The sequence below is a fragment of the Mus musculus genome, chromosome 3 (genome assembly GCF_000001635.26).
Source record: "Mus musculus strain C57BL/6J chromosome 3, GRCm38.p6 C57BL/6J".
In the NCBI taxonomy this organism is placed as follows: domain Eukaryota; kingdom Metazoa; phylum Chordata; class Mammalia; order Rodentia; family Muridae; genus Mus; species Mus musculus.
In genome coordinates, this window is record NC_000069.6 from 45,905,247 (window position 1) to 46,049,425 (window position 144,179).

General features: G+C 36.1%; 1 non-coding gene across 1 annotated transcript; it reads left to right on the forward strand.

Annotated features, from left to right (window-relative positions):
- Positions 1-73,341: 73,341 nt before the first annotated feature.
- On the forward strand, positions 73,342-73,449 carry Gm23337. The gene has a single exon (XR_003954746.1). It is a non-coding gene; the product is annotated as a U6 spliceosomal RNA (small nuclear RNA).
- Positions 73,450-144,179: the final 70,730 nt, after the last annotated feature.

Consider the following 144,179-nt stretch of genomic DNA (forward strand, 5'->3'; position numbering starts at 1 on the left):
GATGTAATTATAATCTGAAAAATAAATTTCTTTAAAATTAAAAAAGAATGTTTTTATCTCCATCTATTGTCATTGAGAGTTTTGCTCAGTATAGTAGACTGGACTGGCATCTTGGTCTCTTAGAGCCTATAAAACATGTGTCTATGTCATTCTTTTTTAGAGTCTTCTTTAGTTGACAGTTAAGAATAAGGATGGGCATGAACAGGGGTTTGATGGAGTTTACAGGATAGAGGAAGCAGGGTATTTCTCCAGGCTCTGTTTAGCTCCCCCTGGGCATGGGAACCTTAGCTAAGGAGAGGATCCAAGATATTGTCAGCTAATGACCTGGGGAGAGAAAGCAGGTTCAGTAAGGATGAGAGAACGGAGAGTAACACTATGAACTTTGCCTACCGGCTTTGCAGCCTTATTTGCTTCTGTGGCTGGCTTGTCTGCTGGTGGGTTTTCAGAGAGAGTCTCCTGGATTGGGAACGTTGATAAGAAGATGAATGGTAGAATGTTGGAACAGCAGATATTTGTGATCCTGGAGATGAGCGCCTGAATGTAGGTGAAAATCACAGTAGAAGGTCTCCTACAGACATGGAGGAGAGAATAGGAGATTAAATTTGGAAGAGAAGAGGTTAGGTGGTTATATGAGGTTAGCCTATATGTTTTTCTGGCCAGAGTGGCCAATGGGTTTCCAGGAAATCCCACCTGGAATTAGAGGCTGGAATAAAGAGGTGTGTGTGGAGGGGAATGATTAGAGGTCTGTTATTCATGGAGACAAGGGTAGATAAAAAAGGGAGATTGTAGCAGGTGTTCTGTTACAGAGCTAAGCATGAGAGTGTAAGATTGGATTTGAAGGAGAGATGGAATACATGTTGACCTGCAGTTATCTTACTTTATCTCTGGGCCAGAGTGACATATATATATATATATGTCAGCACGATCAATGAGAAAAGCAAGTTAAGACATAGGTAAAAATTTCATGTAAAAAAAAAAGAACACTGTTATTGAAATTGGAAAATCTCATCAACCATTGAGATAGAGAGGTATCCATATCAAAATAGTGAGAAGATTAAGTTTGGTTGAAAATAAATGATATGGGAAGTTACGATGAAGGGGACCAAGGAGTGGAAGTAACAGTGACAGGCTAGTAAAGAATGAGAATATTTACTAAAAACCAACAAATTCTAGGAGGGCCAGGGTAGGGAAGTTTGAACATAGAAGATAGAGGTAGGTTATATGGAGAGGTACTAAGGGGTGAAGTGCCCCTAAAGTACAGTTAATACATCTTGTGTTTACTGATCAGTCACTTTTGATGTAATCTGTTCTCAATCTAGTCCCAAACAAGCAAGGGAATATGTGTGTGTTTAGGGGGAGACTTGCACAAGTTGTAATTTTGTGCTAAGTAGCTGTTAGGATATCAGAGTAGAGGAAATTCCTCAACACACAGTTTTCTCAGAAAGAGAACAGGCAAAGCACTGCCAATCACATCCACTGAGATGGATCAACATTGATCACCTTTAACAAATGTCATTCATTTGTTCCCGAATACTGAAATATGTATTTTTCCTAATCTGGTTTGGAAATCCCAGCTTCATAAGCTTAATAGTCATAAAGTAATTTTAAAATCTATGCTCATTATTTGTTTGTGTGTGTGTTTGTGTGTGTGTGTGTGTGTGTGTGTGTGTGTGTGTGTGTGTGTGTGTGTGTGTTGATGGGTGCTGGAGACCAAGGCCAGAAGTGTCAAGAACTCCCTAGAAGTGGAATTAATTCATGTATTAGCCAACTATTGATAGAAAGCACTCTGGAAGAAATTACTTACGGTTTTAACCCCTGACTCAGAACTTCTGTAACTACCTTTTGGAGGTTTTCAACATATCTCCTTAGCATTATGTACTTCCCTGTGTAGCTTATCGTAGCTTCTGTATTCTCTTAGGCATGAAGCAAAGCAGGTAAAGTATTTACAGATTTTGCACTGTGCTTCTGTCACCTAGACACTGCATGTTTGATTTGATCTTAGGAGCAGTGCATGGGCATTGCTTGACATATGTTTGAAAGTTTATTGCATTTTTTCTATATGTGTATTGGTATTCACAATAAGTCACTATGGTTTGCATGTATACAGTGAAACCTTCCTTATGAATATTTGCCATATGTTAGTGGCTTACAATTTGAAGACATAGAATTTTTCAAATAGCAAAACACATGTTTTCCTGATCTAAAAATTAAAAAAAGTAACACTAGAAATACTGCATTATGTTTCAATTTTCTATTTTATGTTATTCAAAGTCATTTGTAGTCTGTAACATATAATAAATATATGATTTAACAGAGATGCTGAATATCGTGATTTTATTATTTTAGCTTGTTGGTATGGGAATATTATAGTGTATATGGATGTATGAAGTGAAAATAATGGTAAATTAAAAAATAACACACACTTAATTTTATCTATTATTTAAAACTTATGAACAGAGAGCAAACTACTGTTTCCTGTTTATCTTTATAAATTATTTTTTAGATATCAATTCGGTACCAAACAGTAAGAATGATTGCCAAAACACTGATAAATATAAGACGTTTTGAGAACTCTGGGCATTAAAGTCTTGAGAAAAGGAGTTTTGGTATTGAAAGCTAATCCTCTATTCCCTCCTATGAATTCAGTCATTCCCAGTCATCTTTGACTTCAGCGGTTTGTTGCTTACTGAGTTACAGAGGAGCATATTGTTTTCCTTCTCTCATTCTGTCTTTAGTGAGATAAAACACTTTCATGTGCCAATGATTACTCACTGCTCGCCAATTACAACAATGGAATAAAATGAAAAACAAAAAACAAAAAACAAAAACAACAACAAAACCCTGCACTTTTGTTTCTTCTTTTTCTGTCCTCTTTCTTAGTCCTTGTCCTTTTCCTTTCTCTTTTCTTTTCTTTTCTTTTCTTTTCTTTTCTTTTCTTTTCTTTTCTTTTCTTTTCTTTTCTTTTCTTTTCTTTTCTTTCCTTCCTTCCTTCCTTCCTTCCTTCCTTCCTTCCTTCCTTCCTTTCTTTCTTTCTTTCTTTCTTTCTTTCTTTCTTTCTTTCTTTCTTTCTTTCTTTCTTTCTTTCTTTGTCTTTATTGAAACAAATACCATGACTAAAAACAATTTGTGGAGAAAAATATTTATTTGGATTATATTTCCAGGCCTAGACCATGACTGAGGGGAGTCAGGACAGAAAGTCAAGTCAGGCATTTGCACTCAAGGACCATTGATGAAAGGTGTTTGCTGGCCCAGGTTCTGGTTAGATCACAGGTTCTTCATTGGCTAGCTGCCTTAAACATTTTTTCTCCTGTCCAGTGGACTATGCTGTCCTGTATTAATTAATAAATAAAATAGCCTCCACAGACAGATGTTCTAAGCAGTTTCTCAATTGGGTCTCCTTGTCAGAGAACTCTAGCCTATGTCAAAGTTGCAGTTTAAAGCTAACTGGATTAAATATTCATATTGCAAAATATGTCATGAAGACTCTTATAGACAAACAAGTTAGTACAGGCAATTGCAGACTAATCAATTACAGATCCTGTGTATCATCAAAAGCCTGTCACATGATATTATCTGAACTTCATCTGTGGGGAAACTGCAACTTATAAGTTATTTGAGGTATCACTAACGGAAAATGGAAGAAACAAACAAAAATTGACATCTCGATCTGTCTATGCTTTGTGCTCGTAAATACACATCATGACCACTATTAAACACTTGATTAGATGACTATTCCTAGCCCAGAGTAATTTATGAACAAATATATGTGGCATCTGTACATGATTTTGTCTACTTCTTTGCACTTGAGTTGGTGTCACTGTCTGGAAATTATGTCTGTTATTCACTTGTCCTTCATTGCTTTCTTAATCCTCCAATGTGCTTACATAGTTCAGTGTTCTTTCAAATTCCACCAAAGATCAAAGATCATGTCTTCTCTAACCAGTACCCTGGAGCTCTTGACTCTAGCTGCATATGTATCAAAAGATGGCCTAGTCAGCCATCACTGGAAAGAGAGGCCCATTGGACATGAAAACTTTAAATACCCCAGTACAGGGGAACGCCAGGGCCAAAAAAAAAAGTGGGAATGGGTGGGTAGGGAAGTGAGGGGGAGGGAATGGGGGACTTTTGGGATAGCATTGGAAATGTAATTGAGGAAAATATGTAATTAAAAAAAGAAAAGAAAAACTTTGGAATGAAACATATTCACTTGTAAATTGAAAGAAATAATACTAATCTTTCATAAGCTTCATTAGATCACATAATAAAAGGGTAATGTTTTTCAATTTATTTTCTAAGGCTTCATGTACACAATATATAACTATGAAAATTACTATTTTTAATTGCAAATTAATGTAATTTCTAAATATATTTTCAAAAGCCTTTAACAAATATTAACTAACAAGCTACAAAATATATCAGATAATGATAAAACAGAAGAAATTATAAATATCTTAGTCATTATTGGGATAACAAGCAGATTTAGCTCTTAAGTCAATACAATTATTATTTTTTTTTAGATACAGAGTAAAAATTAAGAGTTACAACATTCAAAAACCTGTAAAATATAATCATATAGCTTCTTTTATAAATATTTTGAACAAACTTAAAATAGCAAAGAAAGTACAAGACAATTTAAAAGAAGCTACAGTTAAACGACAGGAAATATCACATTTAATGAGGACATTTTCAAGGCTCCACACTAAGATTTAGGAATAAAACAAGTATATTTCCTCTTAACACTCTTTCCTTATGTATACTACATTCTTAATGCATATAATAAGGATGTATTCTGCAAAGGTTTAAGCATTGTGAAAGAATAAATGAAGCCATTATGTACAAATAAGCAGTTGCCTACAAAAATAATACAACATAATTTTCAAATAAATTATACAACAGGTTAATCAGTCTAGCAGTCACAGTTTATCAGCTAGTAATCAAATGAAGTTTAATTTATATTTAACATGAACACAATAAAAGTACCTACTACCTAGGTAATTACAGTTACAGGTCTTTTGACACTTTCACTATTACATATTGTTCATATGTAGTTTCAGAAAAAAATTCCAGAGAAATATGCCAGAAGAGAATAAAAGGAAAGCTATATATTCAGATAACAAAACTTTCCAAAATATCTACAGTTTTAAATAAATTCAGCTGATTCTTAAATGTATATGGATGGCCAAAGAATAGCAAGAATAGCAAGAATATATATGCTAATTCCTGTTACAAAAGAATAAACATCTCTCATGACTGGCTGAGCAAACTTCTGATATATGAGCATAGCAGAATGTCATTAGGAGTCATTCTATTGCCACATCCTCAAACAGAACAATTCTATTTGGTTTTCCAAAAGGTACATGACCTATCTTGTTTTAGGTTTTTGGCTACCTGCACATTAACAGGAAGACCCATAATTGGAAAATCTACAGTGTATAACCTTTGAAAAGAAAGCCCTGAGTCTTCATTAAAACCCTTCCCTAAGAACTAAGAAGTTATGCTAAAAGGAGACAGAAAGAGTATATGAGCCAGAGAAGAAAGGCAACACAAAGTAAATTGTGTATTCAAAAAACAACACAACTGATACACAAGAGAACTAATACAAAGCTGTGAAAGCATTCACAGGGTCTGTACAGGTTCTGGCCAAATTAGATACCAGAGTAGAGAGAAGGGAGAAGACTAAAGTTCTCATCAACAACTAAGTAGCTATGCCCAGTTGGCATATACTTCTGAAGGAACTAATTAGTTATTTCCAGTAGAATCTTACTGGGCATATTAACCACATTTACAGGTAGACCCCATGCCCAAGAATGGGGTCTGACAGAAAATAATCTCAATAAAGTTTTTGTTGACACTTTGTCTCATAACGTATTTGGGGACATTTTTCAATTGCTTTTTGTCTTTCTGGTATTTTGATTGTATATTATGGTTTCTGATTTTGTATTTAATTGGTTTTGTTTGTTTATGTGTGTGTGTGTGTGATCTTCAATTTCACATGTTGTTTATGCTTGTACTTTATTCTGCCTTATTTATATTTTTATTTGTCTTGCATGGAATTGGGTGGGAGGAGATGAGGAGGATCTGAGAGGCATTATGGGAAAGAAAAATTTGCTGAGAATATATTGTAAGAAAAATTTTTTTTTTCATTAGAAGAACATTCCCAAAGAACAGCATGACTGAAAATTAAAATAATTAGCTGTGAAAATTGATCATCATGGTATAAGAAACAAGACAGTTGCATGTATGCAAGAACAGACTCTTGAGGCCAGGAAGCTGCACAAATACCTTGGTATACACACGGTGTGACAATTGACCATGCAGAGACATGGATAAAGGACAGCCTTTTCAGTGAGCTGTGCAAAGTGAATGCCATATCCACAGTTAAAATATAAGACATGACCTGTGCTTCCCATAATAAAGGGAAAAAGTCAATCCTCTGCACAGCGTGGATATAAATGGCAAAGGCAAAATGTCAAATATCAAAGGCAAACTAATAAAAAGTATAATATGAGAAAAATCTTCATAAACTTGAAGCAGGATAAGTAAGTGGTCAGTAGGAGAATCAGAGGTAAAAACACTTCTGCAAGTTTCAAATAAGAGGCTCAGATTTACCCATCACAAATGAAGGAAAGCAGAAGGCCAACTATGTAGTGAAACACACCACAGACTATAAACAACCAAGAAATCCAAAAGTAGGTCATGAAATTTTATACATTGAAAATAAAAACAAAACCACAAAGTAGTGTAAAATGGATTGTTATGGTACTTCATGAAACCAGATAATCAATAACCATGAAAATATAAAGTAATCTCTAGTTTATTAGTATCCTGGGAAATAAAAGTGAAAATCAAAACACAGCCACTATAGAATGACCACCAAATAGATAAAATAAAAAAACGAACAATAAATAAATTTGGATGGGCTCAAGTGCCAAGGAGATTTCTTACGTAACAACAAATACAATAAATATTGTGAAAAAACATAATAAAAAATTTTCCCTACTTTGAAGACTCACATGCCCTTTTATCAAGTCATTGTCCTCTTTGTCACACACCCCAAAGAAGTGTGTGTACACACAAACCAACGGCAAAGCATTTTTCCTAAGTTAAAACCTGAAAACCCTCACAATACCTTTTTGAATAAAATTAATGTATTAATCTCTTTACATAGTAATATCAGCCCTTTCTTTCCTTCCAGTACCCCCTCACACAAGTCCTCCCACCATTCCTCCTTTTCCTTCTCTTTTGAGAAGGGAAAGTTGCCCTTTGTGTGCCAACAACCCCCCTTGCCTCTGAACATCAAATAGTTGTGGGACTAGACACATCCTTTCCACTGAGGCTAGACAAGGCTGTGAATTTAGGGATATGGGAACTATAGCCAGGCAGGCAGGCAAGGTTGGTACAGCCCCTCTTTTAGTTGTTAGGGGATCTTCATGAAGACCAAGCTGCTTATCAGCTATATATGTACAGGGAGCCTAGATCCAGCCGGTAATTGCTCTTTGGTTGGTGATTGAGTCTCTATAAAACCACAAGGGTCCAGGTTAGTTGACTGTTGGTCTTTCTGTGGAGACCCTGCATCTCTCTGCCAACAGTTCCTTAAGACTATCTGAGCTAAATCTAATGTTTAGGTGAATCCCTGCATGACTTTCCATTGGCTGTTGGGTGGAGACTTTCAGAGGGCAGTTATGCTAGGTTCCTGTCTGCAAGCATGAGAGAGTATAATTAATAGTGACAGAGAATGATTCTTGCCCATAGGATGGTTATCAATTTGGGACAGTCAATGCAACCATTCCCTGAGTCTCTGTTCTATCTTTGTCCCTACACATTGGGGTCGAAAACTTTGTAGCACAATTGCTGTCCCTCTCCTTCCACTGGGAGTCCTGCTTGACTGCAGGAAGCAGTCACTTCAGCATCCATATCTCCCACTGCTTAGAATCTTAGCTAGAATCGTACCCTCAGCCATCTGAGGCCTCTGCCCATCCCAGGTCTCTGGCATGTCCTAGAGATTGCCCCTCCAAGCTGATCTCTCTTCTCTCTCCCCTGGTCTCTCTACATATGATACCCCAGTCCTGCTCCTCTACCCATCCCCCTTTCTTACCAAGTTCCCTCTTCCATCCATCTCTGATATCTATTTTGTTACTCTTTCTAAGAAAGATTTAAATATCCTCCTTTGTGTTCATAGATAAATTATGTATATCCTATTTAGCAAGCAGAACTGACTGAAGTAAATTATAATAGCATAAAGTATATTTTAAAACTAATCAAGAAGTCTGTATGGGTTTGAGGTAGGTCTTCCGCATGTATGTTATGGTTTTATAGCTTAGGGTTGTTGTAGGATTCACAACAATATGAGTGGGGGGGAGGGGGGCATCTGAAATTCTTCTGCTTGCTTTTGGTACCCTTATCTTCCTGATTGGTTAGGCTTGCCCAGGCGTCATATGAGGGATTGTTTATTGGATCTTTTTATGCTGTATTGGGCTAATATCCCTTGGAGACATACTCTTTTCTGAAGGGAAATGAAGCAGTAGATGTGGCAGAAAAGGTATATCCAAGATAGTGGTAGCTAGTAGGAGAGGAGGGAGGGGAAACTGGTTGTAACATATAGTATGAACTAAAAATAATTTTTATAAAAGAACAAATATGTTTTCAAATAAAAAAAAACCGAGGAACTTGAAATCATGATAGCACTTGCACAGAAAGAGAAGGGTCAACACAATTAGGAGAGCTATAAAGAGGGCTGTGAAGGTAGCTTCCAACCTACTCTGCTTTGTGACTTCTCATATGTTTGGTACTTATTTCTTTTCTTTACTTCATGACCCCTGTCACACAATACTTTTTAATCACAAGAAAATAAATAGCAAATCATTAGAATGAAAAGGGGCAGTTAAATTTCTCTATTCTATTATATCCTCATGTCTCTGGTCTGAGATAGAAGTGATGTGGAGCCCCTGGTGAAAAAAAGGAAGAAGAAAAAATTCCAGTGAGTAGTTAGGAGAATTGCGTTTAGTTTTTTTTTTTTTCCTTAAACAGAGAAAGATGGGGAGTTTTCACATTCTGTTTTATTCTTCTTGTATTGTATCAGATATCTTCTGTCATTATACCTAATTTCACACATTGCCATTTCTCGCTCACTATTTTTTTTCCTTAGTCTGAGCAACTTCTCCATATGTACTTTATTTAACATGGTAAACGGGACAATAATGCTGATTCTCGATAGTAGAAATAATATTAATATTTCCCATGATATTTTTCTATTTTGAGAAAATAATTCTAGTAGCAGAGGATGGTCTAGTCAGTCATCAATGAGAAGAGAGACCTTTGGTCCTGTGAAGGTTATATACCCCAGTATAGGGGAATGCCAGGACCAGGAATCAGGAATGGGTGTGTTGGTAAGCAGGGAGAGGGGATCAAGATAGGGGAAAGCAGGATATGGAATAACATTTGAAATGGAAATAAAGGAAATATCTAATACAAGTAAGAAAATAAAGAAAACAATTTTATAATTTGCATATGTGATTACTTTTTAAACTCATGGTTTATCTTCAGCATTCAGGGTACTGAAGATTTGAAAAGATGATACTGACCTTTGTGTTTTCTATTTAGTAAATAAAATAGGGCCTCATGGTGACAAACTGAACTCAAGTGTCATTTTGCAGAAACAACCATGCAATTGTTATTAAAATTCCTTTTTCTTTCTTTTTTCTTTGTTTTCTTTTATTTTCTTATTAGATATTTTCATCAATTACATTTCAAATGCTACCCCGAATATCCCCTATACACTCCCCTGCCCTGCTCCCCTACCCACCCACTCCCACTTCTTGGCCCTGGTGTCCCCCTGTACTGGGCATATAAAGTTTGCAAGACCAAGGTGCCGCTCTTCCCAATGATGGCAGACTAGGCCATCTTATGCTACATATGCAGCTAGAGATATGAGCTCTGGGGGTACTGGTTAGTTCATATTGCTGTTCCACCTATAGGGTTACAGACCCCTTCATCTCCTTGGGTACTTTCTCTAGCTTCTCCATTGGGGGCCCTGTGTTCCATCCAATAGATGACTCTGAGCATCCACTTCTGTATTTGCTAGGCACTGGCATAGCCTCACACAAGACAGCTATATCAAGGTCCTTTCAGGAAAACCTTGCTGGCATATGCAATAGTGTCTACATTTGGTGGCTGATTATGGGATGGATCCCCAGTTGGAGCAGTCTCAGGATTATCCATCCTTTGCTCTCAGTTCCAAACTTTGATTCTGTAACTCCTTCCATGGCTATTTTGTTTCCTATTCTAAGGAGGAATGAAATATCCACACATTGGTCTTCTTTCCTCTTGATTTTCTTGTGTATTACAAGTTGTATCTTGGGTATTCTAAGTTTCTGGGCTAATATCTGCTTATCAGTAAGTGCATATCAAGTGACTTCTTTTGTGATTGGGTTACCTCACTCAGGATGATATCCTCCAGATACATCCATTTGCCTAAGAAATTCATAAATTCACTGTTTTTAATAACTGAGTAGTACTCCATTGTTTTAAATGTACCACATTTTCTGTATCCATTCCTTTGTTGAGGAACATCTGGGTCCTTTACAGCTTCTAGCTATTATAAATAAGGCTGCTATGAACATAGTGGAGAATGTGTTCTTATTACCAGTTGGAATATCTTCTGGGTATATGCCCAGGAGAGGTATTGCTGGATCTTCCTGTAGTACTATGTCCAATTTTATGAAGAACCACCAGACTGATTTCCAGAGTGATTTTACAAGCTTGCAATCCCACCAACAATGGAGGAGTGTTGTTCTTCCTCCACATCCTCACCAGCATCTGCTGTCCCCTGAATTTTTGAACTTAAGTATTCTGACTGGTGTGAGGTAGAATCTAATGGTTGTTTTGATTTGCATTTCTCTGATGACTAAGGATGTTGAAAAATTTTTCAGGTACTTTTCAGCCCTTCGGTATTCCTCAGTTGAGAATTCTTTGTTTAGTTCTGTACCCCATTTTTAATGGGGGTTATTTGAATTTCTGGCATCCAGCTTCTAAAGCTCTTTGTATATGTTGGATATTAGTCCCCTATCAGATTTAGGATTGGTAAAAATCCTTTCCCACTCTGTTGGTTGCTCTTTTGTCTTATTGACAGTATCTTTTTGCCTTACAGAAGCTTTCCAATTTTATGATGTCCCATTTGTCCATTTCTGATCTTACAGCACAAGCCATTGGTGTTCTCTTCAGGAATTTTTACCCTGTGCTCATATCTTCGAGGCTTTTCCCCATTTGCTCCTCTATAAATTTCAGTTTCTCTAGTTTTATGTGGAGCTCTTTGATACACTGAGACTTGAGCTTTGTATGAGGAGATAAAAATGGATCAATTCCCATTCTTCTACATGATAACTGTCAGTTGTACCAGTACCATTTGTGGAAAATGCTGTGTTTTTTTCCACTAATGGTTTTAGCTCCCTTGTAGATCAAGTGACCATAAGTGTGTGGGCTCATTTGTGTTATTCAATTCTATTCCATTGATCTACCTGTCTGTAGCTGTATTAGTACCATGCAGGTTTTGTTTTGTTTTGTTTTGTTTTGTTTATCACAATTTCTCAGTAGTACAGCTTGAGATTGGGCATGGTGATTCCACCAGAGGTTCTTTTATTGTATAGAATAGTTTTTGCTCTCCTAGGTTTTTTGTTATTCCAGATGAATTCGCAAATTGCCATTTCTAACTCAGTAAAGAATTGAGTTGGAACATTGGTGGGGATTGAATTAAATCTGTAGATAGCTTTTGGCAGTATAGCCATTTTGCCTATATTAATCCTGACACTCCATGAGCATGGGAGATCTTTCCATCTTCTGAGATCTTCTTTGATGTCTTTCTTCAGAGACTTGAAGTTCTTATCATATAGAACTTTCACTTCCTTAGTTAGGGTAGCACCAAGATGTTTTATATTAGTTGTGACTATTGTGAAGGGTGTTATCTCCCTAATTTCTGTCACATTCTGATTATCCTTTGTATAGAGAAAGGCTACTGATTTGTTTGAGTTAATTTTAAATCCAGCTACTCCACTGAAGCTGTTTATCTGGTGAAATTTTTACGGACACTTATACATACTAACATATCATCTGCAAATACTGATATTTTGACTTTTTCCTTTCCAATTTGTATCCCCTTGACCTCCTTTGTTATCTAATTGCTCTGGCTAGGACTTCCAGTACTATATTGTATAGGTAGAGAGAAAGTGGGCAGCCTTGTCTAGTCCCTGATTTTAGTGGGATTGCTTACAGCTTCTCTCCAATTACTTTGATGTTGGCTACTGGTTTGCTGTATATTGCTTTTATTATGTTTAGGAATGACTCTTGAATTCCTGACTCTCCATGACTTTTATCATGCAGGGGTGTTGGATTTCCTTTAAAGAATTACAGGAATGGGTGTTCAATTTTGTCAAATGATTTCTCGGCCTCTGAGATGATCATGTGATTTTTGTTGTTGAGTTTGTTTATATAGTGGATTATGTTGTTGGATTTCTGTATATTAAACTATCCCTGCATCCCTGGAAGGAAGCCTATTTGGTCATGATGGATGATCGTGTTGATGTGTTCTTGAATTTGGTTAGCAAGGAATTTATTGAGTATTTTTGCATTGATATTCATAAGAAAAATTGGCTTGAAGTTCTCTTTGCTGGATCTTTGTGTGTTTTAGGTGTCAGTGTAATTGTGGCTTCATAGAATGAATTGGGTAGAGTACCTTCTGTTTCTATTTTCTGGAATAGTTTGAGGAGAGTTGGAATTAGGTCTTCTTTGAAGATCTCATAGAATGCTGTACTAAACCCATCTGGTACTGGGCTTTTTTTTTTGGTTGGGAGACTATTAATGACTGTTTCTGTTTCTGTAGGTGTTATGGGACTGTGTAGGTCATTAATTTATTCCTGGTTTAACTTTGGTACCTGGTATCTGTCTAGGAAATTGTCCATTTCATACAGGTTTTCCAATTTTGTTGAGTACAGCCTTTTGTAGTACTATCTGATGATGTTTTGGATTTTCTTAGGTTCTGTTGTTATGTCTCCTTTTTCATTTCTGATTTTGTTAATTAGGATACTGTCCCTATGCCCTCTACTAAGTCTGGCTAAGGGTTTATCTATATTGTTGATTTTCTCAAAGAACCAGCTCCTGGTTTGGTTGATTCTTTGAATAATTCTTTTTGTTCAAACTTGGTTGTTTTCAGCCCTGAGTTTGAATATTTCCTGCCATCTACTCCTCTTGGGTGAATTTGCTTCCTTTTGTTCTAGAGCTTCTAGCTGTGCTGTCAGGCTGCTAGAATATGCTCTCTCTCTAGTTTCTTTTTGGAGGCACTCATGGCTATGAATTTTCCTCTTAGGACTGCCTTTATTGTGTCCCTTAGTTTTGGTATGTTGTGGCTTCATTTTCATTAAACCCTAAAAAGTCTTTAATTTCTTTATTTCTTCCCTGACCGAGATATCATTGAGTAGAGTGTTGTTCAGTTTCCATGTGAATGTTTGTTTTCCATTATTTATGTTGTTATTGAAGATCAGCCATAGTCCTTAGTGATCTGATAGAATGCCTGGGATAATTTAAATATTTTTGTATCTGTTAAGGCCTGTTTTGTGACCGATTATATGGTCAGTTTTGGACGAGGTACCATGAGGTGCTGAGTAGAAGATATATCCTTTTGTTTTAGGTTATGTTCTGTAAATGTTCTGTAGATATCTGTTAAATCCATTTCCTTCATAACCTCTGTTAGTTTCCATGTGTCTCTGTTTAGTTCCTGATTCCAGAATCTTTCCATTGATGAGAGTGGGGTGTTGAAGTCTCCAAATATTATTGGGTGAAGTGTAATGTGTGCTTTTGAGCTTTACTAAAGTTTCTTTAATGAATGTGGCTGCCCTTGCATTTGGAGCATAGATATTCAGGGTTGAGAAATCATCCTGGTAGATTTTACCTTTGATGAGTATGAAGTGACCCTCCTTGTCTTTTTTGATAAGTTTGGGTTGGAAGTCAATTTTATTTGATATTAGAATAGCTACTCCAGCTTGTTTCTTCGTACCATTTTCTTGGAAAATTGTTTTCCAGCCTTTTACTCTGAGGTAGTGTTTATCTTTTGTTCCTGAGGTTGGTTTCCTGTGTGCAGCAAAACAGGGTCCTGTTTGTGTTGCCAGTCTGTTAGTCTATGTCTTTTTATTGGTGAATTGAGTCAATGATATTAGGCGATATTAACACAAAGTAATTGTTGCCTCCTGTTATTTGTTGTTAAAGTTGGCGTTCCCTTCTTGCGACTGTCTTCTTTTAGGTTTGTTGAAGGATTACTTTCTTGCTTTTTCTAGGGCGTAGTTTTTGCCCTGTGTTGGTGTTTTCCCTTTATTATCCTTTGAAAGGCTGGACTCATAGAAAGATATTGTGTGAATTTGGTTTTGTCATGGAATACTTTGGTTTCTCCATCTATGGTAATTGAGAGATTTGCTGGGTATAGTATCCTGGGCTGGCATTTGTGTTCTCTCATGATCTGTCTAACATCTGTCCAGGATCTTCTGGCTTTCATAGTCTCTGCTGAGAATTCTGGTGTAATTCTAATAGGCCTAGCTTTATATGTTACTTGACATTTTTCCTTATGCTTTTAATATTCTATCTTTATTTAGTACATTTGTTGTTCTCATTATTATGTGTCGGGAGGAATTTCTTTTCTGGTCCAGTCTATTTGGAGTTCTATAGGCTTCTTGTATGTTCATGGGCATTTGTTTCTTTAGGTTAGGGAAGTTTTCTTCTATAATTTTGTTGAAGTTATTTACTGGCCCTTTAAGTTGAAAATCTTCATTCTCATCTACTCCTATTATCCATAGGTTTGGTCTTTCCATTGTGTTGGATTTCCTGGATGTTTTGACTTAGGATCTTTTTGCATTTCTTTGATTGCTGTGTTCATGTTCTCTATGGAATCTTATGCATCTGAGATTCTCTCTTCCATTACTTGTATTCTGTTTCTGGGCTTGCAGCTATGGTTCCTGATTTCTTTCCTAGGGTTTCTATCTCCAGAGTTGTCTCCCTTTCAGTTTTCTTTATTGTTTCTACTTACATTTTTAGATCTTGTATGTTTTTGTTCAATTCCATCACCTGTTTGGTTGTGTATTCCTGTAATTCTTTTATTTTTTATTTTTATTTTTTAATTTTAATTAGGTATTTTCTTTTTTTAATTAGGTATTTATTTCATTTACATTTCCAATTTTTTCCTAAAAGTCTCCCACACACTCCTCTACCCACTCCCCCACCCACCCACTCCCACTTCTTGAACCTGGCATTTCCCCTGTACTGAGGCATATAAAGTTTGCTCTACCAATGGGCCTCTCTTTCCACTGATGGCCGACTAGGCCATCTTCTGATACATATGCAGCTAGAGACATGAGTTCCAGGGGGTACCGGTTAGTTCATATTGTTGTTCCACCTATAGGGTTGCAGATCCTTTTAGCTCCTTGGGTACTTTCTCTACTTCCTCCATTGGGGGCCCTGTGATCCATCCAATAGCTGTCTGTGAACATCCACTTCTGTGTTTGCTAGGCACCAGCATAGCTTTGCAAGGGACAGCTATATCTGGGTCCTTTCAGCAAAATCTTGCTAGTGTATGCAATGGTGTCAGCATTTGGAAGCTGATTATGGGATGGTTCCCCGGATATGGAGGACTCTAGATGGTCCATCCTTTCATCTCAGCTCCAAACTTTGTCTCTGTTACTCCTTCCATGGGTGTTTTGTTTTCAGTTCTAAGAAGGGGCAAAGTGTCCACACTTTGGTCTTCGTTCTTCTTGAGTTTCATGTGTTTTGCAAATTGTATCTTATATCTTGGGTATTCTAAGTTTCTGGCCTAATATCCACTTATCATTGAGTACATATTGTGTGAGTTCTTTTGTTTTTGGGTTACCTCACTCAGGATGATGCCCTCCAGGTCCATCCATTTTCCTAGGAATTTCATAAATTCATTCTTTTAAATAGCTGAGTAGTACTCCATTGTGTAAATGTACCACATTTTCTGTAACCATTCCTCTGTTAAGGGACATCTGGGTTCTTGGCAGCTTCTGGCTATTATAAATAAGGCTGCTATGAACATAGTAGAGCATGTGTCCTTCTTACCGGTTGGAACATTTTCTGGATATATTCCCAGGAGATGTATTGCGGGATCCTCCAGTAGAACTATTTCCAATTTTCTGAGGAACCGCCAGACTGATCATGTTAATGATCCAAACAGTCCTATATCCCCTAAAGAAATAGAATCAGTCATTAATAGTCTCCCAACCAAAAAAAGCCCAGGACCAGATGGGTTTAGTGCAGAGTTCTATCAGACCTTCAAAGAAGATCTAATTCCAGTTCTTTCACAAACTATTCCACAAAATAGAAGCAGAAGGTACTCTACCCAACTCATTCTATGAATCCACAATTACTTGATACCTAAACCACAGAAAGACCCAACAAAGACAGAGTACTTCAGACCAATTTCCCTTATGAATATTGATGTAAAAATACTCAATAAAATTCTCGCTAACTGAATCCAAGAACACATCAAAACAATCATCCATCCTGACCAAGTAGATTTCATTCCGGGGATGCAGGGATGGTTGAATATACAGAAGTCCATCAACGTAATCCACTATATAAACAAGCTCAAAGACAAAAACCACATGATCATCTCCTTAGATTTGGAGAAAGTATTTAACCAAATTGAACACCCATTCCTGAAATTCTTTAAGGGATATTTGTACTTCCTCTTTAAAGCCTTCTACCTGTTTAGCAGTGTTCTCCTGTGTTTCTTTAAGTGAGTTATTAATTTCCTTCTTAAAATCCTCTACCAGCATCATGAGATATTATTTTAAATCCAAATCTTGCTTTTCAGGTGTGTTGGGGTATTCAGTAGTAGCTGAGGTGGAAATGCTGGGTTCAGATGCTGTTGAGTGGTCTTGGTTTCTATTAGTAAGTTTCTTAAGTTTGCCTTTAGCCATTTGGTAATCTAAGACATTAGTTGTTATAGCTGTCTCTGTCTGGAGCTTGTTCCTCCTGTTATTCTTTTAGCCTCTGTCAGCATTCCTAGGAATCCAACTCTTTCCTGAGTCTCAGTGGTGAGAGTACTCTCTGTAGGCCACCTCTCCTCTGAAGGGGAAGGAGCGCAGATGTCTGGAGCTCAGATCTTCCTCCTGGCTGAAAATGAAGGCCCAAACAGGGGCCTATCCCAAAAGCTATGTTGCTTCTGCAGGCCACAGGCTCTCCTGAGCAGTCTAGTCTCTGAGGAATCCAGGATAGAAAATGGCTCTCTCACCTGCTCTGGTGGCCAGAGCCCTTCCTGGTAGCCACCCCTCTCCTGGCAGGGAAGGAGTGCAGGTGTCTTGTTATCAATACTCTTAAGACTTGGAATAAAGAATTAATTTGTGCCAACTTTATTTATATATTTTTGCAACTACAGTACAAGTACAACATCATTGTCAGCATAAGTTTCACAATGGCAGTGTTATCATGTGGATGCTTTTGCTTATATGCAGGGTTTGTATCATGTGGCTTGTCAAATTTTTTATTTACTAATGTTTTGGATTTATTTCTACAATATCATTAAATAAAATCTTAGAGTTAAAAATGACTAAAATAGTCATTGTTGCATGATAGAATATAATAAGATTTGTCCTTATTTATTCAATAGTGGTATAGGCTCTGTAGCTAAGTAAAAGGAGCTAGCCACATGGAAGTGAGTTTAAGTAACTTGCAGGTTTGTTCAACTGTTTCTCACTACAACTGAATGACAGGGAAGCTGTGCCCAAACACTGACATTAGATACATACAAACCAGAATTTGAATGAATACTTTTCCATAGCAAGAAGCTGACTATCACTGAAGGCTGTGGAGGTCATCTGCTGTCTGCTTTTATGATTATCTGTTTATACTGCTCTAATCAACCTTAGATTGAGAAATCTAGTTGCCTGCTTCTGGCAAAAGGGCAACTCAAGATTAGAGCATTGGGTGTTCTAGTTTCTGAGGAACTAAGTTTTCTGTTTCCAAGATGGGACTCCCAGTGCTAGTTCCTGTAGAGAGGATAGATACTACATCAAGGCAAAGGGGACCTAATTTATTCTCCATCTGTTTTATTGGATCACTAATCCTATTCCTGAGGGCTCTTCCTACATAACTAAATTGCCTGCTGCAGTCCTTATTTCTCCATGCTACCACATTGATAATGCAGTTTCAACACAGACTCTGTGTAGCACTTTCCTACAATATTTCATCACATTAAGTGGAAAGCAACCTTTGGTGTTTCTGGTTTTTTTAGAGAAAATTCTATATTTCTACTGCATTCATATATTTTTTTATTTCCCTGTCTATATCTGAATATTTTTATAGTCATAAGTAACAATTAATAAGTATTGGATTAAGGCCCACAATAAAGAAATCATCTTCCTAATTACAAATGTAGAAGCTCTCTATATAAATGATATCAGGTTATGAAATAGTGGAAATTTTAAACATTTCAATACATGAATCTGGACAGGAAATATGCAATGATAACATATGGCTTTTTACACACACGCGCACACACACACTTTTTCTTTTTACTCCCAGCATCTTATTTTCTGATAGGTTGAAATGCTAAGATTTGTCAAACTAAAATAAAGATTGTGGGTAGATTGTTAGACAATAACAGAACATATCCCTTCTAACCCTTGAATGTATATGGTATAATTACATATATGTAAGTGGGTATGAACCTTTGTGCCTTTCTATGTGAATGGAAGTTATAAGACAATCTCACATATCAGTCCTTAACATCTGAGTTTTGGAGGCAATCTCATAGTGCTTGCCTCAATCTATGCTAGGCAGGCCGTGCAAGAAGACACAGGAATTTTTTATCTTTGTTTCTATCTCCCTTGAGGAATACCAGAGATGCAGATACTTGCCACTGTATCTGGTTTATGTGGGTCCTAACAATCCAAACTCATGAGTGAAAAACAAGAGCATTACCCACTGGCCCACTTCCCCAATGCATTCACTAAGATTTATTTTGATAAGAATCCAAGTAGTGACTAGATATTCAGAATACTTTCTGTTTTTAAATTGTTTTCTCCCTCAAATGTTATCATCTTTACCTAAAATGTCACTTTGTCAGAGTGTGTTTCCATATATTAAATGTAATACTGTTCCTTGTTGATAAAAGTGACAATGAAATTTCATTAGTCTGCTCAGTGCACTTGTGTATATCAATCGCCTATGAGAGTATACAAAAATTTAGTAAGTTTTGTAAAGACCCACACATTAAGCATGGCTTATCTTGGACAGCAGAGGGCAGCAAGGGAAGGTCCCCTTTGTTTTCTTGTCATTGTTTTATTCTTTTAAACTTGCTTTTATTTCTAACTTTTTATATGTGGTCTTTATTTTCCTCCTTTCTTTGTATTGTATTGATATTCTCTCCCTTTCTATTTTATTGTCTCTGAGTCTGTCCATCCCTGTGCTTGTCTCTCTGTCTCTGTATCTTTCTCTTTCTCAGTGTTCTCCCTCTCTCATTCTCTCTCTGTCTCCCTCTTTCCTCTTTCCCTATTAATTTGATATAGATTTTATTTTAGTTTTACTTGCATTTGTTATTTGTCTTTATTTTGACATGAAGAAAGTTGTAGCACAGGCTAAACCCACTATCACTTTAGTGATAGTGATCAGGAAGAGCTGACCTCCAGATCTCCTGTCTATACCTCCAGAATGCTGAAAGTCCAGGCATGCAGCAGTGATAATCATGTCTGAATTCTAAATGTCTTAATTTCATGAATATTTTGGAGACAACTGCCACAGCTATAATTTATTTAGCTTCTGGTAGTTAATATAGTAAAATATCAAAATCAGCTTAGCTCAAATAACACAATGTACTTACCCATTAAGAAAAGAATACTCAATTTCATAGTCTGTATTTTATCATGCTAGAGATTTAAAATAAATTTATTATATTAAAATTTTATTTGCTCAAAAGTAGAACAAAATGCTATACTTTTATATGTATAATTATTTCATGTACATATACAATTGTAATACTTAACATTTAGTTGGAAAGTTAGTATAAGTAAAAATTTCCCAAAATAAATTTTAATAGCATTGTTTTCTAACAGTAAACTGTGATATTTATTTTACCTAATGCACGAAGAACATTTCTATTTCTTCATACCCAAATATTACTTTTAATATCCAACTATTAATTTAACCCATACTTCATATTGAAATATATAGATTTAAACTAATTTTATAATAAACAAACTTACTTCTTTCAATTCTTTTCTAATTTTGTTATTTACAGAAACAAAACTAAAACAAAAATTACTCCAGCCAGATAATTATGTAGCAAATTCTATTTATTTTAGTTTTTTGATTATCACTGATGTATTAAAAGATATAATTTTAATTTTGATGTATTTTTCTGTATCTTATATGGTTTATGCTGTTGCTGCTACAATAGTTTCTTTCTTTTTCACCAACTAGGGACTGCACCTTCATGCAGGAGTTGATTATTCAACATGAAGAATTTCTTCCATGTTTTAGTCGTAGATAACTCTTTCATTGGACAATTTTCTTGCTGTTCTTGGATAACAAACTCTAAACTCAGTAGATCATACACAAAAAAAGAAGACACAAATGTAATATGTAGACTCATTTAAAAAGGTGCCAGTGGAAAAGAAAGTGGTATGATTGATTAAAAATTCGGTAAAATTATTAAAATGTACTGTGTAACTGTATTAAGTTATTCAAACAAAAATCCAAGTTAAAAAAGGATGGCCTATAACATCAAAAGAGAAAGCCAAACCAACAGGAGCATAAATCACAAAACAGAAACCTAAGAAACAGGAAAAGCATGGTAATGCAACTTCTGGAAATGATTGCCATTGTTAGGGCGGAAAAGAAGGTCCAGTGGTTATGAGCACTGGTTACTGTTTCAGAGGAATTCTCAGGTTGATTCAAAGCGATCCACATGTGTGGTACATCTCACAACCATCCGTAACTCACGTTCCAGGGAGGGGGTCTGTGTCCTTTTCAGGCCTCCAAGAGACAAAACATGCACATGGTGGGAAATAAATAAATAGATACATAAAAGAAAACAACTGCTGAACTCACTGATTAAAAAGAAAAAAAAAAACCTCCAGAGATTATTTCAAATGTTATCTGGACTAAAATTAAAATGTATAGCTATGTGTTTGTAGTGAGTTGAAGGAAGAATACTGAAAGTGTTTGTTATAAAAAAAAAAAAGAAAGAAAAACTGTATAAGACAAAGAAGGAGTTGGGGGATTGATAGCTTTTACTCAGAATATATAAGCAAAAACCATATGGAAACCTGCTAATCTTAATAAAATATAATTTTAAAATAGTTTTAATAAATTTAAATTGCATGGATAATAATTGTCTTTCTACAAGCCATAGTCTATGAAATAAAAATACCAGTGCTAGGAATGGGATACCTCTCTATGAATTGTTTGTTAGGGATGCAAAGAGAATCCCAGCAATGCTGGCTATCACCCTTGATGTTCACCAGAACTAAGCACCATTGCTGAAGGTATCATATGTTCTGGTCAGAGGACAAGAGAAATCAAATATAAACTGAGCTGGAAGTTTTCATGATAGCGGAAAGCTTTCCCAATTCCAGCAAGTACTATGCAGGTTGATAGCAGAAAAATATAAATCACCATCTGTGTTACCCAGTTGTGAATTCTATGAACTATAATGACAAGCATGGTAAGATGTGTTTGTTGGTGTAATGATGCTATAAATGTCAGGGGGAGTGTAAACAGTTGCTTTCTGATTTGATTATAGGTCTTTTTCACAGGAGTAATCTCATGTCTGGTACTGAAACCTGGATTGTAGCCAGAGAGATCATATGACCTAGAAAGGCACCCAAAACTGTATTTATACTAGGTGGAAAATAAGTTGAACTGCCTTCTCAGTACTTATGTTTTTATTCAGAGGTGAATGTTACTCCCAACTGTCATAAAAGAAGTTAGTTTTTGAGATAAATAATGCAAACATTCATAAGTGTTTGGGCTGCCAAGAATGAAGGATGGTGGATTGTTTAGTACTAAATAATTCATCAACAGTACTTCTTGAAAGCTTGGAAGGAAAAGAGTGTGGAAAGAAGGACAGAGCTGCACCAAGGGATGACGGTTTCATGAAGATTTCTTCTGCACCTAACTGTAATCAGGAACTAACTACAGTTGTGGTTACCAGAACAAAATTAGGTCCATCAATATTTCATCATGGAATGAAGGCAGACTCAAGAGATCCTATCCCTCCCTTAGGGGCTGTTGAACATTACTGGTGGATAGTGGTTGGAATGTCATCTCTTCATTGGTTTCCTGACTGATTCATTCCCCACTTTCCAATAAATAACCTCTGACTCTTGCTCATGCAAACATCTTTAATCAAACAGCAGTTCACATGCAAACAAAAAAATATTAAGAAAGGAGATAGAAGGCAGAGAATAATGGGGCATGAAAATGATTAAAATATTTCATAAACAAAATGTCAACAAATAAAAAATAAATACATGTTCAAATACAAATAAGAAAAACCTGAAAAGTCCCAAATGACATAACACACCCGAAGACTCTAGAAAAGCAAGAACAATCCAAATGCAAAGCAGTGGAGGTGAGAAATGATATAAAGCAAATCATGCGTTACTAAACCTGCTTCCTGGTCCTATTTGCTTGGACCTATTCCTTTCCCAACATTTCTCTCTACAGAAGGTCCTATCTTTAAAGCTATGATGAACTTCCTGTAGACAGAAAAGGGATGGATTTGTTTTTTATTCTCTTCAACAATCTTTTATCATTTGATTAGGATTTTGAAGCTATTAGTATTTAAATTTATTATTGAAAGATAAGATTTTTGCAGTCATTTTATTGTTGCTATTAGTATTTTTGTTCTTTTTGTTTCTGTAATAATAGCCTCCATTTGCTTTATGTCTATAGTCTCTTGGCTGTGCTTAGTCTTCTCTTCATGGTGAAGTATTATTCCAGGATTAACTTAAAGGATGGTTTGGGACACAAATTATTTTACCCTATTTATACTATGGAATGAGTTTCTTTTTTCATTAACAGTGACATGTTTCTTAGGCACAGTAGACAAGATTGTCACCCATGGTTATGGTTATTTAGCAGTTGGGCTATTTTCTTTTGAATTTAAAAGTTTCCATTGAAAAATCATTTGTTACCTGGACGAGTTTTACTTTTCATCTGACTTATAGTAATTTCTATTTCAGCTTTTGATATTTATTCTTTGACTTTTTCATTGGATACTTTCCTTATTTACATTTAAAATGTTCTCCTCTTTCTTGGTCACACCCCCTGCCCTGAAACTTCCTACCTAATCCACCCTACCCCTGTTTCTACAAGGGTGTTTCCCTATAAACACACACGCTCCCTCCTCTTCTCCCTCAAATTCCCCTAGACTGGGGCATTCATAAAACATTCACAGAACCAAAGATCTCTCCTCCCATTGATGCCTGACAAGGCTATCCTCTGCTACAAGTGCAGCTGGAGCCATGCATCCCTCCATGTATACACCTTGGTTGATGGTTTAGTCCCTGGGAGCACTGGGGGGTCTGGTTGGTTGATATTGCTGTCTTTTCTATGGGTTTACAAACCCCTTAAGTTCCTACAGTCCTTTCTATAACTCCTACATTGGGACCCCATGCTCAGTCCAATGGTTGGCTGAGCATTTGTCAGGCTTTGGCAGAGCCTATCAGGAGACAGCTAAATCGGGCTACTTCAAGAAAGCACTTCTTGACATCCACAATAGTGTCTGGGTTTGTTGACTGTGTATGGGATACATTCCCAGGTGGGGCAGTCTCTGGACAACCTTTCCTTCAGTATCTGCTCTACACTTTGTCTCCATATTTGCTCCTGTGAGTATTTTATTCCCCTTTCTAAGAAGGACTGAAGAATCTTTGGTTTTCCTTCTTCTTGAGCTTCATGTAATCTGTGAATTGTATCTTGGGTATTCTGAGCTTTTAGGCTAATATCCACTTATCAGAGATGCATACCATGTGTGTTCTTTTGTGATTGGGTTACCTCACCCAGAATGATAATTTTAGTTCCAACCTAAATCTGTCAGGCTAAGTTGGAGTACTTAGTTCCAGCCTAAGTATTTCCTTAATTCATTCTTTTAAATAGCTTAGTAGTACTCCATTTTGTAAATGTACCACATATTCTGTATCCATTCTGTTGAAGGACATCTGCATTCTTTCCAGCTTCTGGCTATTATAAATATGGCTGCTATGAACATAGTGTAGCATGTGTTCTTGTTATATGTTGGAGAATCATTTGGGTATATGCCCAGGAGTGGTATACCTGGGTCCTCAGGTAATACTATGTCCAACCATCAGACAGATTTCCAGAGTGGTTGTACCAGCTTGCAATCCCAACAAAAATGGAGGAGTGTTCCTCTTTCTCCACAACCTCGCTAGCTTCTTCTGCCAACTGAGTTTTTGGTCTTAGCCAATCTGACTGGTATAATGTGTAATCTCAGTGTTGTTTTGACTTGCATTTCCCTAATGACTAGGGATGTTGAACATTTCTTTAGGTGTTTCTCAGTCACTCATTATTCCTCAGTTGAAGACTATTTAGCTCTGTATCTTTTTTTTAATAGGGTTATGTGATTTACAGAAATCTAACTTCTTGAGTTCTTTGTATATAGTGAACATTAGCCCTCTCTTGGATGTATGGTTGATAAAGACCATTTCCCAATCTTTTGGTGGCTGTTTTTTCCTATTGACAGTTTTCCTTGCCTTACAGAAGCTTTGCAATTTTGTGAGGTCCTATTTGTTAATACTTGAGCTTAGAGCATAAGCTTTTTGTTTTCTGTTCATCATCATGAGAAGTAATTTTAGATTCATATCTTGCTTTTCCAGTATGATGGTGTATCTAAGACTTTCTATGTTAGGAGAACTGGGCTCTGGTGATGCTGTGTAACCTTGGTTTCTGTTGTTTATGTTCTTGCACTTGCCTCTTGCCATGTTTTATTCTCTAGTGCTATCTGCCCTTTGCTGTATGTGACTGGAGCCTGTAGTTCCTGTGATTCTGGTTGTGTCAGAACTCCTCAGAGTCCTGATGTCTCTGTGATACTGTGATTCTATGATCCTGTGATCCTGAGATCCTGGTTGTGTCAAAGCTCTTGAGAGTCGAGCTGTCTCTAGGTTCCTGAGATACTGGTGTGACCAAGCTCCTGAGATCCTGTGATCTTGTGATCCTAGGAGTATTAGAGTGCCTGGAAGTTTAGCTTCCTCTGGGTTTTGTGGGACTGTGTGCAGAGCTAGCACTCAAGGTATGCTCAGGGCACTGTCTCAAACCAGAAAGAACCTATCCCACTGTCCAGGAGGGGTTCCTGTGTCCCTGGATCCCACTGGTCCCAATTAATCCCATTGTTGGGGCAGATTTTGTGGCATCCTCATGTATGATCCTATGATCCTAGGCATATTAGAGCCCATGAAAATCGAACTTCCTCTGAGTGACGTGGGGCTGGGTGCAGAGTAGTGCCCAAGGTCTGCTCAGGGCATTGTCTCAGATTCGAAGGATCTCTGATTTGTTTATTTAGTGTTGCTATTATTATAAAGTGCTTTCTGAACATGTACATTGTGTTCTGTGTGCTTCTTATATATGTATGACTCTGTTTTTCCTTTATTTTGGGAAAGTTTTCTTATATGATCTGTTGAAGGTCTGGTACATACAATTGATGTGAAATTATTTTTCTTCTTCTGTGTGTATACTTCAAAATTTTTATCTTACATGCTTCCTTTGTGTTTATATTTCTGTTTTTCATATTCTTTATTTGTGTGTTCTAATTTCTATACTTTATCCTTAAATATTGATATTAGTAATTCAATTTTATCCCTTTTATTTGCAAGCCTTTTCTTAGCATTTCATACATGTGTTATTTATTGACTTTTGCAGTTTCATATCCATTTGAGGTTGGATTTTTTCAATATTAATTTTTACTGAATATAGTTTTTAATTTCTTCCTTTCTCTTTCTTTCAATTAGGCCACATGTTTATGGATTTTCCCCATCATTCGGGTATTTATTGATATTCTCAAAGTGTAGCTCTCACCTACCTTTAAAGAAGTTTCCCTTTTGTATCAGAATGAGATAGATTTAGAAAAAGACAACTTGTCAAAATGCAAAGAGCCATTGATGTTGGGGTCTCCTGATCCAATTTCTACTTTTACACCTAAGTCTCGAGGAACATCATGGAAGTGTGTGTGTGTGCGAAATAGAATATAAGAGCCAAAGATGCAGGAAATCTATTGTGAGATTTTTCTTTAATAAATAACAGGGATTCTGTACCTATCAGATATCAAAAAAAAAAAAAAAGTAAACCTAACAAGACCTGAACAATTACAATATCAATTATGGCTTGATATTTCCATAAGTTCTCAACCCCCAAAAGTGCTAGAGGTAATTAATTACTGCTGAGAGGAAGTTCTATCTCCCCTTGAATTAGGTCTTCTAATTAGTTATCCAATAATAATTGGACAACCCTCAAAACATAGAAATTTGAATAACATTATATTGACTCAAATAGTTGCATTTTATGTTTCTATCATACAAAAATTCACTATTGAATAATTACCCATTTATTTTAACTGAGCTATGTGTTTCCTATTATAGAGTTGCTCAAAGTTTTAAAAGAGTCTGGAAAATATCTTGGCCAGGAAAAAAAATGCACATTTTTTTAAATATAAATACATCAAACAAAGAGATGTTTATGAAGTTGGGTATGAGATTGAAAACACATTGAAAACACAAGGTTAACCTGAAGAAAGAGAAAAAGACAAACTAACATAATTAGAGATGAAAAAGGAAAGATTAGTACATATATTGATAATAATAAGTTGCATCATTAGCACATCCTTTGAAAACATATATTCCAAGCCATCGGATCTTTATAATGTTACTAGTTTGTAAATGATTTTAGGGCTAAGTAACTGATATTGGATAATCAACTGTACTTTGCTGTTGTTGTTTTGTAGTTGGAGGTGTTTTCGTTGTTTTTTGTTTGTTTGTTTTTAATCCTCCCCCCATACCCAGAGTAGACCGTCTTTCTCTCAACATTCCAAGGTTGCATACTTGTCTATCTATATTTGCCTAGGATTGGGATCTCATGGGAGTTTCTCATCTATATGTCTATTGGTGGTAGCTTTGTTCAGAGTTTTGTTGTTGTTGTTGTTGTTGTTGTTGTTGTTGTTTTGGTTTGGTTTGGTTTGGTTTGGTTTTTGGTTTTTTTTTTTTTTTTTTTTTTTGACATCCATACTGATGTGGTTTCATTGTAGAGGTAATAGTATTTCTAGAAAACAGAGTCTCACAGCAAACTTTATGCTCCTCTGGTAATTAACAGTCTTTCCACCCCAATTTTCCTCGATAGTCCCTAAGCCTTAGATTCAGTTTTGTTGGAGTTTCAGACGGTCTTGGGTATTGGACAATAACTTGGTTTTGTATTTTATTGGTTGTGGTTCTCTCTAATGATCTGTGTTGCAAAGAAGAATTTTCATGTTGAAGGGTGAAAGCTATGAGTTCCTATGAGTGCCCCATTGTAGAGGAATTGATGGTGGGGAGGCCAGAGTGAATAGGTGGGTGGAGGAACACCCTCATAGAAGAAGAGGGATGGAGGATGGGATAGGGAGTTTCCAGGAGGGGGTAAATCAAAAAAAAAAAAGGGATAACACTTGAAATGTAAATATTTTTTAAAAAAGAAAAAGAAAAAAAAGAAGAAAAAGAGTTATGCTGATTGAATATATTGGTTGTTTAAATTCTCCTCTAAGGTCCATGACTAACTATAGGGAACTTAACAGTGCTAAGAGTGAGGGAAATAATGTTCCCTGGGGTTACATTTAAAGCCAAGTGATAATCACTGAAATCATGCCCATATTACTAACATTATATGGACTGACAGATTTAAAGGCCGCTCTCTCTCTCTCTCTCTCTCTCTCTCTCTCTCTCTCTCTCTCTCTCTCTGTGTGTGTGTGTGTGTGTGTGTTTAATGAAAGAAAGAGGTCAGAGTATATGATTTTGAAAAATTACAATAAGATATTTTATAAGACGAGGGACTAGAGATAGAAAATGATAACAAGGCATTTAAATTTCAAAAAATAAAAATTATATATTAGTCATGCTAATATCATCCTTCATTTACTCAATAAGTATCAAGAAGACTACACTTGGTTATCTTGCAAATTAGGGGATGTGTAGCTCCAAACAAAAAGACACCAAAGATTTTATTGAATAAATAAACTTTCTAATGTGCCACAACAAATAGAATTAAATAGATACGTGTCAACAATCAAGTATCTCCAGCAGAATTGTACGCAGTGAAAAGCTGTACAGCAGGCAAGGAAAAAATAAATACAGTGGCGAAGAATGGCAAATACGAGCTATTATCTAATTGCAGTCTGAATTCAAACATTTTAAAGCAAATTCAAGAATAGAAAGTCTAAAACATTCAGTTGCATCTTTCAGACACATCAGAGGGCTTCTATATAAAAATAAATTGTCCCCCACATAGAGTGATATCCATTTCATCTTGTAGGGCTAATATTTGGGAGAGTCGAGGAGGATATTCCTGCAGCAGTGGGATCTAGCTGTGGGTTAAAAGTCCCAGTTGCAGCTTGACTGAAAGAATAAATGCCTTTGGAATTGCCTGCATGGAGGGTAGTTCTGCTGCATTATTGGGTTTAGGATGAGAAATGCTGGGTGTACCCTGGGGACGTTCGCATGTTTGAAATCATGAACAGCCTCGTTATCCATGGAGAGATTTATTCTGGGAACACTGGGGGACCAGTAATACAGTTTACCAAAGATGGGACATGATCTAATTTGTTCTATAAAGAGAACAGTTTGGCTGTAGTGTGGAAAGTAGATTTGATTTGCAAACGCCACTTCAGGTTGGAGCTCTCATTGGAATCTATTAGAGAAATTCTAGCCAGAGAGTCTGGTGGCATGGACTAAGTACATCAGTGGAAACAGAGAAGAAATGGACCAATGTGAATCATATTTAGGAGACAGGCTTGACACAAACTGATAATGGATTGGGTATGAGAGACAGGAATAAAAGGACTTGGAAGTACAATGATATACAAGTCTCTGGCCTGAATAAAATGGGTGAATAGCTGTGCCATTCTCCCTCAAGGAGATGACATACTAATCAAGATAACAATTTATTTCATATTTTTTCACATTCAATTTCTTTTCAGGACATAACTCAACAGTTCTAAATTCAGCCTAAGGACATAATATGAAAGAAGTGATTCTACGTGGTGGGCTGCCAATGTCTAACTAGCAAATTTCTCACATTTTTTTTTTTTCTGAAATCAGGATATCTGGTAATTGAGCCAAAATATATTTGCCAGACACTTGGCAGAGACACTCTGTAAGGAAACTCCTAGAGATGTGCTGGCAGAGATTAGACATGTGTGTGTTTGCACTTCCTTCCCATTAATGATGGTAGTTAATAAGAATATATCCACAATTGGAAGTCATCTTAGAATTGCCAACTTTATTAGTCCAAGTTTTTCAGAAAAACAGAAAAAAATTGATGGGAATTAACTATATATACACATTTGTTGCACACATATATGGATATATGTAAATGTTTATGTGTGTGTGCGTGCTGAAGCCAGGAACAAAATTGAATGCTTTAGTATCCACACAGTTCAAAACTGAGAAAGGTGATACGGGGGTTGGGTCAAGTCCTAAAGTCTTAAGGATCATTTGGTTGAGGAATAGTATTAGATGGAGGTACTGTGGGAAGGAATATTGATATCATGCTGAATTGGATAAGCAAGAGTAAGGAGTGCTAATTATGTCCAACAGAAAACAAAAATGATATCTTAGCTCCGGCAGGAAATAGGTCCCCGTCTATTCTATTCAGGGCATCTCTAGTTAGGAAGGATACCATGCTGATCTGCAAGGAGCACCTTCAGACCCAAATATTAATCTTTTTTACTTCAAATGGTCTCAAAGGTACCTAAATTTTACCCTCAATTTATTAAAAAAGGAAAGCATACTTTCTGTGTACCACATAGGTTTTGAATTATCCTTGCACTTTGAAAAGACTGAAGCAAACTAACTCAGGTCTTGACTTGGATCACTCATTCCTTCTGATGATACTATTTAAATTTTTTTCTCCTTAAAATTAGTAAAAAGAGGAGTTTGTCAGCTACTGGGATATCCCTTTTTAGCCCAGTTAGGTTAACAATGAAAATTATCAAACATACTAGTACAGATTGCCCTGCAAAGCAAGTTCTATTTCAGTTATGAAATGAAAGCTACCATCAAAAGACAAATTAATGTTCATGGAAGTATTTGTTTCCATTAGCAGAGAGTATAATCTTAGAGTCAAAAAACTCAGGGTCAACTTGCTGAACAACTAATCTTGTATGGAAAAATATGATAGAGTTTTAAAAAGAATCTCCTTGGCAAGTAGATTTTTAGAATGAATCCTAAAAGATAAAAAAGTTGAAGAAATCTGGAGAGCAAAATGATTGTAAGATGGAAGAGCACACCAAGCCTCTATGGTAAGAAAATTTATGAATTCTTTTTGCATGAATGATGTGGCCTTGCTGGAATGAAGCTTAAGATAAACATTTAATAGAATGAGTGGAATGGCTAGTTATTTCATAGTTTTGTTTCTGTATTTGTTTTCTATTTAGCAAGAAACCATATGCATTTATCCCGTCCCGTGGGATTCAGTTATTCGTGGGTGCGAGGGGGACCGCCAACCTGGAAGGAAATGGGAGTAAAAGAAAGAGAGTCGGAGGACCAAGTAGATATCAACCTATCAAGGTCTCGTTTATTAGGCTGAGGTGCCTTCTTTTTAAAGCATACATCGCAGGGAATATGGGAGGGGTCGAGGGAGAATTATACAAAGAACAAAGAAGTGGGCATCTGCTGACATGAGGGCTGAAGTCAGGTGCCAAGCAGTGGGCACTTTGCATCTTATCTCTGGAACCTTGATCCTCAACAGCCTTGGGAGTCAAGCTGGGCTCAGGCACAGCTCATGTCCTTGGATGTCATGGGAACTCAGGAAGAGATAGGGGAGAGGGGACTGTTTTTCAAATTCTGCAGCCTTAGGTGTTAGGAAGAGAACAAGGAGGAAAGTGGGTGGCAACCAGCTCTTAGTACAAGGCCCTTTGATTTGTTAAGGAGATTGTGAAGGGATCACTTTCTCACGGGATGGTCTCTGACATGCATTAAGAAACAAAAACAAATTAAACTAATCTGAGATCAGTAACCTGTCAGAAATCATAAGCTGTGCTAGGTACTAGTGAAGTTTGTGTTATTGGAAGATTTGCAAAGGGATTTAAGCCCACTGTATTTTAATGTTAAAGTAAGAAATTTATCCAGCAATAGCCAATGAAATGAGGAGTGGTTTCAGTGTGTGACCTCTAAAGATAAGTAGTACTTTACATCTGCAGTTGGGGATGTGTTGTGATACTGTTCATGTCTGTACGAGAATATGTCACATATGGACACATCCCTCTCTCTGATTTCTTCCACACTTGATTGACCCCATCAGCACCACTAACAAATTACAGTATAATTTAAATTTCAGTATTCTTGATAAAATTTTAAAGTATATTCTATTGTATTGATCTTTTTTATTAATTATTTTATTTATTTACATTTCAAATTTTGTCCTTCCTGGTACCTCCTCCATGAGACCACCTGGATGGTATATGGAGATATTGTCCAAAATGCCTTGTGGTTAATTGTGGGATCTAGTCTTGGAAGAAGGATACATTGCAAAACATATTCTCTGGAAGTATGTACAAATTTTGACAAGCATGGGCTTTGATCAATCTTGGAAAGGGATGCCAATCTTTTTATAAATTATAGTTGCAACAACTAATGTCAGCATTTTGTTTTTCTAGAAGGCAGTCTACTATTTTTGTTTCTCTAATTTATTTATTTATTGAAAATAGATTCTTCTTTCATGCAATACCTTCCAGCCACAGGTCCCTCTCCCTCCATTCCTCCCACTTCCCTGCAACCACCTTCTCTATCCCCTAGATCCACTCATCCTCTTCTCTCTACTCAGTAAAGAGCAAGCCTGTAAGAGACTACAACCAAACATTACGAACCAAGACACAAGAAGGCAAGGCTTACAGACATAGATGCATAGGCCAGCACGGGGTCTGAAATGCTCTGCACCAGATCTTCTGTATAGATGGCTCTTTGTTTGAGTTTTTGTGGGACTCCTAACAGTTGGAAGCAGTATATCTCTGAGTCTTGCTTTCTTTTCAGATTCTCTTCTTCCTATTGGGTTGCCTTATAACTTTCAAGTTGTTCCTTCAAATAATTGACATATGTATGATTTCTAAATGACTTATGATTATTTTAATTTGAAAATTCAAATGTCTTTTGATTAAATGCATCACATGCTATTTGAAAATTGTTCAGGATTAGCAGTTTATTTTTATAAATATCTACCTATATTTAAAGACATTCACTGTACTCTATGTTCTTGGGAAGTTTACTGTTGTCCTTCCTTCAATTTGAAAGTAAATCATTATTAGGGTAATTTAAAACTGATATTGACGTCAATGTTAGGATTATGCATTTAAAGAAAGGCATGCATTGCAAATACATAATAAATAAATACATTTTAGATAGCATAGAAGAATTAAAAAATCTAAATTTAGGGCTTGAAAAACATTAAATGAATAGGAAAAGATGGTGATATATATATATATATATATATATATATGCAGTAGATAATGAATAAATTACTATATAATTGCATTTCACTGAAAGAAGATTTGTAAATTTTGTCAATTTAACAGCAGGTTAAAAATAACCCTATTCTTAACTTCTGCTACATGAATCCATGATAAATATGAAATCAAAAGTGGAAGATGCAATGAAAGGTGCTAAGGAAGAATTTAAAATTGCTAAGATGTATATCATGCTTTAAATAGCTTTATATTCAAGAATAATGATAATATAAGATCAGGCTGGAGTGTAATAGATGAAACTCTTAAATGTCAGGCAGTTCAAAGAGAGGACTTTTAACGGGAAAGATCCGAAGAGGTTTAATTAAGCTAATTGCATTTGTTCCTATATGACAAGGATGAATACCATCTACACATTTTACTTTACACAATGGGTTCACAGGAATTCAGTCTTGAAAGGAAGTGTTCTCTGTAGGCTCTGACATTTGAACCCTAGATTTCCAGTTGATGTCATGGTTGGGGAGGTTTATAAAGTGTGGTCTTGCTGAAGGAAGTACATGACATGGGGTAGGCTTTGAGTTTTTAAATCCTCAAATCATTTTTGTTTTATCTTCTCTCTGCTTGGGAAGTGTTTGAAATATAAGTATCAGCTTTGTGCTTCAGCCTTCATGTTTTCTGTCATTTGTCCTCATCATGATGGACTTTCATACATTTGGCACAGTAAACACCAGCATCCCAAATAACCCATTTTTAAAAATAGGATGCAGAATTAAACAGAGGATCCTTAAGATAGGAATTGTGAATGACTGAAAAAAACTGTTCAATGTCCTTAGACACCAGGGATATGCAAATCAAAACAACTCTGAGGTTCCATCTTATACCCATCTGAATAGCTAAGATAAAAACTGAAAAGATAGAACATGCTGCTGAGGATGTAGGGCAAGGGAAACAGCCCTCCATTGCTGGTTGGAGTGTAAACTTGTACAACCATTTTGTAAATTAATTTCTCAGAAAACTGGGAATGGTTGTACCTTAAGACTTAGCTATCACACACCTAGGCATATCCCCCAAATTCCCCATCATTCTACAATGACACTTGTTTGACTATGTTCATAGTAGCTTTATTCATAATAGCCAGACACTGTAAACAAACTAGATGTCCTTCAAATCAAGAATGTATAAAGAAAATGTAGCACATACAAATAGAATACTATTCAGCTATTAAAAACAAAGCCATCATGAATTTTTCAGGCAAATGGATGTAACATTAGAATGACATCTTGAGTGAAGTAACCCAGTCCTAAAGGACATGAATGGTATGTACTCACTTATAAGTGAATATTAGTCATAAAATGCATGTACCATGTTACACTCTACACACCCAAAGAAGGGTGGAAGTACAGGAGGGAAGGACCAAAGAAGGAAGCTTGAATTTCACATACAAGGGGAGCTAAAATAGACAGAAGAGGGAGGTGGAGGGGGGTGGCTGGGAGGAAGGGATAGGAAGGGGAATGGGGTATTTAGGATCAGGTGTGAGGAAAGACAGGAGAGATGGCTAAATGGTCATGAAAATTAATGGAAATCTGCAACTGATGGGTTAAGGATGTGTGTATGTGGTGGTGATGGTGGTGGGGACTCATCTCCAGGACAAGACAGAACCTGGGATAAGGGTGCTGCCCAAGAATCAATGGGTATGACCTCAGCTGTGACTCACTACACTGGGGATATGAAACCTGAATAAGCCACCTCCCATATCCACATAGGAACACATTTGTAGTGACAGAGACACTAACACACCCATAAAACTTTCAATTCAATATTTATTTTATCTACAAGTAATGTAGGGGCACTGAGAATGGGGAAGAGACTGAGGGAATGGCCAAATAATAACGGGGCCAAATTAAGACCCATCCCATGGGCATGCACCAATCACTAACACTACTAATGATACTCTGTTATGTTTGTAGGAAGGAGCATGTTGTCCTCTGAGAGGCTCCACCAGCAGCTGGCTCACACAGATGCAATCACCCACAGTCAAACAGTGGATGAAGCTTGGGGACTCTTATGGAAGAACAAGAAGGATTGCAGTCCTAAAGAGGATAGGAATTCCACAGAAAGACCATCAGTGTCAAATAACCTGGACCCATGGAACTCTCAGAATATAAACTATCAATCAAAGAACATTCAGCAGATGTGCAGCTTGACCACCATGTGGGTCCTGAACAACTGAAAAGGGGACTATCCCAAAAGCTGTTGCCTGCATGTGGTATATGTTCTATTAGATGGGTGGCTTGTCTGGCTTAAGTGGGAGAGAAAGCCTAGCCTCAGAGACATGAACTGCCAGAGTGGAAGATACTCAGAGTGTGGGGCTACCTGCTCATTGGAAAAGAAGATAGAAGGAGTGGAAGGAATCTAGGACCAGATGACTGGGAAGGGGGCAGTGAGCAAGATATAAACTGAATATGTAAAAAATGAAATGAAATTAAAAAATAATACATGCAACCTCATTTTATCCTTATTATACACATTTCACATCTATTTTAAAACCATGTCACATTCTTAGATATTCTGATGTAAGTCACTGAATATACACTTTAGAAAGGAATAAAGTGAACTAGATCTTGATTCCCTAGCAGGGATAATAGGTATGATAAGGATGTATCTTACTTTGGTGATCTTCATCTTCAGGTCTGATTTTCTCTTTCTGATCATGAAGAACATCCAACCCAACAGCTAGATACAGTCACAAAAACACTTGAACAATTCTCTTCAAAAAAGTTATTAAAACAACAACAAATAAATGATGAAGAAATTAACATGGACAAAGCCAGACTTACGTACCCTAGACAAAAAAAAAAAAAAAAAAAAAAAAAAAAAATTAGAACCAACAAGCACACAAACAGAACCAAGGAGGTCTAAATTAAGAACAAATATTAGTTACCACACCAACATCCATCCATCAATCATAACTATGTAACATAATTAATACAGCTAATGTAGGAAATAGCTAATGTAGGAAACTGAATGAGGATATGTGGAATGTGTGAGAATTTCCTATGCTAGGGTTAGAATTGTATTTGGTAGAAATGAAAGCTACTCTAAAATTTAAAAACATAAAAAGTCATTAGCACTCTTTGTGAAAGGAAGATGAAAATGTAATATGCTTTGTGGACAATGTGTTTAGTAAGAACTACATAGCAGACACAGGCTAGTTTTATTACTCTTATAAAGAGCACAATAACCGAATATTAATTAACAACCAATAAAATAAATCTTCATTCAGCCAGCTCCTTCCTCCCTGTTTCTAATATCATTGTCTAAGTGTGTGGCTCTTAAAGGGATCCATAATGTGTGACTACAGCTTACCAAATTTACAGTATGCAAGTCTTTAAGTCAGAGTTTGTCAAAGTTAGTAGTGTTAGAGTTTTTTCATTTGATTTCAGTATGTGGAAATCTGTTGGAATTGTATCAACTTGTGGAATTTAATAATGCTTTAAACTTTCAGATAGAAAGACAACTCCAATTGCTACATCGTGACAAATGTTTTGGATCCTGAAGCTAAAAGTAATTATAGATGCTAACATTTTTTTTTTCAGGGATGTTCACAGTGTGTTTTTTGGTTCATCTAGTATAATGGAGAAATAGGAATCTTTATGCAAGAATATTTTACTAAACATTAGGAGACCACCAATCCTTATTTTAGAGGTAAAACAATGTTCCCAGGACTTTCATGCTCCAGTGGAGTGATGGCTAAGAGTCCAGTTTAGGCTGCTCCTTGCAGAATTACAGAACCTAACATATTCTGTCCCATCTTTTCAAGTCATTTCTATCTTTCCCTTATTGCATTTCAAAATCCCATTGCTATCCCTCATGTACAGCAAATGTGTTACTAACACAGTGCTTTTGAACATCTTTAGAACATTGTTCTCCATTATACATAGATAATAGCACAGGGCTTTGCTCAAATTTACTCAGTATTCCTACTGTGTTTAATATTATAGTTGAACTCCTCCCTATTCCTTTCTGTATTCAGTCTTTCTTGGGGCACTAATCTAATAATGCTTGTATTATTTTCAATTGTTAGTTATAGATGAACTTTCCCTAACTTTAGAGTTTTCTTCTTAATCTAAGACATGAAAAGAATGTCCACAGCTCACACAGATAGCCAAGGAAAGTTTGTGAAATAAAAGAGTGACAAGGAAACCTCATGAATTTCTGTATTTAATGAAGTTCTATAATAGTAATTTAGTCTAATAATTAAATTATTATTTTGTCTAATTAAAAAATATGCATTATACATACATAGATCTTAAATGTATATAATGGCATTGAAGCTTTAAATCATTATGGAATCATGGAAGTTTAAATAGGAATCACTACAAACAAATGTGTAATACACAACACAGTTTATTAAACCTCAAAGGGAAAAGCAACTTCAAAGACCCCTATTACCCTTTGAAACCACCTATTGGTGACTGACTGAGATGGTTAAGTATCTCTCAGTAGTTTATTATTTCTGCTGGTGTTGAACTCATAATTTCCAGTTAAGAATTTTATATACTTGACCCCTTAATGAAATACTATACAAAAATCCCTGAATATTTGGTAGAACATAACCCATTGGTACTATATATAAAATAATATACTTTTCATTGATTTTTATTAGATATTTTCTTTATTTACATTTCAAATGTTATCCCTTTTCCTGGTTTTCCCTCAGAAAATCCCAACTCCCCACTCCCCCTGCTCACCAACCCACCCACTCCTGCTTCCTGGCCCTGGCATTCCCCAATACTGGAGCATAGAACCTTCACAGGACCAAGAGCCTCTCCTCCCATTGATGTCCAACTAGGCCATCCTCTGCTGCATTTGCAGCTGGAGCCATGAGTCCCTCCATGTGTACTCTTTGGTTGTTGGTCTAGTCCCTGGGAGCTCTGGGGGTACTGGTTGTTTCATATTGTTGTTCATCCTATGGGGCTACAAACCCCTTCAGCTCCTTGGGGCCTTTTGCTATCTCTTCCATTGGGGACTTTGTGATCAGTGCAATGGTTAGCCGAGAGCATCCACCTCAGTATTTGTCAGTAACTGGTAGAGCCTCTCAGGAGACAGCATGATTCTCATAATGCACAGAAGCCCCGAAAAGATGCTAATCAAGATGGATGGCTTAGAGAAGTAATAAGCAGTAAATATTTACAAAAACCTACATACATCAAACTCATAGAGGCTTTGAAATTATTCATCAACTACAGAAAGATTTAAAAAAGTAACTAATGTGATTAAATATATATGGTTGTCTTCATTTTTAAAATTTTATATTAGGCATTTTCTTCATTTACATTTCAAATGTTATCCCAAAAGTCCCCTATAGCCTCCCCTTGCTTTGCTCCCCTATCCACCCACTCCCAATTCTTGGCCCTGACATTCCCCTGTACCGGAGCATATAAAGTTTGCAAGACTAAGGGCCTCTCTTCTCAATGATGGCCAACTAGGCCATCTTCTGCTACATATGCAGCTAGAGACATGAGCTCTGGGGGTACTGGTCAGTTTGTATTATTGTTCTACCTGTAGGGTTGCAGACCCCTTCAGCACCTTGGGTACTTTTTCTAGCTCCTCCATTGGGGGACCAGGGGGTCCATCCCATAATCAGCCACCAAACTCAGACACTATGGCATATACCAGCAAGATTATGCTGAAAGGACCCTGATATAGCTATCTCTGGTGAGGCTATGCCAGTGCCTGGCAAATACAGAAGTAGATGCTCACAGTCAGCTATATGACGGTCATCTTCTTAATGAACTAAGCTTATAAAAAGACCCATACAATAAAAGACATGCTACATAATTTTATTAAAGTGTTTTATTTACATTTAGTAGCATTGGTGATTGTCAGCATATAATAAAAATAGCATTACGTTCATGAAATTACATAAGATATTTTTATTATTTTAGGGCTTATTCTTTCCCTTTCCACATCAGCTGCTGATTCTTTAAAATATATTTCTTCTGTAAATTTTAATAAATAAACCAATTGGGACCCAACCATTTATGAAATTCATGCATTGAAAAAGTATGCAAGACACATATTTGCTGATGGTACTTATCTTTATAATGAACAATTATTTAATTTTAATGTTTGTAAAGATGCAAAAATAGCTTAGAAACTCGAGAAAATGGAGAAAAAATAAAACAATGAGCTCTTACATTATATACACTACTGGCCTTAACTTTTATAAATTGTTTAAATTGTCATAAAAAATATGTAACTGTGGCTAGGATCAAAAAATTCAGGTGAAAGCAGATGCTAGCAAGGATGTGGAAAAAGAGGAACACTCCTCCATTGCTGATGGGATTGCAAGCTTGTACAACCACTCTGGAAATCAGTCTGGTGGTTTCTCAAAAATTTGGACATAGTACTACTGGAGGATCCAGCAATACCTCTCTTGGGCATATATTCAGAAGATGTTCCAACCGGTAAGAAGGACACATGCTCCACTATGTTCATAGCAGCCTTATTTATAATAGCCAGAAGCTGGAAAGAACCCATGTCCCTCAGTAGAGGAATGGATACAGAAAATGTGGTACATTTACACAATGGAGTAGTACTCAGCTAATTATTTTTTATAATTTTTATTAGGTATTTTTCTCATTTATATTTCCAATGCTATCACCAAAGTCCCCCATTCCCTCCCCCCCCCCCAATCCCCTACCCATTCACTCTCACTTTTTGACTCTGGCGTTCCCCTGTACTGGGGCATATAAAATTTGCATGTCCAGTGGGCTTCTCTTTCCAGTGATGGCCAACTAGGCCACCTTTTGATAGATATGCAGCTAGAGTCAAGAGCTCTGGGATACTGGTTAGTTCATAATGTTGTTCCACCTATAGGGTTACAGATCCCTTTAGCTCATTGGGTACTTTCTCTAGCTCCTCAATTGGGGGCCCTGTGATTCATCCAATAACTGACTGTGAGCATCCACTCTGTGTTTGCCAGGCCCCAGCATAGTCTCACAGGAGACAGCTATATCAGGGTTCTTTCAGCAAAATCTTGCTAGTGTATACAGTGGTGTCAGCGTTTGGAGGCTGATTATGGTATGGATCCCTGGATATGGCAGTCTCTAGATGGTCCATCCTTTTGTCTCAGCTCCAAACTTTGTCTCTGTTACTCCTTCCATGGGTGTTTTGTTCCCAATTCTAAGAAGGGGCAAAGTGTCCACACTTTGGTCTTCGTTCTTCTTCAGTTTCATTTTTTTTGCAAATTGTATCTTAAATCTTGGGTATTCTAAGTTTCTGGGCTAATATCCACTTATCAGTGAGTACATATCATTTGAGTTCTTTTGTGATTAGTTACTTCACTCAGGATGATGCCCTCCAGATCCAACCATTTGCCTAGGAATTTCATAAATTCATTCTTTTTAATAGCTGAGTAGTACTCCGTTTTGTAAATGTACCACATTTTTTGTATCCATTCCTCTGTTGAGGGGCATCTGGGTTTTTTCCAGCTTCTGGCTATTATAAATAAGGCTGCTACTCAGCTATTAAAAACAATGAATTTTTGGGCAAATGGATGTATCTGGAAGATATCATCCTGAGTGAGGTAACTCAATCACAAAAGGAGTCACTTGATACACACTCACTGATTAGTGGATATTAGCCCAGAAACCTAGAATACCCATGATACAACTTCCAAAACACACACACACACACACACACACACACACACACACACAAAATCAAGAAGGAAGACCATTGTGTGGACACTTCATTCCTCCCTAGAATAGGGAATAAAATATCCATGGAAGGAGTTGCAGAGACAAAGTTTGGAGTTAAGACGAAAGAATGGACCACCCAGAGACTGCTCTCCCCCCCCCCCCCAGGTCCATCCCATAATCAGCCACTAAACACAGACACTATTGCATACACCAGCAAGATTTTGCTGAAAGGACCCTGATATAGCTGTCTCCTGTGAGACTTTGCCAGTGCCTGGCAAATACGAAGTGGATGCTCACACTCATCTATAGGATGGAACACATGGCCCCCAATGGAGTAGCTAGAGAAAGTACCCAGGAGCTGAAGGGATCTGCAACCCTATAGGTAGAACCACAATACGAACTGATCCGTAGCCCCAGAACTCATGTCTCTAGCTACATATGTAGCAGAAGATGGCCTATTCGGCCATCACTGGAAAGAAAGGCCCCTTTGTCTTGCAAACTTTATATGCCCCAGTATAGGGGAAAGCCAGTGCCAAGAAGTGGGAGTGGGTGGGTAGGGGAGCAGGGTTGGGGGAGGGTATAGGGGACATTTACGTAGCATTTGAAATGTAAATGAAGAGAATATCTAATAAAAATATGCAACTGAATATGAACTTCACAGTGGCGCATCATACATTTTAACCATCTTATAGGATTTTGTATGAGTTTTCTCATTGTTTATGATGATATAATTGACATCCTTAAATATTTTACCTTTGGATATCACTCAGTGCAGAACCAGAAGGCATGTAGGTACTTTACAGGAAGAACAAAAGGAAGGGGTAACTTGGTTAACTGTGCTTTATTGTCACAGTTCGGAGGAAGGTTCTGGACCATTTCTGTTGAGCACATCAGAAGAGTTCATCTAACATCCATCTTCTCTCATTTTTCTTTTTTTTTTTCTTTTTCTTTCTTTTTTTTTTTTTTTTTTTTTTTTTTTTTTTTCTTTAACTTGCTCTAAGAAAGACCCGGGCCTTGTTGAGATCAAGATGGAGTGTGTAGAGCAAAATCTAAGGGCATGTGCAGTGATTGCTGAGGAAAGGGCCAGGTGGCCTAGGGTTCTAATATAGCTGCAGATGAAATGGAAAGAGGACCATATGGAAAGATCGTGTTCAGTGACAGTGAAAATCCAGGTATTGTTGAGCATACCTGGTATTGACAGTCACCAGCCTGGCGAAAGTATGGTGTGTCTTATGACAATAGCTATATGTTAATATATGTATTATTTGTATTATAAATACATATAAATAGTAATATGAGTGGGTGTCAATATTTGGGCACCCAGAACTTCTTGTTCTGCATGTTCTGACTAGGGTAAATGCCAGGAAACCCAGTCACATAACTACAGAGCTTATAAGCAAACTAAACTAAGATTACAGATTCTAAACTACATTCCTGCCACTTCCTGTCTAGAACATAATTTGACATTGACACAAACAGCATTAATTTTTCATATGTTATAAAACAAGAACATTATCAACAATAAACAACCCATCTATAATTCTTTTGTTGTAACTACCTCTATGCTATTTAATTTTCATTACAATTATGGCATTTGAAAACTCTGTGTGTGTGTGTGTGTGTGTGTGTGTGTGTGTTTGTGTGTGTGTATGTGTGTGTATGTGTGTTTGTGTGTATGCTCTGCCTCAACTCCCACTTCTACAATTTTTTTGAGAATGTTTCAATCAGGATCTTGCAACAAATCCACTGAAACTGCCATTATCAAGGAAAGCAATGGCCTCCATGTTGTAAAATTCAATTTCAGAACTTACCTTTTTGACAAATTAATCTCATTTGACAGGGCTCTGCTTTTTTTCCTTAAAAAATTATTTTACTTGACATAAATAATTTACTTCCTATACCACACCATTCACTGACCCTTTTTAAACTTCCAGGAAATGGAAATAATATGATTTTACATAAAATATTATCATTAATCTTTCTTTTCTTGTTAAATATAGAAATAAATCAAAATATGTCTATGTCTTCTGCAATTTCATTTCATGTAAAATATTAATATCAGGGTTTTTAAATTTTTTTTTTATCTTTTTTTTTCCATTTTTTATTAGGTATTTAACTCATTTACATTTCCAATGCTATACCAAAAGTCCCCCATATCCACCCACCCCCACTCCCCTGCCCACCCACTCCCCCTTTTTGGCCCTGGTGTTCCCCTGTACTGGGGCATATAAAGTTTGCAAGTCCAATGGGCCTCTCTTTCCAGTGATGGCCGACTAGACCATCTTTTGATATATATGCAGCTAGAGTCAAGAGCTCCGGGGTACTGGTTAGTTCATAATGTTGTTCCACCTATAGGGTTGCAGATCCCTTTAGCTCCTTGGCTACTTTAATTTTCTTTCCTACTCTCTAAGCTTCTGATTAATTACTGTGTGCTAAGTACTAATGAGGACACTTTATTAGTTTGGTAACAAGTTTCCTTACATCATAGTTTAGTTTTCTTATACATGCAAGTGTGGCAAGCACATTAGGGGGCAGATATCATTTATTTAGCAAGACAAAAAAGGCATAGAGGCAGTGAGCTAAGCAACATTTGAGTATATGTCAGTTTCAAGAGTTAACTATTATAGTGTGATTAATATACCAAAAGTCCAAATACACTTGAGCTTTTTACAAGGTGATAAGAATGGATAAATTTGAATTCTTCAACATGAGAACTGCCAGTTGAGCCTGCACCATTTGTTGAAAATGCTGTCTTATATCCACTGGATGGTTTTAGCACCTTTGTCAAAGTTGAAGTGACCATAGGTGTGTGGGTTCATTTCTGGGTATTCAATTATATTACATTTATCTACCTGTCTGTTGCTGTACCAATAACATGCAGTTTTTATCACAATTGCTCTGTAGTACAGCTTGAGGTCAGGAATGGTGATTCCACCAGAGGTTCTTTTATTGTTCAGTATAGTTTTTTTCTATCCTAGTTTTTTTTATCATTCCAGATGAATTTGCAAATTGCACATTCTAACTCAGTGAAGAATTGAGTTGGAATGTGGATGGGGATTGCATTGAATCTGTAGATTGCTTTCTGCAAGATAGCCCTTTTTACTATATTGATCCTGCCAATCCATGATCATGGGAGATCTTTCCATCTTGTGAGATCTTCTTAGATTTCTTTCTTCAGAGACATGAAGTTCTTATCATGCATATCTTTCACTTCCTTAGAGTCACACTAAGGTATTTTATATTATTTGTATCTATTGTGAGGATGTTGTTTCCTTAATTTCTTTCTCAGCCAGTTTATCCTTTGTGTAAAGAAAGGCCACTGATTTGTTTGAGTTAATTTTATATCCAGCTCCTGCACTGAAGCTGTTTATCAGGTTTAGTAGTTCACTGGAGGAATTTTTGAGGTCACTTATATATACTATCATATTATCTGACAATAGTGATATTTTGACTACTTCCTTTCCAATTTCTATCCCCTTGACCTCCTTATGTGGTCTAATTGCTTTGGCTAAGACTTCAAGTACTATATTGAATAGGTACGGAGAAAGTGGGCAGCCTTGTCTAGTCCCTGATTTTAGTGGGATTGCTTCAAGTTTCTCTCCATTTAGTTTGATGTTGGCTACTTGTTTGCTATGTATTGCTTTTTATTATGTTTAGGTATGACCTTTGAATTCCTGATCTTTCCAAGGAAAAAATCACCCAAGGGTGTTGTATTTTGTCAAATGCTTTCTCAGCATCTAACAAGATGATCATGTGGTTTTTGTCTTTGAATTTGTTTATATACTGGATTACATTAATGGATTTCCTTATATTAAACCATCCTTGCACCCTTGGAATGAAGCCTACTTGATCATGATGGATGATCATTTTGATGTGTTCTTGGATTCGGTTTGCAAGAATTATATTGAGTATATTTGCATCAATATTCATAAGGGAAATTGGTCTGAAGGTCTCTTTCCTGGTTGTGTCTTTGTGTGGTTTAGTTATCAGAGTAATTGTGGCATCATAGAACTAATTGGGTCGAGTACCTTCTGTTTCTATTTTGTGGAAGAGTTTGATGATTATTGGAATTAGGTCTTTGAAGGTCTGATAGAACTCTGCACTCAACCCATCTGGTCCTGGGCTTTTATATTTTTATTTTTGGTTGAAATGACTGCTTCTATTTCTTTAGGGAGGGGATATCAGAATGTTTAGATCATTAATCTGGTTCTGATTTAACTTTGGTTCCTGGTATCTGCCTATGAAATTGTCCATTTCATCCAGGATTTCCAGTTTTGTTGAGTATAGGCTTTTGTAGTAGGATTTGATGATGTTTTGGATTTTCTCATATTATGTTGTTATGTCTCCATATTTATTTCTAATTTTGATAATTTGGATACTGTCCCTGGCAAATGGTTTATCTATCTTGTTGATTTTCTCAAAGAACCAGCTCCTGGTTTAGTTGATTCTTTGTATAGTTCTTCTTGTTTCTATTTGGTTGATTTTAGCCTTGAGTTTAATTACTTCCTGCAATCTACTCCTCTTGTGTGAATTTGCTTCCCTTTATTCTAGAGCATTTAGGTGTGTTGTCAATATGCTAGTGTATGCTCACTAGTTTTTTGTTTTGTTTTGTTTTGTTTTTTGGTTTTTTGGTTTTTTTTTGTTTGTTTTTGTTTTTTTTTTTTTGTTTGTTTGTTTGGTTTTTTTTTTTTTTTTTTTTTTTTTTTTGGTGGAACTCAGAGCTATGAGTTTTCCTCTTAGAAATGCTTTCATAGTGTCCCACATGTTTGGGTATGTTGTAGCTTCATTTTCATAAAACTTTAAAAAGTCTTTTAATCTCTTTCTTTATTTCTGTCTTGACCAAGGTATCATTGAGTAGAGTTTTGTTCAGCTTCCACTTGATTGTTGGCTTTCTAATATTTATGTTGTTATTGAATATCAGCCTTGTTCCCTGGTGATCTGTTAGAATTCATGGGATACATTGAACATTTTTGTATCTGTTGAGGCCTCTTTTGTGACATGGTCAATTTGGAGACGATACCATGAGGTTCTGAGAAGAATTTATATCCTTTTGTTTTAGGATAAAATGTTCTGTAGATATCTGTTAAATCCATTTGTTCCATAACTTGTTAGTTTTAATGTGTCTCTGTTTAGTTTCTGTTTCTAGGATCTGTCCATTGATGAGAATGGGATGTTGAAGTCTCCCACTATTATTGTGTAGGGTACAATGTGTGCTTTGAGCTTTACCAAAGTTTCCTTAGTGATTGTGGATGCCCTTGCATTTGGAGCATAGATAGTCAGAATTGAGAGTTCATCTTGGAAGATTTTACCTTTGATGAGTATGAAGTGCCCCAACTTGTCTTTTTTGATAACTTTGTGTTGGAGGTCGATTTTATTCAATATTAGAATGGCTACTCCAGCTTGTTTCTTAGGACCATTTGCTTGGAAAATAGTTTTCCAGCCTTTTACTCTGAGGTAGTATGTGTCTTTTGTTCCTGATGTTGGTTTCCTGTGTTCAGCAATAAGTTGGGTCCTTTTTATGTAGCCAGTCTGTTAATCTATGTCCTTTTTTTGGGGGGTGGGGATTGAGTCCATTGATATTAAGAGATATTAAGGAAAAGTAATTGGTGCTTCCTGTTATTTTTGTTGTTAGAGTTGGGATTCTGTTCCTGCGGCTGTCTTCTTTAGGTTGGTTAAAGGATTAGTTTCTTGCTTTTTCTAGGACATAATTTTCTTCCTTGTGTTGGAGTTTTTCCTTTATTATCCATTGAAGGGCTGTATTCATTGAAAGATATTTTGTGAATTTGGTTTTGTCATGGAATACTTTGGTTTCTCCATCTATGGTAATTGAGAGTTTTGCTGGGAATAGTAGCCTGGGCTACCATTTGTGTTCTCCTAGGGTCTGTATAACATCTGTCTAGAATCTTCTGTCATTTTTATAGTCTCTGGTGAGAAGTCTGGTGTAATTCTAATAGGTCTGTCTTTATATGTTACTTGACCTTTCTTCCTTACTGCTTTTAATATTCTATCTTTATTTAGTGCATTTGTTGTTTTGATTATCATGTGTCTGGAGGAATTTGTTTTCTTGTCCAGACTATTTGGAGTTCTGTAGGCTTCTTGTATGTTCATGGGCATCTTTTTGTTTAGGTTAGGGAAGTTTTCTTCTATAATTTTGTTGAACATATTTTCTGGTCCTTTAAATTGAAAATATTCATTCTCATCTATACCTATTATCTGTAGGTTTGGTCTTCTCATTGTGTCCTGGATTTCCTGGATGTTTTGAGTTAGGATCTTTTTGCATTTTTCATTTTCTTTGATTGTTGTTTTCATGTTTTTGATGGAATCTTCCGCATCTGAGATTCTCTTTTCAATCTCTTGTATTCTGTTGTTGATGCTCGTATTTATGATTCCTGATTTCTTTTCTAGGATTTCTATCTGCAGAGTTATCTCCCTTTGTTTTTTCTTTATTTTTTTTTCTACTTCCGTTTTTAGATCTTGGATGGTTTTGTCCAATTCCATCACCTTTTTTGGTTGTGTTTTCCTGTTATTCTTGGAGGGATTCTTGTGCTTCCTCTCTAAGGATTTCTACCTGTTTAGCAGTGTTCTACTGTATTTTTTTTTAATATTTTTATTAGGTATTTTCCTCATTTACATTTCCAATGCTATCCCAAAAGTCCCCCACACCCTCAAACCCCACTCCCCTACCCACCCACTCCCACTTTTTGGCCCTGGCATTCCCCTGTACTGGGGCATATAAAGTTTGCAAGTCCAATGGGCCTCTCTTTCCACTGATGGCCGACTAGGCCATCTTCTGATTCATATGCAGCTAGAGACATGAGCTCCGATGGGGATATTGGTTAGTTCATATTGTTGTTCCACCTATAGGGTTGCAGATCCCTTTAGTTCCTTGGGTACTTTCTCTAGCTCCTCCATTGGGGGCCCTGTGATCCATCTAATAGGTGACTGTGAGCATTCACTTCTGTATTTGCTAGGCCCCGGCATAGTCTCACAAGAGACAGCTACATCTGGGTCCTTTCAGCAAAATCTTGCTAGTGTGTGCAGTGGTGTCAGCGATTGGAAGCTGATTATGGGATGGATCCCTGGATATGGCAGTTTCTAGTTGGTCCATCCTTTCATCACAGCTCCAAACTTTGTCTCTGTAACTCCTTCCATGGGTGTTTTGTTCCCAATTTTAAGAAGGGGCAAAGTGTCCACACTTTGGTCTTCATTCTTCTTGAGTTTCATGCGTTTAGCAAATTGTATCTTATATCTTGGGTATCCTAAGTTTCTGGGCTAATATCCACTTATCAGTGAGTACATATTGTGTGAGTTCCTTTGTGATTGGGTTACCTCACTCAGGATGATGCCCTCCAGGTCCATCCATTTGCCTAGAAATTTCATAAATTCATTCTTTTTAATAGCTGAGTAGTAATCCTCATTAAGTGAGTTATTAATGCCCTTCTTAAAATCCTCTACCAACATCTTGAGATATTATTTTAAATCTGAATATTGTTTTTCGGGTGTATTAGGGTATCTAGGACTCACTGTGTTAGTCGTACTGGTTTCTAATGATGCTTAGTAGTCTTGGTTTCTGTTAGTAAGATTCTTATGTTTGCCTTTTGCCATCTGGTATTCTCTGGTGTTAGATGTTCTAGCTGTCTCTGTCTGATACTTGTTCCTCTTGTGAATCTGTTAGCCTCTGTCAGCACTCCTGAGAGTCCAACTCTCTCCTGAGTCCCAGTGATAAGAGCACTCTCTGAAGGCAACTACTCCTTTTGTAGGGAAGGTGCGGAGAGGTATGGAGCTCTGATCCACCCCCTGGCTTAAAGTGAAGGCCAGAAGAGACCCTGTCTGAGAAGTTCTGTTGCTTCTTCAGCCTTTGTGATCTCCTGTGCGACTGGTCTGAGAGACCTGGAATACAAGATTTGGCTGTCATCTGAGTCCCATGGTCAGAGCCCTCCCTGAATGCTTATTCTCCTCAGTCTTCCTAAGATCCTGGGTGTGGTAGGGTGCCTGGGGTGTTCAGAGTCCTATCGGGACTGTGGTACCATCCCCTGAGTTTGTGCCCAAGATGGTGTGGGACTGGTGCTGACCAGAATGAACCCCAGCTGCTGGTTTCCTTTGTCCCTGTTCCTGCTGGCAGAAGCCATCTGGGTTGTTTTGGGACAGATGTCATATTCCACTCATCAATGATCCCAAGATCCTGGGTGTGCTAGGGCGCCTGTGGCATGGACAGTCCTCTGGGGAACTTGGGACCATCCACCGAATTTGTGCCCAAAGTGGTGCAGGGCTGGCCAACAGTGTTCATTTTTTCTCTATTCATTTTCTTTTCTTCTTTTTTTGTTTTGTTTTTTTAAGGATATTTTTTCATTTACATTTCAAATGCTATCCTCAAAGTCCCCTATTCATTTTCTAATGGAGAAACTATTTCTCTCAGTAAGTCAGAAAGCTTCAGATATTAGTATAATGCAAAGTATGATTCAAAACATATTGAGTTTTGAATTTGAAGGAAAAAGTTTCAAGATATTTACAAATTAATATATTAAAATAACAAGAATCAGCGTATTATTATTCAGCAATCATATATTTAAGTGAAAACATTTTTTGCTTAATGAAAACTCATTAATATAAATGAGTTTGCATAAACTAAAATATTGAATTCACATAATTAAATCTAATAAATTTCTTTAAAAACTTGTCTTTAAGTAACTGTTGACATATTAAAACTAACTATGCTAAATGCCATCGTATCTCTAATGGCTAAATTACATTTTGGTCCTATTTTATATTGAAATATGAGGCCTTCACATTGGCAAGTATTTAATGTGCTGGATATATTTGTCACTAAGAATGTAGCATTTCAATATCTGAACATTTACCTTTTATCTAGGTGAAATATAAGTTTTTATATGGTGTAATTTTTAAAATAGTTTAATTATTTTGCTTATAATTATTTTAATCAGAAGTAATCAAATTAATTTGAGACTAAGGTTTAGGCTGTATATGCATGTAGACACTAAAAAGACACTGCAGCCAGTAAAATAACTAGCAACTTTTAAGTAATCTTGCTCCAGTCCTACCACTGGTTTCCTCATCCATTAGATCACATGATTAAAATCGCTAGACATTTCTTACTGAACATCTTCAACTAACAAGCTTAGTTGTTGCACTGTTTGAAAGCTAGTTTGTTAATTAGTCTTCAAATTTTTGATTGCGGGGTGCTGGAGACATGATACAGAGGCCACGGAGGAATACTGAGTACTGGCTTGCTCCCTCATGTCTTGCATATCCTGCTTTCTCTGAACTCCCAGGACAACCTGCCCAGAGGTTTGACCACATACAATGGGTCTCCCAGTTAATTACTGATTAGGAAATTGCACTACAGACTTGCCTACAGACCTGACTGATAGAGGAAATTTGTCAATTTATAATTCGTTGTCCCAAATGATTCTAGGTTGTGTCAAGGTAAGATCAACCAGCTAAAGATATCATCTTACAATTATATTAAAAAATGCGTAATTTCTAGCTTTTACATAATTTTTTTCATAACATTTTAACATTGCTATAGAAAAAGTAGGAAAAAAACTAGGACTCTTTCTCTCCATGGACTCATGAATATGTAAACAAATCCATTTTTTTCTTTATCAATCTCTGAACCTTAACTTATTTTACTACACAGAGAAAGCAAGCAGAAATTCCTAAATAGTTTTAATAAGTCATCTAGGGAAGGAAACTCATATACCATTTTCTGAACACTGGGATGCTAGAGAACTCTAATAATAGAAGATATTGCTTAGTTCATTGATCAATGAGTAACACACTAATCTTTTTTTTGTTAGATATTTTCTTTATTTACATTTCAAATGCTATCCCCTATTCTGGCTCCCCCCCCTCCCAGAAGACCTCTATCCCAACCCCTCCCCTGGCTTCTATGAGAGTGTTCCACCACTTACTCATCCACTCATGCCTTCCTGTTCTGGCATTTAGCTTCACTAGGGCATTCAGCCTTCATAGGACCAAGGGCTTCTCCTCTCATTGATGCCCTACAAGGCCATCCTCTGCTACATATGCTGCTGGAGCCATGGGTCCCTCCATATGTACTCTTTGGTTGGTAGTTTAGTCCCTGGGAGCACTGGGGGTCTGGTTGGTTGATATTGTTGTTCTACCTATAGGGTTGCAAACCCCTTCAGTTCCTTCAGTCTTTTCTGTAACTCCTCCAGGTGGTCTCCATGATCAGTCAAATGGTTGGATGGGGATATCCCCTTCTACATTTGTCAGGCTCTGGCAGAGCATCTGAAGAGGCAGCTATATCAGCCTCCTGCCAGCAAGCACTTCTTGGCATCTGCAACAGTGTCCAGGTTTGGTGTCTGAATATGGGATAGATCCCCAGGTGGGCCAGTTTCTGGATGACCTTTCCTTCAGTCTCTGCTCTAAACTTTGTCTTTGTATTTCCTCCCAAGAGTATTTTGTTTCCCTTTCTGAGAAGGACTGAAGCATCCACACTTTGGTCTTCCTCTTTATTGAGCTTCATGTGGTCTATGAACTGTATCTTGGATATTCCAAGCTTTTGGGTCAATGTCCACCACTTATAAGTGAGTGAATACCACATGTGTTTCTTTTGTGATTGTGTTATCTCACTCAGGATGATATTTTCTAGCACCCGTTTACCTAAGAATTTCGTGAAGTCATTGATTTTTATAGCTGAGTAGTAGTACTCCATTATGTAAATTTACCACATTTTCTGTATCCATTCCTCTGTTGAAGGACATCTGGGTTCTTTATAGCTTCTGGCTACTATAAATAAGGCTGTCATGAATATCATGGAGCATTTGACTTTGTTATATGTTAGAGCATCTCTTGAGTATATGCCCAGGAGTGGTACAGTTAGGTCCTCAATTTGCAGATGATTTAATTGTATATGTAGGTGATCCCCAAAATTCTACCAGATCACTCATACACCTGATAAACAAATTCAGCAAAGTGGCTGGATATAAAATTAGCCCAAATAAATCAGTAGCCTTCATCTACCCAAAGGATGAACAGGCTGAGAAAGAAATTAGGGAAACAACACCTTTCACAATAATCACAAATAATATAAAATACCTTGATGTGACTCTAACAAAATAATTGAAAGATCTATATGACAAGAACTTCAGTTCTCTGAAGAAAGAAATCAAAGATCTCAAAAGATAGAAAGATCTCCCATGCTCACGGATTTTCAGGAATAATGTAGTAAAAATAGCTATCTCTCCAAAAGCAATCTACAAATTCCATGCAATCCCAATCAAAATTCCAAGTATCCCAATTATTCATAGAGTTAGAAAAAGCAATTCTTTTATTCATTTAGAATACCAAACAAATCCAGGATAGTGAAAACTATTCTTAACAATAAAAGTACATTGGGGACAATCACTGTTCCTGGCCTTAAGCTGTATTATAGGCAAATAGTGATAAAAATGAAGAGCATTGGTACAGAGACTGGCAGGTAGATCAATAGAATAGAATAGAAGACCCAGGAATGAACCCACATAACTAAGGTCACAAAGTAGCTAAACCCATCCAGTGGAAAAAAAAGACAGAATGTTCAAGAAATGGTGCTGGTTCAACTGGAAGGCAACATGTAGAAGAATGCAAAATGATCCATTCTTATCTCCTTGCACAAACTCAAGTCCAAGTAGATCAAGGACCTCCACATAAAACTAGGTACACTGAAACTAATAGAAGAAAAAATGGGGAAGAGTATTGGACACAAGATCAGAGGGGCAAAGTTCCTGAGCAGAACACCAATGGCTTATGTTCTAAGATCAACAATAGACAAATGGGACCTTGTAAAATTGCCAAGCTCCTGTAAGACATAGGACACTGTCAATACGACAAAACAGCAACCAACAGAGTGGGAAAATAACTAATCCTACATCTAATAGAGGTCCAATATGTACAAAGAATTCAAGAAGTTAGGCTCCAGAGAACTAAATATCCCTATTTAAATTGGGGTACATAGCTAAATAAATTATTCTCAACTGAGGAATATCGAGTGGCTGAGAAATACACTTCTCTTTTAAGAATTTTGCATAGGTTGCATATGAGACAGATTGATCAAAGAAAGGCATACCATTTTATTTCAGGTGAATTTCACAAGAACTTCAAAAATACATAAGAAAATTCATATTTCAAAAGTGGCAGGTCTTCAACAGATTTGGAGTAGTTAAAGGAAGACTCAATTATGAATTAATAACTACTGTTTATGTGTTTCTCAAAGATTGATATAAAGAAAGTATACTTCACACACTCATATGATCAAACATTTTATTGCCTTCAGGGATAAACTATCCTTCAAGAGTTTATGAGATGATATGGCCTAAAAGAGCTCAACCTTTTAATAATGTGACATTTTGGTAAGCTTTCTGGCCTATAATCCCCCTCTCCCGTATCCCTAGCTGAGATTACAAGCAGGTATCACTATATAGAGTTTCTTAGTGAGAATTTTGGAAATTGAACTTGAATCCTCACTTTTGCTTTGGTAGCATTTTACCAACTGAATCATTTTCAGTACCTTCTCTTCTTCTTTCTCCTCTTCTTCCTCCTCCTCTTCCTCTTCTTCTCTTCTTCCTCTTCTTCTTCCTTTCTTCTTCCTCTTCCTCTCATTTTCTACTTTCCTCTCCTGTGACATTCTCATTATGTAGCATATACTAATAACATAGTAAGACCTCAGACTTACTTTCCTCCAGTGTTAGCCTCTGTGCTGCTGAAAACCTGTACCGTTTATACTTTTTTGTTGTTTATTTAGTTTCATTTTGTTTGCTTTTATGTTTTTATATATAGGCATCTATGTATCTAATAAAGATTTATTGACATGTAACTGAGATAACTGAGAAGACAAAATGCTACTCAAACCCAAAACAATTCAACAAGAATACATTTTGTGTGTGTCTACTTTCAATGGTTCTTATTCAAAACTACAATCTTAAATAATTGTTATTTTGTGTACCTTTTAATCTTTTGTCTTTACAGTGTATTTATTCATTTATTTGTTTGATTGCTTTTTAAAACAAGAGCTTTCTACATAGTCCTGTTTATCCAGGAGTTAGCAATATAGACCAGAACTGCCTTGAACTCAGGAGATGAACTTGCCGCTTATTTTGTGTTACTAGAATTAAAAACATGAGCAATTATGTTGGGAAGCTTCTAACACTTTTCTGGAAGATTAAATGATATTTATTCCTTTAGTCATTATTTGGCCCTTAAGTTTTCAATTATTTTATATCTACACAAACCTATTTAGAAATATGTTTTAGGTTCAAGATTAAGACTCTTACCTTCCAATTGAAAATATCTATTGATTTAAATTGATTTTTATGAATGCAATTCTTCAGTGTATCTGAGTCAACATAGAAGAAGTAATTAATAAGCAAAGGTCACAGATATTCTCTAGAATTGCTTTAATCAAAGCAAGTCAAGCGTCAAAATGTTAGTGGCTGTTTCTCAGTCCTTATCACACTTTTGTCTTTTTGCTAATCTATAATGAGACAGAGACAGGTGAAAGTTTATATCTAATCTCTCTAAAAGGGGAAAAAAACCTGATGTTTACATTTATCTTTTCAAATGTGTGTGTCTGTGTGTTTGTGTAATGAAATAAGAATGTGTTTCACAAATTGTATCTTATATTTTGGGTATTCTAAGTTTCTGGGCTAATATCCACTTATCAGTGAGTACATATCATGTAAGTTATTTTGTGATTGAGTTACCTCACTCAGGATGATGCCTTCCAGGTGATTCCATTTGCCTATGAATTTCATAAATTCATTCTTTTTAATAGCTGAGTAGTACTCCATTGTGTAAATGTACCACATTTTCTGTATCCATTCCTCTGTTGAGGGGCATCTGGGTTCTTTCCAGCTTCTGGCTATTATAAATAAGGCTTCTATGAACATAGTCGAGCATGTGTCCTTCTTACTGGTTGGAACATCTTCTGGATATGTGCCCAAGAGAGGTATTGCGGGATCCTCCAATAATACTATGTCCAAATTTTTGAGGAACCACCAGACTGATTTCCAGAGTGGTTGTACAAGCTTGCAATCCCATCAACAATGGAAGAGTGTTCCTCTTTCTTCACATCCTCGCCAGCATCTGCTGTCACCTGAATTTTTGATCTTAGCCATTCTGACTGGTGTGAGGTGGAATCTCAGGTTTGTTTTGATTTGCATTTCCTTGATGATTAAAGATGTTGAACATTTTTTCAGGTGCTTCTCTGCCATTCGGTATTCCTCGGGTGAGAAATCTTTGTTCAGCTCTGAGCCCCATTTTTTAATGGGGTTATTTGATTTTATGGAGTCTACCTTCTTGAGTTATTTATATATATTGGATATTAGTCCCCTGTCGGATTTGGGATAGGTAAAGATCCTTTCCCAATCTGTTGGTGGTCTTTTTGTCTTATTGACAGTGTCTTTTGCCTTGCAGAAGCTTTGCAATTTTATGAGGTCCCATTTATCGATTTTCGATCTTATAGCACAGCCATTGCTGTTTTGTTCAGGAATTTTCCCCCTGTGCCCATATCTTCGAGGCTTTTCCCCACTTTCTCCTCTGTAAGTTTCAGTGTCTCTGGTTTTACGTGGAGTTCCTTAATCCACTTAGATTTGACCTTAGTACAAGGAGATAGGAATGGATCAATTCACATTCTTCTACATGATAACCGCCAGTTGTGCCAGCACCATTTGTTGAAGTGCTGTCTTTTCTCCACTGGATAGTTTTAGCTCCCTTGTCAAAGATCAAGTGACCATAAGCAAGGCACCCATGGAAGGACCTTCAGAGACAGAGTTTGGAGCTGAGTCGAAAGAATGGATCATCTAGAGGCTGCCTTACCCAGAGATACATCCTATAATCATCCTCCAAATGCTGACACCGTTGCATACACTAGCAAGATTTTGCTGAAAGGACCCTGATATAGCTGTCTCATGTGAGAATGCGGGGCCTAGCAAAAAGAGAAGTTGATGCTCACAGTCAGCTATTGGATGGATCATAGGGCCCCCAATGGAAGAGCTGGAGGAAGTACCCAGGGAGCTGTGGGGATCTGCAACCCTATAGGTGGAACAACAGTATGAACTATTACTCCCTGGAGCTCGTGTCTCTAGCTGCATATGTATCAGAAGATGGCCTGGTCGGCCATCAGTGGAAAGAGAGGCCCATTGGTCGTGCAGACTTTATATACCTCAATACAGGGGAACGCCAGTGCCAAGAGGTGTGTGTGAGTGTGTGGGGGAGTGGGTGTGGGAGACTTTTGGGATAGCATTGGAAATGTAAATGAAATAAATACCCAATAACAGTTAAAAAAAAGAAAAAAAGAAATATGTCATTTAAAAAGTACCTACACGAATACTTACAGCCTATTTGATTATTACCAATATACCACAGCCTTTACTAGTACAAGTGAATTCTGATGGTAAATATCTTATACTATTTATTAAATATAACTACAACTGTTATTAAGACCTTATGAACGGATATGCATGGAAAGAATATAAGTAAATATTCAGAAATTTTTTTCTGAATTCAGTAGTCATTTGTTGGCCAAATAATTATTATAGCAGGATTAACTCATTATATATGACATATTTATACATGATAATGGTAATAAGAATAATAAAATTTAATAATTCCATTTAGAATATTTGGAATAAACATGAAATCGAATTATATTATGGCATTAGCTTTATTTTTACTGAAGAATACATTGAATACCAAGAATCAGTATCTAAAAATCTTCATAAAATTCTCTGTAATTTAAAATAAACTGTCAGAAATTAACATTACATAGAACATCCTTTCTGACTAATGTCACAAAAGTTCTACTGCTATATTTTCTGACATTTAACATGTCAGAATATTATGAAGTTAACCTTCATTTTTAACCCTCATAGATAACCACATTTTCAATTCTTTTGCTTGAGAAATTAAAAGATGTGAGCTCCAAGTGAGAAGAGTATTCTTACAGGAAGCCAACAACTTAAATTTACCTGTAATTCATCAAAACAAGTCTTATGCTGCAAAAGTAATCATCATACAATTTAAATCTTCTAGAAAAATGCAAGCAACTTTAAGGAACAAATATGTTTACCTACACACTTCTTTTGTAAATGCAGACTTCAATGATAATGCAAAATTTAGCTATTTTTCAATTTAAAAAAAAAACCTAAAATGTAATGTTATCATTTGCCCATTTCTTCTCTTTACCCCAATTTACTTTACCCAGTACCTTCTCAAATAAAGAGCCTCTCCTTATTTTATTGCTATACCAAGTAGACAAACACACACACACACACACACACACACACACACACACACAAATATATATAAATGCAACCTATTGAATCTATTCAGTGCTGCTTGTATGGATAAGGTTAGTGCGGCCTCCTTGTTATTGGATAATTGGTGAGGGCACTATTCCCTGAGAATCACTAATTTCCCTACTCTAAGCAATTCTTAGTTGCCTCTATATTTTCAGGTATGCCTAGATGTCCTCTTTAAAAAAACAAAAAAAATCTTGAGCTGGGCGTGATGGTGCACGTCTTTAATCCCAGCACTCAGGAGGCAGAGGCAGGCAAATTTCTGAGTTCGAGGCCAGCCTGGTCTACAAAGTGAGTTCCAGGACAGCCAGAGCTATACAGAGAAACCCTGTCTCGATAAAACCAATATATATATATTTAAAACTCCATATTCACATCCCATACCTCCTTCCCAGCACCCCTGTCTCTATGAGGATGTGTGCTTTTCCCACCCCCACCCCACCAGAACTTTAAACTCTCTGGGGCCTCCAGTTTCTTGAGGGGTAGGTTTATCCTCTCTGACTAAACCCAAACCGGCAGACCTCTGCTGTATATGTGTTGGGAGCCTCAATCAGCTGATGTATGCTGCCTGGTTGGTGTCCAGTGTTTGAGAGATCTTGGGATCCACATTAATTGAGACTGCTGGTCCTCCTACAGGGTCCCCTCCTCCTCAGCTTCTTCCAGTATTCACCTAATTCAACCACAGGAGTCAGCAGCTTCTGTCCATTGGTTGGGTGCAAATATCTGCATCTGACTCTTTCAGCAGCTTCTTGGGTCTTTCAGAGGGTAGTCATGATAGGTCCCTTTTTGTGAGCGCTTCATAGCCACAGTAATAGTGTCAGGCTTTGGGACCTCCCCTTGAGCTGAATCCCACTTTAAGCCTGTCACTGGACCTTCTTTTCCTCAGGCTCTTCTCCATTTCCATTCCTGCAGTTCTTTCAGACAAGAACAATTGCCCTTCAGAGTTTTGGCTATGCGATGGTAATGCAGTACCTCACTTGGTACCCTGTCTTCCTGTTGGAGGTAGGCCCTATAAGTTCCCTCTTCCTACTGTTGGGCATTTCATTTAAGGTCCCACCCTTTGAGTCCTGAGAGTCTCTCACCTCCAAGGACTCTGGTACATTCTAGAGGGTCCCCCCAACCTCCTACCTTCCAAGGTTGCCTGTTTCCATTCTTTCTGCTGGCCCTCGGGCCTTTAGTCATCCCCACCACCCACAACACCAGATCATGTTCCCCTCTCTTCCTGTTCCCTTTCCCTCCCAAGTTCCTCCTTCCCTCTCCCCTTGTGATTGCTTTCTTCTCCCTCCCAACTGGGACTGAGGCATCTTCACTTGAGCCCTTCAGCTTGTTGAATTTTTTGAGTTTTGTGGCCTGTATCTCGGGTATTCTGTATTATTATTATTGTTATTATTATTTCGCGTATATCCATTTATTAGTGAGTACATACCAAGCATTTCCTTTTGGGTCTGAGTTACCTCACTTAGGATGATATTTTATAGTTCCATCCATTTGTCTGCAGAACTCAGGATGTCCTTGTTCTTAATAGCTGAGTAGTATTCCATTGTGTAAATGACCACAGTTTCTGTATCCATTCTTCTGTCATGGGACATCTGTATTGTTTCCAGCTTCTGACTATCACAAACCAGGCTGCTACAAACATAGTGGAACACATGCCCCTGAGGCATGGTGTGGCATCTTTTGAGTATATTACCCAGAGTTGTATTGTTGGGTCATCAGGTAGATCTATTTCCAATTTCTGAGGAAGTTCCAGATTGATTTCCACAGTGTTTGTACCAGTTTACAATCCCAGCAGCAATGGAGGAGTGTTTCTCTTTCTCTATATTCTTAACAACATGTGTTGTCACCTGAGATTTTGATCCTTCTTTAATTCTTTAAATATTTTGGATATTAGTCCTCTATCAGATAGATGTAGGGTTAGTATAGATTTTTTTTCCCCAATCTGTAGGTTGCCAATGTGTCTTAATGGCTATGTCCTTTTCCTTACAGAAGCTTTCCAGTTTCACGAGGTCCCATTTATCAATTCTTGATCTTACAGCCTGTGCTTTGGAGATCTATTTAGAAAAATTTCTCCTGTGCTAGTGAGTTCAAGGCTGTTTTTCTGCTTCCTCTTCCATTAGATTCAGTGTATCTGCTTTTATGTTGTCTCTGTATCAATACCATGCTGTATTTATCACTATGGCCCTGTAGTAAAGCTAGAGGTCAGGAATAATGATTCCCCAAGCAATTCTTTTATTGTTAAGGATTGTTTTAGCTATTCTGTTTTTTTTTTCCTTTTCAGATGAATTTGAGAATTTTTCTTTCCATGTCTTTGAAGAATTGTGTTGGGATTTTGGTGGGGATTGCATATAACACAATTGTTGACTCTTGAAGCCATGCCTAAATAAAATATTTTTTTGAGGTAACATTTGATATATTTTTGTTCAGTTGTTTGGTTTTTATAATTAATTAATTATTTTTTTTTTTACTCTCCACATTTTATTCCCTACCCCTTTCCACCCTCTGACTGTTCCACATCCCATACCTCCTCCCCATTCTCCTGTCTCCAAATAGATGTCTCCATTCCATAGGCTCTAAACTCCTTGCTACCAGGACAACTGATCTGACAGTGGAGAATTTACTTAGTTTTTAAATTGTGGTTAAAGAGCTAGGATTACTTTGGACTAAGGGTTTATTTTAAACAGTATAGAATAATGACCCATCATTCTTCAAACTACTCAGAGTGCCTATTAGTTAAAGCAGTTGTCATGATTTATTTATGGAATTTTCCATCTGAAATTGATAGACCATGATTGATCATAATTTTCTGAAACTTAAAAGATTGAAAATTATGTAATAACTTATTAGTATTTATAATTTAAGTGTTATACAAGGTGCAATTATTTTGAAAATATATGTGATTTACAATCAAATTCACCATACTTTTATCTTTAATACTTATCAATAACTTCAAATTATGAAACAACAAAGATGTATATGTGATACAAACAATAAATGCCACATAATTTACAATTGCATATTTAATGGAGTCATTCTTTTATTATTAAATTATTTTATAAAATAAAAATAATTAATTTTTTGTTTTGTTTTGTTTTGTTTGTTTGTTTGTTTGTTTGTTTGTTTGTTTTCTGAGACAGGGTTTCTCTGGATAGCCCTGGCTGTTCTGGAACTCACTTTGTAGACCAGGCTGGCATTGAACTCAGAAATCTGCCTGCCTCTGCCTCCCGAGTGCTGGGATTAAAGGCATGCGCCACCACACCTTGCTGTTTTATCCTTTTTTAAACCGATCAATTTATCCATGTATCTATCTCTTTTTCTCTGTCATATATTTATCACCTACACATCTGTAATTTATTTATTTTTATATTTTCCTGTCACATATTTGTTTTTCTTATCTATTTTTACATAGTAACTCTATGTTTGAAAGGTTCTCCCCAGAAAGTGTCACTATTTATCAGTTTAAAAATATGTTCATGGTATGGGTGTTAAAAATAAGTTTATAAATATATTTTAAAAATCATATTCCTCATAAAGAGTATTTTTCCTGGATCTTTATATTATGTATAATTTTTAGAATTGGCAATATATTTATATTCTGTTTCAGAAGATATTGCAATTCAAACTGAGTTCTCAGAATAACTTAAATGTAATGTTATGGGGAGACAGAAAAAATATTAACATTTGCAAAAAATTAATAATTATGTAATGAATATTTATTAGATCTAATAAATAAGAACATCATAATTTGTACTTTTTCCTTTTAAATGTCACAATTTGTTTTTTTTTTAATTTTCTATCTTAAATTCCCCTTGAGTTTTTGATTTTGACACTAAGTTGCAGAGTGAAACTTCCATTTCTTTGATTCATTACAGATTGGTTGAAATAACTTCATTCCAATATGGAAATAGTTAGAAGTCATTTTCTTTTCATCAAGTGATTTCCTCTTTCTTTTATCTCTGTGCCCAGACTGAGTTGGAAGGATTAATTCCCAGTAGATGTTCTATTTCTATGCATATTTATTCAGCATTTGACTTTTCCCTCCAGAGTATCAAATTTGTTTTGCATACAGTTCAGTCATTGATTTTTCCTCTTGCCACAGCTCACTCAGATCTATTCTAAGCAAGCATATTTGAAGGCAGTTTTGGTTTCTTTCTTTCTTCAAAGCTGTGGTAATGGAGGTTACTTTTCACTAACCACATTTAGTCATCATCTTCTTTATATCACATCGAAAGATCTAAAATTCTCCCTTGGGTCTAAAAGTCGTTCTAGATTTTACTTCTATCCATTAGTCAATCTAATCCACCCAAACACAGCATCATGAAATATATTATTCTTAAATTTAAAGATGCAAACTTTATATTGATTATACACATGTATAAATATTCACAAGTTAGTTTTCAAAGGAAGATTAAAAATTTATTTACTTAAACTATTCATGTTGGTGTAAGCAAGTGTGGTGGTTTGAATATGCTTAGCTCAGAGAGTAGCGCTATTAGGAGGTATGGTCTTCTGGGAGTAGGTGTGGCCTTGCCGATATAAGTGTGACACTGTCAGCATGGGCTTTAAGACCTTCCTCCTGACCATGTGAGAGCCAGTCCTCTTCTAGTGGTCTTCAAGTAAAGATGTAGAACTCTCATCTCCTCCTTGTACCATGCCTGCCTAGATGCTGCCATGCTACTGCCTTGATGGTACTAGACTGAACCCCTGGCTCTGTAAGCCAGTCCCAGTTAAATGTTGTTCTAAGAAGAGTTGCCTTGATCATGGTGTCTGTTCACAATAGTAAAAGCCTAACTAAGATAGCAGGTGAGAGAAAAATCAAATGCTTTTGAAATAAACACTCAGAAATCTTGATTTATTTTTTGACAGAAAAGCACTAGTTTATACTTTCCAGACATTTATTTTTAAAAGAAAGTATTTGCTAACTCTGAACAATGTACATATTCATGAAAGTGAACTGGCCTTAGATCTCTGGACAAATGAGAGATTTATGTTGAGAAATTCAAGAAAAAGTAATCTTGATAAATATGTGACATGAATTGCAGATCAAAGAAATCACTGAAAATATGATGAAAATTAATTATTTTAAGTATACATAGAAAAAGATTATCTTTAAAAATTAGAAGTACAAATTTAGTTCTGGCTCAGTTGTGAGTATTTCACAGCTAAGAAATTTCAAGAATACAGCTATTTTTGAAAAGTGCATTTGCACATTTTTAGACAGGGCCATTACAATTTAAATGACATCCTACAAATTGAAGAAAGAAATAATTTCTTGGTCTGCCTGATTGTGAGGTTTGTACATGAAACATTATACATAAATATTTTAGAAATTGGCCATTGATTTTATTGGATTAAAACCAGTAACATTCCTAGCGTGTGAATTTCTAAACCTATTCATAGACAATTCTTAGCCAGTTACTCATATACAATATGTGAGGCGAAAAAAGTCACTATAAGAGAAAAGCGTTTTCAGAAAACAACAATACTCAGACCTCACTATATAGAAATTCTCTCTTTACATAAAGGATTTTCTCAGTATATAATATCTGCCAGGTCTTTTGCAAGGAATATATTTAAAAAGGAAAAATAATCATGATCATAAAATTGTCAAACCTCCAATTTTTTTCCTCCAGCCTATTATTTTTCTTTAACAATTGCAGGGTGGTAAGTGTTTCTCTAGCCTTCCTCCCTCATTCTCATCTCCCTGTTACTTCCCATTTTGACATTATAAATCAAAGGTATAACCACGTCAATGGTCACATATTTCTAGGGACTCATAGGCAGAGGTAAATTAAGTACACAATTACATTTTGCCTTTTCTATCACAGATCTCTGTCAGTCTAAAACACAGTTTAAAATACTGACCCTTCAAGAAATAAGTGGACAAGTTTCCCTTTTCAGCATTTTAAGAAAGAGAGTAGAATAATGGCTGTTATTGTTTGGAAAGAATCTGTGAACTGTATTAAAGAAATAAAATTTGCTTCATAATAAAAGGAACTTTTTGCAGAGTGATTCAATTAAAATAATGTAAAATTGACACATACAAAGACTAGGAAAACAATTCACACACACAATGAGCACATAAATCAAATAGGCAAGTAAAATAACCACTACTAACTGAAAATAATTTGTCATTACTGTGAAATTTGTAAAAATAAAATTTAAAACTCAACTGCCTACGTTAATATATTATGTGACCCATCCATTAGCTGACTGTGAGCATCCACTTCTGTGTTTGCTAGGCCCCGGAGCTCTTGACTCTAGCTGCATATGTATCAAAAGATGGCCTCGTCGGCCATCACTGGAAAGAGAGGCCCATTGGACACGTAAACTTTATATGCCCCAGTACAGGGGAACGCCAGGGCCAAAAAGGGGGAGTGGGTGGGTAGGGGAGTGGGGGTGGGTGGGTATGGGGGACTTTTAGTATAGCATTGGAAATGTAAATGAGCTAAATACCTAATAAAAAATGGAAAAAATATATTAGGTGACTACGGCATGAGTGAAATTAAAATAATATAAAGGAAGAAGACTGTGAGATGAAAATGTAGAGGGAATATATCTAAGTAAAACTACATATGTCTATGTGTATTAACTATGTGCAAGAAAATCAGCAAAAAGTTTGAAAGCACCATCAGGACATTAATCCTTGCTGTGAAGAATTTTCAAGAGAGAAAGAAGTGGAAGTTTGAAATACACTTAGAAAGTGATTGATGGACACAAGGATGATCATTTTGTAAATTTCTCTTAAAATAAGCACATATATTTTATAAACTTGAGAGCTTCTATATATTCTAAGACTTAGTAAAATAGGATCTAAAAGAGTCTCTAGTAAGTGATGGAAACAGATGAGATTTCCAGCACTGAGATGTAAAAATACCCAGCGTGCTAAGTTAACATTATGTCTCTATGATAAAGATAGCACTGTGTACTCAAGTGTGTTGTCAGATAACTGCTTTAGTAAAACTGGGTACACAAAGTTTGGAGAAAAAACGTGGTCTAAGCACTTGCATTGACGAGATGATATCTTCACTTTATTTTCATAACTAATTCACTCTTTCTTCTAATATAAGGTTGTCTCCTGAAATGCATTCATATGTGTGTGCATATTCATTTCTGATTCAGTAAGTTTCATTCGGCACTCATTTCTAGTTATTAAGAGTTGATAGGTAGATCTATTAATAATCAATGTTGTTTTTGTTTGCTTTTCTATTGTGAAAAATGGCATAAGTTAAAGTAACTTGCAGAAGGAAGGTGTTTTGTTGTTGTTGTGTATCGGTTTGTTGGTTTTCTTCTTTCAGTTTTACAGCTTAGCATATCAATGAGGGAACTAGGGTAGAACTTCACTAGGAACTGAAGGAATGATCATGTAGTAACTTAGTGCTTGGTGTCTTGCTCCCCTTCGCTTGCTTGGCTACCTTTATTGAACAAATCAGGTTTTTCTTTGATATTCCAGGATGATCTGTTTAAGGATAGTGCCAACCATCATTGGTTAAGCCATTTCACATCATTTGCCAGTTAATCAAATACCTCACAGTGATGTTCACAGACTGATCTGGGCAAATAATCAACTGGTGTTTCTTGTTCCCACATAGCTGAAGTTTTGTGCCAGATGACATTGCCTAGTGAGACAAATTTAAGGAATATCCCACTCATTTTGTGCAAGGGAAATATCAACATAAATAAGCCAGCTGTAGAAAAACTATAGCTCACATAATTATTCAAAAAGATAATATTAATATTGAGTATGTTATAATTTTTAGATTTATTTAGCTTGTTTTGAAGGAATTTTAATATAATCTAGGCTGACATTGAATATTCCAGAAAACCACGGATCACCATGAACTCCTAGTACTGTTAATATAGGCACATGTTGTCTCACTTGGATTACACAGAGCTAAGGACCAAACTCTTCTTTGTTCATAGTGTTAGATCACTATATCACCTGAGCCACATCTCTAGCTAGTTTATGCATTTATAATATTGATCTTTACATACCTATATTAGAAAATGTTATATTTTATAACCAAGTAAAATTTATTTCACAATTATTTGCTGCTTTTTTTTTTTTTGGTGATAATCAGCTTGGCAGCAGCCTAAAACATTTGGAGATTTGGTGTCTAATGTTTGCATCAAGAGGCCTTGTGCAATGATTGGACTGTGTTGTTTAAATTTGTGTAATATTTCTATATAAAATGAAAACTATGCCTAAAAATGTGCTTCTTAATTAGCTCTCGACTGTTATGCAATAGTGTCCTGGTTATATTTCAGTTTAGTTAATAATAAATAAATAAATAAATAAATAAATAAATAAATAAAATTCACTTCATTTGCTTATCTATATGTTCAGTATTCAGAGCCCTATGAACCAATCATAAAAAGAGACTCATTTAGAGGATGAAAAATCCATGTGCAAAGGTGAAATCTTCTTTAAAAATAAATATAAACATCAGCAAATATTTCGATATAGGGTTCATATAGAATTTTAGCAAAGGTTGTGTTGCTAAACTCTATTCTTTAGGTATGGATGATGCTCTTTGAAAACTAGAGCAGTGGAGAGTATCTGTCTGAGACTCACTTAAGCTTAGTTTAACTAACATTCCTTTGTGGACCTAAAATCAGACTAAAAAGATTCATAGCCCTCCCCTTCTTGCAAATATAGAAGTGGCTAAAAATTGCTGGAAAAAAAGAGTGACTCTTTCTATTTGCTTTAGCTGCCTGTAAATTGCAGTCACTTGTGGAAACAACGACAGTTAAGCTATTTGGTTTAGCAATGTATACTGGGGAAGAATTCTGTCTCTGAATTCTTGCCTTCTAACTCTGGGTTAAATGAAAAGACTCCCAAGGAAAAACCAGGCATTATGATAAAAAATTACAAAGCATAATGCCACCAAAAAAGAGAAGCCTGCATTTGGTTTTCAGTAGGAAGCAAGAAGGAAAAGAAAACAATAGAAAATAATTTACTGCAGACAGGTTTATCAAGCCAATTTTGTACTGTAGACTACACCACATAAAACAAATTTCTCTAGTAATTAAGTTATCCTCTTCACTCATGACTAGTAGTGATAAAGAGCATTATGCCCAGAAAAGTAAAGATGAGCCTGCCAAAATGATGTAGAGGGTAGAGAGTGCTTCTTCCTTTACAATTTTCCATTTACATTTAGCATATGATAATCCCAATGTAACAGGGCATACACACACACACACACACACACACACACACACACACACACATAATATATGTTTTGTATATATTATATATATATAAAGTTAATCTTAACAAAAAATGTGTATGTCACATTCCATATGATAAAGTGACCAAATAAAGTGGTAAGAGAACAACATGGATTCATAAATTGAGATAGCCATATTAAATATACAACAGTTTTGTATGAAATGCATGGATGGCCCAAAAAAACCAAACCAAAACAACAACAACAAAAAACAAGCAAACAAAACACAAATGACATCCTACATTTAGACCTGTCTCACAAATAAGTACCACTTGATACTACAAAAATGCTTACGATATTGAATTTTTGAGAATATTAGATGAGTGAATTTTCTTGTCCTTTCTGAAGAACAAACTGTTTGGGTAATTCACATATTCTTGATGACAATTTAAGAGAATGTAATATATTTTGCCATGTAGTGATTAAATATATCATATCACTTACATGAAAAATAGATTGACTACAGGAGTAAAAATGTGTTCCATAAGGCTATGGAGGTCAGCATATTATAACAAATTCAGAATATGTTGCACCAGATAGCATGATGGAAGCCACACTTCTGGGAGATGCTGGAACTGTGTCCAGTTTGGAGACTACAAAAGACACAGGAAGGGCATATTCCTTTAGTAAATAGACATAAATCTTTTGAACATTGGTGAAGAACATGATTGTTTAATTCAATCCTCCTAAATCCTGTCTGTGATGCCTGCTGAGTGGTTAAACAATGATAGAAACTTTAGTTGGTACCATATCAAAAGAAATGTCACCGTGGGTTGCTCTTGAAAAGCAAGTAGGGATTGTGGTTCCAGCCTATCTCTTGTTTCCACCAAGTCACATTTAGTTGAACAAAGGTGCTTCACAAAATACTATTCACCATGGTATTCTGACACTGCACATTCTAAAACAACAGAGTTAAGTACCTATGGATGAAAACCCATAAATTTTGAGCAAAACATTTATTTATTATGTTGTTTTTCTGAGAAGTGTTGTTAGCATAATGGAAAGCTGACTAACAAGGTTACTGGTGTCAGTGACAATTCCTTCATATTGTCATTAATTCACATGAGCATTTCATAATGTATACAAACCCTTCATTTTTAATAAAAGGTTACCGTCAATACTTTATCCAATTTTCTTCTTTAAGAACCACTTCTACAATTAAATTTATCATTTTGAGGCACATTCTTTTAGCAAACAGTAAAGACAGTTTCGTTGTATAGCAACAAAAAATATTCACATCACTTACAAGAATTTGATCTTTCAAAAATTTGAGTTTCTTTTCCTTTATCTATCTGAACTTTTACAGTTTTCTGTTTTGAAAAATAGGTACTTTAATTCTCATTGTAACAGTCTAATCATAGTTTTATCTGGTTCTATTTTTTGGTCACAAAGAAGTTTGAAATCATTTTACAGCACTTTTAATGGTAGGACTCATTCATTTCTAGAACTATATTCCTTCTGGTATATAATAAAAATTATTGTGTTTGTTCATTTTTATTGCTAATTATGAAACATAATCCTCTTTATTGTCATTTTCTGCCTGTCTGTCAATACTGAGGACTAATAGAAATGTAATAAATAGCCTGCTTTAATGAGCCACTTATAATTTTTCATATATTTTCTTCATTATGCTTTGACATTTATAAGTATGATTTGACAATTTACAAACAATAAATTAATAATACTAATATTAGAGATAGAAATGATCTCTTGACAAATAAGTGAATATGAAACACACTGGTGGTCTCAGCTTCATGGCTCCTCAGAAGTTATTCCATGTTTGTTATGTTCTTCACAGTGCTGAATTTCAAGAGAAGTTGGTACTGATGACTACAGCATCACACATCTCTGTATGCTTGAAGTGATGGCAATGCAGCTTTGATGTATTGAGGTATATTTGCTAAATCTGGCTAACAACTGTGAATACCCATGAATACCTATCTTAGCTACTGTCTTTGAAGAGAAACAATGACCAAGGCAACTCTTATAGAAGAAATTATTTGGGGGCCTGCTTACAGTTTTAGAGATTTATTCTAGGATGGTGGACTAAATCATTAGATCATGGTGGGAAGCAGACATGTAATGGACAATAGGTAAAAGGTTTTTACAGGTATCTGAGAGAGAAGGATATAGGAGGAGGGAAGGAGAGAAGATGGAGAGAGAGGGAGGGAATTAGACAGAGTGAGATAGAGAAGGAGGGAGGGGAGGAGGGAAGGAAGGTGGGAGGGACGGAGAGAGGGAAAATGGAGACAGAGGAAAGGAAGGAGGGAGAGAGAGGGAAGGATGCAGAATAAGAGAGAGGGGGAGAAGCAGGTAGCAAGGGAAGGAGGGAGAGAGGGAAGGAGGGAGAGAGGGAAGGAAGGAAAGAGGGAGATTGGCATAGTCCAAGGCCATAGATGCCCCTCTTCCAACCTGGACACATTCCTCTAATCCTTCTCAAAGAATTCCACTCCATGGTGAATATGCATTTGAATAAATCAACCCTCTGGAACCATTCTTTTTAAAACTACCTCTACATGTAAATTCATATACTGTGTACAGATGAAATAGTTTATTGATTTGAATTAAAGAACTGCTCAGAATCAGTATGAAAATCATGACTAATATGATTATGTGAGTTGAAGGAGGTTGCTAAAACATTTGAATTGTATAGTTAGATACACAGCTGCCAACAAATAAATAAACCTAATATTTTCTTGAAACAGTTACTTATTCTTTAGAATTAATTAAAGTCATTAATGAAATGAATTGTTTCTTAAAAAATATCAAGACCAGTAAAAATCACAGAAAATGTTATTATGTTGCCATATATTTTTGCAACAGGAAAAGTGTAAGTTAATGTGTGGTTCCCTAATTTGAATTTTCATGTAAGGTAAAATGTTGAAGTGTATGAGTATTATATTGTAAATCCAGGACAGAAAAAAACATGGCATCTTTGCTTTTGTCTTTGACGTAATTGTCATGTTTACCTTGTCATCTCTCTTAAACTGGTACTCAAGATTTTTTCCAAGAGAATTCCCTTGAAATTTTGTACCTGACTCATTTAGAAGAAATATGGACAACATTATATCTTTTAAAAATAGTACTCCAAACAAAAAAAAGAAATTATCATAGTTAAGATTATGCCACCGTTAATGTGATTTATCTCTGGAATGTATAGTTTGTTAAAATTGTAAGAAAAAATTTTAAAAACACAGCATGATCATGTTAAGAGATGTATAAAGCATCCAACAAAAATCATCAGAATAAAATCCCTAAAAATTTAGATATAGAACACGTGTAACATTGCAAGATACAAAGTTGTCAAACTCTTTCCCTGTTGATCATAGCTAAAATTAAGGAGGAAGTATGCAAGTAAGCAATTGTATTCATAATCCCTTGGAACGCTTTCTGAGGTTGATTTCACTCCTCTAGGGAACATGCCAGGGAATTTTTGTTTCAGGAGAGATGAGTAGTAGTTTGATTACTCAGTTTGCCTTTGCAGCCCTCAGATTGGTCCCCATACGCCACTGAATTATGAGTCAGGCTGTGAGAGTTTCTTTCTTAAAAGTCTCCTATTTCTAGTAGTTCATAGGCAAATATTCCCTAGTTATCATTGTTTACACTACCAGGATATTATTAAGGATCCATCTACATGGCTATTCATTGATTTGTACTTTCATATGTATTATAGATAAACCCTCCTGGATATCTTTTACCACTTATAATTCTCTTTCTCCTAGTCTGATTCTTCTCATGGCTGCTAAATGTTTGGATATCAGCTAGAGGTATTTATGGAAGATTCAAATATGTTTTTTTTTTCTTTTTCATGCTTCACATTGACAAAATTCAAGCCAGTGCTGCCTCCCCCTCCTACTCCCAGTTTTGCCTACTAATTTATAGACAACTGGTTGATATGTGCATATTATTCGTTTTTGTAAGTTCTCCCTTTTATCAGCAAGTTTTTTCTAGGCTGACAGATTAACCTCTCTTGGGTGTCTTATTTTCCAGACAAGGGCCACATAATTGATACTGCAGCCTGTTTATGGTACTGTGCCATAGGTGCTACTTGCAAAGACTGTAATATATCCCATGATATTTCAATTATTTGACAGGGTCTTCATACTGTTGTGACAGACAGAATTCATTAAGGAGGTATGCTATTCCACATCTCAAAAAGTATGAGACTAGTCTTGTGATTCTCCACCTTACCCCACCAGAAAGTTCAAAGTTAGACAGGATAGCCCATATGAAATGCTTTTTCACCCATTTCACTCCTGTCACAGACAATGAAACCAACTCAAGCAAGTAGATATGCAATTCTTTGCCACATGGGAAAGGACAGTTGTATCAAGATTGTCTTCATGGATATTCTACCCTCAGAAAGCTTATCTTCAGCTTCATGATGGATCTCTAGTAGAGATAATGCTACCATTTCAAACTATCTTTGTTACTGAAGTGTATCAATTCAGGCCTCAAATGTTGTGACATTAATATTGTGTTGACAAGCATAAAAAATGATCATCCAAGATAAGAATCCAGTGACTAATCAAAGAAATGAATTCACTAAACCCTAGTTTGTTGAATCAATAAGTTTACTTATACGTGAATTCACAAGAAGATACACATAAGAACAAGGGCATTTTATGGGCAGTTACAGCCCCACAAAACATTTCCACAGGGAGATACATTTAATAATTATGCCCTCTCCTTCATCATGGAATGCTAATATTTGAATATGTAAGTAGGAGTTTGGTAAGAAGTGTTTTGTGTCCTTACTATTCTCAGCTTCCCTTATCTCCCAGTTATAGATAAGCAGAAAATCAAGATAATATGACAATATGATTGAGTAGAGTCTGTTATATAAATGGTACTATGTGAAGTTTTTAAATGCTTACTAATGAAATACCAGAGTACACATTTAGATATGTGTTTATGTGTATTATTTTTGAGAAAGTAACCTTTGCCACTGAATGTTCATAATGTTTAAAAAGGATGATCATTGGCCTAGAATAACTCGCTTTGTGATGTCTCAAATATAAAGAGATGAAAATGTGAAAATGACACAGGTTCAGTAGACACTGCACTCCACACTGTTTTCTAGGTTAGTGCTGTGCACTTGTGGCAGGCTATTAGTAAGCTGAGCCATGTCCTAAGCTGCTACTGGTGATCAGTAAGTCACAGAGCCATGAACATGACAGTCCAGTATTTTTGAAGACATTGCCAAACTCTGACATTTGCAGGATGCAGTACATTCAATATTCAGTGAAGAGTAGCTGCTCAGTTATTAACCTCATCACAAGTAGCCTGTCTTGAAGTTCAAATTTAGTCTTTTTCTTCATTCATTTATTTTTAATTAATCATTTTATTCGTTTACATTTCAGATGATATTCCCCTTCCTGATTTCCTCCCAGTAACCCCCATATCCCATCCCCTGTCCCCTTTGCCTCTATGAAGGTGCTCGTCCACCCCATCACCCACTCCTGCCTCATCTTCTAGCATCCCCCTACTTTGGGGCATCGAATTCCACAGAAACAAGAACCTCTCCTCGCATTGATGCCACAAAGGCCATCCTCTGCTACATATGTAGCTATAGTCATGGATCCCTCGCTGAGTAATCTTTGGTTGGTTATTGAATCCCTGGAAGTTCTGTGTGGTCTGGTTAGTTGATATTGATCTTACTTTGGGGTTGTAATCCCCTTCAGCTCCTTTAGTCCTTCCTCTGTCTTTTCCAAAGGGATCCCCAGGCTCAGTCTGATGATTGGCTGTGAGTATCTGCATCTCTATATGTCAGATACTGGCAGAAATTCTCAGAGGACAGCCATACAATGTCCTGGCAGCAAGCAATTCTTGGCATCAGCAATAGTGCCTGGATCTGCTGCCTGCAGATGGTATGCATCTCTAGGTGGGGCTGTCCCCAGATGTTCTTACCTTCAGTTTCTGCTCCATTTTTTGTCCCTTAATTTCCTTTTTACAGGAAAATTTCTGGGTTAACAATTTTGAGTCAACAATTTTGTTAACAATTTTGGAACTCGATGCCCCAAGTAGTGGGATGCTAGAGGATGAGGCAGGAGTGGGTGATGGGATGGAGGAGCACCTTCATAGAGGCAAAGGGGACAGGGGATGGGATGGGTGGGTGGCACCATCCCTCAACTGGAGACCTTGCCTGTCTAATGGAGGTGGTATCTATAGGTCCTCTCTCCCCTTTATTGTGTATTTCAGCTAATTTTACTCATGTTGGGTTCTGGGAGCCTCTTGCTTCCCTGGACTCTGGGACTTTCTAATAGTTTTCCACAGTTCCCCATCCCCAACAGCCACATGTTTTTATTCAATTTCCTGAACCTCTGAACTTTTCTTCTGTCCCTTCTAATACCTGTTCCTGCCTCTCTTTTTCTCTTCTCCATTGCTCTCCTTCTCATTTCCCTCCCTCCCTCTATCTCCTGTGATTATTTTGTTCCCCATTCTGTTTAGGATTGAAGCATCCATATTTTGGTCTTCCTTCTTCTTAAGCTTCATATGGTGTGTGGGTTTTATCCTAGGTATTCTGAAGTTTTGGGTTAATATCCACTTATCAGTAAGTACCTACCATGTGTGTTCATTTATGTCTTGGAACCTCACTCAAGATGATATTTTCTGGTTCTATCCATTGCCTGTGAATTTCATGAATTTATTGTTTTTAATAGCTGAGTAGTACTCCACTGTGTGAAAACATTTTCAATTTAGTGTCATGAATTTATTTTTATAGTTGTTGCAAAATACATTTTCTATGATATTTTCATTAAAATATTTCTAAAAATGTAAAAGCCCAATATCACTAAGTGCATATTCAATGCTACCTAAGTATGAAAATGGCCTATGAAAGAAATATTTTGCTACAAATTTAATAAACTCTTTCTACCCATTAAACTGTAACTATTTTTCCTAACTCCACCACAACTCTGATAACGTGAATTCTACTTTCATTCTCTCAGTGTTCCTTTTCTTTTCTTTTCTTTTTTGTTTTCTTTCGAATTTCATATGATAGTGTATTAATTTGTGTTTGGTTTCTTTGCTGAAGATAATGTCTTCAATGTCTAGATTGAAGCATGTTTCAAAATTTCATTATTATTAGTTGTTAACCAATGCCCTATTCAAATTTTAATTTTTTATTAGTCATTCCATTCATTTATTTCTCAAATACCCCACATTCCTTTTACCTCCTCTACCAAGCCCCTTTCCCATGATATCCCAATTCCTGGTTACCCCTCTACCAACTTCTCATTCCACATCTCCCCTTCCTTCTTCCCTTTGCCTGAGTAAGAGTACTCCCCCATCCACACACACTCTCCTGCTCCTCGGCTCCAGAATTCCCCTACTCTGAAACATCAAATCTCCCCAGGACCAAGGGCCTCCCCTCCCATTGCTGTCAGGCAACTCCCTTCAGCAACACATACACTAAAATTGGAATGATGTGGAGAATATTAGCATGGCCCCTATGCAAGGATGAAATGCATATTCGTGAACCATTCCAATTCTAGTTTTATCCACCCAATAATTATCTCTTGGTGGCGTCTTCCGTTATCTTATTTCTTCTTCTCCTTTGAGTAATGATTCTATAAACATCAGCTTATAGTTATCTCTTTGCAGCCCTGATTTCTCTGCTCTTTTTTTTTATTTTGGTAGAGTCTAAGTGACATATTGCATCTTAATATGATAGTGCATGCTCACCTGTCAAGAACCCATCAAACTCATTTCTACAGCAACTGCATGAAGTTATACTTTGTCCACTGTGCACACATTACATGCCTCACACCTTGACAAGTCTGTAATTTTGTCTCTTAGAAATTTTGTTCAATGTAGTTAACACAAAGATTCACAGTGGTAAACATCTCTTAATAAATATTTCTTATACATGAAATATTAAAATCCTGTGAATGAATGTATTGAATACAAATGTCATTTCTTCTTTGAAATGTTAGTCATATTTTGTGATCATTTGTTGTTGTTTTAAAATTTGTTTTTATTTAAATATGTTTATTATACAAAATATGTTTCATTATGGCATTTTACATATAAACATTTTTAAATGTTAATTTTTATTGGATATTTTCATCATTTACATTTCAAATGCTATCCCCTTTCCTAGTTTCTTCTCTGAAAGTCCCTTATAACCTCCCCTTGCCCTGCTTCCCAATCCACCCATTCCTGCCTCCTGGCTCTGGCATTCTCCTGTACTTGGGCATATGATCTTCACAAGACCAAGGGCCTCTCCTCCCATTCCTGGTTGACTAGGCCATCCTCTGCAGTTTGTCTGTCATTTGATAGTATAATCATGTTTAAAACCCTATCAATTTGAAGTATGTTTGAGGATGTGAGGTATGTAAGCTATACATTCATTATTTTAAACATGAATTGCATTTGTCTTTGTTTGACTGTTAAGTATGTATTAAAGTGCACATATGTCAGTAAGAGAAAACTTATGTATACCAAATCCTTATTTCTACCATATTATTTGGCTCCCAGGTGCTAAACTCAAATCATCAGTTTTGGTGGCAAGCAAATTTATCTTATGAGCTATTTCATCTGGTCCTCAACTTTTTATTTACTCTTTTTGAGATTTGATAAGGACAGAGACCATAAAATTTAGTATGAATTTGACATAGAACCCTTACAGGAGGAAAGCTTTAGTCTTTATCATAATTTCAGATGGTTTTGTCAATCCATGATCAGTTTTTTTCTTTCTTTTCATCCTATGACAAAATAAGGACTTGGTTAGGTAAGAGTGTAGGAAAACAGGCAGCTAACATCATGGTGGCCAGGAAGTAAGTGTGTGTGTGTGTGTGTGTGTGTGTGTGTGTGTGTGTGTGTGTGTGTGTGTGTGTGTGTGTTTGTATTATCAAACTGCATGCAAAACTGCATGAATGAAAGTGGAAAAATATTTGGAGTCATTTTTCTCATTCTAGTAGATGGACTCTGGACATCTAATTTAGGTTATCTGGTTTGTCAGAAATGCCTTAACTAAAGACTAAGGGTACAGCATGAAATAACACCAAACTGAAGGTTAAACTGTACTGGTATCAACATCAATTCACTTGTCAGTCATGTAACTGAAATCTGCAATCCCTCAAGCAGTCTTCAACAGTTTAAAAACAGTCATTTCAGAAGGTTCTTTCAGTTCAAGTATTATCTCAGTGGAGACTCAGATTCAGACAATTCCTGTCAGTTGTCTTTATGTTCCTTCTAAGTTCTTCTCTTTTCAAACTGCCCAGTGTAATAAACTCATAAACTACTTCACTTTCTTATCTTAGGACAGTGAGTATCCTACATGTGACCCACATTATTCAATGTGGTAAACTATTCTACTCTCTTACTTTAAAATTGGAGAACAAATGTATCATTAATAATATGTAATTCTGTGTTGGGATCTAGCTGTATAGAAACTCACTTTGTAAAGAGTGGTGGTGCACACCTTTAATCCCAGCACTCAGGAGGCAGAAGCAGGCAAATTTCTGAGTTCGAGGCCAGCCTGGTCTTCAAAGTGAGTTCCAGGACAGCCAGGACTATACAGAGAAACCTTGTCAAACAAAAACAAAAAACAAACAAACAAACAAACAAAAACAAAAAAACAAACAAACAAAAAAACAAAAAAACAACCAACCAACCAAACAAACAAACAAAAACCTCATGTTGTTCCATGAAGGAATAGAATGAAGCTAAATTTATGAAGGCAAGTAGAAATAAGAGCTTTAGAAAACTTATCTCAATTTGTAGCCATTATCACTGCAGTATATATTTATCGTTTCCTGTCTAGTCTAATATAAATTGTATTCCCTCCTCTCTGAAGAATTATGTTGTTATAATCTTTACACTTTATTTATTTTTTAAAAGTCAGTGTGCTTGTTTGTGTGTGGAGACCAGACCACATAAGATAGAAGGTTAGACAATCCCAGAGGTCCTACTTTCTTTGCCTCTCCACTGCAGGGTCTATAAGTGTGTTCCATCATATCTCGATTTTCCATTTTTTTTAAAGAAAACATGTTTCTGTAGATGTTCAGCTCCTCATACTTGCAATTGAGATGCTTTATTGACTGGACTACTATTAAAAAAGTCTAATAAAATGAACACAGCTGTAGAAGACCTTGAGATAGTAATATACTAACAGGCTGAACATACTAAGAAACAATTGTTAGTAGCATCCATAAATGCTTGTGCTCACATATTGTATGTTGGTTGAAAATTATAATTAAATTATAATTATGCCATACTTTTAATATTTTCAAGACTAAATAGTTATTTGGCATGTTGATCACTTTTGTTTAGGTCACAATGGCTTATGTTAGTAGCAGAACAAAATGAAGACCATGTTTATTTGGCTGTACAACTCAGACACCTTTTGTAAGTAATTATTTATTTTGTTTTATTTGTGGTTATTTTACCTTCTGCTGATAGCTAAGCTTAATTTTCTTTCCTTTGAACTGGTGACTCTTCTGCATTAATTGTTGACACCATGTTACTAAGCATCACAAAATAAAAACAATATAATTATGTACTTCTGTAATTATAGCAAAGCACACACCTTCAAACAAACATGTCAAAATTTTTTCTGTGAGAACACTGAACTCTTGAATGACCAAAGTGATTCATATTTACTAGTTAACATTTTCTTTTCTTTCTGATTCTTATACACTTAACCGAATAAAATACAGAAAATGTTTCCTGGGGATTATCTCCATTGCATAACAACCATAGGTCATTGGATTAGAGCACTCTTTCTATAGGCTGCTAAAAAGGTCTTTGTTTAATGGCAAACAGCTTTTACTAACTTTCCAGGATTCCAGAAAGGCTAATCAGCAGTTCTAGTCGGCAGCACATTTATTACCCTGTGACGTGCTGGAGACAGCTGGTTACAAATAGAACTGCCTCTAGAAAAGTGCTGTGCCAGTGTTTTATAATAAAGTGCACCAATTAGATGCATTCATTAGGACAAACTGCTTGTCTTCTTCCATAGTGATGCTTTAAAAAAATCACAATATACTTTTGGGCTCACCCTTCTGTATTATGATTAATCAAACAAAATACTCCGCAACATATTGATGTAAAAGACATATATACATACTCATAATTCATTTGTTAGAGCCCACATTGACAAAAAGAGTGATATGATATAAGACAAATGTTTCTCTCCCAAGAGAATCTTATATCTTTGAAGAATATTATCACAATAAGTAATTTGAGAATTTTCTTCCAAAATTTCTGTTCATAACGTTACATATATATGCTTAATTTTCTATTTGCCATATGGACTTAACAACACCTCTATTTTTAATTACATATTTTATTTATTTACATTTCAAACGTTATCACCTTTATTAGTTTCCCCTCCAAAAACCCCTATCCCTTCTCCCCTCTCCCTGATCACCAACCCACCTACTCCAGCTTCTTGGCCCTGGCATTCACCTCTAATGGGGCATAAAACCTTCACAGGACCAAGGGCCTCTTTCCGCGAAGTATACACATGGTGGGACTCATGGCTCTAGCTGCATATTTAGCAGAGGATGACCTATGTTTTTTGTTTGTTTGTTTTATGTTTTGTTTTGTTTTAACATTAGTATCAATATAGTTCAGATATTGTAAAACCACAAAAGTGGGGCATGGAATTATAAAGATGTAATATGGAGAAGAATCTGCCCTTCTTAGGGTGGAGAGCAACCGGATTATTATACAACACTGAGTAGAAGAGAGCAAGATGGATCAGACTGTTTTCTCTGATGACAACATTATTTCTCAGTTTCCTACTTATACACAAAAGCATTCAGTAGCTGCCAATACTCAATTCTTTTCTAAAATGGGTGTAATTTGCATTAGGACCTGACCTGAAATACAACTATTTTTCTCTCTTCTTCAATGCAGAAGCACTATGCATGATAATACTCTTGGACATTTGCTTCTATTTATTCACAATTTATATAGTTTAGGTTCTTCTGCATTGCTGGTAAATGAAAACACTCAGCACTTACAATTACTTATTTTTAAGACTGACCTCAAACTGAAGAAGCAACTATTGTGAAAGAATAGTAGCTCATATAATGAGAATAATATCATAATGAATGAAATGTCACCTCCATGTTCATACTAAAAACCTGCTTTTGAATATATTACCATAATATTTGTTTGTTCACTCACTAACTTTTCTACTTGATACAATTAATGTAATCATTTAATAAAGCCCGTCCTCATATGTCTGCATTAACAATATAAACTATGAATAATAGTTGGCATAAAAATGTACACAAAATGTAAATGATATCAAAGCTTTTACTGGAGCCATTGGGCACCCAATGTTGAATGGTATCCTGGATAATCAAGTGTATGATGCATTGATTTATGCATATGTGTACCAAATATTAGAAACTAATACAAGTTGTTCTCATACTGAAACCATATGTGATCTGACATTGAAGTTATCTTCATCAGAAAGAGTATAGTACTGTATATATATATATATACATATATATATATATATATATATATATATATATATATATATATATATATATATATATATGTCATTTTCTCCCCCCCCCCCTTTTTTTTTTTTTTTTGGTTTTTCAAGACAGGGTTTCTCTGTGCAGTCCTGGCCTGGCTGTCCTTGAACTCACTCTGTAGACCAGGCTGACTTCAAACTCAGAAATCTGCCTTCCTCTGCCTCCCAATGGCTGGGATTAAAGCCATGAACCACCACCAGGCCATTTTTTGTATTTTTAGAGAGAAAGAAATTCCATATGCATAATTTGACAAATTGGATAATTTTCTCTAATATATGATGCATTTTTCTGTTTAATAAATAAAATATAATATTGATATATTAATTAACTATATAGTTGCATTTATAAGTTATTATGGATATGTATGTATGATGCACTATAACTCAAACTGTTTCAATTGAGAGTTTAAATCTTAAAAAACTGAAAATATTTTCATTATTTAAATATGTTCAAATTGTTAAATATATATAACCAATCACTCTTATTATTTTAGATACTGTTCTTTGTAGATACTGTTCTTTTTTTAAAATATTTTTTATTATAACATATTTTCCTCAATTACATTTAGAATGCTATCCCAAAAGTCCCCCATACCCTCCCCCCACTTCCCTACCCACCCATTTCCATTTTTTGGCCCTGGCATTCCCCTGTACTGTGGCATATAAAGTTTGCGTGTCCAATGGGCCTCTCTTTCCAGTGATGGTCGACTAGGCCATCTTTTGATACATATGCAGCTAGAGTCAAGAGCTCCGGGGTACTGGTTAGTTCATAATGTTGTTCCACCTATAGGGTTGCAGATCCCTTTAGCTCCTTGGGTACTTTCTCTAGCTCCTCCATTGGGGGCGCTGTGCTCCATCCAATAGCTGACTGTGAGCATCTACTTATGTGTTTGCTAGGCCCCGCCTAGTCTCACAAGAGACAGCTATATCAGGGTCCTTTCAGCAAATTCCTGCTAGTATATGCAATGGTGTCATCGTTTGGAGGCTAATTATGGGATGGATCTCTGGATATGGCAGTCTCTAGATGGTCCATCCTTGTGTCTCAGCTCCAAAACTCTTGATACTGTTCTTTATAGATACTGTTCTTGATATATTGGCCAAGCTGACTTTGAATTAATGACCCTACCACACCCATCACCAGAGTGCTTGTGTTTTAGAGATATGCCATAACGTTTGGTGGTACTGTACATATTTTTTATACATGTCAATATATTTAAACCAATAAATAGGAAATGGTTATTATTTCTGTGTCTTCTTCATTAGAGTCCCCTAACCTTGCTTCTGCCACTATGTATGAAGGATGCTCTATACATACTTTAATTTCATGGCCATAATTTCATGGAATACATTGAGCACCTAACAGAGAACAATCAAAATGTTCACTGCTGTCTTGAAATTACTACTATCACATGACAACTTACAAAGTATTACACAAAATTTTTAAGTTTTATTAAAATTAGATTTTCTATATTTGCATGCTCCCAAACAAATTTACTAGGGCAATTTGAATGAGAAAAGTCCTTACTGTCTCAGGGAATTGAAGGCTTGGTTTCTTGAAAGTCTGGATTGTACATTTTTTGGGTTTGTTTGTTTGTTTGTTTGTTTGTTTTGGTTTTTCGAGACAGGGTTTCTCTGTATAGCCCTGGCTGTCCTGGAACTCACTTTGTAGACCATGCTGTCCTCGAACTCAGAAATCCACCTGCCTTTGCCTCCCAAGTGCTGGGATTAAAAGCGTGCACCACCACCACCGGGCCATTTTCTGTACTTTTTAGAGAAAAAGAAATTCCATATGCATAAGCTTTGACAAATTGGATCCTCACTTGTCTTCCAGTTCACTTTTTCTGCTTCATATTTGTGATGGAAGACGTGATCTTTCGACTTCCTGCTTCTTGTTCCATGCCTGCAGTCATGCCTATTATATAGTACCATGCTTCCCACCAAGGCTGGTTCATAGTACTTGAAACATAAGCTAGAAAATATGTGTGTGCGCATATGTGTGTGTGTCTACATGTGTGTGTATGTTTTTATCTGTGTGATGTGTATATATGTGAGCATCTGTGTCTATAAGTAATTTGCTTCTGATTATGATGTTTAGTCACAATAATAAACCTGTTTATATATATATATACATATATATATGTGTGTGTGTGTGTGTGTGTGTGTGTGTGTGTGTATGTGTGTGTGTGTGTATAAATAACATTTGTCTTTTCTTTTTTTTTCATTTTTTATTATGTATTTAGCTCATTTACATTTCCAATGCTATACCAAAAGTCCCCCATAGCCACCCACCCCCACTCCCTTACCCACCCACTCCCCCTTTTTGGCCCTGGCATTCCCCTGTACTGGGGCATATAAAGTTTGCAAGTCCAATGGGCCTCTCTTTTCAGTGATGGCCGATTAGGCCATCTTTTGATATATATGCAGCTAGAGTCAAGAGCTCCGGGGTACTGGTTAGTTCATAATGTTGTTCCACCTATAGGGTTGCAGATCCCTTTAGCTCCTTGGCTAGTTTCTCTAGCTCCTCCATTGGGAGCCCTGTGATCCATCCATTAACTGACTGTGAGCATCCACTTCTGTGTTTGCTAGGCCCTGGCATAGTCTCACAAGAGACAGCTACATCTGGGTCCTTTCAATAAAACCTTGCTAGTGTATGCAATGGTGTCAGCGTTTGGATGCTGATTATGGGGTGGATCCCTGGATATGGCAGTCTCTACATGGTCCATCCTTTCATCTCAGCTCCAAACTTTGTCTCTGTAACTCCTTCCATGGGTGTTTTATTCCCAATTCTAAGGAGGGGCATAGTGTCCACACTTCAGTCTTCATTCTTCTTGAGTTTCATGTGTTTAGCAAATTGTATCTTATATCTTGGGTATCCTAGGTTTGGGGCTAATATCCACTTATCAGTGAGTACATATTGTGTGAGTTTCTTTGTGAATGTGTTACCTCACTCAAGATGATGCCCTCCAGGTCCATCCATTTGGCTAGGAATTTCATAAATTCATTCTTTTTAATAGCTGAGTAGTACTCCATTGTGTAGATGTACCACATTTTCTGTATCCATTCCTCTGTTGAGGGGCATCTGGGTTCTTTCCAGCTTCTGGCTATTATAAATAAGGCTGCTATGAACATAGTGGAGCATGTGTCCTTCTTACCCGTTGGGGCATCTTCTGGATATATGCCCAGGAGAGGTATTGCAGGATCCTCCGGTAGTACTATGTCCAATTTTCTGAGGAACCGCCAGACTGATTTCCAGAGTGGTTGTACAAGCCTGCAATCCCACCAACAATGGAGGAGTGTTCCTCTTTCTCCACATCCACGCCAGCATCTGCTGTCACCTGAATTTTTGATCTTAGCCATTCTGACTGGTGTGAGGTGGAATCTCAGGGTTGTTTTGATTTGCATTTCCCTGATGATTAAGGATGTTGAACATTTTTTCAGGTGTTTCTCTGCCATTCAGTATTCCTCAGTTGAGAATTCTTTGTTCCGTTCTGAGCCCCATTTTTAATGGGGTTATTTGATTTTCTGAAGTCCACCTTCTTGAGTTCTTTATATATGTTGGATATTAGTCCCCTATCTGATTTAGGATAGGTAATAATCCTTTCCCAATCTGTTGGTGGTCTTTTTGTCTTACTGACGGTGTCTTTTGCCTTGCAGAAACTTTGGAGTTTCATTAGGTCCCATTTGTCAATTCTTGATCTCACAGTACAAGCCATTACTGTTCTGTTCAGGAATTTTTCCCCTGTGCCCATATCTTCAAGGCTTTTCCCCACTTTCTCCTCTATAAGTTTCAGTGTCTCTGATTTTATGTGAAGTTCCTTGATCCACTTAGATTTGACCTTAGTACAAGGAGATGAGTATGGATCAATTTGCTTTCTTCTACACGATAACAACCAGTTGTGCCAGCACCAATTGTTGAAAATGCTGTCTTTCTTCCACTGGATGGCTTTTGCTCCCTTGTCGAAGATCAAGTGACCATAGGTGTGTGGGTTCATTTCTGGGTCTTCAATTCTATTCCATTGGTCTACTTGTCTGTCTCTATACCAGTACCATGCAGTTTTTATCACAATTGCTCTGTAGTAAAGCTTTAGGTCAGGCATGGTGATTCCACCAGAGGTTCTTTTATCCTTGAGAAGACTTTTTGCTATCCTAGGTTTTTTGTTATTCCAGATGAATTTGCAAATTGCTCCTTCTAATTCGTTGAAGAATTGAGTTGGAATTTTGATGGGGATTGCATTGAATCTGTAGATTGCTTTTGGCAAGATAGCCATTTTTACAATGTTGATCCTGCCAATCCATGAGCATGGGAGATCTTTCCATCTTCTGAGATCTTCTTTAATTTCTTTCTTCAGAGACTTGAAGATTTTATCATACAGATCTTTCACTTCCTTAGTTAGAGTCACGTCAAGGTATTTTATATTATTTGTGACTATTGAGAAGGGTGTTGTTTCCCTAATTTCATTCTCAGCCTGTTTATTCTTTGTATAGAGAAAGGCCATTGACTTGTTTGAGTTTATTTTATATCCAGCTACTTCACCGAAGCTGTTTATCAGGCTTAGGAGTTCTCTGGTAGAATTTTTAGGGTCACTTATATATACTATCATATCATCTGAAAAAAGTGATATTTTCACTTCCTCTTTTCCAATTTGTATCCCCTTGATCTCCTTTTGTTGTCGAATTGCTCTGGCTAATACTTCAAGTACTATGTTGAAAAGGTAGGGAGAAAGTGGGCAGCCTTGTCTAGTCCCTTATTTTAGTGGGATTGCTTCCAGCTTCTCTCCATTTACTTTGATGTTGGCTACTGGTTTGCTATAGATTGCTTTTATCATGTTTAGGTATGGGCCTTGACTTCCTGATCTTTCCAAAACTTTTATCATGAATGGGTGTTGGATCTTGTCAAATGCTTTTTCTGCATCTAACGAGATGATCATGTGGTTTTTGTCTTTGAGTTTGTTTATATAGTGGATTACATTGATGGATTTTCATATATTAAACCATCCCTGCAGCCCTGGAATAAAACCTACTTGGTCAGGATGGATGATTGCTTTAATATGTTCTTGGATTCGGTTAGTGAGAATTTTATTGAGGATTTTTGCATCGATATTCATAAGAGAAATTGTTCTGAAGTTCTCTATCTTTGTTGGGTCTTTCTGTGGTTTAGGTATCAGAGTAATAGTGGCTTCATAAAATGAGTTGGGTAGAGTACCTTCTACTTCTATTTTGTGAAATAGTTTGTGCAGAACTGGAATTAGATCTTCTTTGAAGGTCTGATAGAACTCTGCACTAAACCTGTCTGGTCCTGGGCTTTTTTTGGCTGGGAGACTATTAATAACTACTTCTATTTCTTTAGGTGATATGGGACTGTTTAGATGGTCAACTTGATCCTGATTCAACTTTGGTACCTGGTATCTATCCAGAAATTTGTCCATTTCGTCCAGGTTTTCCAGTTTTATTGAGTATAGCCTTTTGTAGAAGGATCTGATGGTGTTTTGGATTTCTTCAGGATCTGTTGTTATGTCTCCCTTTTCATTTCTGATTTTGTTAATTAGGATTTTGTCCCTGTGCCCTTTAGTGAGTCTAGCTAAGGGTTTATCTATCTTGTTGATTTTCTCAAAGAACCAACTCCTCATTTGGTTAATTCTTTGAATAGTTCTTCTTGTTTCCACTTGGTTGATTTCACCCCTGAGTTTGAATATTTCCTGCCGTCTACTCCTCTTGGGTGAATTTGCTTCCTTTTTTTCTAGAGCTTTTAGATGTGTTGTCAAGGTGCTAGTATGTGCTCTCTCCCGTTTCTTCTTGGAGGCACTCAGAGCTATGAGTTTCCCTCTTAGAAATGCTTTCATTGTGTCCCATAGGTTTGGGTACGTTGTGGCTTCATTTTCATTAAACTCTAAAAAGTCTTTATTTTCTTTCTTTATTCCTTCCTTGACCAAGGTATCATTGAGAAGAGTGTTGTTCAGTTTCCACGTGAATGTTGGCTTTCCGTTATTTATGTTGTTATTGAAGATCAGTCTTAGGCCATGGTGGTCTGATAGGATACATGGAACAATTTCAATATTTTTGTATCTTTTGAGGCCTGTTTTGTGACCAATTATATGGTCAATTTTGGAGAAAGTCCCATGAGGTGCTGAGAAGAAGGTATATCCTTTTGTTTTAGGATAAAATGTTCTGTAGATATCTGTCAGGTCCATTTGCTTCATAACTTCTGTTAGTTTCACTGTGTCCCTGTTTAATTTCTGTTTCCACGATCTGTCAATTGATGAAAGTGGTGTGTTGAAGTCTCCCACTATTATTTTGTGAGGTGCAATGTGTGCTTTGAGCTTTACTAAAGTGTCTTTAATGAATGTGGCTGCCCTTGCATTTGGAGCATAGATATTCAGAATTGAGAGTTCCTCTTGGAGGATTTTACCTTTGATGAGTATGAAGTGTCCCTCCTTGTCTTTTTTGATAACTTTGGGTTGGAAGTCGATTTTATCCGATATTAAAATGGCTACTCCAGCTTGTTTCTTCAGACCATTTGCTTGGAAAATTGTTTTCCAGCCTTTCACTCTGAGGTAGTGTCTGTCTTTTTCCCTGAGATGGTTTTCCTGTAAGCAGCAGTATGTTGGGTCCTGTTTGTGTAGCCAGTCTGTTAGTCTATGTCTTTTTATTGGGGAGTTGAGACCATTGATATTAAGAGATATTAAGGAAAAGCAATTTTTGCTTCCTGTTATTTTTGTTGTTAAAGTTGGGATTCTGTTTTTGTGGCTGTCTTCTTTTAGTTTTGTTGAGGGATTATCTTCTTGTTTTTTCTAGGGCGTGGTTCCTGTCCTTGTATTGGTTTTTTTCTGTTATTATCCTTTGAAGCCTGGATTCGTGGAGAGATAATGGGTGAATTTAGTTTTGTCGTGGAATACTTTGGTTTCTCCATCTATGGTAATTGAGAGTTTGGCTGGGTATAGTAGTCTGGGCTGGAATTTGTGTTCTCTTAGTATCTGTATAACATCTGTCCAGGCTCTTCTGGCTTTCATAGTCTCTGTTGAAAAATCTGGTGTAATTCTGATAGGCTTGCCTTTATATGTTACTTGACCTTTTTCCCTTACTGCTTTTAGTATTCTATCTTTATTTAGTGCATTTGATGTTCTGATTATTATGTGTCGGGAGGAATTTCTTTTCTGGTCCAGTCTATTTGGAGTTCTGTAGGCTTCTTGTATGTTCATGGGCATCTCTTTCTTTAGATTTGGGAAGTTTTCTTCAATAATTTTGTTGAAGATGTTTGCTGGTCCTTTGAGTTGAAAATCTTCATTCTCATCCACTCCTATTATGCATAGGTTTGGTCTTCTCATTGTGTCCTGGATTTCCTGGATGTTTTGAGTTAGGATCTTTTTGCATTTTCCATTTTCTTTGATTGTTGTGCCAATGTTCTCTATGGAATCTTCTGCACCTGAGATTCTCTCTTCCATCTCTTGTATTCTGTTGCTGATGCTCAAATCTATGGTTCCAGATTTCTTTCCTTGGGTTTCTATCTCCAGCGTTGCCTCACTTTGGGTTTTCTTTATTGTGTCTACTTCCCTTTTTAGGTCTAGTATGGTTTTGTTCATTTCTATCACCTGTTTCGATGTGTTTTCCTGTTTTTCTATAAGGACTTCTACCTGTTTGGTTGTGTTTTCCTGTTTTTCTTTAAGGACTTGTAACTCTTTAGCAGTGTTCTCCTGTATTTCCTTAAGTGAGTTATTAAATTACTTCTTTATGTCCTCTACCATTATCATGAGAAATGCTTTTAAATCAAGGTCTACCTTTTCAGGTGTGTTAGGATGTCCTGGACTGGGCGAAGTGATCGTGCTGGGTTCTGATGATGGTGAGTGGTCTTGGTTCCTGTTAGTAGGATTCTTACGTTTACCTTTTGCCATCTGGCTGGAGTTAGTTGTTATAGTTGTCTTTGTTTAGAGATTGTTCCTCTGTTGCTTTTGTTACCCTCTATCAGCAGACGTGGGAGACTAGCTCTCTCCTCTGAGTTTCAGTGGTCAGAGCAGTCTCTGCTGGCAAGCTCTCCTCTTTCAGGGAAGGTGCACAGTTATCTGGTGTTTGGACCTCCTCCTGGCTGAAGATGAAGGCCCAAAACAGAATCTTTCCCAGAAGCTGTGTTGCTTTGGCCAGGAAGGTGGCCGGTTGTCTGGAGCCGAAGGTGGCGCCGCCTCAGAAGCTCTGTGGCTCTCGCCAGGAAGGTGGCCGGTTGTCTGGAGCCGAAGATGGCGCTGCCTCAGAAGCTCTGTGGCTCTCGCCTTTCTCAGAAACGGCTGGCCTCTGTATTCCACACCGTCACCTGTGCAGCCTGCCCTCAGCGGAGTCCTGGAGCCAAGGAGACTCCCGCTGCCAGGGCCTGAGGCACAAACGTCTCGGGCTGGCGGATCCCTGTGCACTCACCAGGAAGGTGGCCGGTTGTCTCAACATTTGTCTTTTCAAATAATTATCTTAAACACTTTTATCTCCTTAAAGCATAGGGGGTGGGGAGGAGGTATGGGAGGTGGAGCAGTAAGAGGGTAGGACTGGGCTGGGGGAAGATAAAATATGGAGTGTAAAATTAAAAAAAAAAAGAACAGATTGTACTTCTCAACAGACCTAAGGTACAGAGGGTCACATAATCTGTCTCAACTACCTTCAGCTAATATTTCACTATATCCTGTTGCCTGGTGACTTCTAACTGACCACTCATGCCCAAGCATACCTTATCCAATTACATGTTACACTTTTGTTCCTCTTAATATTCTCAATGAATTTTTTCCAGATTTTGCTAAAAAAGCAAAGCAAAGCAAAACAAAACAAAAAAGAAAACAACTTTCTATGATTAAACCAACTTTGTTTATGAAACTATTTTTACTACTGAACACCAATTATCAATAACATCTGTTTTCATTCATTACATTATTCATATCAAGAAATAAGTTTAGCTCTTTTTATATCACTATGTATGTCTTTAAAGCATTCATTTATGTTTGGTTGACTCAAATATAAGAAAGACTAGATTTTTACTGCCTGCGGTCTTATGGGAAAAAAGTAACTTTAAAATTTTGTTAAACCTTTACTCAGAAATCTAAGCTATATGTATGAGGGTAATTAATATATTATCCCAAACATTCAAGCCAATTGATAATCTAAAACATGGGCATTTGAATTGACTGACGTATTAGAGAACAGCACTCTTATTTGAAGAAGTTTTATTTGTGAGTTCTAGTCTAACATTCCTTTGTAGTAATAGTTGCAACATCAAAGCATTCTTTTGGAATTAATAGATTGTTCTGCATTTGAAAACACATTAATTTATCCCATACACATTCTGGCAGTTGTTTGAAGGCAATGCTGTCAGTATTGACTGTATCAAATTTGAGTTGTGTTTTTAATTGATCACTTGCCCAGTTGTAAGCTAACTTCAGTCTTTAACCATTGTATTCAGATTCATTATTTCCCTTAGAGATTTAGAAAGAGGCACTCTGCTGCCTGGGAGCCCTAAAATCTACTGTATGCATGCTGTTTAGCCATCCACTCAATGTGCTAAGTCAGCGCATTTTCTATTGGTAATTACACTACTTCTCTATCAATAACAGACTGACAATTATGGGGAACATTCCAGTGAATTGTACCCTTTCAAAATAATCACTCGGCAAACAAAGTCATTTTTTTTCATTGTAAGCATATATTAATGCTAGAGAAGGTAATCTATGATGTTTGTAAAGTAGTTTTCTGCAAAATGTTTATATTTTGTATCTTGTAAACGCTTGAAAGTAGAATTTTGAAAGAATTAAAATGGGTATCTTTTGCTATAAAGCTTTTTACACTTTTCTCCCCCAAATCTTTATGTATTTTATAATTCTGAAATTTATAGCTCATAATATAAACTAGTGTCTTAAGTTTTATCTAAAACCACATGTGTTATTAAATTTGTATGGAATATATACATAGCATTCATTTTGAACTACTCATGCAAATAATTCTTCATATAGATAAAAGCATTCAGCTCTTTGATCTCTGCTATGCTTCGTTTTAGCAGTACTTATCTGGGTGGAAATGTGCATCCTTTTGTATAAATAGCCTGGTAATTTGCTTTTTATTTATTTTTGTAATTTGAAAATGAATTTATCTTTACACTAAATACCGTTTTTTTCTAGCTAAATTCAACACTAAAATTAAACACTGTAATTGTGCATAATATTATATAATATATGCAAATATCATATCAAACATGATTATCTCTTAATCATCTAGATAAGTAATCAAGACTTTTGGCAAAAAACAAAATGCAGAAAAACAGGATAAGATGACAGAAGTGATTTTTCTATTTCTGTCTTGCAAATCTTGATCTGACTTCCCTGAGGCACACAGAGTGGGTAGGTAGCTCTAGGCATCTCCTAAGTGACACTATTTCTGCAGTTCAGTAATTTCCCTTTCACTCTAGATAGAGTGGAACATATGAATATGAGATGGAGATTTAAATAATAATTCATTATATGAAATTCAACTAACTGCATACAATGGACAAAGAAGCAATAAAACAATACAATATAGTGCAATAAGTTACCCTAATGAATTCTTGGACAAGTGGGTCAGCTTCAGAATTCTAAGGATAAGTTTACTGAAAGTTTGGCTTGGTTTACCACATGGGGTAAGTTCTTTTTATTTTTTTTCCTATTTGGCAGTTTGGGTGAGTGTGAACAGACATTCTAAATAAATGAGCAAAGAGAATAAAAAGAAGAGGAACAGAACAAGGTAGGTAAGAAGTTAGGGAGGTTCGAAGGGATAGAGAATTGAAAGCAGAGAGAGAGAGAAAGGGAAGAAAGCAAAGGTAGAGACGAGTGTAGGAAAAGTACAAATAGAGCTTTGCTGAGTATCCACTGAATGTGAGCAGCCATGCGTTAAGTATTGTTATTGTTATTAGTATGTGTTTGCTTACATGTTGTGTCCGACTCAACCAGCAAGGAAAACGCAACCACCATTTCTTCTTAATGCAGTTTATTCAGGCAGCTTCTCTCTTCAACTCCCCCGAGCCTCCCTCTGGATCCAAGGGATACAAGCGTTTTTATGCACTCAAATCACAACCACGCCTCAACCAATCAGCACAGGTCACATCACCTCACCAGGTAGGCTTGCTCGGCCAATCAGGGATTAAGGGCTTGTTTACTGCCTGGCACAGATTTTCGTCAGGTGCCATCTTAGGGTGCTGCCCAGGCTGGCCAGGGAGTCCGGAATGGCTTCCCACACTTACACTTATGTGTGTTCATGTCCTTGTATGTACACGTGTGTCCAGCTTTGATCAGAGTTGAGAGGACAGCATTGCGGGTGAGGTAACTTCTTCCACTCTGGGATCCTGGGACACTACTCAGGGTCCTTGGGCTTGAAAGACAAACATTTTTACTTAGGGAGCCACCTCCCAGTCTGAGGTCATGAACAGAGTCTATCTGATTAGGTGTTTTGCCTTACCAAGGTAAGCTTCCCTTCAAGTAATAAGAGACTTCACTTCACATTGAGGTTTTTGATTTAACTTTGGATAATTATATTTATAAATCTTCCACTTCCTTTAGATTTTTAATTTTGTTGAATATGGGCTTTTGATGCAAGATGTAATGATTCTTTGAATTTTCTTAGAGTCTCTTGTTATGTCTCCCTTTTAATTCCTTATTTTCTTTATTTGGATACTGCCTCTCTGCCTTTTAACTAGTTTAACTAAGGATATACATATTTTATTAATTTTCTCAAAGAACCTGATATTGGTTTTGTTGATTCTTTTTTTAATTGATTAAATTTAGCTCTTAGTTTGACCATTTCTTGCTGTCTATTCCTCTTGCTTGTGTCTTCTTCTTCTCCTCCTTCTCCTCCTCCTCCCCCTCTTACTCCTCCTCCTCCTCCTTCTTCTTTCTTACTTTTTCTATAGAATTAAGGACCACTTTTAAATTGCTAGTATGAGAACTCTCTAATTTCTTTTTTAAATTTTTATTGGTTATGTTATTTATTTACATTTCAAATGTTATCTCCCCTTCCTGTTTCCCCTTTGCATCCCCCCTATCCACTCCACTCTCTCCACCTCTATGATAGTGCATGCCCATCCACCCACTCACTGCCCTAGCATTCCCCTATGTTGAGGTATCAAGGCACTTAGTGGTATGAACTTTCCTCTGAGCACTGTTTTCATTGTGTTACATAAGATTGGATATGGCATGCCTATAACCATTGTTTACTAATCAGCATATGTAGGAGCATTGCTGGGAGGTCAAGGCTACCTTGGTGAAACTATAGAGTCTCTGCCTCTCCACTTGGCATTAGCTAAAGACTAAGCAACTGTAAAGAAACTTCTAAGATCCCAAACCAACTAAGCAGCTATGCTCATTATCTTTATTTATGAAGACTACTGTGAACTTTGTCTATAAAGTAGGTAGTGGGGTTCTTTCTGTGTACACAAAGTACAGACATTTTTTGCTGTAATAAATGTTTGAGGTAATAATGTATCAAAATTAATGTGAAAATATTGACTTGAATCTCTGGTTCATTACACCTTATTTGCTCTGTAGGAAAACATTCAGGATTTTAGAAGTTCTGAAGTATGAAGTTAGAAAAATTGAGACTGTGAGTAATACTTCAGCACATGTAAAGGGACAACACCAACATATAAAGAGCATATTTGAAATGTACTACAAAGGTTTGGCAAAGCAGGATTATCAGTGAGATACTCAGCTTTTTCATTCTTTCATTTCTCCGTTCATTCACATCTACAAAGCTTGAGCCGTCCTCTCATGTTGTATGGTAAAGATTTTTTTGCCTACTTGGAATTCATTATTTTCTCCTCCTCAGTTCATTATTTTTACTTCTCAAAAATGTTTGCAACATATTCACAAACACCAGAAAACAGCATCCACAGAAATTTCTTAGAAGTAACCAGTAATAAAGAGTGACAAGGAAAATTGGGATGCTTTCAGCTCTAAAGAGCCAGACGCCACTGAAGATGTTCTAAACGTCAAGCAATTTGTGTTACTTTACCTTAGAGGGTACCCGGATGGTGGGGACAGATCCACAGTTTTTTAATCCAAAACAAGCCTCAGGGAAATTGTACAATTATTATGCTCTTCTCTGTCTTTGTTCAAGAGTAATATGGGGTTAAATTTCTTGTTTCTTGCTGTAAATCTCTTCACAGTGAGTGGTTTTCTTATTTCATTCATCATTTTCAGGAAGCTTATTGATCATGAAAAATTAAAATTAACACCTTGAAATTAAATATTTTAATATTTGCCTGAATGATTCTGCCATAATTTTTAAGGTGGGCACATCTATTTTGTTTGTTTGTTCGTTTCTTTGTTTTTGTTTTTGCACTATATCACAAGTTAAGAGTAAATTATTTAGATGGCTGTCTTTAACTGAGAAATAGAAGTTAAACTGATGAATTATATTGAATTCACCAGTTCATCAATTAAATGTTCATTCAGGGACTCTCATTGTTGTCCATCTTGTTATCAAAACAGATATAGTGATAAAATAATCAAATTTTAAGGCCAGTAGCTTGGAATTTAGAACTGCTTATATCTCAAAAGATGTCTCCTTAAATTTTTATTTAGCACATATCATTATTTTTTAATTAATTTCCTCATTTCTGTTTCTTTTTTTTTTTTTTTGAGACACCAATATATGTAGCCTAGGCTAGTATGAATTTACTATGTAGTTGAGGTTTGACTTCTAATTCTCTAGACTCCATGTACCTAGTGCTGAGGTTACCTATGTTACATACAGAACCGGACCTCACAACACTCTTAAATGCAGTAAAAGCCAATATTCTTGTTCAGTTTACGGAAAGTCAATGACAATAATGTTTGTGACTATGAAAAATCCCTGATCACTTATTTCTATACAGAACACTTAATTGTCAATGATTACTTCTCTTGTTTAACAAACTGTAATATTTTCCTATGGTAAGAAGTCTATGCTTCCTCATTAAGATTTGCATATACATTGAATGTATTAGATTTCTAAATGGTAAATTAGAAATCAAGATACCTAGAAAATAGAATTTTTCAGTGATTACTGATTTATATTTTTAGAGTTAAAACACATTTACAACCAACTTTTTAAAATCTATTTATGTATATATAGGCAAATGTACAATATTGTGTGTCTTCCTCTATTAACCTCCAACTTGTCTCTTTAGACAGGGTGTCTCACTGTATCACTGTAGAGGAATTTTAATCCAGCAACATGGCTGTTCTTCCAAGGGATAGCATTCAAAGATCTAAGTCTGTATTGTCTGGCTGGAATGGAGACACATCACATGCCTACAATCCTTTAAAGCCACGCCTTTAATGTAAAATTAGTTTGTAGAAGGAAGAAGCCATGTTTGAAAGTAACTCCTAATCAAGGAGCTGAAAAAGTGATGAATCAGAGAAAAATGTACAAAATGAGTCACAGATAGAATATGCCCAAGACAAGCTACATAAGAGCTGAGGAGGAAGAGAGAATGACTGGAAAGTCAGTTGGGAATCAGAGCAGCTGAAACAATGAAGTGGAGTTGAGTTTGTTCTTAAAATCATGCAGTTCAGTTTAGGTCAGTAGAGGTAGTTGAAGTCAGAGATTAAGAATGAGCCATCATATAGAAACAAATTGCCAGAGTTAGTTTGAGGCAAAGTAAAACAATTCAATGAGAAGGTGAGAAAAATCTAGTTTGAATCAGACAACTTGTAGAGAGGAGTCTGCAGTTGAACAGCTAAGTTGAACCAGGCAGCCAGAGTTCCAAAAGCACTAGAAATTTGAGCTAATATAGCAGTAAGCCTTTGAGATGGCAATTATATCAGGTAAATGAAAGATTTTGGGATTCATATTGATGTTCAACAACTGGCTAGACAGAATGACTAGGGAGCTTCATAGATCAAATTGGCTCTAATTTCTTTTGGTTTAGGTTAAGGATGCAGAAATTAACAACTGTGTGTTCAGCAAGAGATATGAATTCAAGTCTCTATACTTGATAGCAGGCACTTTATGACCTGAACCATCTTCTCAGCCCACATGAACTTTTAAATATTTTTTCACTAGACCTAAAAACGTTTTAATAATATTAATACTTTATATTATTACTAAAACATATTGTAATATATATTTGTTATATAATATATGGCATATTATTTTTAATTATATATACTGACCTTAGTTTCTCCTCCTTCTCTTAGTCTCTCCCTTCAATTCTTCTCATTCCAGCGTCCCATTTACTCCTGCTTTTCTATTGAGAATGGGCAGGCCTCCCATGGATATCAACCAAAGATGACATAGTAAGTTACAGAAAGACAAAGCACCTTCACTAGTATTAAGGCTGGAAAATGAAGAAAAGGGTCTTCAGTGCCAGAAAAATAGTCACTGAGAGTCCCAGTTCTCACTGATATGAGTTCCACAAGAAGACTAAGCAATATACTGTAACACACAGGCAGAGAGCCTAGGTAAATCCCATGAGCCCCCCTGGTTGTCTATTCAGACTCTGTGAGACCCTATGAGCCCAGGTTGGTTGATTCTGTGAGTTTTCTCGTGGGGCCCTTGACGCCTTTTGTGTCTATAATCTGTTCTCCCTGTTTTCCTCAAGAGTTTTAAAGGTTTCTCTATTTGGCTGTGCAGCTCTATTATCTGTTCCCATCCTTTGGTGAATGTAGCCTCTCTGGATAACAGTTGAGCTAGGCAGCAATCTATGGATACAACAGAGCATCAATTCATTAAGAAATAAAATTGACCTTTAATGTTTGGTTTTATCCTATGTCTGTGAGCTAGCCTACCTCTGCTTCCTGACTCTGTAGGCATTCTAAAAGGCTGGCTGCATCTCATGGCTTGCATTTTAAGATGGGCCAGTCATTGTTTGGGCACTCCCACAATTCCAATGCCACCTTTATGCCAGCATACCTTGTAGGCAGGACAAATTGTTAGCCCAATTGTTATGTGTCTGGGTTGACATCACAATACCTCCACAGAAAGCCTTTTCTCTTTACAGATGGTGTGTTCAGATTACATATCACTCCTTTCTTGCTGCCTTAGATAGAGTCACCCTCATCAATTCCTAGGAGTTTCTCTTGTATTATTCTTGTAGCTGTCCCCAAGATGACCCCAAATTCTGTTGTCTCCTCTCAGTATTATTTCCCTCAATACTCCTCAAACATAGACCCAACTGTTCCTGACATGCCCCAATACCTTTCCATCCACAATATCTATTCTGTACTTCCTTCTGGAGAAGGCTCATAGTTGTTCCCTTGAGCCCTCCTTGTTACTTCCCTATGTCTATGGGTTATTACACTGCTATCCTTTACTTTACAGCTAGTATTCACTTATAAGTAAGGAACATACCCTGTTTAATTTTCTGGTCCTGGGTTACCTCCTTCAGGAAGATTTTTTTTTTTTCTAGTTCAATCCATGTGCTTGGGAATTTCCTCATGTCAGTTTTAAACAGCTGATTGATACTCCATTTTGTAAACATACCACTTACCATTATCTATTCTTCAGATGAATAGCATCTAAATTGTTTCCAGTTTCTGGCTATTATGAATAAAGCTGCTATGAACATACTTGTGCAAATGTCATTGTGGTATGATGAATATGTTATATTATGTGAAAAGCTTTTTCAGCATCTCAATGAGATGATAAGGTGTTTTTATTTTCTTTTATGTACTTTAGGTATATGCAATAGTGCTATAGCTGGGTGCTTTCCCCATTTTCAGAGAAACAATCATATTAATTTCCAAAGTGGCTACACATTTGTACCCCAACCAGTAATGGAAGATGGTTAGTCTTACTCCATATCCTTACCATTATGAGCTGCCATGGTGATTTCAATCTTAGTCACTTTCACAGAAGTAACATGGAATCTCAGTGTTGCTTGATTTGTATTTCTCTGATGGCCAAGGGTGAGGAAATCTTGTTTCTTCGTCATTTGAGAGTTCTCTCTTCTAAACTATACCACATTTTAAAATTGGATTATTTATTTGTTGATGTCTAGTTTCTTGAATTTCTTTTGTATTTTAGAAATTATCCCACTGTCAAATGTAGTGTTGGTAAAGATATTTTCCAAATCTGTAGGCTGTTGTTTAATCCTATTGATGGTGTCCTTTGCCTTATAGACAATTTTCAGTTTTTATTAACTGTTAATATTGGGCATGTTCTAGTGTTGTTCTCCTCAGGAAGTTATCTCCTGTTCCAGTGTGTTTAATGATATTATTCCCCACTTTCTCTTCTATCAGGTTCAGTGTACCTAGATGAATGCTGAGTTCCTTGATCCACTTGGACTTGGTTTTTGTGCAGGGAAATAGACATGCATCCATTAGCATTCTACATATCAATATCCAGCGAGACAAAAATCATTTGTTGAGGATTCTATTTTTCCATTGTATAATTTTGGCTTCTTTGTCAAAAACCAGTGAATAATCTGTCTGTCTTTAGGCCAATGCTATGAGTTTTTCTTTCTATATCTTCATAATAGAGCTTGAAATCATGAATGATAATACCTCCAAAACTTCTTTTATTGTACTAGGTTGTATTAGCTGTCTGTGGTTGGTTTGTTTTTCCATTTGAAGTTGAGTATTTTTCCTTCTAGGTCTATTCAGAATTATGTTGGAATTTTGATGGCGATTGCATTGAAGCTATAACTAGATTTGGTAAGATGGTCATTATTATGTTAATTCTATTGATCCATGAGCATGGCAGATCTTTCCATCTTCTGACATTTTCTCTAATTTCTTTCTTCCAAGATTTGTTCTGTCATATATGTTTTTCACATGTTTGGTTAGAACTACTTGAATATATTTTATATTATTTTAATCTATTAATCTCTTGTGAAGGTTGTTATTTCTCTGATTTTATCCTCAGCTCATTTATCTTTTGTATATAATAAGAGTACTCTTTTATTTTGTTGTTGTTAATTTTGTATCCATCTTTTTCTTTGAAGTTGTTTATCAGTTATAGATGTTCCCTGATAGAAATTTGGGGCTTACTTATGTATATTATCATATCAATTTGCAAATAGGAATACTTTTACTTCTTCTTTTCCAATTCATATCCCCTTGTTCTCCTTTCATTGTTTTATGTCTCTAGTTACAAGTCTTACCTTGAGTAGATATGAAGAGAGTGGACATACATGTTCCTAGTTTCAATGAATTGCTTTGAGTGTTTCTCTAATTTGAAGTTGGCTATCTGACTGGTGTATATTGCTTTTATTATGTTTTGGTATACTATTTGTATCCATGATTTCACCAAGATTTTTAAAAGAAGATCTGTAGGATTTTGTCAAAGGATTTTCTAGAATCTAATAAGAAGATTAGCTATTTTTCTATCAGCTTGTTTATATGGTTGATTACATAGAAAGCTTTTTGTATGTTGAAGCATATATGTATCACTAGGATGAAGTCTTCTTGATCATGATGAATTATTTTTATGATGTGTTCTTAGATTTGGTTTCCTTGTATTTTATTGAGAATTTTTGCATCAATGATCTTTAGGGAAATTCACCTGTAATATTTTTTTTTGAGTCTTTGTGTGACTTAATTATCAGGCTCATTGTAGCCTCATAAAATTAATTTGACAGTGTTTCTTGTTTCTATTTTGTGGAATAATATGAATAGTATTAGCTCTTCTTTGAAAGTCTGCTAGAATTCTGCACAAAATATCTCTATCCTTGAAGTTTTATTGATACATAGAATTTTAATGAATGCTGCTATTTAACTGAGTTATAGTTCTATTCAAATTGCTAATGTGATAACTAACTTTTTAAGTGGCATCTATCAAGAAATTTGTACATTTCGTTTGTATTTGCTTATTTTGTGGGGTACAGATTTTGATCTACTGATTCTTTGTATTTTCTTGGTGCCTGGAGTTATCTTGCCTCCTTTTCATTTTTGATTTTATTAAGTTGGTTATATTTTTCTCTTTCAGTTATTTTGTATAATGATTTTTCTATGCTGTAGAATTTGTCAAAGAATGATTTTTTTGTTTCATTGATTATTTTTATTGTTTTCTTTGTTCCTATTTTATTGACTTTTATACTTCCTTCTACCCCTCTTGGGTATCTTTGGTTCTTTTTATTCTAGAGCTTTCAGGTGTGCTGTAAAGTTACTAGTATGGGATCTCTCACATTTCTTTATGAAGGTGTTCAGTGCTATGTACATTCCTCTTAACACTGCTTTCATTCTATTCCGAAAGTTTGGGTGTGTTGTGCACTCATTCCCATTGGAGTCTACAAAGGCTTTATTCTTCCTTTCTTTATGCATAGATCCAATGGTCATCCAGAAATTTGTTCAGTTTCTATTGAGTTTTTAATACCTCTGTTCTATCTATTGCATAAAGCCCCTTTAATCCATGGTGATTTGATGAAAAACAGAGGGTTATTTCAATTTTCTTGTATATGTTGAAGCTTGCTTTTTGACTGAGTATGTTGTCAATTTTAGATAAGGTTCCACAAGGTACTAAGAAGAAAGTATATTCTTTCACATTTTGGTAAAATGTCCTGTCTATATCTGTTATGTCCATCTGAGTTATATCTGCAGGTTACATTATTTTAATTTAAGTCTGGATGACCATTGATTTGTGGTGTTGAAGTCTCCCACTATTAGTGTGTGGAGTTCTATGTGTGACATATGAATTTTTTACAAATGGGGTAAGCTTCCATTTGAGACATAGATTTCAGAATCATGATGACATCTTGGTGAATTTTGTTTTTCAAGACTATGAAATTATCTTCCCATTCTCTTTTTATTAATTTTCATTGGCAATACATTTTGTTACATATTAGTATGGCTATACCAATTTTCTCCTTGGGTCCAATTGTTTGGAAAAATATTATCTTTTACTCTGAGGAAATGCCCATTCTTGATGTAAAGGTTTATTTTCTTTATTCAACAGGATAAATTCTCTTTTACCACCATTCTGTTAGCCTATTTCTTTTTTATTGGGAAATCAATCCACTTATATTTAAAAATATTGATGAAAAATGATTGCTAATTCATATTTTTTGGTGTTGGTGTGAGTGGTGGTAGTGGGTGAGTGTGCTTCTGCATGTATGTGCCTATGCATGTGCATATGTGTGTGTCTGTGTGATTATGTGTGTTTCCTCTCTTTTCATGGTTTGGTGTGAAATTAGCTTCAGGTCTTGGATAGTTTTATTTACTTCCTTTACCTCTTCCTTTGTCTTGTCCTGGATTTCATTTAGGAATTTGTTTATTTCCTCTTTGTGGGCCTCTATCATCTTTACAATAAGGTCATTTCTTTGTGCTTCCACTGTGTTAGAATATCTAGGGCTTGCTATATTAGAATAATTGAGCTCTCTGATGGTGCTTTATTGCCATAGGTATTGCTGATTGTATTCTAATGCTGGCCTCTAGACATCTGAATTTGGGTTAATTATAGGTTTAAGTGCTGTTTTTTATTTTAACTTTGTTGGATGAATATTTTTGGATTTTTTTGTTTGTTTGCTTTCTGTTTTTTTTTTTTTGTTGTTGTTGTTGTTGTTCTGAACCAAGTGGTCTGTGATTCTGGTGATGAGCAAGTCTTCAGGTTCACTAGTATTTTTCTGATGGAGTTTTTGTGGCTAGAAATGACTCTGGTGTTTTGGACTTCTAGAGTTCTGACAAATGGCATAGCCTTGGGGTTCTAGATACTAGTATGGCCACATGGGTTCCAGGAACCTGGGATTATTAGTACTGGTATAGGCTCTGGTAGAGCAGAAATCTTCTGCTAGTGTTGTGAACTTAGATATGGAGCCCACGGTACAGGGTGTTATTGGGAACATCTAAATGGGATTCAACAGGTAATATAATGCTTTAGGCATTGTCTTATCTGAGGTACTTAGAGTGTTGTGATTTCTGGTAGAGCTAGAATGTCTCCATAGATTTGGGCCAGAGATTATGAAATATGTTTCCTTGCATTTATTGACATATATAGAATTTTTTCAAACATTTATTACACATATATTTTTCAGAAATCATAGTTTAATACAAACTTAATACTGACTGAAGCTGTTAGTAAAATTTGATTTTCATTTCTGGTAGTATGTGGAAATAATGGTAGTTTTTATTGATGAAAATGGGCAGGATAATATTGTCAAAAGACTGTAATCACATTTCTAGGGTCCTTGGTCATGTTTGAAGGTCTGTCCTGAATATACTACACCAGCAGATTTTTCTCACTCTATTTCTTACTGTAAGTAATGTTTTTATGCTCCATTTCTTACTTGGCTTATGGCTTTTAACAAGCCAGATGCATATTATCAAGAGGAAAATATTTAGAATTGATTCTAATTGTACTATTGATATTCAAAACTCTTTTACTCTTGTATTAATCAGGGTTCTCTAGAGTCACAGAACTTATGGGTAGTCTCTAGTAAGGAAATTTGTTGATGACTTACAGTCTGCAATCCAACTCCTAACAATGGTCAACAGTATCTGTGAATGGAAGTCCAAGGATCTAGCTGTTGCTCATTCCTACAAGGCAAGCAGGGGAAGGAAAGGGAGTCTCCCTTCTTCCAATGTCCTTATGTAGGTCTCTAGAAAAAGGTGTAGTCCATATTAAAGATATGTGCCACCACATCTTTAATCCTAGATGACCTTGAACTTGGAGATCTCCCTGTCTTAATCTTCTGGAATTCATAGTCACTATGCCTCAAGATCTCCATACCAAGATCCAGGTCAGAAACTTTCATCTCCAACGTTCCATATTAGGATCACTGGTGAGCCTTCCAATTCTGGATTGTAGTTCATTCTAGATATAGTCAAATTGACAACCAGGAATAGCCACTAGAACTCTCAAGCACTCGGTAGTTACTTCTTCATTTAGAGCTGAAGTAAACAAACAAACAAACAAACAAACAAACAAACCATAAAAGCCTATGACACAGTTTCATTTCCATCATCTGGAACCTTGAGTATTCTTCTAGGGAATAAATAAGAATAATAAATGACTTCCATATCTTTCACCCTGTTATTGTACTGAGAAAGTTCCTTTAAAATGTTCCATGTCTACTGAATTTATTTAGGAACACATCTCTGCATTTCCTAACTCATGTGGTTACCTGTTGACAAGTACAGTCTTTGAAGGCAGCTCTCAGATGTTTACAGATTTCTCATGTTTGAATTAGTGTTTCATTAACTGGAAAGCACAAATTAAATCTCTGTGAACCACCTTTCAAGAGCTCAAAATGTTGGCGATATTTTAAAAGCTTCTGCCATTTTTTGTAAGGTATCTGTGTATATGTGTGAATATGTATATGCCATTATAAACCCATTATTTTCAGGGGCAAATTGTGACAGTTTATATCCTCCTCCCACTGTGTGGATCCCAGGGTCTGAACTGGTGTCGTTAACATTGAGGCAGATACTTTTACTAACAGAACCATTTTGGTAGCCCATGTGCATATTTTGAAGTCAGACATCATATATCAGTCTTCATTCAAATAAGCCCTGTTTTCATATAATTTTCAATAACTCTTAACATTGCATATCTTAAGTAAGAAAATATTTTCCTAGAGCTCTCTATGCTATCAGCAATTTTCCTTTTCAACCTAAATGTATCTGCTGATATATTTGGAGTTGATTATGTGAAAATATTTATGTATTCTTGGCCAATGGCATGAGAATGTTGAAGAGTTGAATACTACATCATATATTTCATCTAGTAGTTGAGTTTTACTATCATTTAAGATTTTGGATAACATTTGTGAGTAATTTATAGGAAATCTTAACTCATAAAATTTCCTCAGTAGATTTTTAATCGAGACAAGGAACTCCTAGTGCTATTTTAAAGATTGAAATTGGGCTGTTCATTCAGATAATGGCTAGACAGGTAAGCGATCTAGGCAAACACTTGGCTTAGACAGTTTACACAACTAATTGGATCACCCTTCACATCTTGTGAAATTACTCTGAACAGAGGAGCAGATGTTCAGCACATTGGATTTAAGAAGGAATACAGAAAGTGCAGTAGCCCTTGACATTCTGAAGATGGTCTGGCACTTGCTTCTAGGACAAGTAATTTGTCTATCAGATATAAACAGTCTCACAGAACACTGGCCTCTGACAATGTTGCTCAGAGACCATGATAAAATGCGACAAGTATAGGGCACTTTCTAATGTCATGTAAGCATGGGAAAAACATTATCATAAAACACAAAATTAGCACACAGCTCTCCTTTATGGCTGCTCTTTATATATCTCCTTTATATATGCTTTATATATATCTCTTTATATATCTCATTTATATAGACTCTTTATATATCTCCTTGATGTCTGCTCTTTATATATCTGCAACTTAATATTTTAGCTAGTATTCCTTTTTTATCAATAAGAGTTATTAATCAAACCAGTTAAGGAAAGATTCCTAAGTTTTACCAAAGAGACCCCTTTCTTCCATAGCATATATAAATATTATACAATTAGAGCCTTAAATCCTATAATAGCCTTCACTTCTACTGCCCAACATGTAATAGCAAAGAATAACAGACCTAAATCATTTAAATGTGAGTTCATTTTTAGCAGTGCCATTTCATTTTCATTAATTTATTTATTTATTCATTTAACATCAGGGTCATAGCCCCCCTCCATCTTCTCCTCCTAGTCCTACTCTCAGAAACCCTTCCCCCATTACCCCTCCCCTTCTCCTCATAGAAGAGGAAGCCTTCTTTGTTTACCACCCCACCCCACTGTTATGAATTGAAGGTGACAATAGCTAGATGAAATGACAAAGGGGAAATAAGCTGCATTCTTTGAAATACTTAGGTGACAGATCTGACTTTGAAGTGGGTTCCCAGCTCCTATGTTGGGTGGTTCACAATAACCGATAACATAAGATCAAAATGATCTGATGCCTTCATCTGGCCTTAGTCTCCATACATAGGCATGCATGTGTACTTCCCTCTAGAGCATAGTATTTGTTAATTATTATGCTATGTCTGATATTTTATCTCAAATACATTTGTGTCATTGAGTGTACATAAACACACACACACACACACACACACACACACACACACACCTATTCAGGAATGATACCCAACAGAAAATAGTTTTAAAATAATATGACTTTAGTCCACCTTCTTGAGTTCTTTATATATATTGGATATTAGTCCCCTATCTGATTTAGGATAAAGATCCTTTCCCAATCTGTTGGTGGCCTTTTTGTCTTATTGATGGTGTCTTTTGCCTTGCAGAAGCTTTGCAATTTTATGAGGTCCCATTTGTCTATTCTCAATCATACATCACAAGCCATTGCTGTTCTATTCAGGAATTTTTCTCCAGAACGCAAGAAGGTGGACTCCAGAAAATCAAATAATCCCATTAAAAATGGGGCTCAGAGCTAAACAAAGAATTCTCATCTGAGGAATACCGAATGGCTGAGAAGTACCTAAAAAAATGTTCAACATCCTTAATCATCAGGGAAATGCAAATCAAAACAATCCTGAGATTCCACCTCACACCAGTCAGAATGGCTAAGATCAAAAATTCAGGTGACAGCAGATGTTGGCGAGGATGTGGAGAAAGAGGAAAACTCCTCCATTGTTGGTGGGATTGCAAGCTTGTACAACCACTCTGGAAATCAGTCTGGAGGTTCCTCAGAAAATTGGACATAGTTCTAGCCTTCCCTCCCCCAGCCTTACTGGTTCCACTGTTTACACCTGGATGGAGTTTGCTGGCTCAATCATTCTGCCACACCCACTACTGGAACCTGCAGCTTTGCTGTTCGGAGCCTTACACATGGTCACCCTGCTACTGGATTCCAAGATTATTTGGCAGAAATCGGGCCCCTCCCCCTTCCTTCAAAACTGAGTGCCGGAATAGTAAAAATTGAACCTTGAGCAGAGACTTTTGTCTTGGTTCCTTCCTTATCTCGCACAGCCCAGCCCCTCTTCTCTTCCAGGTTTCCAAAATGCCTTTTCAGGCTAGAACCCAAACCTGTGATCTGCTGGCCAGACACAACACATAGTAATACCAGAGGGTCCCACAATACCTCTCCTGGCATATATCCAGAAGATGTTCCAACTGGTAAGAAGGACACTTGCTCCACTATGTTCATAGCAGCCTTATTTATAATAGCCAGAAGTTGGAAAGAACCCAGATGCCCCTCAACAGAGGAATGAATACAGAAAATGTAAATTTACATAATGGAGCTCATAAAAATACATACTCAGCTCTTTAAAAGAATGAATTTATGAAATTCCTAGGCAAATGGATGGACCTGGAGGGCATCATCCTGAGTGGGGTAACTCAATCACAAAAGAACTCACACAATCTGTACTCACTGATAAGTGGATATTAGCCCAGAAACTTAGAATACCCAAGATATAAGATACAATCTGCAAAACACATGAAACTCAAGAAGAACAACAACCAAAGTGTGGACACTTTGCCCCTTCTTAGAATTGGGAACAAAACACCCATGGAAGGAGTCACAGAGACAAAGTTTGGAGCTGAGACCAAAGATGGACCATCTAGAGATTGCCATATGCAGGGATCCATCCCATAATCAGATTCCAAATGCTGACACCATCGCATACACTAGCAAAAGATTTTGCTGAAAGGACCCAGATATAACTGTCTCTGTGAGACTATGCAGGGGCCTAGCAAACACAGAAGTGGATGCTCACAGTCAGCTATTGGATGGATCACAGGGCCCCCAATGGAGGACCTAGAGAAAGTACCCAAGGAGTTGGGGAGATCTGCAACCCTATAGGTGGAGCAACAATATGAACTAACCAGTACTCTCCTCAGCTCGTGTCCCTAGCTGCATATGTATCAGAAGATGGCCTAGTTGGACATCATTGGAATGAGAGACCCATTGGTCTTGCAAGCTTGCTATGCCTCAGTATAGGGGAATGCCAGGGCCAAGAAGTGGGAGTGGGTGGGTGGGGGAGTGTGTAGGGGAGCATGTGGGGGACTTTTGGGATAGCATTGGAAATGTAAATGAAATAAATACCTACTTTTAAAAAATAATATGACTTTATTATCCTTTCCTGTTTTTCACCATGAGCTCACAAATGCAGAAATCAACTTAGTGAAAGGGAATTGAGCATGGAATGTACTGGGTCCTAAAATGCCTGAGTTTTAAGTCATGTAACCTGTTTCCATGTCACATTGCATGATAATAGGAATTTTAAGATATAGCTAATGTCACAGTTATGAACAAAGAGAGGATACCATGCTGTTTGAGTAACCTCAAATTAATCACAAGCAGCCTTGGAAAGCAGCTCTCTCTCTCTCTCTCTCTCTCTCTCTCTCTCTCTCTCTCTCTCTCTCTCTCTCTCTCTCTCTCTCCACGTCTAAGGTGAGGAAGAAGTCAGAGAGCTTGGAGGATAAGTAGTGAGTGGCCAGCTGCTACTGGACTAGGTGGAACAAAAAATAAAATCATTATATGAAATGTGACCTCTTAGGAAATATGACCACACAGCAGCTGACAGATGGCATGGAGAAAGAGGCCTCATTCCTGTAAGTACTAAGAGAAAGTGCATTCATCTCCCCTTGGGTGGCTGGCCCCAGCAGCATTATCCCCAGTCTTCTGAAGGGATCATTTCTTTGCTGACAACTGGAGTTCTGATCTGAGCAAAGGATAGAGTATGCCAGGCTTCATGTGGATTTCTGATCTATAGGGCCTTGAGTAAGTAAACAGATGTGCCCTCCAGCTGCTTATGTTGAAGAAGGGGCTTACCCACCAACAGAAACCTGCCCATTCTGCTGAAACTAAGGACTCGTTCCCTCCATTTAAAAATAATCATATGAAGTGAACTAAGACTGATTCAGAAAGGACATATCATTTTCTTTCATATATACAGGAACTAGATGTTCATTTACACATACACACATCAAAACATTTTCCTTCACTCTTTTAAGAAGAAATATATAATTTAGGAGCTCCTCACCTACATGCCTTCTTATCTCCATTTGCTTTGTTTTAATGTAAAACAGTTTCAGTTTCATGAATTTTTACTATGTCTTCTGGTTTATTAGACAATGGGTGATAATGGAAGGTAAATGGTATTTGTATTAAGAGAGTATCTAGGCAACAAGGAACTGTATGTGGTAACATGCAAGTTACATATATAAATACAGATGGATCCAATGCATTGGTGCAAACTGATATTTCCTTAAATAAAGATGTTGGACTGAGGGGGAAAAATCTCACAGTTATAATAGCTTAATGAAATGATGAACAGTTCTTGAAAATACATCAAGCATTTAAATGCAATGAGTATATGGAAGTAGAAATCAGACATTGTTCTTAATATGCTAAAAATGTGAATGTATTATTTAAGAATATCAACAGAGTGGGCATCATATACATTTCTAACCCTGTATATTTTAAGTTATAAAAATCCTAAAATCTATGTAGATTTATGCAGATTAGATTACTCAATTTTATGTTTTTACTGTTTTACAATTTTACTGTTTACTCTTATTTCTTTAAATTTTTTTTACTTTTTATTAATTTACTTTATGTATTTACATTCCAAGCATTGCCTCCTTCCTGGTCCCCCTTCATAGAGTTCATTACCCCATTCCTTCTCCACTTTGTTTCTGAGAGGGTTCTCTCCACCTTCTCACCCACTCCCACCTTCCCACCTTCCAACCCATCCCTACCCTACCTCTGCCAGCATCCCTCTTTCCTGGGGCATCAAGTTTCTACAAGATTAGGTGCATCTTTTTCCACCAAGGCTAGGCAAGGCAGTATGCTTCTACATATGCGCTTGGGGCAATGAACAAGCCCATGTATGCTCTTTGATTGGTGGCTTAGTCTCTGGGAGCTCTGAGGAGTCTGCGTTAGTTGATAGTGTTGTTCTTCTTATGGGGTTGCAATCCCTTTCAGCTCCACCAATCCTTTCCCTAAAATTTCCATAGGGTGTCTCCAACCTCAGTCCAATGGTTGGCTGTAAGTACCTGCATCTGGCTTAGTCAGCTGCTAGTAGAGCCTCGCAGAGGACAGCTGTGCTAGTCTCCTGTCTGCAAGTATAACATGGCATCAGTAATATTGTGGGGGTTTGATGCTTGTACCAGGGATAGATCCCAAGTTGGGATGGTCAGTGGATGACCTTTTTTTCAGTCTCTACTCCATTTTTGTCTCTGCATTTCCTTTAAATAGGAACAATTCTGGGCCAAATTTTGAAGATGGGTGAGTGTGGGGACCTGCTTATCTACTGGAAGTGTTCTCTTATTATTCCTTCTCTCCACTGTTGGACATTTTGACTAAGGTCATCCCGGTTAATTCCTGGGACCCTCTCACATTCCAGGTCGCTGGGAGTTTCTAGATGGTCCCTAACCCCACTCCCATCCCCATCCCCAGCTGCTGCATAATTCCATTCATTCTCCTGGTACTTTGGACTTCTCTGCTGTCTCCTCCCATACTTGATCATGTCCCCCTTTTCCCCTCCCCTCTCCCACTCATGTTTCTCCCTTCCTCTGCCTCCCATGAATATTTTCTTCCTTCTCATGAGTGGGAATGAAGTATCCACACTTGGACCTTCCTTCTTGTTATGTTTCATGAGGTCTATGATTTGTAGCATGGATATTCTGTACTTTTTGGCTAATATTCACTTATCAGTGAGTACATTTTTACTGTTATTAAGAAAAAGTATTATTTGTACACCTGAAACTCCTGAACTTAAGCTGATTTGAAAATGCTTCTTGAAAAGGTACATTTCATGCGCTGTCAGGCATACTTAAGTTGTCCGGGACTCTGCTAACATGTCATCATTGGAGAATGTTTCTAATTTGACACAACATACTACAACTTCAATCTTTTACTTAGGATGAACTCCTGAATTTGCTCCTAGATTTATATCATTAGAACATGAATTGTTCTTAATGTGTCAATAGATTTTAATTTCACTGATTTTAGTCCTTTAAAAATTTTAAATATAACATTTTAATTAATCATTTGAGAATTTCATAGGATGTATTTTGATCAAAACTTTCTCATTTTTCCAACTTCTAACAGAGCGTCTTTTACTTCCCTACCCCTCCGCACCAACTTCAGGTCCTATTTTGAAAACAAAATAATACAAAAAACAAAATCATCAGGCCCAAATTGTATTCCTACACACTCTTGTATGTGGGACTATCTTCTGGCATGTGATCAACAAACTAGGGTAACATCCTTAAAGTAAAGTGATTATTGACCATTATCACAAAGGTTATTGTCCTCATATTTGTTATTAGATTTTGAAAATTCTCTGATCTGAGTTAGTACAGTTTATGCTTCCTTGAGCCTATTGTAAGAGACCACACATCATACTCTCCTATGTAATTTTTTTCTCATAAAAATTTGAACGTATATGATCTATGTGACCCAAGACTGAAATGGCTCTTTTGTTTCTTGAATGTCTGTTTTTCAGCTACTGTACATTTCTAGGTGTCTCATTGTGAAAGGTCCCCAGAGAACATCTCATAGCCTCCTTCTTCCTGTTTGCCACTTTTCAAGGATATAACATGTTTGAAGTGCTGAAAAGAAAAAATTCTAAGAGAAGTTAAGGTATTACTTAATTAAATTTTCCTTGGCCAACCTTATTTGCAGGTCTTGCAAACTTTATATGCCTCAGTACCAGTATGGGGAAAGCCAGGGCCAAGAAATGGGAGTAGGTGGGTAGGGGAGTGTGTGTGTGGGTGGGTGGGTGGGGGGGTCTGGGGAACTTTTGGGATAGCATTTGAAATGTAAATGAAGAAAATACCTAATTAAAAATAAATTTAAAAAATTAATTAAAAATAAGTTATCTTAGAAAATTGTAAAGTTAATTTGATATTGTATGAACACTGTATGTTTAGATTTAGTAATAAAGACACATCCATCACCTCCATTTTAATTTCTAACACTGTGGCACTTTTGTGCATACTTTTATGGTTAACTAAATGTTACATCACACAAAGATATTTGATTTTTTTTTTAGATGCTTTATCAGTTGGTGTCTGGATTTCTTCTCTGTTACTGTAATAAACAATATGGCCCATTGTAACTTGGAACAGAAAGCATTTGTTTCAGTTTACAGGTTATAATCCATTACCAAGGGAGGCCAGAACAGGGGCATAATGCAGAAACCCAGAGGCAAGATCTGAGACAAAGATTATAAATGAATAGTGCTACTTACTGACCTACTCCCTGTAGCTTGCTCACCTTGAATTTTATTCCCAGGCCCACCTAACAACGTTCATGTGGATTCCTGAGTAAATATGTATTATTGTCATTGGATCAGAACTCCCAACTGAGACCCATACAAATGGAAAATTATTCTTCTGGTACAAGTAGGAATATTATGAACAACTGATCTTTAGATAAGGCAAATGTATAGAAAGCACCTACTGAAGTGGAAATTTATAGGCTCTTTGGAAATTCAGTTGTGTTGGATGGTATTTTGCTGGGGCAAACACATGAAGGAACAAGGAACATTTTGCTGAAGTGGACATGGGTGAAAGGCTAAGAAAGACTCATGAAGGAATGTTTCTCTGAAGCAGAAAGAGTTGAAACAATGTTCTGCTAAAGCAAGCACTTGAAAGGACACGGGATGAAGGATTCTTTGCTAATGACAAGCATGTATTGGTTTGCTTTACACTGCATAGTTGAGCTCCAATTGTCAGGACTCCATAGAGAGATATGCACCAAAAAGATTCTGGTGGTATGCTATGGCTTCTTGCATTTTCTTGCTGCTTCTGAGGACTCAGGCCAATTGGCAGAGTGATATCAGCTGAGAAATATTCAAGTGCTGAGGCAAGACCCATTGGAGGATACAGAGTATAAATAGGACTCAACGGACTATAAGGGGTTTGCTAGTAGAATGCTTATGATCAATGCTTGTTGGTCTCAAGTCTTTGCTCATCTTTGCTTCACTGAGAGAGGCACAGCCAAGAACCTCTCCTGGTATCCTTGCTGGCCCGAACAACAAGCTGACACATTCAGATTCAGCTGAGGCCTGGTTGTCTCTGCTAGGTATTTCTACCACTGCTGATTCCCGTTTTCTATTCTAACTCTACCAAACTGGACTGCTGGTATATTTGTGAAGTGTTTGCATGTGGACCTAGCTGCTGCTGCTGACCTGTGAACTAAACTACTGATTTCATGACAATGCAGATGGAATCTGTTCTAAAGAACTATTTCTAAACAGGTCTATTTCCCTGTAGACTTTCTTTTCCACTATCTCTTTTGGGTGGTGGGCTAGAAGGAAGTGTTTAAGAACCATCACTAAAAGTAGGTTTTGAAAAATTTAAAGTTAAAATCTACTGGGTATTCTTGTGTCTGTTGTTTCTTCATGCCAGTATTGTGTTTGTGAGGTTAACCCCAGAGTTTTCAGGCAGAGCCACAGGGTGACACTATTCATAGTAGGCTGGGTACTCCCATATCATTCAGCAAATAAGAAATATCTACACAACACATGTCCATAATCTAGTCTGATGGACTCAGCACTTAGCAAAGATGCCTTCATGCCAGGTATATGCAGCATTATCTCCAGTTGACAAAACAATGACAATGGGAATTAACTAAAAGCATATATTTTTGGTCCATTTCTAAACAATATTTTAAGGGTATGACCTAGATTCTGACACTTAAAATTTGGTTGTAATCAAATTAACAGTAAGAAATAGAAATGGATAAATCCTCAAAGCCACATTTTATAATAGAATAATATCATTTTGTCCACATAGTATACAAAGAAGAATAAATAAAATTAAACTAGTAAAGATGGTCTTTGTGCAGTTAATATGAGCTTATTATTTTTGTTTCCAAGATATTTGTTTTTTTCGATATAGGGTTTCTCTGTGTCATCCTGACTGTCCTGGAACTCACTCTGTAGACCAAAAGTTGGAGAGAAGAAGGTATGTTTCTAGAAACATTAACACTATGGTAAGAGAAAGGAGAGGCTGGTCAGAATTCTAGAATTCTAATTGCATTGGTGTAGTAGAACCTGCTATAAATACTACTGATGTTGTCTGGGGATTGCTTTATTGCTGGCATCTGTATTAGAACCCGAGAAAATATATCAGCAAGAGATTGTAATTGAAGAAAAGGAAGTCTGGGTCATCTTGCCATCCATAGGATATAGGACACAGTCATTTGTGTAGTAATAATGACAACTAGGGCTCCCGTTTCCTGAGTTTTCACTTTCTTGCTATGTTTTTGTTAAGCACATTACATCATTTAACAGTAATTTTAATGATTTAAATATGTATAATTGTAGAGAAGATGAACCAGAAGTAACGTCACAGTGCTTAAGGAATAACCAATTATTGAGTCAATTTTAGGGATAAGGCTATATAACCATGCCACAAATGAAACAACAACAAAGTATAGGATAAAATACAATAACAATTCCTTTCAATAACATTGCAAAATCTTGCTTTTTTATAATAAAGTCATGATATTTAACAAATTTCAAAGTTGAAAATCCTAGGGCTTATGTTATTTACTTCTTACTGTATTTCTCTATTTAACACCCATGTAAGTAAGACAATGAGAGCCATTTCTCAACTCTCCACGGTTAGAAGAACAAGATACAGGGTAAATTATTTAGTTCACCGTACTTTTTTTCCTTTAAGTAAAATATTTGAAACTAATTTTGACACTGAAGGAGTGCTGAGAGCTTTTTGCACAGATCTGTCAGACACTTGAAGTAAAATTTCTACCAAACTTCTCACAGCTTCTGCTTCCCCAGGTTTCCAGAATGTTTCCTCATCATATTCTCACAGGCTTGTCAGTAGTAGTTTAGTCTAGTCTCAACATTCTAATTCTTTTACTTCAGCTTTTCTGGTATTGGAAACAAATCAGGAACTACACACCTGGTCATATATTTGTGATAAAACTTCATTTACAATGTAATATCTTACAGGCCGTACTACAAAGTCTTCACATTGGGTAGGACAGAGTACAACATGAAGGCTGTCTGACTAGAAGAATAAGGATATTAACATGACCACATATACTGGGAAAAAAAGAAGCCAAGTTAATTATGTAAGCAAATTTAGCTCCTGTCTCTCTTATTATGCTAAGGAGGACAAGTCAGCTTAGCTTATACCTTGAAGTTATCCTGAGGCCCACATTCTACCATCTTGACTTCTATATTGTATTACTGAGTAATATTTATGAATTTGATCTGATTATACTCTGAGCCACAACGTTACTACATATTTCATTGTGGCTGTAAGGGAAGTTAAGGAATGCAGTTGCCACTTCTGAGGCCATGTTTCTAGCAAGTCTTTGTCCTTCTAATTCACAATGGAGGATATCACCTACAGAGTGTAGGCACTTCTTTTCAGACTTCACTGGCTACTGGAAAAGGTCAGAACTATCCAGAGATTTGCCAATGATTCTATTCACAGCATAGAAACAGAATGTCACTTCATTCTTAGGACATGCAGTAGAAAGGTAAATTTTCTATCCCCACAATGTGCAACATACTTCCTACACATTGCCAGAGTCTTTCCACTGAAATGAACTTCTCTGAAACTATTTTTGTATAAAATTTAAATGTCCCCTGGGATCACCTATGCTAATAATTATTAACCAGCTTGTCCTTTGAATGATTTGAGGAGTGAGACAGAAAGAAGTCATTGGATGACTCCATTGCAGCATATATGGGGATGCTTGTCCCTTCCTCATTGTCTACTGCCTTTCAGAAACTATTGGTAGGTTTTCCCCTGCCATCTGATGTTTTGTTTCACCTCAGGCCCAAAAACAATACTAAGGAGTAATTGGATGAAACCTCTAATAGTATGTGCAAAAATGGTATCTTAAATTTTGCTTTTCAATTATACTATCACACTGATAGAAAGTTAACCATACTGGAAAGACACTGCCTTTCTTGACTATCTGTGCAAGGGTACAATCCTAGTTTCCATAATTCTTTTTTTTTGTGACACTTTGTTGTAATAAAAATTTTATTAGTAGTATGAATTGTATATTTTTTATTATTATTAGGTATTTTCCTCGTTTACATTTTCAATGCTATCCCAAAGGTCCCCCATACCCACCCCCCAATCCCCTACCCACCCACTCCCCCTTTTTGGCCCTGGCATTCCCCTGTACTGGGGCATATAAAGTTTGCAAGTCCAATGGGCCTCTCTTTGCAGTGATGGTCGACTAGGCTTATAAGTAGAAAGACGTCTATGCTCCAATACTGTCCAAGTATCTCTAATGTTCACTAGAGTACTGTTCTTTCTCTCTTTTTCTCTTTAACCTAACTAATGTTCAATGTATCAGAAATGGAACTCAATTAAAAACCTATTAGTAGATATTGAACAAGATCTGCTTTTGTCATTTAAATGGGTGGCTTCTTTGTCTCAGACAAGGCAAATTTGCATATGTATCAAATATGGAGTGTACTTGAAAAGACTTCAACATCAAGCATCGGAAACTGACTAGGTCTGAGTCGTTTATTAAAAAGGTAATCAAAATTACCTACAGAAAGCCTTAGATTCTAAATTTAAAAAAAATAATAATAAAACACAGTTTCCATTTTAATGTCATATACTTATAAAGAAGAATAAAAGGAAACAATTTCCACGATATAATACCTTCCAAAATTATATATGTAAAAGTAATGGAACATAATAATGTAGACACTTGTGTGTGTTTATTTTAAGACAAAGAGAACAACAGGTTTCATGCAGCCCAAGTACTTTCTTTACATTTAGAGTGAAGGAAGGAGTCTAGAGACAGAGAAATCACTGGGTAATTTATTCATGGAGAGGAAAGCATGAGTTTGGAGGGAGACATACCCAGTAGACAAGTTAGACTGGCAATGGCAGACACTGGTATAAGAGCTGTACACTAGCAGGTGAACTGGAATCTGGACTACTGAGTCTTCTAACTATGCAAACACTACTCATCTCATATATGTATATGTATATATATATATATATATATATATATATATATACACACAAAATATAACATACTAATAAATAATTTTTGACAAAAATGAAGCAAAAAACTATAAATTGGTTTCAGATTAGGAAATATGTGTAAATTAACTTTCATAATGTTAGCATTAACTTTTCTTTCTGTCAAGTTTTGTATATTCTGACTGAGATGGTTGATTTGTTTTTTAATTCTAAAGGGAAGTTAGATGCTTTTACATCCATAAAACTACTCCTGGACACATTTAAAAAACATATTTGCTTTTTTTTTTTTTCCACCATGAAGATAAAAAACTAAGTCATATCACAAAATCTTTATAAAAACAGTAAGAAAAACAAAATAGGGATTTACAATAGCTCAACAAGTAAAGGAGTTTAAAGGCAATGTGACCACCTGAGTTTAACCCATGGCATTACTGAGGTGATAGGAAAGAACAGATTGCATCAAGTTGTACCATGAAGTGAGATGTATATCATGGCAGATGCATAGCATTTCACCCTCATTCACATACGAATAAACGAAGAATTAAATGTAAATATAGAAAAAAAATGAATATATGAAAAATGACTGAAGGAGAGACAAAAAAGAGAATACAATAAAACAAAGAAATCTTAACAAAAAAAAAAGAGAGAAAAGAATACTTCCGATAAATACAACAAAAAGTAAGCTTAAGATAGCATATACAATGCCTTAGTCTTACTATGGCTGTGATGAAAACCCATGACCAAAGCAACTTAGAGAGAAAGGGTTTACTTCATCCATAGTTTCAATTCATCGTCAAAAGCAGTGAGAACAGGAACTGAAGTAGGATAGGAAACTTAAGGTCGGAGTTGAAGCAGAAACCATGAAGGAGTGCTGCTTACTGGTTGCTCCCTAGGGCTTACTCAGCCTGCTTTTTTAGGGCAATCAGGACCAGGAACCCAAGGAAATCACCACACACCATGGCATGGGTCTCACATATCAGTCACTAATTAAGAAAGTGCTCTACACTCTTGCCCAAAGCCTGGTTTCATGAAGTGATTTACTCAGTTCAGGTTTGCTCCTCTCAGATGACTCTACCCTCTGTCAGGTTGAAATAAAAGTATTCAGCACAGACATCAACTGTTACCCTGTGAGCTGAAAATGAAACAGAAATGAAAAAACCTGTTCTACCATTGGACATAGAGACTGTAGATTAACTGAAAAATAAAATAATTCCTCGAACTTTGATTTGTAAAGTCATAGTAATTATGCATTAATCTGCCTGGCCTCCAGGTTCAACCAAGTATTTTCAGGGCATGTATCTCCTTACTTTTCTAAAAGCATACCTCCACGATTCCAGCTGCTGCTCCGTCAAGTGAAGTGTGAAGTCGATGTGGCTTGTAAAGGTGTCTAAATGCAGATCTTCCTAAATATTTTTGGTGTTTTATTTCTGAGCTTTTACAGTTGTGTCACCCACACTTGCTTGCCAGCAAATATTTTTAGTGTTTCAAATTTGTCAAGGTTTTTTAAGACAACCCTGGGTTTCATAAACACCTCAACTATTCATTCATGTTCATTGTCCTTTACAAAGGAAAGAAGCAGCAAGTGAGTCTAAATGGGTGCTTTAACTGTGTCTTAAGAGTAAGTCTGTGGCAGGAAAGCAGTCTCTGGGCATAGCTTATTGTTGCTTACAATCAGTGTAATGCTTAGGGTAAACAAAGTCTGCATGTTAGCCTGAATACAAGCCTTTATATGTTTGCTTTGGTCTTCTCTTGCCTGAGCCTGTAATCTGTAGTAGTCATTGGTTTATTCAGTACTTTTATTTCATTAATACCTTAGCCAGATATTTAGACACTTTCTTTGTCCTTGTTCCAGTTTCTAAAGAGCAACAATTAAGCACAAACTTCTGCCTCCAAAGAAATTATTCAAGAATTTTCCTCAAGTGATGAAAAGTCTGAAAGGTATAAATAACACTCTTTTTATACAGGAAATATACAGGTTGATAATTAAACAGAGTTTTACCCTCTTTATCTGAAGTAGCAGATGTGTGCTTTTTATGGACTATCATGCTTATTGACAGATTTCTATCTCTCCAAGTATTCAAGTATTTTTCTGTTACTTAGCTATATCTATTATCCATGTGAAGTCTGGTGAATTATTTTCACATTAAGAATTCATTTTGTTCAATAATCTTTTTATAGACCTGATATATATACTCAGAATACTCTAAGTTACAATCTTAAATAGCTAGAAGACTTTTTAGGTTAGATTTAAGCATTTCATGAGTAAAAAATGGTAAGTAAGTAAATCATATTATTTATGAAAACCTTCACCCTAGGTTATGTCTTTGTTAATTCCTGAGATAACAAAGATAAACATGTTTGGGGTTGACTACAAAAACTCACCAATAGGGAACAATCTAAGGTACTTTCTGTTACAATAGGGGGATTTTGTTTCTCTTCAATTAAATAAAAAAAGTTTGCTAGCAGGAGAATGTCAGTATAGTTAATGTTGTAGACTACAGCTGTTCTGCAGAGAAGAGAGAGTGAGCACCCCAGCCTGAGAAGATTAGAATTACCTTGGTGCTTATGGTGAAGAAAAGTGCTTTAGAGGGGATGAAATATTTTACAAAATGTTTAAGCAAATGATTATACTTGTAATGACATAGTTTGCTAATAAATTGGATATGGGATGTGAAAAAGAAGCTGCAAGGTTCAAAGACTGCAAGGTTTTTGGCCTGGGATGAATAGCTGCATAACTGAGTATCAGTGTAGTTCAAGCCCAGAGGAACAGTTGCTGCCTCAGAAGATATATTCCAGGGACAGCTCTATTAGAGTGAAGGGCATGGGAATGTGGTATGTGCGAGATGAATGAAGGACATGTTGAGACTTCAGTGGAACTAGAAGGTAACAGCCTGAAGAAACACTCCACAACAACAGCCTGAGGTTGGTTCACTGGAACCCAGAATAAAAGTGAAGGAGAAGATGGCCTTTAAGGATATATTTGAACAAAACTATTGTGTTATGTCTTATTATATTTTCTTGTTATTAATGTAATATACAGAGAAGAGAGGGTTTACAGTTTCTGCTGTATTGAGTTGCACTATGCTTTATGGAAAAAACAATCAAGACAGTTATTTTTTGAGACTTGGGTGGTGGTAAAAATCACTAAAAGAACAATTTATCTGGTCTTGGGATAACAGAGCCCTGCCTCCCTCAGACTCCTAGGTAGCTGATGTATGCCTTGCCTGATCTCAGTGGGAGAGGATGCACCAAATCCTTCATAGACTTGATGCACCAATGTTGGAAAGATACCCAGCACGACATATACCCTCTCACACTTGAGGGTGAGGAAGGATGAGGGGACAGACTGTGTGAGGGGGGAGAAGGGAAGGGGGAGCATTTGGGATACAAATACATAAATTAATTTAAAAACGAAAAAAGAGAAAGCTAACACATACAATGTGATCAAAATGATAACGGCAATCTTCTGACAGGAATGAAGGCAGAGTACATAAACGCAGAAAACTCAAAAAGGAAAAATTAAAGGAGTAAAAATTAGCTTCTGATGAAATGCTAATAATACAAGGGAATTCACGATTGTTTTCTAATGAAGAGATGCTTCATAAGTTAAGAATACTCATTGTTCTTGAAGATTTTTCCTAGTACCCATTTTTGGGTTACTCACAGTTGCTTGTAATTCAAACTCCAGGAGATCTACCATCCTCTTCTGGCCTCTGTGGGTATCTACTAACATGTGGCAGATAGACTCCAACATTTACATATCCACATAAACAAAATAATACAAATCTATACAAAACTACTCCCCAAGTACGTATCATGTGTATACACCCCCGAACAGGATAAATTTGAAACATGCCTGCATTAAGAATGTAATCAACATTACTTTAAAAGTTATTACAATGCAAACATCAGAAAAATATACAAATTTGAAAAGAACTAAAATTGCACTTTTCAATTACTGAGTGTTTTTACACACTAATGGACATATTGTGGGGCACAAATTTGGATGCTTAGGAGAGGAGGGTACATCTGGAAGAGGTGAGGGAAAATGAGATCAGAACATATTATGAGAAATTTTTTAAAAAATTAATACATTATGTGTGTGTGTTTGTGAAAATAAGTAGTCTATCATACCAAATTCTGTCACTATCTGTTGTTCCTAAACAAATGAATAACCAGTTCCAGGGATTTTAGTACAAGATTAGTACTTAACTCCTGTTAAGTGTATGACAGTGTATACTGAATGTATACTGAATAAATTTATAATGTTTTAGTAATTTTACTCCAAGATAAGTACACAACAGGAATGTACATATATGGCCATAGACAAGAATATGTTCAATAATGTTTATATAAGAGCTGTGTTTGCATTATCACTAAATTAGAAAAAACATTATAGATATATACAAAGGACATTGATATAAAATTATGGTAAGAACACTATATAAAATTCAGGAAGCAGTGAAAACAAATTATGTCTTTGTTACATTAGCTACATAAATTCATAAGCAAGTAAGTTTGCTTTTATCAACAAGTTACAAAATACAAGATAAAATATAAATTAAAAATTAGGTATGACACTCCATTAATATACATAACATACTAGAGTGCTATGTTATTGAACAAAAGGTAAAATATATTTTGACCATTAACATATACTATAAGTATACTTTAGTTAATGTTTTTGGCAAAATAACCTTAGCTTAAATATATTTTGATATTATTTTAACCTATGCTTATGACAGTATTAACTATCAACATATAAATTGTATTGCAGTTTATAAATAAGATATAAGATGTTCAGGTAACTTCATCCACTTGTAAGTTTTCAACAAATTCTTCAAGGATCATGTATTATCCAGTGGATTATCGCGTTTCTTTTCTTAGTTTTCTGTGTATCTTCTACACTTGTATCTGGGTGAACTTTATTTTCCCAGGAAGAAGTATTTTAAGCTATATCATACAATGCATATTTTAAAAGTATATTTTTGTGGTTTACAAATTTAAAATCCCTGTATCTCTAACAATGATTATATATATTACCTTGGTTTAGAGTATAAATTATTTGATTGGTTTTGGAATAATGAAGGATGATTGTTTTTATGCTCTAAAAACAAGGATCTTCTCTAATTAATTGAGTAAGTATTTTCTACTTTGTTGTGGTTCTTTTCACATGCATCTTTTGATTGCATTTCCTCATTTCATCCAGTTGAAAATCTATGGAGAAGACATAGTATGCACTAGCTCTGGAGTACTTTTTTTGAATAAGTTTTTATAAAATCTGAGTTATATTCTGTTGGACGAAGAAATCGTGATCCTTCAGAAATGGCATAAAGCAGCATGGTGTACCAATAACAATTAGCACAGGGGCACAGATTTCAATCCATCAACACTGAGACAATTCTCTCCAATCCAATCATATTAGTTACATGCTCTTATGAAGGATAATTGCACACATGAGAATAGGATGATCATCTCCATAGAAGAGGCCAAGTTGATAATTGAGGTGAATAATTTGTGTAATAAAGTAAATTTATTTAAGGGACTTGATTACCCATATTCATTATCTGCATGATGTGAACTGCTCTACTTTCAATTCTTCTTTAACTAATGAGAACATTGCTTTAATATAATTAACATAATTAAAATGTCAAAATTATCATCCCTATAGAATATATTACTTTATATTTATGTTTAAAATAATTTTTATTTTGCATCAAGTATTTTAGCCTTTCAAATATCCAATATCAATATATTTGATTGTTTTATTTTAAAATATTAAATATTTAAAATATTAACCTGTATTTTGTCTTATTTTCCTTTTTATTCACTTTATATGAAAAAATAGTAAACAGATCCAAACCAAAAGTTTTCTATAACGTTTTATACTGGCTTCTTCAGTCCTAAATTTTTAGAGCAAAAATAATGAAAATTATGAATAATGGATTCTATACTGAATAGTATGTGAAAAGAATTTGATTTTAAAAATCATTCACAACTTAGAAAAATTTATAAAAATATATATATAGGCTCTTTTTATATCTTTGACCTAGACATTTTTGCCCTAAGGTCCAGAACTTGGGACTGTGTCAACAAGTCCTTAGTTGGTGTTATTTTAGTGATGATCTGGAAGTGAGATGGATATTTTATTTTTTTCTGATCATGTTTCATTGAACTGCAAGACTTATTAAAAATGAGAGTGATGGGCAGTGAGAAAGATGTGATGCTCGGCAGTGATACAATGTGATGAGATGTTAGGTGAAGTGGGATGTGATAATGTAGCAATGTGCCCTGGTGATAGGGTATGTGGTAATGAAGCAGTGAGAGGATGTGATGTGATTTTGTGTTATAATGTGAAGACACAGTGTGAGTCGATGGTATGGTACACTATTTTAGTGTGGTATAATAGGATGATATGTTTGGTGGAATGGCATGATGGGATGATGTAGTGTGATGGGATGTGATGATGTTGTGATGTGGTATGCTGAGATGTTGAGTTGTGATAGGATAGTGTTGAGTTGAAATGATGCTGATGCTGGGATGGGTCAGTGGTAAGAATGAAGCTCTTTAATGGTATAGTATGTTGTTACAAGTTATGGAATGATGACTCAGTACATAAGGACTGGCTTTAAAGATAGTCAATCCTAGCAGCCAGTCAAAGATCAAGCTTATAAAACATACAAAGCTGGAATGTACATTGTATTGGTCCTAGAGTAAAGACTGGCATCTCTACCTATCTTGTTTATGATGTCCCCACCCCAAATTTGGAGTGGTGACTTATTGATTAACATCAAAAAACAAACAAAAGACTGTCAAGATGTGGCCATAGTACAGAATGAATCTGTTTGTGCAACTTTAGAGAGGGGAGCACAGTGCGCTGCTTACTAAAAAATTTGTTTTGTCACACCATGGCACAGAGTAGGAAAGAGCTCTTTAGTCTGAAAGGCTGTTCTCAAAATGATCGGGTGAGTGGAGTAGATGGAAATGATCCTCCTGCTGACACCTTAGTATAAAAGAGTATTGGAGTGGGTAGGTGGGGGAGTGGGGGGGGATGGGTATGGGGAACTTTTGGTATAGCATTGGAAATGTAAATGAGCTAAATACCTAATAAAAATGGAAAAAAAGAGTATTACAGATGTTTGTCTCCATGCCCAATGCTTATTAATATTTCGGTAAAATCTTGATAAAATGTGGATCACATAGTTGTCATATATCCATAGCCTAAAACGCAATATCATAGGGTTTAAGATATTAAGTTATTTAGAAACTCATGGAACATGAAGCACACATGAGTGTACTCAGGTAGAATTTCAATAACATTTTAAATATTCTCATATCCATCACTAATGTAAATATATAAATATTTATGTGAACACACAAAATTTTTACATGTAATTTATCCAAAACTCTAGCTGAATTCATTTTTTCATTTCAATATCATGGGTAAGATTGTGGCTTTTTAAAAGCAGAACATTACTACTGGGATTCAATTTACTCTAGCATTACAATACATTAAGAAGACATTAGAATACTTCATGAGATCTTAACAAGGTATTTTATTTTATTTTTTAGATACTTTCTTTATATACATTTCAATTGTTATCCCCTTTCCTAATTTCTCCTCCAAAAATATCTATCCCTTCCTCCCTCCCCCTGCTCCCCAACTCACCCACTCCCATTCGTAGTCCTGGCATTCCCCTATATTGGGCCATAGAGCCTTCATAGGACCCAGGGCCTCTCATCCCATTGATGAACAACTAGGACATCCTCTGCCACATATATAGCTAGGTCCACAAGTTTCACCATGTGTTTTCTTTGATTGGTGGTATCGTCCAAGGAGCTCTGGTGGTACTGGTTAGTTCGTATTGATACTCCTCCTATGGGGCTTTAGACCCCTTCAGTTCCCTTGGTACTTTCTCTGGCTCCTTCACTGGGGACAAACAATGTATTTAAATGAGTTCCATTTGGCTTTAACATTTTGCTTAATTCTTAGTTATTTAGCTTTTACAGTTTTTCTTTTAATGGTAATACGTACTTAAATTGATTCAACATGTGAGAATAATGGCATTAGTACTTACAAGGAAGAAATTATTCAGATTATTTGTATGTAGGGAGAAGTATTATTCAGATTATTTGTATGTATGGAGGTAACACATTTTTGCTTCAATCAAACCAACTTGGATTGACCGTATCTTTATTATAATTGTGCTTCAAATTCCAGGCAATAATGATAAAAATGAATTATTTTCAATATATATAATTATCATTATATATAAATATTATATATATACACAGTATATTACCATATACTATAGCACTGTGTACATGTATATATAACACTATATACACATATATAACATATACACATACATATATATGTGTATATATAATGTATACATATGTACACATAGTATTTTCAAATACTCAACTTAGAAATAGCAGAAAAACTGTAGTCAATACAACACATACAGAGTAGACTTATTATATGCTATGTTTGCTAGCTATTGCAATTAAGTTGAAAATGTATGTTGTTTGGATCTTACTTTCATATAAAATATAACATAATATATGAAGAAAATACTTGCATTGACAGAACAAATGCAATTTAGTAATGAATATAATAATATGTGAACATTATTTTAATTTCAAAATGAGATAAATATTTCTAAATGTTCAAGTTACTGAGAAGATTTAAAGAAACAGTTTTATCTCCTCATATAATATCCATATGCTGTTGCAAATTCTGTTTTTTTCTCAAGTAATTGTAGACAATTTATTGATTTTCACATCTCATTTTAACTTATTCAGATAAAAATTCCATAGATTATCATAAGCTTGAGGCAGATACTGTATTTTTACTACCCTAACAGCTTCCCTAGTATTATACTTCATATGTGAAGGCAAAATTGAGTCAATATGCTGACGGCATTGACTTTAACTTACCAAAGAATACCAAAAGTCTTGATCTTCTCTTAGTCTCTCTTCTATACTGGTAGAGAAAATGCTTACTCAGTGAACAGAAAGAAAAAGAAAGAATCATTAGTATTTCTTATCCCTACTCCCAGGTTTTAACTGCCTAAGTTATGAAGTCTGCATTACAATTACTTATGATAGGAAGAGCAATATGGACGCACACTGGTATTGATCATGAAAATTCTGAAATTACACAAAGAATATGGAGAAATTCATCCCACTTAGCATCTTCAAGATTATTAAATGTTAGGCTAGTAAACTACTGATGGAAAAGGCACAAATGAAAAAAAAATGGAAAGACACTGCTTAAGACAAATTAACATCATCAACAGACACTTTTGCTTATTAACATGATTATACTGGAGAAAATTCTGTAAGTTAGTTTAGAAAATAAAGCTCAAATGTTTATAATTCAAGGACTAAAATGTCAATTTCAGAAGAAAATTTTCTATTTCAATAGTAAATCATTGTAGAGTACACTAGTTTTGCTTGATTCAAACTGTAATACCAATTTTTACATTCAAAGAACATGGGATAATCTACTATGTTATCAGTGACATTGTCTTTAATAATTTGAGTGTTTATAAATTTGATCTATTCTATGCTACCTGTGGCATCAGCAAATATTATTTTTACTCCCCTCAGGTTCTATACTTTGAGCTTCATAAAATCAAGAAATAATGTGATTTTCTGAACCAGAAACCTAGACTTTCAAAAGTATTTACTAATCATTATTGACTATGAGTTCTTTGAAGTTTTGCATTCTGTGCTTCTGAAGAAATTTTGAACAGTGTAAGTGCAGTTTCTGTTCATTTTCACATCAACTAGAAATTTATGTTGGTGACTTTTGCAATTGCCTTAATTGGCCAAGTCTTATTAAATAGAGACAGTTACATTACTTTGCTTCATTCCTTAAATATGTTCATAGTTTAACATCATTTTCTTCAAAGGAAAATTACAATTTGCCCTTAGCATGGCCTATCCTATTAATTTAAGTGTCTGGAGTCAAATAGAATATGGAAATTAGGCTGTTGTTTAAAATTGGGGGTTTAACTAAAACCATATTTAGGTAGTAATGCAAAGAGACTTGCAGTGCATATTATTCATTATATAGATAGTTTTGTAGTTTGATTGTGATTGCTGCCTCATTGGATCATGTATTGGAACATCTAGTTCAGAGATGTTGGCATTGTTTGTGAAGGCTGTGGTTTGTTCAATAGATAGGGCTTCACTAGAGACAACGTTTGGCTCTTCTCATACCCCTTGCTTTTCATTCTCTGATTTCTTACTAGGAATGCATTCTTGTGACCATCTTTATGATGTACTCTATGCTAAAAGCAAAGTCAAAATAAACATTTTCTTTCTTGATATGTTTTAGTCAGATATTTTCTCATAGTAACAAGACAGGTAATTAACACACAAAATTGGAAAGTCACTGGGCTGAATCTGCCATGAGGAGTGAAATAGATTGTAGAAAGAATGTGGGAGAGTTTTCAGCTATGGCTTTCAAAAGTCCTAGCATGCTAAAATTCAGCTTACTGGGCCTCTGTGGTTGTCAGTGTTTCCTGAGTCCATTGACATGAAGGTAATACCATCACAGACCTCTGACTTGATACATGGGGGCAGAAGGGCTTGTTCACTCTGTTAGGTTGTGGTCTATAATTTCTTTCCTAGTCCCCATTCCTCCCCTTGAAAATGGGGTTCTTTTCTCACTGTTGTTATATATTGGAAGTGTTGCTAAAGAGATGTTTTGTCAAAGGATTGTTCTGATCTCATAACTGAGTTGGGGCGTCATAACAGCGTTGAGACTTTTTTTTTTTTTGGTTATTTTTGAGACAGGGTTTTTCTCTGTGTAGCCCTGGCTGTCCTGGAACTCACTCTGTACACCAAACTCAGAAATCCGCCTGCCTTTGTCTCTCAAGTGCTGGGATTAAAGGTGTGCGTCACCACCGCCCAGCTTAGCTTAAGACTTTTAAAGTGTAAGAGTCTTTAATTTTTTAAAAATGTATTATTAGACAATATTATTCATAGCTTTAATGTATTTTTGTCCCTATCCCTTCCTTCCACCACTTAGTCACCAGTTTGCCATCTTGGTTCCATGGAATCTTTTTAATACCCACTGAGACCACTTATATGTCCATGGGTTTAGGACAATTCATAGGAACATGGACAGCCTAGCAAGGTTCCCATCTGTGGCAAACTGGCTCAGCTTTGCAAAGAAACTGATATCTCTTCAACCTAAGTATTAGTTTTTAGACGTATAATGGATGCTAATAGGACTGGGTCATTAGCCGTTATCCCACTCACGCCAGAATTTTAACTGGCTTTAGTTTATATGGGTCTTCTGTGTTAGTCATAGCTGTGAGAGTTCACATGTGCACTGGCCCTTCCATGTACCCCCAAACTGGTTTTGCAGCAGTCTTTCACTACCTCAGGCTTGTAACAATATTTCTGTCTATAGGCATCCGTGAAGCCCTGGTATATCCACTTTACATCATGAGATTGCTTGGAAATTGTTAGAGGCTAAGCATAGAACGGAATTTGAATGTGAAATATTACATGCTATTGAGTTTGCACTTGGTCCTCAGTTGGTGGCACTGTTGGAGAAGGTTGTGAAACCTTTGGGAGGTCGATTGTTACTTGAGGAAATGAGTCACTGAGGACAGGACTTAAAGTTTTTCAGCCCTGGTCCTGTTTCTTGCCTGACTGTTCTGCTTCCTGACTCGATAAAATATGATCATCTTTTCCCCATTTCTTCCTCCTTGTTTTTTCTTCACTATGCCTGCTAACTAAACGGTAAGCCATAGTAAGCCTTTTTCCTCTTATGTTGCTCTCATCGGGCATTTTGCTACAGTAACAAGAAAATATTTCATACAGATTTTTTTTTGTATAACTAGAAAATTGAACTCATTTATGTTCATAATTGAACTCATTATCCTCTAAGGGTTGTCTCCATCCTCATTATGCTAACAGAAGGCAACTGTGATCATTCTCATTTTTTAATAAATCTCTAACATTTATTCTATCACTGCTGTCAGAATATTGGAATTGACATTGTGAACGACCACATAGAACATTGCTGACAGAGTTGTGTTCACACATTAACATATTTGGTATAATTTTAATATGTGCCTAATTCGGAACATTGGAAATTTATAAGAGGTACTAAATGTTAGTATCTTGTTTTCATCTGTCTCTTAACCTGAAAATTTGGTCTTAAATCAAACATTTTGTTTGAATTTAATATGCTTAATGAATATAAGATAATATATTACACATGTGTTATGTGTTATAAATGTACATAGATGTATCCATCTATGTTGGTATATGTAAATATATTTATAATTGTTCTTTTTGATATTCATTATCTTTAAGTGTAAAAACAGAAAAAGGCAAATGTGCTACCTCTTTTATTCATAAACTAATAAAATAACATGGGTTTTCCTAAAATAAAAGATGGTAATCAGAATTAATTATGATTTTTTTATTAGTAAGTCACTTGTACAAAAAGTGAAATGCTTACATTCTAAAAGTTAATAGTGATTAAAGAGAAACTCTTTCCCATGTGTTCAGCAGTAAAGAAAGAACAACTAAAGTCTTTAAATATGGCTGTGGAAACAGGAAGAGAAGTGGTCCTAGATGCCCAAGATAGAGTGTTTCAAATGGCAGGGGATGATATGAAAATGTGACATGTGAAAGTGAGTGAGGAGCCTCATCCTTCACTTCATCAACACTCTGAGAGACGCTGAAAGGGAGACATATGGAAGCTAAAGCTTAACTAGAAGTGGGAATTTCCTTACAGCAATTGCAATGATTTTATAACATTTCTTTTACTTCTGAGATGTGTCTTGATGAAATTTTTAAAAAAATGTCATATTTATCATAAGCTGTTTAGAATGTTTTCTTTTAAATACAACATCATGCTTGTGGAATATATACATGACCATAAATATCTACCTTCAATCACAATTTCTGCAGAACAAATATGCTGATATTTAAATGATATTTATTGTTTACGTTTTCAGAAATGTAAAGAAGTATCAAATCTAAATTAAATTATGCTACATGAGAGTATTTAAAACACACACACACACACACACACACATATATATATATATATATATATATATATATACACATACCCATATATATATATATATATTTATATATACATACACACACCCACATTTATATATATATGCATGTTTCCATCACATGGGTTTATTTTATATAATAAACATCATGGTATACTTAACTAATAATTATTAATAAATAAGATTCTAAGCCACATTTTAAATCACATGTGTTGAATGCAAAATTCAATACTAAGTACATAAAGTAGAGAAAGAATGTGAAATATTCATTGGTAAAAGTATGTGCTAACATATTTAATACTTGCTAAGAAGAATTGATGCTATTGTGTAGGTTCTACCAACCAGTGCCAAAGTCTTACTAATAATGACTACAGATAGCCAGATATCTTTTGTAGTTCTACACAGAAGACAGTAGAAATCATTTCAACCCTGTCATATTATTGTCATTATTATAAAAATGGGACATTTAAATATTATGTGTATAATATATGCATATTTTATATCTTGCTATACATCTATACATGTGAAAATATTCATGAATACTAACACTTTTCTGATATTATTTCTCAATTTCATGACTCTTTTGAAGCTATTCCTATTTGCAAAGACTGAACTAGCCTGAACAAACCTATCACTGTACTACTTTATTTTTGAAATGCAGAAAAGTTTTCATTACTGAAAAGGTCACAGTGATCAAAATGTATGTTATTTCAGAAGAAAATATGTATTACAAATCTATGTTTGGAGTTCAATTGATGGGTTCTTACATTTGAATTTATACTGAACATCTTCTTTTGCATATGCAAGAACTCTGGGGTGGTGGAAAAAACTTTCAAAGTATTAATTCACTCTTCTTTTTTTAATGCATTTTTCCACTTGAATTCCCCAAGTTCTATCACCTAACCAAATTATGCAGGCGAGATAAAAGTGACTCATTTCTTTAAGGGGGCATTTTCTATGGAATTTGCTACACTATAAGAAGTAGATTTCTTTGGATTTCCTGAAGATAAAAATGTTTTATGAACTTAAGAGCAAAATAATCTATAGAAAAGGTGCTTCTGTTCAGAAACATTTATTAGTAGTGTGTGGCATCATTTTGGGTTGACCACAGTATCACTGTGTGTCAGATAGACTGGCTATAAGCTTATTATCCACCACGTGAAACCATCATAATGTCAACATCTACCATGTTAGCACTGTGGTGGTAGGAACATGATGTCTTGGAGACAGGCTAAGAAGAAAATGTGTTACTATAAAAAAGAAGGAAAACATCTTTGAGTTCTGTCCTGAAATATTCTCTGTTGGGATTGGCGAGTCCAGAGGTAGAAAAGTATTGTTCAGTTCCCTTAAGTGCTAAACATCCCTGAGCTAAGAGGACAGACTAGATGTGTTTTTACTGCAAACTTAATTAGGACATACACTCAGTATCACCTAAAACACTACTCAGAAATAGTCTATAGACTTTTCATATGTATCATTTTTGCCCAATGTTTTTTATTTAATTAAATTTATTGTATAGACCACTCTTGCTTCAGTGACCTTAGGACTTAGGAGAGTTGTGGTATGTATGGGAATGCATGACTTTCAGGTCCAAGAGTTGCTGGACAATGTTCATTGAAGATGGAACCCTGATTCATGCACTGGTTGAGCATATTCTAGTCATAGATATGTAGATATATGTATATACATAGGGAATACATATATATTTAACTTTTTTATTGATTTGTTGTGCTTCACATCATGCATCCCAGCTAAACCTCTCATATCCACACTTTATGCTTGGAACTCCCTCTCTCCAAATAAGGCACACATAACCAACCAAACAACAACAATAAAAGCCAAACAGAAAACATCCAAGCATGGAAGCTGTAGTATATCACAATATGTCCCACAGTATAGCTCTCTGTCCACACATCTTCAATTGCAAACAGTCATTGCAATGAGTCATTGGTCTGGTTCAAGATTTCTGGCTTCTGTGACACCATCAATATTGGATGCTCATTAACACTCCTGGTTATCCTGCTTTTGTTTTGTGTCATTCTGCAGCTTTGCAAGATCAGAAGTAGCCCTCTTATATATCTCAACCATTTGTTGATAAAATAGATTTGAGGGTTGGCCAATCCAGATCCCAGGATCTGGGCCTACATGGTGACTGAGCTTGTCAGCACACCAGCTCTCTCTTATTCATACCATCAGGGTGAGCACTCTCTAGCATTGCTATGGCTAGACCAACCATTGCCACCATCATCAGGAGGCAGGAACAGATCTGCTCTCATGCCCTTGGAGAAGGCTCATCTGCATCTACATCTCCAGAGTTAGCTTCACTGTGCTGCTTAGTCAAGGTTCAAGTGCTGCAGCCTGTAAGAGCTTGGGCCATATCTATGATTATATATTTCATATAGAAGAATATATAAAAATGAAAACTTTTATGACATAGTATATGTTCTACAAGTCTCAATACTATCTGAGCTATTGGGAAGTGACTAATACTAACCTGATAAAGAAACAATAATTTCTTTTGTTGTTTGTATTCTGTACATATTATTTTTCCTTGTAATTACATGATAATTTTTAGGAAAAAGTAATTGTGATGAAATTACTTGTCTGAGATTGACAGCAGCAGTTAGTCTAGTACAGATTTTTATGACATGCTAATTTCCCATCTGTCCAGGCTACTTCTTTTCATGTGCCAATGTTTTAGTGGAAAGTTACAGGAACTGAAAGCCTTCTCCTCTTCTAATTGCAGGTTGACAATTGTTAATGCAATATTCTTGCTAAGAAAAAAGGCACGCCTCTTCACTTTAAAAAGGTCATTTTCACGAAAAACTGATAGTTTATTATAAGCTCTCAATTGAAAATTATGTTCTTCTAATAGATGCAGTCTCTGTCTGTCCTTTAGTCACTCCTAGTTCTAACATGTCCCCAGCCTTCATTTAAACTAGGTCTAATATCCTCTGTGAGATTTCTTTCACCTTTTAACAATTTCTAGGCTACTGTTATGGCTTTATTAAGCATACTCAATACTGAATATACTTTAAAAACTCATGTAAATATTATGCTATGATTATGATATGGGAGGTAACAGGTTATTTATCACCTTAGGAAGGAAAAATATTCATATGATGTGCAAGGAAGACTTAAATAATTTAAGGTGAAGAGGGAATGAATGTTACATCACAAAAATTATGGATTATTTTAAAATCAATTATTTATTTGCTCGACGTCTATTACATTATCACCAGCATATTGATACTTTTATTCATTGTATTTCTGAAGATGTCTTTATATCCTTGTTCTTGCTTTATTTTACAGGATACCTCAAATTATTACTTATAAAAGGAGTATGTTTGCTATAAAGGTAATTTTTAGAGGCTCCTTCAATTCATGTATTCATGTATTTTTATATTAATTAATCTTTTATTTTCTTTACAGCCCTTCTCTCATCCCATAATCTCCCTTTCCACTCCCCTGCTCCAAGCCACCCTCTTCCCTTTCTCCTCAGAACACAGGAGATCTCATTGATAACAGTCTACCTGGGCTTATCAAATCTCAGTAGGACTAGGTATATCTATCCCTATTGAGGTTAGACAAGGCAGCACAGTTAGGGGAAATGATTCCAGAGGTCAGCAACATAGTCTGATACAGCCCTGTGCATAGACGAATGCATGATGCTGTACAGAAGACAAGGTTTTGGACATACTGTAGGAATATGGACTTTGTGTTAGTCATTGTTCTATTACTGTGAGGAGACTATGACCATAGGAATTCTCATAAAAGAAAGCATTTAATTGGGACTTACTACAATTTCAGAGTTTTAGTTTATAATCATCATGGCAGAAACATGCTGGCACTCAGGCAGACACCTTGTTGAAGAAGGAGCTAAGAGTTCTATATTGAATCTGCAAGCAGCAGAAATTTAGAGACAGTGGGCCTGAGCACCTGAGACCTGAAAGCCTACCTCCAGCATCACAATTCCTCCATTAAGGACACACCCACTCCAACAAAGCAACACATCCTAGTCCTTCTCAGAAGCACAATACCCTGATGTTTTAGCACAAAATATAAGAGCCTAAAGCGTCATTATTATTCAAACCAACACAGACTTTAATTCAATTTCAGAATTGGAGACTAATGATTCAAGTTTGCCTCAAATGACCCAGCCAATAACTTCTCCTTCTTTGTATATGTCTAAAGGCTTTCTGTATCAGTTTTTGTTTTTCATTCATTCAAGGGAAAATCCTTAATTTAACTAACCTGACTTTGATATCATGTGTATTTTTGTAAAAAGTTAAATTTAGCCATGCTAATGAGATAAGCTCCCAGATGATATGGTAATTACAAAGACCGGCATTTCCAAATTGCTACCAATCTGGGCCATTTAATTATTAATATATTAGAAATATCTGAATGCAGATTAATTTCTTTAGACTAATTATTTCTTGCTTCATTTAGCCTAAAAGAAGGGCTGCAGTTCCTTGAAATTATCTTAATTTTAGTTTTATTTATTGTTTTGTTTTTCAACATAACTCTGACAGTATCTTGAGATATCCTTGAATGTTATTTTGTCATATTTAAGTTTATTAAGTTTTGTTTAATTTAGTTTTAATGAAATGGGGAAGTTTTAAATTTGACTCTTAGAAGCTATACACTTTTTTTTTTCCTCATGGAGACTGGGGCATACAGCAAAGAATTTCTACGTGATTATTTGACGTTTTAGGAAAACTTTGAAACATATGGGAGCAATTAGGAATCTATTAAAGAGGCAGAAATGCACAAAGAAGGTAGTAAGATCAAACAATTTACTTATGACCTCTTCTCTAGACTTTCAGCTGCAAAGAGGAGGGGAGCTGGAAAGTGACAATCTTGTTGTCACCACATCTTTTGCTGCTGCTCAAATTTCCTGGGGTCACTACACTGGATAGAGTTAAGAGAAATAGAATTAGAAAAGGTGTTTTGAGTATGGAAGGAGAAATAACTGCAAGATTGATGACAAATACGATAATAGTGGAGCAACTAAAAAAAATGACTGTAAATAATGCTGAAATAAATCATCCTACAATGCAAACCTTTTTCAGATTACAAACACTCCAGAGTTGTCACGTGGAAGAGCTATTTTTAAATGAATGAAAAAATGAAGATGGCATTTAAAGTAGTTTGTACATACATACATACATACATACATACATAAAAACTATAGATACATGCACATACATATTAATAAATGTAGCACTAACAATATTTAGGAGAGAACTACTGGTACATTTAGTTCAAATATTACAGTATATCCATTCTAGCCAACAGAGCAAGAATTCTTCCCTAGTTCAGAGCTGAAACCTTCAGAAAAGAAAAATGAATTAAGTTTATAGGTATTCCAAGGTTAAATGGGCTGAACTTATGCTCCAAAATTTACTGTCATGTCTGAGAAGTTTTAAAGGTACTTCAGGAAATTGGATTTTTATGCTTCCATTTCAGTGCTCAAAAATAAAACATTTAAAATATATAACAAAATAAAATATTTTGACTTCTGTCATAAACAGAATTAAGAGTTAGCAGTATGGCCAAATTTGAAATTCTTATACATATGAATGCATAGAAGCATAGTACAACAATATTAATTATTTTTCTCAGTGTTTATTTTAATTAATTTTATGGTGCTTTAGGTTTTCTGATTTCTACATGTAAGCTTTTAATGTTTTATAGCACTATTTAAAAATCATTTTCTCTGTTTCTTTTGTTGATAACAATGATAGTGTATGGGCTAACTATGAAAAATGAGGTTGAATACTGGATTTTATGACGAATTCCTTTTCCCTATGTGTTAGCTTTCATTTGTGTTGTAATTGCTCTCAGTGAACAAGTGTGTCCCATAGCAACAGATTCTTTGCTAAAAAATATTATGTGATAATAAAGCATAGTAAAATGACTGGTTTTGTGTTTCTGTTTCATGTTCTATATTATCTTTTTTTAATTAGATATTTTATTTATTTACATTTCAATTGTTAACCCTTTCCTGATTTCCCCTCTGAAAACCCTGTACCTCTATCCCCTCCCCCCCTCCCCCTGCTCACCAACACACCTTCTTCTGCTTCCTGGCCCTGGCATTTCCTACACTGGATCATAGAAACTTCACAGGACCAAGGGCCTCTCCCCCTTTGATGACCACAGGGCCATCATCTGCTACATATGCGACTGGAGCCATGGGTCCTTCCATGTGTACTCTTTGGTTGGTGGAGCTCTGGGGGTACTGGCTAGTTCATATGTTGCTCCTTTTATGGGGCTTCAAAACCCTTCAGCTCCTTGGGGATTTTCTCTAGCTCCTTCACTGGAGACCCTGTGTTAAGTCCAATTGTAGGATGTGAGCACCCACTATTGTATTTGTCAGGCACTAGCAGAGCCTCTCAGGAGACAGCTATATCAGGCTCCTGTCAGCAAGCACTTGTTGGCCTCCACAATAGGGTCTGGGTTTGGTGATTGTATATGGCATTGATCCCCATGTGGGGCAGTCTCTGGATGGTCATCCCTTCCTTCAATCTCTACTCTATATTATCATCCTCATGAGACTGTTTTTGATTTTTGTTTTTTGTTTTGTTTTGTTTTACCTAATTCTAATGCCAAATAGGTGTTCTTAAAACTTTAGGCTATAAATTATATATGTTGAGAAAAGACTTTTAAAAACATTTCAAATTTTATGGAAAATGTTAACAAATACGTGGTTCTAACATATTTTAGATAGGGAATTATTAATTTTGATGATGAAATACTAGCTAAGCTAACCATGTAATCCATACAACAGTAGGATTATGCTTGCTCAAGCAAACAATTATGAATTGTTTCAGTTTATTGGTAATGGTTTCAGCATAGTGTGTTAGCTAATGCATATTAGTTCCAGTTTTCTGGAGGCTGGAGCAGAAGGACTGACAAGATTTTGCAGGCAGCCTAGGGATGCATAGTGAGGACTTGTCTCAGAAACTAATAATAGTAGTAGTAGTAATAAAATAATAATAATTTATATATATTTATAATATATTGTAACTAATAGTAATCTTAATAGCAGGCAAGTGTCAGTTACGTAATTATGATTTATATCTGCTTACATGAAATAGCTTATGTCAGTTTCGTTTTAAAATATGATCTGTCTGAAAGTTTGTCATTCAGCTGTCACATAATCTTATAGCAAAATATTTTCAAATATCTTCAAAAATTGCATTCTTCCTAGGAAAACCCATATTTAGTAGGTGATTAGAGAACAAATTCTTAACAAATAGTATGAGGAAAAGAAATAAAGTTTTTTGTCAGTAAACCTTGTTTTGCCAGTGGATATGAAATCATTCACTTTCTTCAGGCTCTTAAAGTTCTCCACCACAACATAGGCATCCATGAAATTGTATGCACGCCAAAAGACAAAAACATAGTCATGAAAGCTTACTTCTGCTTTTTTTTCAAACAAGTGTGCCTTTCCTTAAGTGCCACACTAAGATATGCGGTTTTAGTACTCTTCTCTAATCAACCCATCCCTTTGCTCCCTTTGAGTTTATTAACGTTCTTTCTAAGAAATGTCCTTTTATTCTTATTTTAACAGAATTATACAAATGGTGAATCGCCTAATTGTTTTAATAATGATAGCTTAGTAAATTTAGGATCCTTTCTCTAGTTAATGCCTAAACTCTATCACAGTCTAACCTGAGGGTGATTTCCCTTATAACTTGACGCTATTGTGAACAGTCTGGGATTACTGAGTTCTACAGTAGAAGTATGTTTTCTAACAAATAAATTCTCTTTCATATATGAAATTTTTAGGTACTTTGCCTTTTTACTTTTGTATAAAATAATAATGCTTGTCATTCTAAAGCTCACTACATTTTATCTAGACACACATTTGAAAAACATAAGTGTTACAGTAATACAGAACCATGGGTCATAGAGCAGAAATTTCACCAGTTAAGACATTCCACTGTTAGAGTTAACTACATAAAATCTAACCCCAGTGTCTCAAGAGGGAGGAAGGGAAGAAGAAGAGATAACAAGGGAGATCAGTAGGTGAAAGTAAAGGAAAATGGGTAGGAATCGGAAAAATCAGAAGCTACAAGACAAAAGAAATGACCAAGTCCGATAGGATATCTGCAAGGACTGAACTTTCAGACCTTCTCAAAGTCTTAGCAGTGTTTTATCCGTATTAAAGAACTAGTTACATAGGTCTGAGAAGCAGCTGTACTGCAAACAGATAGCTAACTCCTCAGAATAACTGAAACATCTTTGCATTTCTTTGTTTCAGTCCCAAAGCTTGCTTATATGTTATACAGCTTGAGAACCCAGCAGTCTGCCCTGCCATGTTTCCAGACTAGGGTTCTGAGTCATTGTGGAGAAGACAGGAAGATCTAGTAGCTTGTAAAACCCATGCTTGGCTCGATTTTCATTCAGATTCTTATAATCTAGTGTTCTATTAGAATTTATGTTTCTCTTAGATTAATTACATTTATATAACTTTTAAGAACTAGATATTAGATTTAAGCAAATACAACCATTTTAATGATTGGCCCCAATTTCTTTGATAAGAGGCTTGTACATCTACTTCGATTTGTCTAGTGTTTTTCTAGATTTGAAAAGTCATGTATATTGCCATAAGAAAGAACATGAATGAATATGAATGCTTGAAAACTGGTTATACACACACACACACACACACACACACACACACACACACACACACACACAATTTTATTAATTTATCATCTCTGACAGTTATTAATTTTCTTTTGGAATTTCCTAGATGATATTCGAAAAGTAACAAGCCCAGTTTTTCTCTGCTAATTCCTAAATTATGTAGTGTTTAGCTAGGCTCCCTGGGGTAGTCACTCAAAGTCCAGGTGATTTGGATGCAATCTGTTAAACAATATTGGCGGAATCCTAAAGTGATGATCCTGAGCTATAAGGACAGAAATGAGATTAATATTTATTTCAAAGTTTGGTTACAGTTTAAGCATGCTAGGCCTTCAAAATCATCTGACCTTTAGGATTTCAGGAGTCAGAAAATTTACAGAGGCACTTGGGATGTGGTAGCTAGGGAATTCTAACCATAGCTGGGTTGTTGTTCTTAGATATCAGCTCACCACTGTGAATTTATAAATCAGATTCATTAAGATAAGGTGGCACATGCCTTTAATCTCAGGACTTGGGAGGCAGAGGCAGGTGGATTTCTGAGTTCGAGGCCAGCTTGGGCTACAGAGTGAGTTCCAGGACAGCCAGAGCTACACAGAGAAACCCTGTCTCTAAAAACAAAACAACAACAATAACAAGAAAAAAACCAAAAACCAAAAAACAAACAAACAAACAAAAAGATAAACATTCACTATTATAAATATGAGTTAGAATTATTGCATTATGAAACTACACAGCTTTACTTTCAGGATGTGTGCTGTTAACTGAAATCTACTTTGTACCAGTGGAACAATTGGCTAATATCTGTAGGTGGGACTGTAGCCTGTATTACAGATAAATAAAATTCCAGTTCAAAATATTGTCCTTAGTAGTAAATTAAGGAAAGGATAAAATTCTTAATAATTTAAAAATTCACTGAAAATGTATGTTATCTGAAGACCCTTGTCCATAGGAGAATATAGCTACAGGGAAGATGATGACATGAAATGAATGTATGAAAATTGATTAGATGGACTGGGATCAGATTCTAAGTCAGGGGAAGGCAGAGTTAAAAGGCAAAGCGATTAGTTTACCTGAAATGGAATATTTTGAGTAAATGAATGAATGGAATCACTAACCCAGAGTGAATGCACACACCAAGACCAGACACAAATTATTTTTAATATGAACAATCATAATCTCCCTTTTAAGTGACAATCAAAATTTCATCATTTAGATTAAACTGTTTTTTTATATTCAAATTGCTTTGTCATTCGTAAATATATGACAGTCCCTTTAGTAGCTAAAATAAGAAGATACCACTTAAAAATATGATTGACTTGCTATTATGATGGGAGAAAAAGTAGATATTAAGATACACAGTATACAAATCAAGACTTGTTCTAGAAAAAGATGTTTTATGGAGAAAAGCAATAATATATATACACCCAAAACAAGGAGAAGGGTCAACAAATTAGATTGCAAACCCACAGTATCTCTGGAGGAAAAACTCATGAAGGTACAAAAATAAGAGTACATGAAGTGACTAGATTTGAAGACAGACCCCTTTTAATGAAATCCACGAAGTATATAAAGCTCCTAAGTCCAATAGAAGGCTGAAAGAATCCATGATCTTGACTGTAGTTTGAATGGCTATTAGTTTTTCAATTAAACAATTATGATAAAGGCATGGGAAAAAAGAGGCTGACAGGAAGAAACTATAGTTTTCTCTTTAAAAAGACCAGTGACTATCAACATTTTCTATAACCTAAAGCCAATTCATCAGTATTCCCCTAGCGTTAATACAAAGGAAATACATGACTTGTAAACAATTTTTGACTGAGAATCATATTAAATACATTCAAAACATTGATATGTTGAATGTTAATATCAGTTATTAAATGAAGACAGCAATGTTTTATGGTGAATTTTAGAGCTGTCCTGGTTCCCAATAGTTATGCCAAGGAGTACTACTTAACTACAGACAATTCAAAATCTTTACTTAGCCTGTTGACATTTAACTAATTAAAATTTCATCTAAACAGTATTGAGAGCTGTTACATCCATATGGGACATGTATGCCAGGAGCTTTGCCAAGGGCAAAATGTATCCTTGTTGATAGAAAGAGTGCTGGGCTTTTTTCTGATTTCTCCACTCATGGCTTATTCAGAAAGTCCCTTCAGCTCTTTCAAAGTGCTAGTGTGTGTGTGTGTGTTCATGTGACATTTTTAATATTTAATTTTGCTATTGGTTCTTTTGTTTTGAACTCTGGTAAAGAGTTGTGTATCACTCCTGAAGTATTAAAAAAAGGGTCATCTTTCATAAAAGTAAATTGGACTTACAATCATGATCTTTTCTACTAAGAACTAAAAGTGTGACATGGAAATAATGGCTTGACTACAACAGAAACTATTTGTGATTCCCTCACTTGAGAAGTGTAGGTAGAACAATCAAGAGTTCAGGGCCAGCCTGAGCTACATATACTAGTAAGATTAAGGCCTTTCTTGTGGTGTCTATTTCAAATGTAAACCCCAAAACATTAGTAATAATGCTAAAGGAAACAATGTATAGATTTTTATATTAGATCAAGAGAGAGATGTTCTTATACTTTAAAAAATTATACAATTTAAATATTTAAAACGGTGACTATCTTTTTTCCCCCTGTGTTCTTGGAGGTTTAGTGAAACTGTAAGCATATTCATGTTCTCAGCTTACATTGACAAGGCATATTTGATATACCTTTGTGGGGAATTGAACGCTGGTCTCCAGTCAAGCTGAGGTCTGAACCCTGATGGTCATAATTCACCTTCATGACACGGTAGGCGTTTCCTCATGCTCCAGGAACTCTGGCCCCTGCCTAAGGAACCACCTCCCACAGCCCTCACAAGAGAAGCATGGTCAGTAGTCACATTAGCAATGGCCCAAGCTTCTGACCTTCAGGTTAAACTCCTCCCCAGTTACCTAGCAACAGTGAAGACCATAAAAAGGCGTGCTCAGCCCCCACCTTGCTCTCTCTTACTCCTTTATTCCTTCAACTCTCACTTCTCTCATGACTCTCTCTCCTCTTCCCTTTCTCTTTGTCTTCTCCTTTACTCGCTCCCTTTTTCTCTTTCTCTCTAGCCTTCTCTCTCTCTCTCTCTCTCTCTCTCTCTCTCTCTCTCTCACTCTCTCTGTCTCTGTCTCTCTCTCTGTCTGTCTCTCTCTGTCTCTGTCTCTGTCTCTCTCTCTCTCTATGTCTCTCTCTCTCCCCTACCTTCTCTCTTTCTACCTTCTCTCTTTCCCCTGCATTTCTCTAATAAAGCCCTTAAACCATTGAGAGTCTCTGCTCCATCTAGATCCTCTGCACCACTCTCTACCAGTGTTGGGAACTCCTTCCCTCATCCCTCTCTCCTACAACACCCAGGCTTTAGCAAGGTATCTCAGGGTCCCCACCCTCTCCACCCCTTGCCCATTGGGGTCAGCCTTAGATGCTCACCCAGGGCCATGTGGAAAGCACTGGCAACTCTGCCTACATCTGCCTGCCCAGAGCACAGGCACTCTGGCTGGACATAGGTCCCTTTACATTCCCCTTCTTCCCCACGGCCTCCCCAGGGCCCCCCTTCATTTTGTTCCCAACATACCTTCTTTTTTTCTATTTTTTTAGATTGGATATTTTATTTAGTTACATTTCAAATGCTATCCCCTTTTCCAGTTTCCCCTCTACAAACCCCCATCCCAACCCCCTTACCCTGTTTCTATGAGAGTGCCTCCCTACTCACCTACCCACTCCCACCTCACCGCCCTAGCATTCCTCTACACTGGGGCATCGAGTCTTCACAGGACCAAGGGCCTCCCAGAGCATTTATGCCAGATAAGGCCCCTTAGGCTCCTTAAATCCTTCCTTCCTTTAGCTCCTCCACTGGGGACTGTGTGCTCAGTCCCATGGTTGACTACAAGCATCCTCAACTGTATTGTTCAGAATCTTCTAATAATCTTTAACACGATTAAATATTGTTTGATATCTTCATTTCTAAGATGACATGTTTTATTCATTGAGCTTTTACATTTTTGTCTTTTGTTACATTTTGCAAGTCACAATTATTAAATAGTGTTTATTATCTTCATTTCTAAGATGACCTACTATTTGACCCATCAGGAAGATGTTCTGGGGTAATGGTGGCACAGAACATGTACAAGTGGTGTAATAATGATTGGTCAAATTTGAGACACAAGCCATGAGAGGTAGCCCAAGCCTGACACTGCCTGGAGGGCTAAGTACCAAGTCTGGGTAGCTCAGATACCTAGGAAAGAACCAATGTTGACTGGAAATAACAAATCAATAAGATTATTCCTTATCATAATCTTCTGTTCTCATAGACTGAAGCCTGTCATAATTGTCACCAGAGATGCTTCATCGAGTGTTTAGTGGGAGCAGATACAGAGGTTCAGAGCCAACAATAGGCAGAGCCTTGGAAATCCTGTGGTAGAACAGGGGGAAGGGTGGTAGGAATCAGAGGGGTTGAGTATAGTTTAAGAACATGATTCACAGAACCAACTAACTGCCACAGGCTCCATGATTATCAGTTCCAACTCTGTGAGCACTTGTAAGCCCGTTGTCTGACCTACTATGATTGTATAACTTGATGTTATTGAAGGACTCCTGACAGTGGAAATGAAGGATGCTCTGAGATTTTTGCCTGCTTTGGGGACTTCTTTTTCTCCTACTGATTTGACTCTACCACCCTCATATGAGGGGGTGTGACTTGCCTTATTTCAACTTGTTATACCATGTTGGATTGATATCCCTGGATAGCCTGAGCCTTCTGAAGGGAAAAGGATAAGGAGTGCATCTAGGGGGGTGGGGGCAGGTAACAAGGGTGGGAGAAGTGGAGGGAAGACATATTGCAATTGGGATATAATACATTAGAAAACAATAAATAAAAGAGACAAAAAGGGAAGCAATTAAAATGTAGCATTATGTTGCTTTTCTTGGAGTCATGAGGATGTATACTTATGCCCCAAAGAGAGGAAGGAGTAAGTAAAAGGAGCATGGACATCTCAAAGGCTACTATATCATGGAAAAGCCCATTGCAACAGAGAAGATGACTCATTAGCACTGCCTGATGTAGCACTCTGCTTGGTATGCAGAAGAGTCCTGTCTCACAGATGGAATTCATTGCTCCTCAACCTTGGAGTAGGAAAATATTTTCATTTGTGTGTGTCTTTGAGCGTGGGATTCTCTCTCTTCCGTTATCAGGAGTGCTTCATTTCAGAGGAAACAACTTCACCAGATGAACAAATAAATTGAGACTTTATATCTTTTGAAGTACTATTTCTCTGGTTGCTTCTTTTAAGGGCACATGACCTTTTAGCATTATCAACTAGATTTTGAAATAAATGTGGGCTACATTTACACATGATGTACATGAACAATGGCTTAAAGATTATAAGCAGAATATGGTAATCATTTGTGATATTTATGCTTTCTATGAAATGACACAATCTGAAGTTTTAATCAGCTTCTAAAATATAAAGAAGAAAATTCAATCCATATACTAAACTTTAAAATGTCACACAATGAAAAATATTAAAAAAAAAACAACTATCATATGAAACAGGTATTATAGGTAGTTACATGTTCTAAGAGATCCACAGTGACAAGCAGATGCCACAGTGGAACTGAAGAGTTGATCAAACAGAAGACAAAATGCTGTATATATCACAATGCCTACAGGCAAAAAATTTAGTAAATGACATCTTCTTATTAAGAGGTTAATAGCAATATTTTCATTATAATTTCAGTGTTAGTATCATGACACATATTTACCTGCTTTCTCTGCTTGTCACTCCACCCATGGAACTTTTCATTTTTTCTTATTTTTAGTTTAATCTACAAAATATGTTACTTATATTTTGTTGGATGGCAGATTGATCATAATTAGACCCTTTTCAAATTCTGTTTCTTACTCTCTGTTCTGCCTGTATTAGAGGTTCTGGCAATAAATAGTAACATTTGGCATGAAATTTCCTAAATACTTTAAATGACATAATATACTAGAGCTAAGAAAAAAATTATGAAAACTTCAGTAAAAGAGATCAAGTTTATCCAGAAAACAAAATCAATAGAAAACAATTTCTGACTTAAAATGTTGAAATTAATTCTTTAAACATCTTAGAAAACAAGATTTAATCCTAAGAAAGTTACTATTACGTTTTGTATTGTTTTGTGATTATGACTTTTAAAAGCTTGTAAAACACAAATAACCGTGTCTGTAATTTTATTGATATTTTTAAATATTTATTTCAATATTGGGGATATCAATGCTTAATAATAGATGCACAATTACCAAAGGGGTACATGCATAATGAATAACCTCTTTCATTTTTTATACTGTACATAGTTTTTATATGAAAAAGTTACATCAATACTTTTATTATTGGTACTTCCAATTATTTTTACAATATTAGAATGGAGGTTGGAAGATGTTACAGAGACAAAGTTTGGAACAGAGACAAAAGGAACAACCATCCAGAGACTGCCCCACTTGGGGATCCATCCCATAAACAACCGCCAAACCCAGACACTATGGCAAATGCCAACAAGAGCCTGCTGACAGGAGCCTGATATAGCTGTCTCCTGAGGGGCTCTGCCAGTGCCTGGCAAATACAGAAGTGGATACTCACAATCATCCAGTGGACAGAACAAGGTCCCCAATGAAGGAGCTAGAGGAAGTACCCAGGGAGCTAAAGGAATCTGAAGCCCCATAGGAAGAACGTCAATATGAACTAACCAGTACCCCCTGAGCTCCTTGGAACTATACCACCAATTAAAGAAAACACATGGTGGAACTTGTGCCTCTAGCTGTATATGTAGCAGAGAATGGCCTAGTCAGCCATCAATGGGAGAAGAGGCCCTAGGTCCTGTGAAGGTTCTATGCCCCAGTAAAGAGGAATGCCAGGACCAGGAATGGGAGTAGGTGGGTTGGGGAGCAGGGGAGGGGGAAGGAGATAGGGGCCTTTTGGAGGGGAAACTAGGAAAGGAGATAACATTTGAAATGTAAATAAAGAAAATATCTAATAAAAAAGAAAAACAAACAAAAAAAGAATGGAGGTTAAATTTTTTATTAAAATGGGCTTTTGATATTTCACCCCTACTGAAGAAATATTGGCAGAATTTGTGGCTTCTTGGGGAAGGAGAGTCATGTTTGTTTATTTTTTGTTTGTTTTTTTTTTTTTTGTTTTTTTTTTTTCAAACATAGCTTGTCATAAATGCCCATGGTGATGCAAACATGTGTGTATGGGCATCACTAGACACAGAATGTTGATAATAACAGAAAGCAAGGAAGCATGAACATGAAAAGAAGAAGGGATGCAGGATACAAGGGGGGCAAATAAAAAATGGATGGCGAGTTTGATATGCTCAATAAAATTTTTCAGAATCAAAGACTATTAAAGATTAAAAAGTACTATGGTGGGTATGGAAAAATTTGGGTCTAAGCAGAATTGGGGAGATATGAATATAATAAAAACTGTAGTATTAACTCTTTAAGAAATAATAAAATTTCTATTTTTAAAAAAGGGTTCTCTTTATATTGACAACGATTTAATTTTCCTTTGGCCCTCTTTTTATGAGGAACTTTAAAACCACATTTTCATAGTCTTTATTCTTTGTAATCTACATCTTTATATAAAAGTACACATTTTTTTAAATTTATTTTTAATGACTTGGTTCTATGTATTTTCTATAGGGGTTGATATAGTCAGCAGAAATAAAATATTTCAAATAGCTAAATCAATATATAAGCATTTCTTAATGAGCTAAACAATACTAAGCAGATTAATTTATAGACTGTGGGATCAGTTCAGCCATATTAATAGGTGTCCTGATGTTTATATAAAATGACAGAAATATTGCATTTTTACTATTTTATGCTTTTCCACTTGTTTTTAAAAAGTAGGTGAAGGACCATCTGAAAGCTATTGTCCTCCATCTGAGAGTTATTAATTTTTCAGGCGTGTATTTCTCTGGGATGCTTGACTTAAGAACCGATTAAAATGAAAATGTGCCCAGGGAGCCTTGCAGAAAAGCTTCACTGAGGCAGGTTTCCTTCACATGCTCATCGTCTGGGGACACCTGCTAAGTTCTAATAAAAATAGTTTTGTCTATAAATGTGTTGCATTGTACTTGTGATATATAGATATATAAAGTATGTGTATCGTTAAAAGAATGGATAAGTATACTTTATAGTTAAAATAGAAAAATTTGTTATGAATGACTATTCCTGTGACAGATGTGTTTATTTTCCACAGTGAAACCATATTTGCAACATTTTAAAGTTTTTAAATTTTTATATGAATAATGTTGTGATTATAAAGTTTTAAAACAGACGTTTTGTCTTCTTTCTTTGTTATTCATGCTAACTTTCTTAGTGTTGTGAATGAGACTGCATATTTTTGCAGCCCCCTTGGCACATGTTTCTTCTCCTCCAGGCTCATCAGTGTTGTTAAGTGCCCTCACGCACACTTACCTTCCTTTCTTTCCCTTTTAGTTATTTGCAGTTTTAGGAAGCTCTACTTGGTATACATACATTCTCAATGCTCCCCTAACTCACCCTTTACATTGGTATGGCACAAATAGCATTCATATTTAAGATTGATTTTTAAACACAGTGAATAAGACAAAAAGTATGCTTCAAAAAAATGAAGCCAATTATTTGGTGTAATTACCATGATGTCATACAAAAAATGTTGAAATAAAAGTACTTGTGAATGCATTTGGGGACCTAAAGGATCTGTTGCATAAATTCCAAATAGCTCTTAGACTGTGGTGACTGTCTTCAGATTTTTTTCAACAAAATGCAGAGTGAAACAAACATAACTTCAGTAGAGAACTGGATCTTGAATGAGAAAGAGAATCTTGTGGAAAAAAAATGCTTAAATTCATTTTGTTGATAGTAATTTGATTTTGCTTTAGATTATGATACATATGTTGTGTGATGGTTTGTATATTCTTGGACCAGGAAGTGGCACCATTTGAAGGTGTGGCCTTGTTGGAATAGATGTGACCTGGTTGGAGTAGGCTTGTCACTGTGGGTGTGGGCTTAATACTTTCACCCTACGTGCCTGGAAGTCAGTCTTCCACTAACAGCCTTTGGATAAAGATGTAGAGCTCTCAGCTCTGTCTGGGCCATGCCTGCCTGGATATTGCAATGCACTTT